Source organism: Microchirus variegatus, assembly GCF_963457635.1.
Source record: "Microchirus variegatus genome assembly, chromosome: 3".
NCBI lineage: Eukaryota > Metazoa > Chordata > Actinopteri > Pleuronectiformes > Soleidae > Microchirus > Microchirus variegatus.
This window is the reverse complement of record NC_139804.1, coordinates 32,964,918-33,109,096: the sequence shown is the minus strand read 5'-3', so window position 1 is coordinate 33,109,096 and position 144,179 is coordinate 32,964,918. Positions and strand designations below refer to the sequence as shown.

The 144,179-nt window shown below is 41.6% G+C and overlaps 3 protein-coding genes across 7 annotated transcripts; 1 reads left to right on the top strand and 2 right to left on the bottom strand.

The window, feature by feature from the left end:
* Positions 1 to 24,516: 24,516 nt before the first annotated feature.
* Positions 24,517 to 102,783, bottom strand: LOC310924773 (muscleblind-like protein 1). Of its 5 annotated transcripts, XM_083886603.1 has the most exons (11): positions 102,715 to 102,783; positions 88,653 to 88,775; positions 81,651 to 82,682; positions 41,913 to 42,083; positions 37,001 to 37,207; positions 33,316 to 33,555; positions 31,129 to 31,279; positions 29,269 to 29,304; positions 28,668 to 28,759; positions 28,398 to 28,471; positions 24,517 to 26,698 (listed from the first exon to the last, which is right to left on the bottom strand). In XM_083886603.1, exons 3-10 carry the CDS (start codon positions 81,822 to 81,824, stop codon positions 28,415 to 28,417), a joined length of 1,128 nt encoding a protein of 375 aa, XP_083742729.1. In that variant the 5' UTR covers positions 81,825 to 82,682; positions 88,653 to 88,775; positions 102,715 to 102,783; the 3' UTR covers positions 24,517 to 26,698; positions 28,398 to 28,414. The 5 variants fall into 5 exon arrangements, with proteins under 5 accessions (XP_083742729.1, XP_083742730.1, XP_083742728.1 ...); XM_083886604.1 differs by lacking the exon at positions 88,653 to 88,775 and having other exon boundaries at positions 102,715 to 102,779; XM_083886602.1 differs by lacking the exons at positions 88,653 to 88,775; positions 102,715 to 102,783 and adding an exon at positions 97,548 to 97,650.
* LOC310925106 (succinate receptor 1-like) lies at positions 82,472 to 122,680 on the top strand (the record flags this gene model as incomplete). Its single annotated transcript, XM_083886976.1, has 3 exons — positions 82,472 to 82,658; positions 121,440 to 121,585; positions 121,727 to 122,680. 3 exons carry the CDS (start codon positions 82,472 to 82,474, stop codon positions 122,678 to 122,680), a joined length of 1,287 nt encoding a protein of 428 aa, XP_083743102.1.
* A 3,676-nt stretch (positions 122,681 to 126,356) lies between these two features.
* On the bottom strand, positions 126,357 to 135,321 carry aadac (arylacetamide deacetylase). Its single transcript, XM_083887292.1, has 5 exons — positions 134,711 to 135,321; positions 132,599 to 132,827; positions 132,050 to 132,119; positions 129,333 to 129,504; positions 126,357 to 128,291 (listed from the first exon to the last, which is right to left on the bottom strand). The coding sequence occupies exons 1-5, from the start codon at positions 134,849 to 134,851 to the stop codon at positions 127,665 to 127,667; spliced, it is 1,239 nt and encodes a 412-aa protein (XP_083743418.1). The 5' UTR covers positions 134,852 to 135,321; the 3' UTR covers positions 126,357 to 127,664.
* Positions 135,322 to 144,179: the final 8,858 nt, after the last annotated feature.

Sequence of the window (144,179 nt, the reverse complement as noted above, 5' to 3'; positions counted from 1 at the left end):
GCTGTGATCAAACAGCCTGAACCTCATGACCGTCCACTTTCTCCTCTTTCTGTCTCTTTTTTCCTCCGCCCGCTTCATCCCGCGCTTCCTTTACCTTCCGCTCGATCTACATCTCCCTAATATCTGATCTCTGTCTGTCGCACACTAATTGAATGGCAGGCTATCATTTACTCTTGCTGATCCACACTGAACCACCGACTTTTTCCATAATCTGATCGATGCAGCTTAATGCCACAGAGGCTTCCTCTCAAGCAGATAGAAGGTCAGTGTGTCTGTTCTGTGTAAATACCACGCTAATGTAACTCCCAGACTGATGTGATCTCATCTGTGGAATAACGCTGACGTGTGTCTGATATGTGTGCATTTTTTTTTTTTTTTTTACAGGAAATTAACATAGTAGTGGTTCGACTGGCCTCTTAAAGCACACAAAATCCTCAAATGTCTACTTTTTTGCTTATTTTAACCATAAAATTATCAGAAAATGATCCAATTAAGTGCATTTTTCCAGAACAATGTTCAATAAATGGCAGTTATTTTCAATTTACTGCGTGTTAAAATGGTGTATTAACAAGTTAAAGTGAAGCAAAACAAATTTGACTAGTATGAAACATATTTAAAATAACTTTTGTTTGAGTTTTTGTCTCAATGTCCAAAAACAGACAAAAAAAATGCAAACTGGTGACAAAGACGCTGATTCGCCGGCTTCCCGCAACATCGGGAGTTAAATTACCGTAATAACCACATGTTGGATTTGACGTACAACTTCTCAGCTTTCAGAAACCGTTGGGATTTGTAACATAATTACGGTGATGCAAAGTGCGCTTGCGATACGCTCGGTTTTAAAGGCTTAAAACTTTTCTTTACTTTCCAATTTTCCACCTAATCCGGTGATTTAAATTACGACACACTCTGGTGGGTCCTTGCATCCTTCTTCCTTCATAATCTCCTCTGAGGTCATCGCCTTCATCAAGAGATGAACGCTCTGATTCAGTAGCTCAGTAAATGAGTTATTCAGCCGGATCAACCCTTCACATTTGGCTTCATCCGTGTGTGAAGCTAAATGAGTTCTTCTGAAGACCAAAACCACCTAAAACGCAAAGTTTGTGTTTACGTCGCCCAGTCGACGCTCATTCATTACAGCGACTTTGATTACAGGGCGAAGACAAAATGGCCGATTACAAACACATGTGCACGCAATACTCTCTCATAACTAGACATGGATAATTAAATATACTGTATATAAAATACTTGCACGTCCACAGAGGCTGAACAATTAGTCCAAATTTTACCAAATTGCAGGAGGCACAAAAAAAAAAATGTGTCAAATGACCATTTAAGATGAAAACATTGTCCTGTGTCCTGAGTATTCATTTTAAATATCTTATTCAAATAAAAAAGGAGAATAATTATGTAAAAGCAATTGCAATTTCAGCCAAAAAGTAATTGCAATTAGATATTTCATGACTCCGGTTTCCTTCCACAGTCCAAAAACATGCAGTATGTGGATTAGTTAAACTGGACACTGTAGATCAGGGGTTCTCAAAGTTTTGATACCCGAGGGCCAATTTAGGAACCCAACATTGGACTGAGGGCCGCCAAAGGAAAAAAACGGGGGAAAAAACAGAAAGAAATCCCATTTGTAATCATTTTAATGACCAGATTGTCGTTCTACAGTTAAGCGTTAAGTAATATAAGCGTTAATATAATGTAATTTAAGCGTTAATATAATAACGCTTTATAATTTACTGGGTAATTCCCCAGTATTTTGGCCATTGTTCTTACCTTCTAATTACAGGTTAATACCAAATAACACATTTCTGTTACCATATATTTACTGGGTAAATAGCTAGTAATTAGGGGCTGTAGTTACCTGCTTATTACCAGCTTATAACACAATAATACACTAAAATTCACCATATAGAAACCAGGTAAATACCCAGTATTTTTGTATACACTTATTGGTCTGTATCCAGTAATGTCCAATAAACATTTAAAAAGCTTAGTAGCTCCTGGATTAAAACTATCAACTGTAATTCATTACATTGGCCCCCAGGCCGCACTTTGAGAACCACTGCTCTAGATTGACCGTGAGCGTCTGAGCGTGAATGGATGTCTCCATGTGTCCCTGTGATGGACTGATGACCTGTCTGGACTGTGACCTCGTCTATCGCCCTATGTCAGCTGAGATTGACACCCCCCACCCCCCCCAACCCCGTGACCCTCATGGGGAGGATAAAGCGGTAGAGAATGGATGGAAGGAAATATTTATATAAAATCGTTCAGCCATAACATCCACTGCCCTCTACTCAATCCCTTTGAGACGCGGTGTAGAAAAGTGATGAGGTCGTCAACGCTGTGACGAACAAGTCTTCATCGATGGAGCTGAATGATGGAAGGGAATCGTGCTCCTCCTCTTTTTCCCGATACATTACATTAAAAAATGACCACAATAGTTGCATAAGGTGGTGTCATTTTCTCCTCTGACACAGAGGGTATATGTTTGTATTTCTAGCTACTTTTACTTTTACTCCGCTACATTTCCTCCAACTCTCTTTGTCACTCGTTTCTACCAAATAAAATCAGAAGAAGAAGAAGAAGAAGAGTTAGTAATGGTGTAGTTTTTCTAGTCTTAATGATCTGCTTTGCACTACAGTTTTCACCCATTCACAGATCTTTCATATCCATTCACACACTTGAGGACAACATGAGGTTAAGTCTCTTGCTCAAGGACACTTATAGCAGAGCCAGGAATTGAACTCACAGCCTTCCAATTGAAAGACAACTCGCCGGACCACTGAGCCACCATGGCTCGATCCTTAACCCTCACTTTTTTACTGTTTTATTTAAATGCATTTTGTATCAGAAAATGACTTTTAATACTTAAATACAGTAAATGTCATAGACTGTAAGACTTTTACTTCAATAATATTATTTAAAAAAGTGACTCCAACTACTACCAAAATCATTTTCTGGTAACTTGTACTTTTACTCAAGTATCCCTTTTTAGGTACTTTATACAGGACTGGCTGAATTATCAATTGACTGCATAAAGAAAGAGAGATAAATTGAAAATTTCACAGCACACAAGTGATTGGCTCGTGGTGAGCGTGTTATGGCGCGTTTCCACCGGCTCTACTCGCCTCGGCACGGTTTGGTTGTGTTTTCACTACAAAAATAAAGTACCTACTCAACGTGCTATTTTTTGAAAAAATCGTGGGATTTGATTCCTGCATCCTGTGTCGTATGTCAGGCTCATGACGCACCCAGTGACGACACTTCTGGCCAATCAGTGGCCCGGCAGTTTTGCCCAATCAGCGCATACTGTAGTACCTGCTCAGCTCGCTTGGAACCTCGCCAGAGCAGGTACTAAAAATAGTACACTGGTACCAGGTACTACGCTAGTGGAAAAGCTCTCTAAACCGTGCCGAGGCGAGCCGGTGGGAACGCGGCCATTAGGCTGTGGTTGGGTAAAGCTAGAGAAAAAGCCTGAATTGTGCTTGTGACTTGAAAAATAGAATATTATCATTCCATCGTTGCAAATACTAACTGTACAACAATCTTACCCAACGTCTGCTTATATAGAAAAAAAACTGTTCTTTACTGTTGCATTGCTGCAAAAACATCTCATTCTGATCTAAAGAGTCATTGCACCATCATTTCCACACAAGCCCACAAAATTAAACAATTCAATTGATCCGATCATTATTTCACAATATCACCAAACGCCTCGCGTCTACCCGAGGCTTCACCAACTGCCGGGACTAAACACGTGGACCAGAATCATCGTTTATTCTGTTTCAACTTTTGAAAACGTGTATTTTCTCTCGCAACAATGGTCCTCTAATCACGCGGACACGGCATATACTTTAAACAATTACTGATTTATGAGTCAGGCCAAATGATGTGGCCAGTTTTTAGTGTTACATGTGAGGACAGTGGAGGGTAGAGAGATACTAATGTAGAGGGTTCTCCATCATTTGCTGCCCCTGCAGCTGAAAACACAGATGCTGAGATACTGGGATGCTTAAAGCAAAGTGGGGATGAGATAGAGAGAGTATATAGGGGCTAATGGTGCACATTAGTGTGAAGCTCTTTGTGCTGCAGTATGGCTCGTGCTAATGCCGACTGAGAGACACTCACAGGCTCATTGAGATCTACAGGATGTACATTACCAGGTCCCCACATTGATCGACAGCCTGCCCCAATCCCTGCAGAACTAATAAGACTTTAATCGGGAAATTTCCTGGATGACTTCCATATTTTTTCAAACCAACATAAATGTAGCACGGGCCTGTCGAAGAGCGAGCGTCTATAATTGTGTTTGCATTTCTCTGTTTGAGTGCTTTGATGAAATATCAGGTTTTTTTTTTTATTGTTCCATCTGAAAATCCAGAGCCTTAAAGGATTCAAATTAAAGGCTGATGATCAAACTTTTTCTCGGTTTTTGCAAATCACTCAGAGTGGAAGGAGTGGTGGATTTTACAACGTGAATGTTTGATAACTCTCCTCTAAGCACTCACACATAGAGGAGCTACTTTGAATAAGTGGGCATCAGGCGTTGCCAAACTACAATATGGACTCACCAGACTGTGTGCGGCAGATGTTGGGAAATGTTACATTTTCCAAGGGACAGGAGGATGCGATTTTACAGGTTGCCAAAACAGTGGCTTTACTCTCACAACATTGGCCATGATATAAACCAAACTGTTATCTTCAGATAGATGATAGACTTCAGCACCTAGCATCAGAAGCTCATCATCAAGTCCACTGATAAAGTCTTGTGTCCGCAGAGGAGAGTCTACGAGATAAAGAAAACAAAGCATGAGCAACTGAGGAGCAGTAAATGATTAAGATAACCTCACTAGTATGGAAAGTATGGAACGTAATGTGTCTGAACAGGCATTGTGTACCGAAAATATGTTGGAAGGAAAGCAAGCAGGCAAACAAGCAAGCAACAAAGCAAGCAACAAAGAAAGAAGGCAAGCAAGCAAGGAGGCAAATAAGCAAGCAACAAAGTAAGCAAGAAAGCAAGCAAGAAAGAAAAAGGGAAGCAAGAATGAAGGCAAGCATGCAAGAAAGATGGTGAGAAAGCAAGCAAGAAGGCAAGCAAGCAAGGAGGCAAATAAGCAAGCAACAAAGTAAGTAAGCAAGCAAGAAAGAAGGAAAGAAAGCAAGCTAGCAAGAAGGCAAGCAAGAAAGAAAGCAAGCAAGAAAGCAAGCTAGCAAGAAAAAAAGAAGGCAAGCAAGCAACCAACCAAGAAAGCAAGCAAGCAATAAAGGCAAGCAATTAAGCAAGAATGCAAGCACGCAAGGAGGCAAATAAGCAAGCAACAAAGCAAGAAGGCAAGAAAACAAGCAAGAACGAAAACAAGCACGCAAGAAAAGGCAAGCAAGCAAGGAGGCAAATAAGCAAGCAACAAAGTAAGAAATAAAGAAAGCAAGCAAGCAACTCTGACACATACATACGCCACATTCCAAACTTCCGACTCACTCGCATAATTAATTGTCAACATTATTCCTAATGAACTAATCCTGATGTGCACCGCACTCACAAAAGAGTGACATTTTAATGATGAAGTGATTTGCTGCACATGAAAACCACACAACAGCGCGTCAATTCAAACAAGTCCTCAGAAATAAAGGCAAAGAAAAACATTCCTGTCTATGAAGCCGTCTCTGTATTTTATTTATTTCTTTTTCAATGATCGCTCCTCGTTACACACCGGGTTATCAATATTCTGCACCAGGAGCAGGAGGGAGATGGATGGAAACACAGGAGGGAGGAAGACTTAAAAGGAACATTAAGGGGCAGAACATGGTGAGAAGAGAGATGTGACAACGGGAAGCACGAGTGACAGAGAGAGGGATGAAGGGGTGAATGGATAAAAGACAGACAGAGGGGGGCCAGGCATAAATAGCAGAAAACAGAGAGGAAAGAGGCAGATATGAAAAGAAAAAAAAGGAAGCAGCAGTGTGTTACATCTGGGAGAGGAGGGAGCGCCAAGAAGGAAACAATTCACTCTTTCTTGTTGTCGGAGGCAAAGGACAGGAAGGCAGCAGTGCACCATGGGAGTTCTGAGGCATTTAACTGGAGATGAAAAGAAGCAGCTTAATAACCAGGTTCAAGCTGAGAAGAAGCAGAGGAAATGAGTTGAAGATGAGCGTGAACTTTCGTCCACATCCATTCATGTTCTGCTGCAGCTTCATTTAACACAAACACAAATGAGTCAAAGTCCGACCTTGAAATATAAACATACTCTGCTGCATGATAGGATTTAACCTCCGGCTCAAAGGGGAGGCACGTTTTAGAAGTTAAGTTTCACACACAGACAATAAAGTAAATTAAAACAGAGGAAGGAAAAGATAAGAAAACACAAGCAAGGCAATGTTTTTCTTCATTTTAAATTGTTAATAGGCCACGTGCACAATGGAACTTCCGCCTACAAACCGCGCGAGCCGAAAGGATGGTGATCGTACGGCGAGACGACTTCAAACAAGTTTGCAGCCGGCATTTCAAAAAGGACGGTTTTGTCGTCACGCCGGGGAAAATTGACGAGGTTTAAGAAAGGTGCCGTTCCTGCTCTTTACACCAAGTACCAACGCCGAGGGCGAGCGCGTGGGAGCGGAGAGCCAGACGGCGAACAGCAAACGCGGCGCTCAGTCTTGTGACTTGGACGAGGACGTACAGACTCATCCCGCCGTCCCGTCACCGTCCATTCGGCTCGCACGCACACATCCTATGAAACCTATGAAAGTTTATCATACTATTGTACCGAGACAAATGTGTACAAAGGGGTACACGACAATTCAGGGCTGACGTTCTGACTTTTTGATACGATAACCGTCTCTCTCTCTTCTTGTATCCGAAATCCGCTGATTTTTACTCATAAAATTGACTCTACTACTGAGCACTTCACTAGCGTCTCCGAAAAAACGACAACACGACACTTCCGGAAGCAGACCAGCGTACCAGCAGTCACGGCTGCTAAGCGGGAAGTTCCATCATGCACGTTGCCTACAGACCATTTTAACATGCAGTAAACTGTAAATAACTGCCAGATATTGAATGTTATACTGGAAAAAACGGGCAAAAGCACTTCCTCACAGGAGCATTTTGAGGCTTAGGTGTTAAAAGGGTTAAAGGCTTTGGATAAATACACTAAACTATTAACTATTCTACCCCAAAGTGTGTGTATGTGGGTCATTTAGACAGATCAGTTAAGCGCCATTTTGACGTCACAAACACCAACACAGTGTGCAACAGTGTACCTGCTGTCACACTGGTTACACTGTTATCTTTCAAACTCAGCAGCAGCAGCTCTCTGAGATCACTGCATGAACGGAGCGAGATCATAGTAGATGTATGAGCATGTTGACCCAGGAGTCATGTTTACATATAAACCTACAGCATTGTCTTTTATGGTTATTTGACCTGTGAGTGGATGTTTTTTTTTTTTTTCACTAATAGAAAACGGACTTAAGACGGTAAACGTTATGTCATGTTCCACTCGTAGAAAGACTTGGTTTTTCAGTTTATTCTCACAAAATGCTCTATAGACCGAAATAATCTCTTATCATTTTTGACGTTTCCACTGTCAAACATTGAGAAGTGTACCAAAATAACCAAATCGTACCATCCCCGTTTTTTTTTGGGCACCCTTCCATCCATCCATTATCTACCGCTTTATACTCTACCAGAGGGTCACGGGGGGTGCTGTGCCAATCTCAGCTGACATTGGGCGATAGGGCGGGGTCCACCCTGGACCATGACAGGGCCACATATAGAGACAAACAACCATTCAACTCACACTCTCACGGTCAATTTAGAGTGACCAATTAACCTAATCCCCATATTGCATGTTTTTGGACTGTGGGAGGAAGCCGGAGAAAACCCACGCACTCATGGGGAGAACATGCAAACTCCTTGCAGAAAGGCCCTTTTTCCAAAGTTGTGCCAAACAGGGCTTGAACCCATGAACCCGGGTCTTCTTGCTGCAAAGTCAAGAGTGCTAACCACTACACCAACCATGGGTCCAGGGCACCCTTGCAATTATCTCTTAGTTTGTAAATGATGTCTTCTTTTCTTTTGGAAGAACCGTTTCTGTCACAGTCATAAAAATTAAAAAAAGTCAAACTGGACCCAAATAAGCAGAAGTCAGCACTTGCTTCTTGAAACAGGGAAACAAAAGGAAGTCTAAAAAGAGCAGAGCCGGGCAGAGCTTCTGAGTCAGGAGAGTGAAAGTGAAAAAGAAACACGAGCGATAAGACGACGAGAAAACCAACAAAAGAACAAACACTTGGTTGTAAGTCGATCTGGTGAAGCCCTGAGGAGACGTCTGGTACTGCGTGTGGAGACAAGAACAAACTCACGAGGAGTAAATGAAGCAGCAGGTGATGAGATGATGGGCTGCAGGTGTGTGACTCTGAGACTCCGCCCCGTCGACCGGACCAACCTCCTGAAACACAGGGAGAAAACAGGAAACAGAAACCTTACAAAATAAGGCTACGTTTACGCTAGCTGGATATTTTTTTAAAAACAGATATTTTCTTCCCTCCGTTTTCCAAAATAACTCCGTGCACACGTCATCGTTTTCAATGATCATTTATATTAACCCGCATAAATCAGCTGCCGAGAGCCGTCATAACTACGCCAAGCCTGTGGGCGGCAGCGTAGGAAGTAGGAGAAAACCATACAAGCCAATCAGAATCCTCATCGACAACAACAACAACAACGACTGACCTCTAACCCTCGATGTATGGACGTAACTATAGTGACAGAGTGACGATGATCGCAACGTCCTAAAATTTTCACGCCACTCCTCCGGGACCTCATTAATAACCTCATTCTCAAAGTTTTCCCACCAGACAGCAGTCCGCCCAGGTCGGACCCAAAACGCGGTGACGTCTCTGCTCCGCTACGTGATATAGGAGCTGTATTTGCAAATGCAAACATGTAAAAATGATTATAACCAAATGATTTTTGGAGCGTAGATTGCCCTAAAACTCTGTTTTTCTCCGTTTACATGCAAACGCAAAATATGAGTTTTCCAAAATCTCCACTCTCCGTTTTTAGAAAGCATCGTTTTCAGAGGCGAAATCGCCGTTTGTGTGTATAAACGAAAGACACAAACGCAGGGGAAAGTCTCCGTTTTTAAAAAAAATACCCGTGCTAGTGTAAACGTAGCCTCGGATGCAAAACATGAACCCATGACAGTTTCTTCAAACTCCAGTCCTCTGTTGAGTCAGAGTCACGTTTTGACAAAGCTTCCTTCTCTTTATTCAACGTCTAAACGCGAACACTTCCCCGACCTTCTGATTCCTCTCCAGTCCTGACGTGAGATAAGCGGACGGTCTGGCAAACGCAAATCTTTCCAAGTCTAATGAGGCGAGAGAAGGATTTAAGAGAACGTCGCGACGGCGTCAACCGCTTTGCTTCTCCACTTTTATTCGTGATGAATTACTCTTTTATTTATCAAAAAAAAAAAAAAAAAAAAATGATATAAAACGATTAGTACAAAATATGATTGATTCCGACGGGGGCAAGAACTGGAGCCGTCTCGATCCAGCGAGTAGTCCTGAATAAAAATAGAAGCTGGTGTGATGCAGTGCTCGTCTGAGTCACGGTGCCATCGAGAATTATTCACACACGGGCTCCTGAGGAAGTGCCTGCCTCAGGTTTGGCTGCCTGCATGAATACACTTAAGCTGAAGGTCACAGTGGAGAACATGGCAGAGTTATGGCAGAACCAAGCAGCAAGTCAGTGTTTCTCTGTGCCTCACTGACACCAGCAGGTTTTTTTTAATGAGAGCTTCAAACTGATAACCACTGATTTTTAGGAAAGTTTCTGTGTCAGAGGAGGAGATAAAAGGTAAAGCACGAGAAGCCTGTCGACGAAAAAACAATCCTCTGCTCTGGGGGTTTGCTATCTTGTGTTTATGTCGGACAGTTATTTCCCGTTTCCAGCAGTGACATGAATGTTTGAACCCAGCTTGTGCAACTTGTGCACATAAAACTGAATAATGGACGTAAATGGACTCCAAAACAAGACCAACCTCACGTGAATATTAACATAAAACAGTCTTTCATGTCATGTGCGAGTACCAGAATGAAATCCATATTGGAAATCCATCCAGATATCAAGACAGATGTGTGATATCTGTGCATTAGAGAAAGGTTTTAACTGTGTGAACATTTATGAAGCAGCACACAGAGCTAATTACACTCTGATCGATGTGTCACTGCACGTGTAAATGTGTTTGTTCTCATCGCTCTTTGCACCGCAAACCGTTTTCTTGTTTACACAGAATGTGGTTTTCTGTGTAGGATCTGATCTGAGATCCTTTGCAGCGAACCTCCAAAATGTTTCACACTGGACCTTTAACCCAATGTCCCCTCATTTACCTACTAACCTCTGCTTATGGTGTAAAATTCAGTCTCTTTATTCAGGATTTCTCTTCTGTACTGAGTGCACTTTTCGGTTTAGTCCCCTTTCTACACTGTGTGAACTACTTGGATATTGTGCATTCTTATCTTGTTTTTATTCTTATCTCTACTTACTTACTTACTCTACATTAGAGTGTGTAATTTAATTACATTTTTTACCATATTGTATTTTATTTTATTCTATTTTTTACTCTTATCTTACGTTTTACTTCTTTTTACTTATATTAGAGCGTAATTTTTACCTTATTGTATTTTATTTTATTATGTCTTACTTATAGTGTGACTTTTTACCATATTGTATTTTATTTTTTATCCTATTTTTACTCTTATCTTTACGTTGTCTTTCTTCTTACTTATTATGCACTTGCACATCTCTGCACCTCTTGTCGCCTTAATTGAGTTGTTGTAAATGTGTGTTTCCCCCCCGGGGGAGGAATAAAGTCATTCAATTCAATTCAATTCAATGTTCACCGTTTTATTAAAACTAAGGCTGTCAATCAATTCAAATATTAGGTTAACTTATAATGAACATACATTTTTCAGCTTTTAGAAAATCATAGTCACTGAATATTTTACATTTTTGAGTGAAATTTGGGGAAAAATGTGCGTTATCGTAATTATAATACAATTATTTTGAAAGGGCTTATACTAACTGTATTAATACTGAGGTCTTTTGCCTTCACTTTTTTTGTAGCTGTCACACATTATGCAAATGTGAAGTCTTAACCTTTAAGTCACGAGCAAGTCTGAAGTCATTCTTGAGAGAAGTCAAGATGTATGAATATAAGAAGAGGAAGATGATTTCCCAGATATTCCACATTTTGAACTGCAAGACTTTTACCTGTGACAGAAACACTGTGTTACTCATACAGTGTCAGAACTGCTTCATGGTCTCATACAACTGAATTGTTCAAATACAAAATATATCATTAACTTTAATAAAATAACTATTTTTGACCTGTTTTTCGTTGGAGTTTGTCTGTCTGTCTGTCCGTAACCCGAAAAGTCATGGACTGATTTGGATGAAATTTTCAGGAAATGTCCGCAATGGGACCAGGAACAAGTGATTCCATTTTGGGTGTGATCCGTACATGCTATCACTATTTTTATCACTATTTTATTGGGTGCTGAGCTGCCTTGGCGGAGGTCTGTGCCCCCCCGAGTGCTTCTAGTTATATATGTAAAATGTAAAATGATCACATTATCACATTATCTTATACAAACTGTATTGTTTTGATGCCAAAATTAGCCTTAACACACTATGCGTTGTATACATTTTTGAATCGAGAATCGTATGAATCGAGAATAGATTTTGAATCGAATCGTGAGCCACCCAAAGATTCACATCCCCACTGACTCCCTGTCTTACCATCCATCCATCCATGTTGTATTTGTATCTCTGTAATTCAATATCAATATAGAGATTGTGGTAAAAAAAACACAACAACATTCCTTTATGAATTTCACTGAGTAGCGTTGGTGTCGCTCGGTTGCCAGGTTTGCACGCAAGGCGAGTAAAAGCAAACAAAGGAAAACGTCCGATGTCTTCCGTATTTCAAAAAAACAAACTCCTCAATAATTGAGGAAATGTAAATATTCCATAAGTCCAGTCATTTCCAGTCATTTTAGTCAAGTCGAGTCCTCAAATTTGAGACTCAAGTCAGACTCGAGACAAGTTTAAAGCTCACTTTAAGGAACATTTCACACAACATCTTTTTCAGGAAATGCAGACATGGAATATCTGCAATTAATAATTCATGTGAAACTAATTTAAGGAGGCAGCCATAATAAATATATATATCTATATCTGAGATGAGACAGTGAGTGAAGGAGAGCACTCACACGCCCTCTTCACCAAACTGCCTGTCTCAGCCTTTCTGGCTCCAAATCACCGTGAATTCATTACACCGCTGCTGATTTAGGTGCCGAGTGCAATGTGTCGATAGCTCAGTGACGGCTTCGGCGGAGAGGCCGCTGGACGAACGACGGCACAGATGGAGAGAAAACCTTATAAACTTATAACGTAGTCTCTGTGATTGTAACCGGACAGGAGATCCACCGCCGTGAACCCGCTCTCAGTCACGTGACTCTTGTTCCTCCTGACTGTCCTCAGAGCCCCGTCACACAGATGAAGTGCAGCCTACATCCACAGCTGTTGCAGCAGATTTTCTTCTCTCTCTCTCGTTTTTTTTTTCTTCCTGTGGACTCTCAAACATCACCGTGGGATGTTTTTAAGGCTTTGTCTCTCTTTGTGTGGCTCTTGTTTTCTCTCAAAGTTCTATTGAACCCCCCCTCCCCCCTCCCCCCGAGTGCTGCATCATTCGTCCTTAAAAAGCACCACAGACCTCTCACGGCATTTTTTTACAGTCGCAGCTAACCTTCCCAGACCTCCTGTCTTCTTCCCTTTACCCCGTGTCTTTGTGTCCTCTACGTGTCCCACCACCAGGGGAAATCCTGTCACCGGGTGAACAGTGGCCGTTCATCTCCGCGGGCACAGCTGTGCCCTCACTGCTCTCTTTGTGTGAACCATAAGCAAAATGCCAGGCCCGCTGTTATGTACCCTTTGACACGTTCTTCTTCCACTAGGTAAGAGCTAAAGTATTCAGAAACATCCAGATAACTCTGCCGCTGAAGGTCGTCCCTGCCTCACAGTCGTTCCCCAACAACTTGAAGCGATGTGTCGTGTTGAATTTGTGGTTTTTTTTAAGGAGTAAATATTTGCTGCTACTGAGACCTTGGCTGATTATTCACAACCTTCCATGCCTCAGGTGCAGGGGGAGCCGTAGAGTCTTCTGAAACAACAACACCATAGGTCCATATTCCAACCTTTCTCTTTCTACATTTGTTTCAAAATCTCACAACCTATGTTTCAGAGAATCAGGGTTAATTCCTCTAAAGCAGGGCTATTCAACATTAAAATTTCCAGAGGGCCAGTTTTTCGGAAGGCTGTCCAGCCAGTGGGCCGGTCAACCCCTGTACTACTATTTTGTGTTGGGCAATTTGCGTATAGTGCAAAAAGGTTACAGTTACAGTACCACCAACATTTGGATGAGGCTCTTACAAAATTAGAGGTAACAATATCAACAACATTAAGGTGCAATGGCTACAAAAGGCTATTTTTGCAGAAAGATAAGTAACAGTACAAATAATATTCAGGTACAACTGCTACAGTTGGCTCTTAGTGCAAAATATAATATACAGCTGTACTAGTATTTGCCAAAAAGGGACGCAAAGTATCACAAAGTGCCAGAAATAGGCGAAGCCATGGTTTTATTGGCTTTTTAACAATACATTCATTATTCATTCATTCAATTTATGGGTTAATGGGCCACGGGCCAGACCAAAGTGCTTGAAGGGCCTGATCTGGCCCCCGGGTTGTACTCCTTTAAAGGGGAAGTAAGTAGTTTATAGTGCCATCTAGAGGAGAGGCTGAAATTTACAACAAAGACCTGCTCCTCTGCTCACCCCCTCCCTTCCCTGAGCGCTACGGTGTCCTCAGCCGGTCAAATGTCGTCCTCGTCGTCTTTCTCCGTGTCAGCAGATGAGGTTCGTGAGGCGAGGGAGAGGGCGGAGCTACCGCGGCCGTAGCAGACGAAGCGGAGAGAGAGGAGGCGGGACTTCCGCTACAAGTAAAGAGACGCTTGATTTGTTCTCTCGCGTTTGTCCTTACAGGCTCCGGTAGAAACATGGCGTCTCGCTGCTAACAGTGGCTATGCAACCGCGGCCCGCGACCATGTTATTTTAAATGACTTTTTGAAAGACTACGAAAATGAAACAAAGAATATTATACAGCGACTAGACAATGCAGGAGCACATAATATGTATAAAAAAGTGGATTTTGGGTTATATAAACCCATAAATACTACACATTGTCCCTTTAAGTTGAATAGCCTTGCCCTAAAGTTTGCTGCTGTCTCGATTTAGTCGCAGAGCTGTGTCCATCCTTGGCCACCGGGTGCTCCATCAGCGCTGTGTGTGAAGTCATTTGACAATGGTCTGAATGTAACGGACGTTGGTTTATATGCAGAAACAAACACACAACAGCTTTGAATCCATGCACACAGACTCACAAACAAAGGGCTCATGCACAAACTGTGGAGGACTGATGTGGTGAAGTGGACAGCGGTGCAGAGAGAGAGCATCGCCAATAGTAACAGATTAACAGACAGATGAGGAATGAATGCATTGGATTATTTTCAAAGGATTCAATTATGACTTGATAAAGATAAAGCTATTTAAAGTAATTTGGTTTGGATTTTATCGCTGAACAAGTTAATCTTTATTGTACAACAACAACCGACTGAGACTGAGGAGAACAGAGAACATGGATGAAACACAGGTGAATCACATCACATCAGGACAGACAATCTCAGTGGAGGGAAAAGAGGTCAAACCACATCAACCCCATCCTGTAACAACTGCACCGTTTAATCTCAGAATTCAATTCAAACTCCTCCAGCAAGATTTCAAACCCATCCACACAACCTTGCCCCGTCGTATCTCTCCGACCTCATCCACATCGCCACCTCCTCCCGTTCCCTCAGATCCTCCGCCTCAGCACCATGGGGAGCAGAGCAGAGCCTTCAGCCGCTGAGCAGACATCCACAACTCTGACTCTCTGTAATTTGACCCCACTATCCGTCTATTATAGTCGTTTTTCTAGTGTCCTTGAGTGTTGGAAATGTGCTTAGAAACAAAATGTATTATTAAGTTAAAAACTGAGAGAAAACACGGATGAAAGAAACTATGAATAAACTATGTATAAATAAATATGTGAAAAATAGAAATCTTAAATAAAACACACTAAACTAAATTCACTGAAGTTCTGAGTGAATATTTCAGGAACACAGAGCTGCTTTAACTCCACTCCTCTGCCTCAGGAGTCTGTACACTCTTAGAAATAAAAGTGCTAAGTAGAACCATATAAGGTTCTTCAGTTGTCCTCATAGCAGAACCCTTTTTGGGTGCAAGTAGAACCTTATTTTTTTTATAAAGGTTCCACCAAGAACCCTTTAAAAACCCTTTATTCAGGAAAGGGGTTTTAAAGGGTTCTCTGGATCAAAATGGTTCTTACTGGAACCATTAGTGTTACCAAGAACACTTGAAAAATAACCCTTGCTTTCCTGAATAAAGGGTTTTTCAGAAGCAAATGGTTCCAGGTAGAACCTCAGCCCTTGTAGAAGAACCCTTTTGGAACCCTTATTTCTAAGAGTGTGCTCATCTTTAGGAGATAAAGTGAACTCTGTGTCTCAATTCATTCTCTTTCTCCATAATTCTTTACTCCACTCACTTGCCATTTATTTCACATGTTATCGGCCACAGTTTCCTAACATATATGACGTGTGAAGAGGAATAAACTCTTCATTCAGTGGAGGATTTAATGCAACAACCTGGGAATGAGACTCTGTTTCTATGTCTAATCTATTATAGATCAGTCCTGTTTCCAGAGTGATGGAGACTGTAGTTATCTGCTCAAGAGGACTGAATACTTTTGGAGTCTGCAAACATTTCAGAAAAAAGACAGAACATGTTTTACTTTTTGCATCGACTGATGAAAAACGGGAAGTTTTAATTAACTCTACTACACATAAAGGGATGTGAACTCTTTCTAAAGCCACAGTAAAGCCTCGTTTCCACCCGGAGCTACAGTTTGGTTCCCTCTGTAACATCATTATTTGCATTTTGTCAAAAGATGTGAAGGGTCTGAATATATCTGACACACTGCAGGTCGTTTTTTTTTAAATTTTTATTTGAACTAAAATGTTAGATATCTTTTCATTAATGTGGCGGGTTCTTCTTTCTTTAATTTATTCGAAGGCTACTGTGTTGCACTAGTATGATGTCATTTACTTAGCTGACACAGCTATTGTCATCCAGGCTTCAAACGCTGGCCAGCACCTTTCTAATCGTATATTGTGATGACTTTAACTGCACCAGTATCACCGAGCATGACATCTCTTCAAGTACAGGAACCCTGATGACCGGCTCTGGCTCCATGATCACACCTTACTCCACCTCAGCACTTAGTAAAAGAGAACGCAAACTAACATCTGACCTGCAGAGATTTGTTGCCTCGTTTTAGCCTCAAACAAAGTGGCGTCAGAAGCACAGGGGCGACGATTAAAAGCTAGGGCATTTACATCATTTACAACATTCTCACACATGCAAATGTCAGTAGCTATCAGTGCTATCAGTGCTATCAGGTTTTTTAATAAATCCTGTGTTTGACCAGGTGCTTCATCGGGTTTGAGGTGTTTTCCCCCCGCCCGCCTTGCATTTAACATCGCAAATATTACATCGAGAGCTGTCTGCATCTAGCTTTCAAGCGCTTTCGGCTCGTCATTTTTGCTGCCGTGCTCTCGTAGTCTCGCGGCGCGCAGCTCTCGCGTTCTTGCGAGAGCTCTCCCAGACATTTTAAGCACCGAACTTTGACATCGATTCATTAAAAGTGAACCAACACTCGCTTGTACTGGCGCGAAGAAGTACCAAATACAAAAAGTACCGGCTTAGGTTACGCAGAGACTCTGCGTCGACGCAGAGCCTGTCGAAGAGCCTCTACGTCGTCTCCGACTGCACGAAATATTTTTTAAGTGTCCGTCACTCCGTCAAGGGACAACGGAGACGGCAAGAGCTGCGATTGGTCCTCAGGACAGGCCGAGCGAAGCTGCTCTGTGCCGGCTCACAGTGAGCACCGAGCGTCCACAGACTCCGTGTCTGTTCCCCGCCGAGAACGCCGCTGCCAAACTATAAATACGTCATATCTATACACACACAGCACATGTTTAGACTCTAAATGGCCAATTTCTCGCCTCAAATGATCTTAAAACTGCGTTCCATCACACAGAAAAGTGAGAAACGGCTACTGTTTCAACAACAACAGTCTTTCGCTCTCCTTCTTTCTCGGACGCCATTGCTCACTGTAGCCTGAAGCAGAACAACCTTGCGCAGCGACCCCTACTGATCGGGCGGGAAATTGCAGCGCGTGTCCGTCACCACAATGCAGAAGTATAAAGGCTCGAGGCGTCTCCGTGGTGACGCAGTCGGATTACGCATACGCAGTCGGAGCAGTATAATGTGGCCTTTACAGAGGCAGACATTTACGATACAACGTGTGATGATAATAGAGGATAATCTGACTGAACCCAGAAATGAGCAGAAATTTGTTAATGGTCAAAAGGAGGAGCACATTTTTGGCAATTTACAAAACTAAACAATACCAAACCAAAGGAAAAAACACAATTAAAGGGTCAGAGCTCTGAGTCGGAAAAAAAACCCCCAGCAAAAACAAGAAGGAAGCGTCTCAGTGAATCACAGAAACAAGGTCATTACCACACGGAGCAGACATGACACACTGCAGACCCAGAGGCCAGAGCGTGAATAGCAGAAGCAAACGAGGAGACGAGTTGCAGGTGAGTGGCTCAGAAGCTCCGCCCCTGCCAAACAGCCCCGCCTCCTGAAACAAAAAAAGCAGACCACATGGACACTGGAACACAGGAAACCAAGAAGTTTACCAAAGAACTGACCCCATGACCCAGCACTGAATATCATTTCCCTTTAAGCAAGAACAGCCTTTGGGACACTGTCATGTGGGGACAGCAGGGAACTTCATAACAGCCTTTTTTGATCGGAAAAACACTCACAGGAAACAAAGTTACAAGGACGTCTAATCGGGCACTGTTTCACTTTTCTCCACTAGGAAGACAAAACATATTTGTTATTTATATTTTGCTTTAGAGGCCACATATGGATGGCATTAGAGCACTAGCTCATGTTTTTACAGCTCGAGAGGGCAGAGTGTTTGTGCATTATGGCACCATGGGGCCACCCCCTCTGCACGGCACTGCTCTCACAGTAACAGGAAGATGGTCAGGGGAAATCTATAGTCCTTCTGTGACAGGAAAAGTCAAAATAGTCGAGAAGCCTGGTAATGACCCATTTATTTGGCATCACAGTGGTAAACAACGCCCATAACTGACCAGTAACTGCACTGTGGCTCACGGTGGAAGGTGCAGGGGAAGCAGATCGATAAAATAACACAGTATACTTGCTTAAATGTAACCGATACAGACTGAAAGTGTCTGTGGAAAGGATTCTCCGTGTGCATGATTCCATCACAACACAACACAACAAAAACGACAGTCAGTGCAGCAGACGTCCGCTGTTCTATTCAAACAGGTTGGATCGATACATCTCTTCTTCCAAAGAGAAGATGTGATTAGTCTAACCTGCTGCTGCTGATCCACCACTCTGTTTTTCCATCCGCACAGGAAAACACTCCCAGACATTTACTGTAAACAGACACACACACACACACAACAGCATTTTCACTATAGTAACACACACCTGAGTGACACACACACACAGTCTGGAGGAAATTGGACTCATGCAGCCATCAGTAAAAGCGTTGAGCGGTGACTCAGCAGACAGACAGATAGCAGCAGAACGGTTCCATTCCTCCTCACGCCCTGCTATAAACGAAATGTACGACACGATAAAGTATATATAGAGACAAATAGAGCAAAAGAGTGCAGGTGTCGGAGCGTGAAACTTTGTCATCATCACCCATGAGTCAGCCTGGAAATGAACTGTCTGCCTCCTCGAGTTGGCACATAAAACCCTTCATGATGCCTGTTTTCTTTCATCTCTGTTTCTGAACTTCAAGTCGTCGCCGATTTACACGCTGACATTTTCCACTCGGTCATTTAAAGACTCACTCCTTGTTGTCGTTCTCTCCCTCCCTCCCTCCCTCCCTCCCTCCTTCCTTTTCTCATTATTGCATCCATAATGAGGTCAGAGCGTTGGTCCACGCTGGGGTCACGGTGAGGAAAGCAGCAAATTCAGCCGCCCCATCTAAGGGCAATCATTGAGCACACAGCTCACATCCCTGTTTGGTCTGGATCGATTTTGTATTTCACAGCATTTTCCTCGGCTCTGAATGACATTTATTTTGTATTGGTGGACTCTCGTACCTGAGCGCTCACACGAGACGATTTGACTGAGGCTTCCAGTGTTTTTCATTCTCACCCAGAGTCGCCCACACACTCACACGTTAGTCAGCCGTCGTCGTCGTCGTCTTTGTTTTTTGCGACAGTGGCTGCCATTATTGGATCAGCACCGCTTCATTAACTCACCACACGACACACAGTCTGCTTTCAAAGCCTGTGACCATAGAGCGACAGAGGGAGGGAGGGAGGGGAAGGAAGGCAGGGAAAAAAGAGATCTGAGGAATAAAAAAAGGGGGAAGAAAGCGGTGGAGGGAAAGGGATGTAGAGGGGAAGGAACGGAAGGAGAGAGACAAGGCAAAGGGACCTGGTGGAATAAAAGAGAGTTAAAAGAAAGAAAGAAAGAAAGAAAGAAAGAAAGAAAGGGAAACGATGGACTGAACCAAACCACAGTCACTCACAATTGAAGCAAAATGGACGACAATGACAGATAATCTGATGGTTTCCAGCAAGTTATTTTAGTTTTCTGTCCATCTCATTCTGCTCCACATCAACCTGTTCCTCATAATACACACGTCTGATGTATATACAGTATATAGATTATATTATAAATTGTGTCTGGTGACCTGGGATTAGCACCAGCGACCCTGATGTGGACGATAAAGCGGTAGAAGACGAGCGAGTTAATAAGTTGATATACACTGTAGGAGCTAAACTTGACTGAACGAATGGTGATGGCGCTCTCTGGTGGCCATACTGGTGTATCACATTGTTGTACAAGCAGCTGTTTCCCCCCTCAACCTCTGTGTGTGTGTGTGTGTGTGTGAGTCGGACACATCAACTGAAAACACCTGTGTCAGTGTGGACGTGGAACGTTACCATCTATAAATGCAAGGAATGTCTTTTGGCTTTTGATCACATGACCGTTCAACGCTCGATACGAAGGCTTCAAACTTAGCAGGCGACTTAAGTATCTTACCATCTTTTTATAATATTTCCTGTGGAAAAGTCTTAAAATATATGACATTTACTGTACTTAAGTATCAAAAGTTATTTTCTGATATAAAATGTTACATTTTTAGAAGTAAAAGTATTAAAGGTGACATAGAGTGGTCCTGTTGCACATAAATGTTAGTTATGGAGGTCTACTTACATATATTAACTTGTTTTTATGGTCAAAAACCTCCTAGTTGCTGTAAACGAGCCGAAAGAAATCCTCTTTTCTGCCGCTGTTTTTCTGCTGCGAGATTTCAGAGTGAACTTTCACGACAGAGTCTTGTGATTGGCCAGTACTATCCAGCACATCCGTTCTCAGAAGCGCAGCGCCCCCCTCTGGAACGGTGGATGCACTGCTCCTCATTATCAAAACATTGTTTTAACAGTGTTTAAAAATAGCTTCGTCACGACTCTCCGCCGCAGTCCCTTTTATGACTTTGACCCGGAGTCAGACTCAGAGTCAGAAGACACTGACGCTCGTGAAACACCTCCACAACGGACGTTATTCTTCTTCTGTGGTTCAATGTACGCAACCGGATGTGCCTGGACTAGTGCCCGGAGCAGGACGATATGCTGTTCAGGAGAACCGCTGCTTACGTAACTATTACGAGATTTTCAGTGATCTCGTTGAGCCCCGAGATTACAATAAAACACAACGTTCTCAGCAATGGCTGAACTGTTTGTTTCGAACCGTCAGGGCTTCATAAACAAGGTAATGACGCAGATACACACCAAAAAAACAGCGTTAATAGGAACTTCCGGTCTAGTTCCGCTTTAAAATAGTGAGGAGTAAGGATTGAGACATGGTGGCTCAGTGGTAGAGCAGGATGTGGGTTCAATTCCTGGCTCTGCTAGTCTATGTGTGTCCTTGAGCAAGACACTTAACCCTATGTTGAAGCGCATTTATGAAATATCATCAAGACTAGAAAATCTCCATATAAATACAGACCATTAGCAACGCTTCCTCTTCTCATTTTACTTGGTGAAGGAAACAAGGAACAAGGAACAAAGACAGTTAGAGGAGATGTAGTAAATATAAATAACAAAGTAAAGTACAGATATGTGAATTTTGTACTTAAGTACACCAGTGTGTACAGTGCCCACTCTGACGTTGTACGTATAAGCAAAGCAACATATACTGAACTATAGTTGGGTGAATGCAATCTCCCTCCACATTAAAGGCCTCCACTGTAATTTCTTTCAGATTGATCATCCATATGTTTCTGAGAAAAAAAAAAAGTCACATACATCTGTCTCAGTTGAAAAAAAACCCTCCCTTGTAATTAGAGGCTTCAGTGACTTGGACACGTTGACATGATGCGGAGAAAATGTCTAAAATGAGATTTTAATGATTACCATCAGTGAGCGCAGTGGAAACATTAAAAATACTCTCTGTCTGTGACATCTTAGTCTCGTCTGACTCCAACTGCCCTGTTTGACTGAAGCTGAAGTGACTGTGAGTAGAAAACTCTCACCTTTAACCCAGATGTATCACTCATGGACCCAACAGTCCACGTCCTGTGGCTCTAGAGTTATTGTGAAGTGATAATGAAAACTGGCCCATCAACACTATTTTCATAATAATAATAATAGGGCTGCAATGATTACTCATTAATCAATTACTAAATTAAACACAGTTTGAGTTTTTTTTTTTTTTTTCAATAATCAAAACACATTTTCTGATCTTCAACTTCTTAAATGTGAATATTTTCTGGTTTTCATTTAGTGGAGAAAATAATCAACATATGAATTGCTTATCAATAATTATTTTTTATTGAATTCCAATTGACTACAAGTTAATATCGATTCCATTTTTTAATTGTATTTTATTTCTAGTTTATTAAACAAACACTTTTACTTTGAAATGATGTGCAATATCCTACTATTTTAAATGCATTATCAAGTTATAATTTTAATTTCTAACCACTGAACCGTTCACTTTTCCCTAACAAACACTTGAATGTAGCAGCTAAACACCTTTAGAACAAATGATGGTGTGCAATCAATGACAGTAAGTATTTGCTGGAGCTGCTTTTTGAATGATAGTTTTATCATTTTAGTTTGTTAAAAATATAGAACATTGTAGCCCAATCACATCATGTATATGATATAAAACAATCTAAGTGAATTCCCGTGGTGTGGGATCAATAAAATCAGATATAATCTAGAGTGTGTTTACTTGTCTATGATTTCAAATGCAGGTCGTCTCATCACAGTCGAGAGAACGTCTGTAAATATAAGAGCTATTAAAAAACATCTTATGGAGACTTTTTTTTTTTTTTGGTTCAATTCATTTGTAAATTTTTATTACTTTTTTTTTTCCTTAAATTCATAACAGCAAGAATCAATATAGCAACACAGGCCACGTGAAAAAATGTGCCAAGAACCTACTTATTTCCTCTCATCCATCATAAGTTGGCACACGACAGGTTTTTTATGACACACGTGTCGTTAATAATAAAAACCTCAGCAAACAACTCATTCACAACAGTTCCCACCTCTGCTTCATTCCTGGTTTCTCTTCAACATTTCACTCTGATGAGATTATAATATTTTATGGCTTTATAGACTATGGCAATCGTTTGTTGGTTTTTCTCCCGAGGAGGCGACCGGCATGCAAACATTGGCACATCCTTTCAGGGGGCCTGGACAGTAAAAACAAGCAGAAACAAACTGCAGCAGAAGACAGAATACATCATTATCAGCACTACAAGCAGAGAAAAACAAACAAACAACAAACAAAAACAAAAAGAGAGAAGAAACAAAAGAATGACATTTTTATCATAAAACGTAAGCATGCATGCTTGTAGGAGATGACAAAGATGAACAAGATTATGACCAAAAAACCCACAAAAAAGTAACGTTCTATAAAACCCTGCCTGATGTTTGGTCACTTTCATCTACTAGAAGCACAGCTTACATCAACATAAAGAACGTATTTATAGAACTACGGTGTTTGTGTTGCATGTGTATTAACTCTCCAAATGGTGAAACTTTTAGTGAGTATATTCTGAGGAATCTTTTTTTTTTCTTCTTCTTCTAAATAATCCACTATTCTATTCTTTTTTTTAATATATATATGTTTTATTCCATTACATTGATAGAATATTGTATACTGTAAATACATCTTTCTGGTGTGTAACATGTTTTCTTAGTCAATATTTACTGTCGTCGTTTTTTTTTTTGTTTTGTTTTTTTTGAAGTTGCTTTTTATTAAAACAGGTACATGTGTTTCCTTGAACATGCATTTCTCTCTGAGTAAAAGTGAGGAGACAGGACGTGTTGTGAGTCATTGGACCTGGGACAGCGCATACACGCACACATTCTTGTACTTGCTGCATACTGAGGACCAGCATTTCCACTTTATAAATCAACACAATTACAAATATCTACTTCATGAATGGCATCTACAAAGAACCACTGGGTGCAGTACCATACAATGTCTGAAGGTGGTGCCCCAGAGCAAAAAGTGTGTGAATCAACCAGGGCTGGAAAATTGAGGATAACAGAGTATAGCAATGTTTACAACCTAAGGAAGTGATTTCAATGAAAACAAAGTGAGGCCCGGCAAAAATGTCCCCACTTTGTTGGTTAAAAACCCTCACTGGTCCTCAGTATGCTGCGAGGACAAGAACACACACACGCGCACACACCTGTCAGTAACGACAAACCCAGTCAGGCCCTGTACACAGGAGGTTAGTGGACGCCTCCTCCGGTTTGGTTTCCTGGCAAACTACAAGCTGCTGACAAAAAAGAAGAGCAACACTTGGCCTTTTTTCTGAAACAGGGCCGGAGAGCGAGCGAGAACTCCGTGCCCTTTTTGATGCAAGCGATTTTGTTCAGCCTTTCAAAAGATTTTTTTTTTCTCGTTATCCTAGCAAAATTCCTTGTCGTTATAGACATTATTATTATTGTTATTATTATTATTCTTTTTTTTTATTCAAAATAAGATCTCAATATACACGATTCTCTCTTTTTTGACTATGTACAGAAGTGCAAAAAAGTCAACCTTTATCACCTTTATCCCCCCCCAACCCCCCGCCCTCGTTGTTTGCAGCCGGCCGGGGAAGAGACTCACTTCCCCGCTCGCCACATTCACCCAAAACCCCGCCCCCCCCCCCACCAGCAACGCCCCTGAAAAAAGTGATCAAATATGCAGCTTGTTTTTCCGACATGGCCCAATTTCCAGGGAGAGTAAAAATATTCAAACAATAGTTACTATTTGAAATGGATACAGTAGAAAATAACATCTTTACTCTAAACATCTAAGAATTTATATATATAATAGTCTTTTTTTTTTCTCTCTCTCCCCCTTATTTGACTATAGTTACAAACCTTTACAATCAAAGTTAAAATATGACTGGATTATTGGCGACGGCTGCCACAGTGACAACTTAGCCTCTCTGTTCTATTATTTCATCACTTTTAGATACTCGTATAAAACATCTTTGTTCAAAAGAACACAAACGGACTTAGAGGAAAATGAAACAAACAAAAACAAAAATAAAATGCATACACTTCAACAATATGCATAACATAGAAAATACTGAGTTTTCAATCATAATCATACTAAAAATGAACCTTACATGGAATTATCAGGAAACTGTGCATGGGGTGGGGGACGACACACACACACACACACACACAAAAACACACACTTTTTTTTTTTCTTTTAAAACCTTATATTATTATAATAAGAAAGATAAATATAATCAGCAAAACTAAAAAATCTGACCTAAAAAACTAAATCCAAACAAAATAAAGTAATATAACACACCTTGTCTGATAAAGTTAAGAAAACACTGACGAGAAAAAAAAAAGAAATGACAATTACATAGTGCTCTGTGTGTGTGTGTGTGTGTGTGTTGATATGACGTGGATTATAGGCAACTGAATGATTTCAAACGTCATGTTGCATTGTGCTGACCCGATGGTACATTCTAAGGCTTTGGATGAGTAATACAATCGTTTATATGTATCTTACCACGTTTCCCTGCGCTATACCCACCATTTAAATCATGCCTGAAGAACACTCTCAGAACACAAACACACACGTATAAAGAAAAGAAAAACACACAAAAAAATACTACTCTATACACTCAGTCCTTATTTCTAGGGGCTCGCTCGCTCACGAATGAGGCCCGTGTGTGTGTTTTTAAAATGATACCCACAACATCGAGTAACAGACACACACAAAATAAAGCCTTTGGCTGACTAACAGTTCTCAGGTAGATGTATTTAACACATTTCCTTAAATATGCCAGACTCTACTGTATATACACACTACACCAAATATACCTTTAAGTGAATCACATAACTGTAGATTCTTGACTTCTCTCTCTCTCTCTCTCTCTCTCTATCTCAGCAGTTTGGATCCCGACAGATCGCCGTGTTCTCTCAAAGTTATTCATCATAATCGTTACGATCATCATCGACTAAACGGACGCGGACATACTGTGTCCGTCTAAACGACTGACATCAACGTTTAAAAGTAAAAAGCTTTTTCGTTCAGTAGAAGATTTGAGTAAAAGCGTTCAGTCTGGGGAAGATGACGTGATCAGCAGTGGTGATGCCACGTGAGAGGAAACATGTTAAAGGGAGTTTTGTTTAGAGTTCGTAACACTGCTTTCACGTGCTTTTGAGATGTATGGCACTTTACAGGGACGCTAGCGAGTTTAAAGACATGTGCTTGAAAGACGGAAAAGGTTTCGAAAAAAAGTCACCTCGCACACATTCAGTTGCTATTCTGCCTCTGAGTGCACTCACGTCATTTCCCTTATCATTGGTTTAACAAAGAAAATCATTAAGAAAAAAACAAAAGAATCGTGTGTACATGCATATGTGATTCAGTCAGATTATTTGTTTGTTTCTTTTTTTTTTTTCCTTTTTTTTTTTACCTCAACTGAAATACAAGGTGCACCTTCGTGTAAACAAATGAACACATTTTAAGGTCAAAGACCAACAATCAGTGAACAAACAAACACCACAAATCATGATTCTTGGTCAACGGACGTACCAATCGAGCGGTCGGTGGTTGTTCTTTTTTTTTTCTTTTTTGACGACGGCTCCACGCGTTTATCTCATGTCCACATTCAAAGTGTGTCCGGTGGATAAAGGTAAGTCGCCTCTACTGAGTGAAAGGCAGTCTGTAATGCAAATGATGCTCTCGTCCATTGTTTTTTTTGTAATAGTGTGCAACGAAATACACAAGAAATAGATCCTCGACAAAACTCGGCCCGCCTACGTTAACATGCAGATTGAGATGTTACAGGCATGAAGGGTAACTGCTAATCTTGGACTTGACACGCCGCTCCCACCTGGAATGAAGTTCACAAGACACACAGTGAGTTACAAGTGAATCCTGACCATGGTTTTCAACACACAGCTTTTTAACGGCTTATTTTGGTGAATGAAGTCACTTTTTTCTTATGATTTTGTTGAATGTGAGCTGATGAATCTCATTTGATATTCTTATCAATGTTGTGTTTTAGAATACATTCAGTTGAACAGAAAGAGATAAAAGTGTCATCCTCAGTAGCACAGAGTCTGGTAACATGGAACCAAAGGTGTAGGTTTGGTTACATCGAACACATAGAGTGGTCCTATCGTACATATATGTGAGTTATGGAGGTCTACTTACATACATTAACTTGTTTTTATGGTCAAAAACCTCCTAGTTGCTGTAAATGAGCCGATAGAAATCTCTCTTTACTGACGCTCTCCTCAGCCGCGCTGTTTCAGACTGAAATCTCATCCCCAGAAGACAGACTGTGTTGTGATTGGCCAGCCAACGAGGGCTTTCCCAACTGTCTTGTGATTGGCCAATACCTGGATGTGATGTAATTAGCACACCAGCTCTCATAAGCGCAGCTCCCCCCTCTGGAACGGTGGATGCACTGCTACTCATTATCAAAACATTGTTTTAACAGTGTTTAAAAATCGATTCGTCACGACTCCCCACCGCAGTCCCTTTTACGACTTTGACCCGGAGTCAGAAAACACTGTCGCTCGTGAAACACCTCCACAACGGACGTTATTCTTCTTCTGTGGTTCAATGTACGCAACAGTATGTGCCCGGACTAGTACCCGGAGCAGGATTATCCACTGTTCAGGAGAAATGCTGGTTACGTAACCAGAAGGGGTTTTTTCAGAGATCTCGCTGAGCCCGAGATTACAATAAAACACAGCGTTCTCAGCAGTGGCTGAACTGTTTGTTTCGAACCTTCAGGGCTTCATAAACGAGGTAATGACGCAGATACACAACAAAAAAACAGCGTTAATTGGTACGTCCGTTCTATGGGAGCTTTAAATTAAATTAAATCAGATGCATGTACATATGTAAGGTAAACTCAAGGGCGTACAGGTTTGCGTATAGACAGTGGGAACACGTTCCCACCAATATTTAGACAAAGCCAGATTGTCCCTATACCAATATTAGAGACAGGGCAATGTGTACGTGTGAGAGGAGAGAGAGAGAGTGAGCGAAGAGAGTTTACGAGCATCAGTGAATGCATCACATAGAAGTGGAAACATCGCTGCGAGTCACAGAGGAAACGAGAGACAACCCAGCGGTGCAGTGTCCCCCACCAGTCTTGTAACCAAACTTACACCCTTGGTAATGTTGCCAGACTCTTTCAATAACACTCTGAGCCATTTATTTGCGAAAAAGAAGCACTTTTTTTCGAGATAACTCTGCAGCCATTGCTGCCCGAGGTGATCTACTGGGCCAAATAGGACACTTTTTGTAAGTACTATTCACGTACACACTACACACTTTCTAAACATAGGGCCTAGGTCGAAAAATCCTGGAATGTCTAACTAGTTTGAACTAGAGTGAACAAAACAGCTTCATATTTAACCTGTACATCAGCATTAATCTCCTCTTTTACTCAATAAGAAATTGAAACTATTCCTTTAACCTCCTGTTCAATGAGTGAAAAAAAACCCGTAACAGCTGGAAGAGAAAAACGTTGGCACAAGCGTGTGTGAGATGTTGGAAAGCTGTGCAGTACATACTGTTCAGACTGAGACTCCTACATCTGGGTCACATACTTGTGACTCGTCAGATGGTCTGCAGATATTATTGGAATCTGATTGAGAGGGAGAAAGAGAGGGAGACATTAGCTGAAATGAGGACAAAACACCAACTTCAACCTAATTTGATGATTAAAATAAGCATAACAATAATCATCCAAATAGGTCTGAATATGATAGATTTCATGCAAGATTCAAACCATAAAACAAGTAAACTGACAGAGAGTGAAAAGAGAGAGAGAGAGAGCAAACCTGATTGGCTGTTGCGGTTGCAAAGGGAACACTTGTGGCAGATGTGGTGGCTGCAGACACAGTGGCTTGAGTAGCACCGTGCATCATGGGTACTTTTGGGGGAAAGATCACACACAGGCAGTTGAACCAGACAGGAAACTCCTCAGTGGGATTCTTCAGATTATAAGGAAACTTATTGGAAGTAAAATGTGTATATTTTTCATAAAGACCAGTTGCCTTTGTGTTAGTAATCCAAAGAGAAAAACAGTATAATACGACTAAGTTATAGCTAACAACACTAAATAATAACTCCTCATGTTTATAAGGTAAGGATAACAAGACAATGAGGTGATGAGGAAGCTTAGGGTGGATATGAATTGCAACAAGCAATAGGTGACAGACTGCAAAATATGTTGTGCAGAACATAACGAAACATAGTAAACTCCCACTTTATATCATAGAATCAAAGTCTGTGACTTTGCGTTAACGTCAAAGTCTAAAATCACTAAAAACGGTGAATGTGCTCACGTTACGAGGTGAGTGAGTGGAATGAAATGTGAGTGACATAAAAAAAAAACAAATGGCCACAAAGAATAATCAGTAAGTAAAAGCTGGCACCTACCAACACTTGTTGCAGGTGTCATGCACAATATCGAGCCTGTCCATCATGCATTGCAACAAGGAGTGGAAGGAAGTCGGGAGGAGAAGAAAACCCATTACAATTAGTGTTATAAAGTCAGACAATACTGAATTCAAACTGTGCTCTGCATACGTCAATCCCCCTTTACACCAATACAACAGCTCATCATTATGATATTGATTATTACAGGTGATAAAACAAAAAGTAATCATTGCTATTACAAAACATCACAGTTGCTGCAACAACCACAGGTACTACACGCGAAAAGGAAGGACATGCATGAAAACTGTGAGTGAGGACAGATGTGATTATATAGAAAAGTGATGGATGCAGCAGTTAGCCACCAGGGGGCAACTCCACCGGGTTGCAACATCTCACTTGATTTAAAATGTCAGTAACATTTTCCTCAGGGAATCTCTTCAAGCCTCTATCAGAGGAGCTATTTTCCCTGTTATCAGCACAGCAGCTGCTTGCTCTGTGGTCGTTTTGAGCGACCTGTTATCGGAATCCTTTGGAGTGTGTGTTACAGTGACCCGTCAGTCGCACACAAGGATCTGAGCATGTCGATGCGGCGTCGATGGCAGGCTATTCTTAAGCTGTCAGATGAGAATTTGAGACACAGTGTGAGACGACTGTGCAGCGGCCACAGGAGAGTGTTAGTTTGAATAGGCCGTGTGTAAAAACTCACCCACGATAAAAGCCCACACATGAGGATGTGAAAAAATTGAGTTGATAGAAAATGCTGAGCTTTTATCTGACTGACCAGCTGCAAATATACTTTTTGAGGGCCTGGGTTTTGCCTGTCAGGATATGCTATAACTGCTGGGTACTGACAAAAAGCTCCTCAGACACTAAATAAATTGATCAAAAGTGTTTAGAATTTGTTTTGATTTACTTCTGTCGCTGCCCTGAGGAATTCTGTGTAATAACATAAAAAATACATCACTTCCCCTACATGACATTATGCTAGGATTTGCTAGGATCCTTTAGCTGATGAACGTCCAGGTTTTTTTTTAAAGCACAAGAATCTGCTTCGTCATTCTTCAACCCCAACTGGCCGTCTTTACGAGCACAATTAAACAAGTCACTGATACTTAATGAACGTCATGCTAACGTATTTAGCGACGCCAGAGCTTATGCTAGCTTGCTAAATCCAACAGGACAGTTGCCCAGAAAGGGCTGCAAAGTGATGTGGCTCTGTCTCTACTGGACCTGTAGCTTAACTTTAGTCGTGACGAAGCTATTTTTTAAACACTGTTAAATCAATGTTTTGATAATGAGTAGCAGTGCATCCACCGTTCCAGAAGGGGGAGCTGCGCTTCTGAGAACTGGTGTGCTAATTACATCACTTCCGGGTCACAACACAGTCTGTCTTCTGTCTGAAACACCGCGGCTGAGGAGAGCTTCAGTGAGGAGAGATTTCTATCGGCTCATTTACAGCAACTAGGAAGTTTTTGACCATAAAAACAAGTTAATGTATGTAAGTAGACCTCCATAACTAACATATATGTGCGATATGGGAGCTTTAAGACAGTATAATACTGATATTAACACTATATTGACTGCTGTGACAGATGCTACAGAATCTACTGGATGCCTTGTGAAGAAATGTTGTTACCAAAGTTGTTTAGAACCAACACAACCTAAACATCCATGCTGTGAAGAATTGTACAATTATGTCCATGCACGTTTTTCTATTTATCTTTTCACCAACAGAGAAAACACGCATTCATTCACAGCTGATGCTTCCACAACATAATCACAGACACTACAGGTCAGTTGACAGGGACGTGTGATGGAGTAAGTCCCACAAACATGGTTAAATGAAAGTCCAGGTCTTACCTGATGGTATGAAGGCAGTCTGCTGCTGAAACTGCATGTTTGCCAGGGCCTGTTGGTACTGGAATACGCCAGCGTTGAACATAGTGGTGGCACCGTTGGCTTTTTCAAGTGCAGGTCTCTTTGGTAAAGGAGGCAAGACGGGAGGGAGCCCCTGATGAAGGGGATTGACACCAAAATAAAGGGGATGGGGGAAGTGGGGAAATCAAAGGACGGCGGCAGTGACATTCAGGACAGAGAGAACAAAGAATTTCATTAGATTAAGTTGTGCTTCCAGACAGCTTTTCACTAACACTGGCAAACAAGCAGTGGACTACACTTTCTCTGTCACAGTGGTAGAAGCTGACAAACAGTGACATGTTCTCAGCTCAATTTAATCAACCTTATGATACGATTTAAACAGTACAGTAAAATAAAGTCATAAATCTCCCTGTAAGGACACTATAGTCACTATAATAATATAAGTTATTATACTTAGTGCTGGACCAGGAATAGAAATGATGTAGTTAGGAAAAGCTGCACTGCCACTCCATGATAACAGTACACAATAGTATGTTAATGTATGTTACCTCTTTACCAAATACACATGCATTATGGGTAGTGACTGAACCATGCAAACACGACCACACCTTATTATCTTAGTATGCTCATGCCACCTTTAACCTGCTTGTGTTGTACACGTAAGGTGATGAAATGATAGTTGAGAGTGAAAACGTGTTCCCTGCTCTTTTTTTCTTTGCTCCCTGGTGTTTTGAGTAAAGAGTCAAAAATGAATCGTCTTCTGCTATAATCAGTTCATCACCCACCCGTGTTTCCACAGTTTAGATCATTAAATAGGTCATACACGAGGAACGAGACACTGTATCTGTTCAGCCACATGCTGAGCTAAAAGGTGAAGAGTAATAGTCATAGTACCAGGTCAATAGTTGCGTCGAGGGGTCGCTTCAGTGACTTGTCAGCCGACTGAGTCTTAATTAGCAGGCAGCGAGCACATGATGGCAATGGGCCAATGGGGTTCAAGCGCAATAACATAAACCAGCAAGCGCAGGTGCATCATGGAGGCAGCAGTGCAGTGTGGGTTGGTGAAAAGAAACAAACAATAAAAACAAACAAACAAACAAACAAACAAAAAAACCAAATCATTGGAATGCAATAAACAACTATAACAAGACCAGGGCATGCACATTAATAGCTGCAGGGTTACTGAAGAGAATTATGACCTTTCACATGATTAATCGTTAGAGAAAAATAAGGCAGAAATATTACTGAGGTAAATTTAATTAATTTAATTTAATTTAATTTAATTTAATTTAATTTAATTTAATTTAATTTAATTTAATTTAATTAAAGTGTGTAATAATGATCAGAAGACTAAACTTGTACAGCCTAAATTCTACCACAGCACGTTTATAACGTTATATACTGATTTATTGCGCTCTTCCACATGCTTTGTTTAAGCCAGCTTTAGCTACCCAATCAATACGGTATTAAAGATGAATCTTAAAATGTGTTGAAAATATGTAAAGTAAATAAAAAACGAAGTAAATAGCCTTTCAGTCTCATCCAAAATGAGTATTTTTGAATTCAGGGAATGATTTACAGGTGAAAAGACGAGGGATTACTCTCTAGATTACGTGCTATACTTCCACCTAGATTATTTGCCAGAGGAAAGCCTAATTGTGTCCTTTTTTGTACAGATTACAGCAACATGAATAGAATGAACAGTGATTTACAATGTATTATATTACTGACTGTGAACAACGGCAACATGTGTACGTCTAACAAAGCAGCAAAATAGGACGGAGCAGGAGAGCGCGATCACTGCAGCCTGCTGCTAACAAAGCACACGTCGACTCCGTCACACTGAGTCAGAGCTGAAGGGAGCAGCGACAGTGGGGACGGGAAATGTGCGCGAGGAGCTTGAGTAAAAGCACATGGTAGAGGACGTTAACTGAGACAATACGTCAGAGAAATGCCCAGTTCATGTTTGTGAACTTTAGATGAGCTTTGTTTTGGATCACAACATAAAACCAGGACCGTCTCCTCATATTTTGGAATAAATAAATATATTCTACTCCAGGTTTTCTTTGTTCGTTTTATGACAATAAGTCATTTAGCTGTTGAGAATGCCCCCCAAACTTAAAATGCTCCATCTTGTCTGTGCATCCATCTGCAGACAGATGTACCTACCATAGCTGCGGCAGCTGCAGCCTGGTTGACTTGGTGTTGGGCGGCTTTGATCTTGGCCTGCAGGTGAACCGGAGGGTGAAAGTACTTGCACTTCTCCCTCGAGCAGCGGCCCTTAATGTAGTCCATGCACACGGTGACTGTGTTGTCGTTGGTGTCGATCATCGTGCTGTCCGAAGGGTGGGCGAAGCGACAGTCGTTCTCCCCGCGTGTGCAGTTACCCCGCTGGTATTCTCGACATACCTGGGACACACATTATGTGCACATTACCTCTATTACTCTGTTTAAAGGAGACATATTATACCCTATTTTCTTATTTAACCTAGTTCCCTGGTGTACTAATGAACATGTCAGTGACATGCTTTGGTCAAAATACCATAAGGATGAAGCACCATAGCAGTTCAATCACCCTGCAAAAACAGCCCTGTTCAGAACACTTTGACGTGCCTGTCTCTTTAAATGCAAATGAGACACAGGAAACTACGTCAGCGTCACTGAGGCTCGGGCAGCTAACAGCAGTTAGCATTTGGAAAAGCGATCATTTGCCGACTCTAGCCGGCACATTGTTGTCATAACATGAATCCACTGGACACGTAAATCCTCTGAGGCTGGAAGATTGTGTAGAACTCTGTGCTGCACAAATGCTCTTCCTCGCCTGCACTCGTGTTTTTTAGGAACAAAGCGGAGCTCCGCGAGACAACAATTCCAGTAAAGTATCATTGTGACGTAACAATGAGTGCGGAAGTCAACATTGTGTGTTTTATCTCCAGGCGGACCACAAAAACATGACCGAGTCATCTTTTTTCAGACTTTGCCTACTCATAGGAACTCCAGAGTCCCAAATATTAATATTAAAAAATATTAATATTAAGTATTAAAATTATTAAAAAGTAGATTTTGCATAATTATGTCCCCTTTCAAATTCACTCATTAATATACAGGTGGGGAAAAAAAACACCTCACACTACATAAAGTTAGCGTTTGCTTTACTTCACAGGTAATGAAGCAATCAGTCAGTGCAGCCATTGTTTGATTATTCCACCAGACAGCGATAACTAATCTTGACGCCAAACTCTGGCCATTTTCCGTTGATTGATAAGCAGAACAGGCTGTAACCGGTGTTTACAGACACATCAATCACTCTAACTCTACCCCATTATTCAAATGAGCTGCGTTTCCTATTCCTTCTGCTGTGTCAGACAGAAGGGGGCAGCACCTGCATGAACAGTCGGGATAGTGATTGCCTCAGCCTGAATGTACAGCTCAGCGAGGCTCATGGGAAATAAGGAGGCTGGGTTACTCTCCAGGGAGGGCAGCAGCAGCTGACGTAATCAACACACACACACACACACACACACACACACACACACACACACACACACACACACACACACACACACACACACACACACACACACACACACACACACACACACACACACACTACAGAATTAATTGTGAACACGTAAAAAAGCAGCACAAACAGCACAACAGCTTCATTTAAGTAGCAGTCAGCGACCGATGGCTGAAACACGATATCACTCTATCCTGTATGGATCCATCAGTGATCAATGATTGTGATAGGACAAGCCATTTACCAAACGTCTGTTTAGCAGTCTCACTGTCTGCGTGCATACGGGATTTGATTTGTGGTGGACCGGCTCGCAGACAAAAGGCCACCAGAGCAGTTATCTACAAACCACTGCTGCTCTGTCTCCTGTCATGACAGCTCATCATCCACAATCACTGTTCTGAGAGCGATGGAGCAAGATTCTCTCTTCTTTCTCGTACGTGTGTCATGCACTCATATGTTCACACACACACAGAGACACACACAGAGACACACACATGCACACACATCACTCCTACCATTACCGCTGCTGCTGCTGTTGCTACTGGTCTTATTAAAAGAAGAGAAAAAAAATCAAGCCGCCTTGTTGTCAGGCAGATGTTGGAGAAGCAGGTAAGGGAGGGAGGGAGGGAGGGAGGAAACAAGGGAGAGAGTGGTTGATGAATAAAGGACATAGAGATGGGGATCAAGTGAGGGTGGCTGGCACCGGAAAAAAAAAAAAAAACAAAGAAAGGAAAAACTAAATGGTTCTGTGAACCAGGTGTGTCTCCTCTGAGCAGCAGCTCTAATCATGCATTAGAGAGAGCTAACCCTCGTCAAAGTGCTTAGTTGGACAAACACATAAAAGGCCTGCTAATCATATTTCTGTCCCCATGGTAACCATCCCTCTGGGCCATTTACATCACCATTGTTGCAGGTAAAGCATCATGCGATTTTATGAGCGCTGAAAAACGCTGCGGCGTTTGCTGCTTCATACCAAACACGAGACGGGAAAACAGTCGGGGAGATTTGTCTTCTAAAATAGGAATTTCTCTCAGCCTCAAGGAAACAGACGGCAACATTATCTACAGACTGGTATGTGTGTGTGTGTGTGTGTGTGTGTGTGTGTGTGTGTCGGCCCACGGAATCTCAGCTATGTTTGTTTTGAATGACACACTAGAAAGTAAAATATGGCCGGCCCTTTTCTCAAAGGTATTTTTAGCAAACCTAGTTTCTGAGAAATTAGGCTAGGACACAGATTCTTCCAATCAAAACGCCGCACAGCGCTGACCACTGGAACGGGGACATACAGTAGAAGGAGGACAGGATCATTTTGTGTTTTTACTGGGTCCTGAAAAATGATTTCTGTTGCCTATTAATAAAAAAAAATAAACTTCTTCTGTTACCTTTTCACACCAGTCACGACTCTTCCATTCTAAATTCAATCACAACTTTGTCCTTTGTCTGTCTTTGTCTCCCTGGATGTCCCCGACCTCTCCATTCATGACCATAACAGGTCGACAAATTGATTTCCTATCTCCTCCTCCATCATTTCCTTTCCTATGTCACTTTCCCTTTACGTCTTCTCCCAGCACGGTGCCCACTTGTCAATCGGACTAAGAGACTTACGTGGCCTCGCCTCCATTCATTACCGAGCGGGGCACACTGTTACGTTTTAAATGTAACCCTCCTAATGTTCTCGCACGCCTCCTGTCTGTTCCCAACGATTTCCCCATTATTCTGCTGCCACTGTTTCCCTGGGTGGGGGCCACGTAATGGATGAGATTGACTTACTGTCCAATTAATGATTATCTGAACACAGCTAGAGGAGCAGCACCCATCAAGTCTCATGACTGATTGTTTTCATAAGACGATTAAAGATTTTTGCTGGAAATTACACACTGGTACCTTGTAACTAGAGGTTTGTGCCGAACACGTTTTTTTCCCCCCTCTCGCCGCCTGTTGACTGACTGCAACATCGACCGTGTGAGTGTTTGTGAAGATACTCTCATTTACGGCTCCTTCTCTTTGCTCAAGTTTGTGTAATGACTGTATTATGCTAATGCTATGTAGTTACTGTAACAGGAATTATTTACCAGATACATAATTAAAGTCTACAAACGGAGGAAACCGGTGCCTTTAATATTCAAGCTGGCACAGCCTCTATTTCAAAGCCCAATCTGTTTGCATAGATGGTAAACAGATCCTCACTGGCTGCAGTGTTTACTAGAGGTTTGTTAATCTATCTTTTAATTTGTCACTGATATAAAAGTGACAAAAAAAATGATGCAAATCCTCCTCATCTCTCTCTGTGTGCATTTATGTGCTCATATTTTTCCAACGTGTGCAGTCTCTCACCTCCAGTCTGTCTGTTCTCATGAGTTTCTGTGCAGCGGCGGCAGCAGCGACGGGGACGTTGTGGTTGCTGGTGACCAGTATGGGGGCACTGGGCATGATGTCACCGGGCATCAGGCCGGGCGACATGGGGCCCAGGTAGGGGTTGAACACAGCGGCTGCTGCGGCGTTGGCGTTGGTCGCAAGGCTGGGTGTGACTGAAAACATCGGCTGTGGGCGACACGGAGAAAAAACGAGAAAATAAGACTTCTTACAGGGTCTAAATATAAAGATGTTAAATATTTGATTAGTCAGTGTAATGTTACTTCTGCTCGAATAAACACTTTGGAGTTATATGACTGCAGACAATGAAATAAGAGATGTACGCATTAATCAAAGGCCCAAAAAGAAGAGACTATTATTGTGTTTACATCTGACATAAAAGAACGTTGGAGAGCTGCTTCTCTTTCACTGCTCAAACACTATAAAATCTCGGCGCTGCATGAGGCGTTGTCTACTTCACACACTTTATACACCAGAGATCATTAAGACAGGAGTAATAAGGATGAGGGATGTCACGCTGTGTGTGTGTTTGTGAGGGAGAAGGAGGAATATTTGAAAGAGGGAAAAATATGATGATGTGAGCTGACATCGCACACTGCAAGTTTTGACCTCAGTCCCAGTCAGAGAATCGTTTCTTAAGCCCCTGCCGACACAACAACATGAGTAATAGAGCAGCGTCAGCCAGAGCTGAATATCTTCATTCCTCCAAATACCTCATGGCTGCTCTGCGATGACTCACAACATCAGACAAAAATCATCGTGAACTTTGTAATTCTGCTCATGCTGTAATGTCTGAGAAATCATGTCCCATCACAAGATTTCCCTGCAGATGCGTCTCTCGCTCGTGGCGCTCAGAGTTGGGGTTGATATGACGATGATGTCACTGAGAAGATAGACAGTCCACACAGTCCTGAGGTTTTAACAATGCAGTGATGTCGTCCTGCAAAAGGCTTTTGGGGCCTTTTCTGTACATCACTTCACTTTGGGTGGAATTGTTCCCGAAGATATCGCAACAACGCAGACTCTTGCGATAAATCACAATCACGCCAGATTGAAAACAATTATCTAAAATTGAGCATATTTACACAGTAGGAAACAGAGAAGTCTCACTGCACGCCTCCTGTCAGTGATTTGTGTCACAGCAGTGTTTGTGTTTGTGTCGCTCTCATTCTCACACAAAACTTCCTTCGACTTTTTACTCACTTTGTCTGAATCCAAATTAGGATAACATTTTTTATTTTTTTTTTGAATTATCCTAAATACATTATATATATTATCTATTATATATACATATATATATATATATATGTTATATAATATTTACATATCTTCCTCACATGTTAATGTTATGCAACAACTAAATTCTGGAAGAACTACGTTTTATTTTTAAGCAGAAATACAAAAATCAAAACAGCATTATAGTGAAACACTACAGTGTTGCAGAAATTCACTTCACAATCATTTCTTTGCAAACAGACGTCTTAAAAGTCAAATCATCATGATTTGGACATTATCTATTATTTATGAAAATGTTTCTTGATCGGTCATCAATAATTCAAATGTCAAATGAGGATAATCCTGTATTTAGTTCCTTTGCTAAATACATATTGTGTGTTTTTACCCCTCGCCTTAAAGGTAGTTATTTTCTGGAGTATTTTTTTTTTACTGTATTGCTTAAAATCCTCTTCACAACGAGATTGTAACCAATTAATTAACACATTGTCATAAAAATGAAAAATGTCAGTCACCTGTGGAACAGACAGGCCTGTAAAAACACCATCCAATTATATTGAACAGCCCGAACTAAATAATTGGATCGTGATGCATCAATCAAACTGCCATCATGTCCCTCTTCCCCGTATGTGCGTACTCCTCTTTGTGCATTAATCGCGCATGCTCAGAAGACAAAGCAAGAGCTTATGCAAGCTTGCTAAATCCAGTTGCAGCAACATTAAGACAGAAAAGGTGCCAACAATAGGTGTTTGTCGCAAATGAAAGACAGTTTTTGGGAAAGCTACTACCAAGAAAAAGTCTGAAGAAGACCAGAGTGAGCATCAGTGCCGCGCTTGAACGGTGGCAAAAACTGAAAGCCCAGAAAGGGCTGCAAAGTGATGCCATGGTGGCTCTGTTTCTAATAGACCATTAGGTTAACTTTATGTCTTTGTGAGTATCCAAATTTAGAGTCACCGAAAAGTACAGAAAGTTACAGATGCTGCGCGGTGCTCGTGAATCTGTGTTCGCTGTGCTGTTTCCTGTGCTCTGGAGGCGTAGCTTGAAGAAAGGGGGCTTGGACTGTTGAATTCCAAATGTAGCCTCCTCTCAACAGGATCTCCAACCTATACCTTTAAAGCAACACTATACAACTTTTGACCTTAAAACAAGATCTTCAAAAAACAATTCTGATGGCTTACTGGCTTGTGTAATTTGAAGAACAGAGACATTTTCATTCCTTCTCTGTTCCCTGATTCTCTGACCTTGCGCTAGGTGAGGTTTGTGAGTAAGCAGGGTAAATGTGAGAAGCGTAACCGCTGGGGTGTAAACGTTAGAATGAAGCAGCAGGAGGGAAAAAAAAGAAAAAAGAGTCAAGAGCCTGTAAACCGAGTGTACATTTTTCTGCAAAAACCACATCCCAGTCGCCGAGAGAATAACATAGTGAAAGCAAGGCTTTAGGGGAAGAATATAAGCAAGCATGGACGGCGTCATTTTTTATATCGCATTTACACCACGCGCTCAGTTTTGACATCATAATGACAAGTTTAAGCCTGGAAAAATCTGTCCATTCAACTTTGACAAAACTAGAATGCTCTTCCCTTGAGTGAGGAAACAGTACTATAGATAGATATATAATTGTAACGTGGGCCGTCCGACTGACGTCGACTCTGTAATAAAAAGCATCATGAGCACCATCACTCACAGCCAGCTGTAATGGACCCTAATTACTTCACCCGCTGCACATTTCCATGCGTGAAATGAAATCACTTTCCTACGCACTTGGAGGATGCTGGAAGGCGGAAGACAAAAAAAAAAAGGTGAGAGAACTGTAGATAAAAATGTGGTAGACGTGCTGAGGATGGGGGCAGGAAACCACGCTGAGGACACGAGGGAAGGATGGAGGAAGAGGAGTTTGATTCCTGGAAAGACTTTGTGTTTGTTCCCTTTGCAGACAACATGGCTCTGTTCTCTACACTTTTCTTTGTAGTGCGAGGCCTAAAGCCATTTCTCCTCACTGCCGACGTCCTATCTTTTTTTTTTACTTTACCTACCTGTCTCTACTCTGTCCATTTATCTCCCCCCTGCTTCACTCAGCCATCCCTTTCTTCTTCTGCTGTGTCCTTCTCTGTCAGCCAGTCTCCCCCCCCTCCTCTCGCCTTACTCTCTCTTCCCATGACATAAAAAGAAAGGGAAGGCTTTGCAGTCTCAGGGAGATCTATTTCTTCTTTAAAAAGCTTTTCATGCTTTTCTTCAGTTCCTCTCAATGGGCTGCTCGACACAGGCCCTTTTCCCTATAAGCCAATGGCTAAGTGTCCAAACACTGTGCACGTGTGTGTTAAAACTCTTTAAAATACAGATTTGAGATTATTTTAGACGGACAAACTCCACAGAGGGGGCAGAGGGAAAGACTCAGGAATCATTTTGAGCTTTACTGGGTCTCATCGCAAAGGGATTGAACAATTTATTTGAACATGCCGACAGGCTTTAGCTGTTACCGAGTTTAAAGTGCAACAATTTCAGATGTATAGTTTACTGCATGTAGATACAGTATTCCTGATGAATTGTTTGGTCCATAAATGTTAACAAAAACGTTGCTCAGTGTTTGTCAAACCTGGAAATGACGATGTTCTCGAATGTCTTGTTTTTGTCCACAAACCAAAATAATTCAGTTTTTAATGATTTCTTTGTTATGTGGAGCGAAGAAACAAAGAAAATGATCACATTTAAGAAGCTGAAACAATCAGAAATCTTGTTCTAAAGATGAAAAAACAAGTGTATGTGGCCCTATGATACATTTAATCATGGGATAATTATGACCAAGTGTCTTATTATTACTGTTATAATAAACATACATTATATTCTATCACCTCACTGGCAGCTGTGCCTCACTACTATAGCTACACACTGTGTGTAAAAGACACTGAGGTTTGAGCCATGTTTTCATTATAACATGATATTAAGTGGGGGGCCGCATGTTTGAGACCCCTGCTTTAAACCGATCAATTATCAAAATTGATGACGATTATTTTAGAATCCGCAAAAAGGGTTTCAGCTCTAGTACAGTATGTGGTCATGGTAACATGGAAATGATATTGATGGCAGCATTAAAAAGCAGTGGTTCTATTTTGGGCCCTGTTTAAGAGCACACTGAAGTTCACAGATCCGCTTATTTCTCACAGAGATCCTCGAGCTTCTCAAACAGTCAGGTGACGTTTATTTCATTTTATTGTCTCGCGCTTTATCCTCCACATGAAGGTCAAGGTCAAAGCCAATCCCAGCTGACATAAGAGGGCAAAAGAGTGACAAATTCAATTAACCTGTGCATGTTTTTTGTCCCACTGTAAATCGAAGTACTTGGAGACAACATAGGCTAACTACTAACCCTAACTACACGGCTACAGTGCTAAACACATTTTCTTTAAGTTTAAATGTATTTAATATTTAAAGAAATAAATTATTTGACTCGCTAGAGTGTGATTTATGGCGATTGAACTCATGATGAGCTGAGAGACACATTTAAATAGACAGTGACACGCATCAAATTCACAAACAAGTCAAGAAATGGAACTCCTTCAGACACCTAAAAAGGTTTCACATCTGTGGCTTCTTCTTGGTGACGGGTGTACAGTCTTTATGTGTGAACGTGCGTGCGTCCTCTCACCACTGGCTGTAGCTGCGCGCCGGGCATCATGGCATTAGCGAGCTGCATCTGCTGGGCCAGCATGGCCATATTCTTCTGCTGGATGAGGTTGTTCCTTCCGTTGATCTCCAGCTGGGTCTTTAGGTGAGGAGGAGGATGGAGGTACTTGCAGTTCTCCCTGGAGCATCGGCCCTGGTTTGGTGACAGAGAGAGAGGACGAGGACGAGGAGGAGGAGGAGGAGGAGGAGGAGGAGGAGGAGGAGGAGGAGGAGGAGGAGACGAGGTGTTGGAAAGACAAAGACAGAGGAGGGTGAATTAGAATAATGCTTCTCTTAATTGTGTCCTGACGTAAAGAAGCAATGAACCTTAACTCAAGGTGCTGCCCTAACCCATTTAGCAGGACCCGACCTAACATCCCTGACATAACGGGCCAGTGGATTTGTCACAAAGAGGAACAGCTTTCTTTAACTCTTTGTGATATGAGCTGCATGTTTCGCTACCTTGTCCTTTAGTAGAGGATTAGATGCTTATCTGACCACAGTGAAACGAGAGAGACGAAGAATCAGGCGCTACGTTCCCACAAAGATACGGACACTTTACTCACTCACTCTGTTTAACCATGTCTGGAACTAATGATTATTTTAATTATTGAATTACTTAATTAATGGTTGGGTTATATCATTTGGTCATGCGAAACTTGTTATGAGGTTTATAACCGCACAAGGTCAAAGAAAAGTAACACATGCTCAGACTTAAGAAATGCATTCTTTCATGAATACTTCAAACTGATAAGATTAAAGACCGACTGTTTCAGCTACACTGCAGTGTTCAAACCTCAGCAGGGAGCGTTTCCTTTTTATTACATTAATAACGTCTTACTGTAAAACAAATGAAACTATAACGAAATCACATGAGGTTGAGAACGCGTCTCATCTCTTTGTATAGCAGCTAAGTAAAAGTTAACACGGGGAATAAAAAGGAAAGAGAAATAAAGACTTTTTTGAGTAGCTATAATATCAGTCTTTAAACAAACTCACACTCTTCTTTTATCTTCAAAGCTCCGTGTCACACAGACATTCACATCGCTCACTTACATTCTGGCCACACGTTGGTGCGCGTTTGATATTGGATTACATCACATTTTGTTTTTTTCCTCTTTCTGAAATCTGATCCAATTATTTTCGACCAGCAGCGATTCTGATTCTGAAGATCACATCGATTCATCCCCCAGAGGTGATGCTTTTTTTTTCCCACCCTTCTACCTGAAGTGCTGCTGCACTTTCAGGGGAGGTTTTCACTTAGCACGGAAAGATCCGCGCTCTCCTCCTCCACCTTTGAAAAGCTGCCTCATCTGATACCACCATGCTTTACCACCAGTCCTGGTGCTGCTGCTGCTGCTGCTGCTGGTGACTCACTATTGATTTCACTTCAATTGAGACAAATAAGTTATTTGTCAATATTTGACTGAACATAATTTCAGAAAAAAAGAACCATCTGGAAAACTGAATCGGCGGGGGTCGATACACAACTGGGGGGGACACACACACACACACGTGTTAAAAATAAATATCAACACACGCCGTGTGCTCTCTATTGAATATTCTGCTTGTGTCTACAGACAGTGAGGTGGTGTGTCTGGGCACTGTGGTTGATTATATTCATCCAGCAGCCCAAGGGGGAGAAGGAGGGAATGTAATTTATACTCTCATAATGCCTGCTCCGCTGAACACTCCCCTGGATAGGTGTAATATCTAAGATATCGCCTCCTTTTTTTTTTAATACTCCCTCTTTTTCATTCCCTTCTTTCAACTACATACATCCAACGCCCCACGCTGATATTTGCTCTCCTTATCGTGATTACCGTGCTGTGCATATCTGTCCGTGTGGATATGCTCGTGTGTGTGTGTGTGTGTGTGCAGAATGTGGAGAACAGCACACACACACACACACACTCTCAGCCATTGTCGGCTTCGTTCTTTCTCCTCTCTCTTCCATCTCTCCCAATCCAAATGCCTCCCATGACTCCTTTATATGAATCTGCAGCTCAGGGGTGGTGGTGGTGGTGGTGGTGTAGGGGGATGAGGAGAACCAAGCCGGTGACAACTCCACATTACCACCTCCCGTGGGGAATTAAAGGTTGGCTGTCATGCTACTGCTTATCTCGGTGAGATTACCTGCTGCCCTCTGCAGCCCACAATGACACCTGCTTTCACAGCTCTCTGTTCTTCCCACCTCCTTTCTCTCTCCTCTCCTCATCCCTGCCTTTTATTCTTCCCCCCCCCCCCCCCCCCTCCCGCACAGCCTGCTCTGCCTAGCTACAGCAGCAGAGCCACTTTGGATTGGAGAGCGGCAGAATGTCAAGAGTTCTTCCAGCATTCTCATTGGCAGAGAGCCAACAGGAATACTTTTCCTGGCTCTGGTCATTGGTCTATAGAGACACACACAGATATATAACAATGTTCCGTGCCAGGCTCTTTCCTGTGTGGCTGTGTGTGAGACGATCGATCAGCACTAATTGGTTAATGTCCTTTGATTTTCAGAGCACTGGGTGACGAGGCTCGAGCATCTCACACCATGTCGGTGTGTCTAGAGTTTCTGTGTCTGTCGCTGTGACAGAACAGGGAAGAACGGCGTTTTAAAACAAAGCCAAAGACGTCAAAAATACAATGTGTCAGTCAATCTCTCTGTCAGATGTGGGATAAATCTCATAATATATTTAAACACATTCTACATTTGTCTGTTTTCTCTTATTCTTCGGTAATTTCCTTAATAATTTTAAGTAGCAACTTTAGAAAAGTTAATGTTAAGTTTTACTTTCAAAACTATGATGATTATTATATCAAGCTAAAATTAGTGCATTAGACCTTTGTTACTCTTGCCATTTATTTTACTTAATAACTTCCGTTATAAAGTTTTATTCTGGTTCTGTAATTTAATATAGTCAAGTATTTTAAAACTTTTACACAACTCTTTTTTTCTTTTAAAAGAGTGTTTTTTCACATATTAGGTTTATCACGTCTGTGCATTATGGATGTTCATGATTAGCCAATCAATTCATTGAGGTAAAGAATTGAACTTATTAAGAATCTATTCATTATTTAACCAACATCATCTGTTTCGTTTGATCTCCGTGTGTCTGCACCTATTGTGTTCTTACAACTTATACCAGCAGGGAAGCACGATAAAATGCTAACTTAATGCAACGTAACGTAGGTGAAAAAGCCAGGAGGTTAAGGTAAGGCTTGTGATCAGTGCAGCTGCAGCCATGATGCTACTGTAATGCTTGTGGATCACAGTGCTGAAACAAGCTTCTTGACAAACCATCTCCTCTGAATTCAAAATTTCAAATTGCACTCTCTCCCACAAGTTAGTCACAGAACCAACACCAGGAGCTGTATGTTGTTTCATGAAGCTCACATCACCTGTGTGTCTACGAACGTACAATGCTTAAAATTCTATTATTTGTTGTTATTGTTAATGATTAAGTGACTATTGCTTAACAGAAAGAACTTGCATGACATTTGCGGTCTGTAAGGTGTTTGCTGAAAGACACGATTATCGGCTTAAAAAACGCAAAACAATTCTACCTGCGGCTACAAATAAGAAGACATGACTTGACTCGTCAGCAGACACAATCCAGAGATGTTGTGTTAACATCTAATTTCAGCAAAGCTGGAAGAGAGAAAGTGAAGACAACATAATGATGGATCAGACGAGCTTTGTTGTTTTTTCCCCCGTGGCAGTTTTTATATTCCTTTTTTAATCTCCTTTAGGGCTTTAATTCAAGGCTGCTCAGTCAGTTGTACCAAATGTTGTCTCAGAATCATTTATAGCGCAGCACAGTCTGATCTGGATGACCTTTACAGTATATCTATGTTATGTTTTTTTTAAGATGTTCTTTGGAAACAGACACACTACAACAGACTCTTTGGCTGAGTCTGGTTGCAGAGTGGAAGAAAACCTAGACAAAACTGATATGTGTTGGTTCTGTTTTCAGACATGAAGTCCATGCACAAGACATTTTCTCCACATATGACACAACGCAGTGGGACATTGTCTGGATAGTCAGGAGTGGCACCTGTCCGGAGCATGCGGGAGGCCGGACACTGGACACTGTGTCTTCACATGAACTCAGTCGGAAATTATTTTGGAAATTTGACAAGGGCGCTGCCAAGAAAAGTCCAGGAAAAAACTATGGATATTACACTACTGTTCAAACATTTGGGGTCATTTAGAAATGTCCTTATTTGTGAAGGAAAAGCATTTTTTTCAATGGCTATAACATTAAAAGGGACATATTATGCAAAATCTAATTTTAAATAATATAAATCCTTATATTTTGGACTCTGGAGGTCCTATAAGTTGTCAAATTGTGAAAAAATATGATTTACTCATGTTTTTGTGGTCCTCCTCAGTCTAAGTACAGGAGATAAAACACGCAATGTTGACTTTGCGCTCACTGGGACGTCACAATGCGCTAAATTCCTGGAATTGTTGTCTCGCGGAGCTTTGTCCGTAACAATCAGACAAACAAACACCCGAGAGTACTGGCGAGGGCAACAGTATCTGAAAACCGGGAAGTCCGCAAAGTCTGCAAAAAGGTCTATTCTAGGCTCCACAGTGCAGCACAGAGTGCTACACAAACTTCCAACCTCAGAGGATTTATCTGTCCATTGGATACATGTTATATATGACGGCAATGTGCCTGCTAGAGCCTGCAAAAATGATCACTTCCAAATGCTAACTGCTGTTAGCTCCCAGTCATATCCTGTCCTTTAAGTTTCGTTTTAACTTTTTTTTAAGGTGGACCTAAAGAGATACTACTAAACAGAGTGTTCTGAACAGGGCTGTTTTCGCAGGGTGATTGAACTGCTGTGGTGCTTCATTCTTATGGTATTTTGACCAAAGCATGTCACAGACATGTTCATTAGGACACCAGGGAACTAGGTTAACTTGGAGAAATAGGGTATAATATGATAATAATAATATGAATCAGGAATACACTATATACATTGTTAATGTGTTAAACGACTTTTCTAGCTGCAAACGTCTGGTTTTTAATGAAATATGTACATAGGTGTATAGAGGCCCATTTCCATCAACCATCTCTCCAGTGTTGGAATGGTACATTGTGTTTGCTGATGGCTTTAGAAGGCTATTGGACGATTAGAAAACCCTTGTGCAATTATGTTAGCACAGCTGAAAAATCGCTTGGCTGATTCTTTGACGAAAGCAAAGTTTGCAGGGCAAAATGATTATTTTAAATAAAAATCATGATTTTTAATCTTGTCAATGTCTTTCTATTCATTTTGCAACTCTTTTGATATATAAAAGTGTGAGTTGTAATGGAAAACATAAAATCATTGTATAGGTGACCCCAAACTTTTGAACGGTAGTGTACGTCACAAAGACCTAGGTTATTTTTGAACAGCATTCTCCTACAAATCTATTGCGTGCATTATGCCACAACATAACAGTGGCTCTGATGACAAGTACCTTTGTCCTTTCCTTGCTGCATCTTTATGACAGGGACCAAACAATAAGACACGTGGACATCGCGAGGAACAAGCCGTCTGCTGCGTCTTTAGGATAAAGCCGATAAAGGTCAGGATTATTGCGCGTGTAGCGACGACAATTTACATCCATACATTTTTATCAGCTACGTTCAGAGGTCAGGGCATCGACACAGTCTGTTTTTACAGATAGCCTCATTGACATTTGCTGCTTTGTTGTTCGAAAATAATTCAACGCTGCCTCGGCGTCGATCATCGCCTGCGATGCTAATGTCCCGTCTCCTCTGCTCTCCTGCCTTCTTTTCACTGCTATTTTCTCTGCTGTCTAAACAATGTCGCTACAGGTTAATGTTGAGCTTGTCTGAGCCACAACAGTTTTCCCCTCTGGCTGGAATGTGTGACTACCAGACTCCACTCAAGTTGACTGTGTTCCGCCTTCACCTGTCTGCCCGTCCTCCGCTGAGACGCTAATGTGCTGACAGACTGCTTGCATTTTATACACTTCATACACAACACTGCTTTGTTTTCTTTCCGCTGCACCTCTCAGGTGATTGTCTGGACTAGTATGTTCTTCCCTATGCTTCGACATTGGCTTCCTTTTTTCCTTTTAAAGCTACATAATATCTTCTAACACCGAGGGTGAAGTTTTGGTTAAAAAAAAAAAAAGAAAAAAAAAAAAAATCCACTTCGTCTCATAACCAAATATAGAGGCAACTTGAAACTATTTGCTTTTGCCAAGTTTTGGCCAAGTCACAGCAGAGTTTCACTTCCTTTTAATTGGCAAGCCTTTAAAAGAAAATGAACCAGCTGTCACAGTAATACTCTTAAGTGAATGTGTGTGTGTGTGTGTGTGTGTGTGTGTGTGTGTGTGTGTGTGTGTGTGTGTGTGTGTGTGTGTATGTCAGTGCTGACAAACCAAGTAGTCTGCTGCTATAAATCACCTTGGCCTCATTACACCAGATATCTTTCAGCCATACTTCAGCTTTGGGACTCACAGTCAAACACATAAATGTATAGACACACACACACAGGTTCACTGTAAGCTTAAAAACACGTCTTTATCTTAGAGGAGTCATATTATATTATACCCTATTTCTCCAAGTTAACCTAGTTCCCTGGTGTCCTAATGAACATGTCTGTGACATGCTTTGGTCAAAATACCATAAGCATGAAGCACCACAGCAGTTCAATCACCCTGCAAAAACAGCCCTGTTCAGATCGATTGGTTTAGTAGTATCTCTTTAGGTCCACCTTAAAGGTCCACCTTAATAAAAAGTAAAACGAAACTTAAAGGACAGGAAATGACATCAGCCACAGAGGCTACTGGGAGCTAACAGCAGTTTGCATTTGGAAAAGTTATCATTTGCAGGCTCATTGCCGTCATATATAACATGTATCCACTGGACAGATAAATCCTCTGAGGCTGGACGTTTGTGTAGAACTCTGTGCTGCACTGTGGAGCCAAGAATTGAACTTTTCCATATGACAAAGACACGATTCAAACGGATGAATTCTGGTTGGTGGACAAACACTGATCAAAATCTTTCTACGTTTTCTGACACTTAATGAACCAAACGATTATCGATAGAAAAAACGTACAGGTTTTGCGCAGCTATTCTTCTTAAGACACTGCAAAATGTAATGAACAATTAGGTGGCAGAAAGTAATGAATCAGTCAAGTCAGAGGAAGAAGTGCCATCAAAGGTATATAAGTATCTTTATATATACAGTATATGTATACACAATGACAATGTGTACGTTCCAGCCTTGAGTTTCTTCAATTACCACTGCGGCATTTTCACTGCAGTTTCAGGTGTCACACGTGTGCCTGATTCTGACCTTGGCAACAACATGGTTTTTAATCAGCATCACATAATCCTCTGTGACCACGTTACATCAACAGGGCCTTCGACAACAAAAAAAACAAGATAAGACGACTGATGTGAGGAGAAACCTTATAATCATACATTCTGGAAACGTCATATTTTATAATGATGGTCTAATTGAAGAAATGAGGGCGCACAAAGAGAACGGCTTCACTCACACCCCCACAGTCCCACCTACAGATCATTTCAGTGTCTTCACACAGTGGAACACTTCGCTGCTAACAGGCCGTTATTTTGTCAGGAGTAACATGGTAGATAATATACCAGCGCTAAAAGAAGACCTAATATTAGACACATCACAGGCACATGACTTGAAATACTATTCCCTTTTGTACATAGCGCGAGTGCAGGGAAATCAGCGTGTGGTGAAATGGATAAAAGAATATAAGGGAATCTGAGAGTATGCACTGAATAATATCCTCAGAGAGATTATGGTATATACAGTATACATATTGTGCATGTGTGTACATACACACATGATCCACATAATTTGATTATGATTAATCTCGGTTTAAAGTAGAAGCTAAATATTGCCCCTGGAGTGTCAATAACCTTTGCATCCATTCATCTCTTAATTATTTTGTTCATTTGTAATGCATGTGTGCCACACGGTGGAGAAGAGGGGTCGGACTAAGGGCCTTTCTGTATGCAGTATGCATGTTTTTCCCTGTGTGTGCGTGGGATTTCTCCAGTTTAATCCCACAAGTGCGAGTACAAGAGTGAATATTGTGTGTTGGCCCTGTGATGGATTTATCCAGAGTTACCCGCACCGTTTGCCCTATGTCAGGCGGGATTATCTCCAGTGGTGCCGCGACTCTTAAAGCAGTAGATAATAAATTAATAATAATACACATAAAATCATTTTCAAACAGCATTATTGTAGTATCTATTTCTGTATTTGGTATTTTATCCGCCAACAACAGTAACCTCTTGTTGTTGCTGCTCTTTCACTTATTTTCTTGATTTCAGTCCAATTAATAATCATCACGTGTCTGAGGCTGAGGTGTTGACGATATCGCCGACTTGTTATGGAAACTTCAAACTGTCAGTCTTATTTGTTGCCTTAGGTGCTGTGGAATTCCAAAGAGAAACACTTGTTGCAAAATTCCTCAAGCAACAAAGACAGAAAACCCCAAAAAAGAAGAAAGGAAGTGGAAGGCAGACCTTCAGAGAGAGATTTATAAAAACACAGAGAGAGAGAGATGTGGAGGGAGCATGAGTGATTTCACCAGCGTCTTTTCTGGCAGATCTTAACATCCTCTAAAAGGTTGAACGGCACGTTGCTTTCCACCGGGCCATTCTGCACATTCATTCCTGTAATCACCCACTGATTCTAAATGATCTTTTAATCCACCCATCCACAATGACTCATTCTGATTTAACCACACATAATACAGGAGCCTCTGATCTTTTCCGCATTCTCTCTCTCTCCTCTCACTGTGTCTGAGCTCCCCTCAGACCATGAACCTTCTCCTGCTACTGCTACTGTTGCTGCTGCTGCTGCTGCACAGAAAACACCGTGACCTGTGTGACAACTGTAGGGCTCATGTCCGGACAGCCATCATCCCACACACCCGGCCCCTCCCAAAGGCACCGCCTCTCCCTACTGCACCGAAAAGACAACCATCAATCAAGAAAGCACCATGTGGATGACGTGACGAGAATGCTTTGACACACACACACACACATAAAATAGGGGCATGTACTATATTGACCAAAGGCTGGCAAGCATACGGCAGAAAAATGATGACATCAGACACAGCACAAAGAACGGCCTGTGTGAGGACTGAATGTGCTGCCAGATTGACCAACACACACACACACGACACCATGTGTAGACCACTAATTTTAGGCACAAAAATCAAAATTTTACTTTCAAAATGAAACTCAGTGTACGTATAATCTATAAAAATGCATATTATCATCATCCATGAAAGCAGAAGGCTTATACAGTGTTTTATTATATTTAAAGCGGAACTAGACCGGAAGTTCCTATTAACGCTGTTTTTTTGGTGTGTATCTGCGTCATTACCTTGTTTATGAAGCCCTGACGGTTCGAAACAAACAGTTCAGCCATTGCTGAGAACGCTGTGTTTTATTGTAATCTCGGGGCTCAACGAGATCACTGAAAATCCCGTAATAGTTACGTAAGTAGCGGTTCTCCTGAACAACCGATCGTCCTGCTCCGGGCACTAGTCCGGGCACATCCGGTTGCGTACATTGAACCGCAGAAGAAGAATAATGTCCGTTGTGGAGGTGTTTCACGAGCGGCAGTGTCTTCTGACTCTGGGTCTGACTCCGGTTTAAAGTCATAAAAGGGACTGAGGCGGAAGAAGCTATTTTTAAACACTGTTAAAACAATGTTTTGATAATGAGGAGCAGTGCATCCACCGTTCCAGAGGGGGGCGCTGCGCTTCTGAGAATGGATGTGCTGGATAGTATTGGCCAATCACAAGACTCTGTCTTCTGGGGGTGAAAGTTCACTCTGAAATCTCGCAGCAGAAAAACACCGTCAGAAAAGAGGATTTCTATCGGCTCGTTTACAGAAACTAGGAGGTTTTTGACCATAAAAACAAGTTAATATATGTAAGTAGACCTCCATAACTAACATTTATGTGCAACAGGACCACTCTGTCACCTTTAAAGGAAAATAAGCCTCAATTAGATCAAAAACTGTATCCTCATAAATGATATGGAAGAGGTCCTTGATCACCAGTAAATCAGGGTGTTTACTTTCTAACACGTTCAGTCATTGTTTTAAAGAATCCTGCACTAAATGTACGAGCCTTTCTGAACTTTGGAGTTTTGACTTTACAAACACAGCGAGCGTGAGGAAAGATCTTATGTCCTCAAAACTTCCAAGTTCTTCTCTAACATTTGGTTTGGAAAAAGACAGTTCCCCACTGTCGGTCTTTAAAGTGTTTATTTTATGGAAGGACTTTCAGATTCAGAGCAGCACATGAGCATTGAATGTCAGACATCAACTCTGAGCTGGTAGAGTCTGATTATTTGGGACTTTAAACTATTTCCTTTTGACAGTGGACCTCCAAATTGAGTGACCGCAGAGATCAAAAACCTTCATTTTCCAGAGGCTGCCATGAGCCACGTGGTCAGAAGTATTTGAACAATGTTTTTCTTGTATCAGTAAGTGAGACAATAAACATTTTATCAGATAGATGAGGATTAAACTCACGGCCTCAAAAGTTAATTCTCTAACGCGATTAACTTTTAGAATATTCATCAAATCTCAGAACTTTCAAACTGCCCAAGAATAATTGTAAGATATGTAGATAATGACAGCTTCCATTCCAAGCTTTTAAAGATATTGGAGCAGGTGGTTATGATGAGGACAACACAACAGAGCTGCACGATTTTAAATAAATAGAATATAATGTATTATGTTCTGCCTGGGGTACAAGTGGACTTATCGTACAGTGACTTTAAAATTGTCCTATTTTGACAAATATTATCGTACACACTGTGAAATCTTGAATACGGCATTTAATATCAAAACCATGCTATAAAAGAATTTTGTATTCTCAAACTTTATATGTTCTCCCTTACGTCCTCCAGCTGGCCTGTTGGATTCAATTTTTGATTGTAAACTAGTCAGAAAACGAACTATTAGCACAATATACGAAATACTATATTCTCATAACTTGATGCCTTTGGACCTCCTCAAAAATAAATGGGAGACAGACTTAAATGAGCAAATCACAGACGACATTTGGCACAAAATAATACAGGGAATTTTTTCATCTTCCATCTGTCTTAGACATGCTGTCATTCAGTTTAAAATTGTACATCGTCTGCACTGGTCTAAAGTAAAACTCTCTAAGATCAATGCTGATATAGACCCCACTTGTGATAGATGCGGGCGAGATCCAGCCACTCTCCTACACATGTTTTGGACATGTCCAAAGCTTGGCACTTTCTGGCAGCGCATCTTTGAGACCTTTTCTAAGATCTTTGCGAAAAGGCTGGCACCGTCTCCATTTATTGCACTTTTTGGTGTAACTCGGATAGACTCCCATCTAGAGACGTGGGAAAGAATTATGGTGGCTTTCTGCTCTCTCCTAGCTAGGAGACTGATATTATTGAAATGGAAAGATCCAGCACCTCCAACATACAGTCATTGGGTCCGGGAAATCATGTCCCATATCAAGTTGGAGAAGATCAGATACACAATCAGGGGGTCTACTAGAAAATTTTATAACATATGGCAGCCTTTCTTAATGTTTATTGAAGATATGGAAGCAGACAATATAGTACTGTAATCCTCTGTTGTTGTCCTCAGTCATCTTTATTATTGTATCTCTTTTTTGTTATAGTTACTGTTTGTTTGTTTTTTGTTATCTGGCTATATGAGTTCTGTATATTGAACTATGTATTTCACACTGTGTACTTTGTATGTCTGGTATTTGTGGGTGATTGGGCGATGGGTTTTACGATTTGTTTGTTTTTTCTTCCTGTGTGTTCTGTTGAACTTATGTTAAATTGTAAGCTATAACTTGTAAAACTAAATAAAAATACCTTGATCAAAAAAAAAAAACCATGCTATAAACGCGGAGCTTTTGAATAGAAGGTTCGTCGCTTCACACAGTAAAAACGGTCTATGTGTCACAGAGCAGCCACATCTAATCTTACCTTCAAAATAAAAGCCAAAAGATCTACGCAACGCGCCACTGCTTTTAATGGAAGGGATGTAACTCAGTAACAGCCTATAATATTTTTTTTACATAAATATATTCACAATCAAACAACTCCCAAAATATATGAAACCAACTGCAAACACAAAGAAGAGCTAGAAAAACTAGAAAAAGTCAAACTCAAAATGCTCGCAAATCGGACACAAGTTTTCAAATGATCGTACATGTATGTGTTGAAATTATCGATCGCACATTGTACAGTGGCTGAATTAAATTATTATACAAACATGAGTGATCGTACATCTGGCAACACAGTAGGAATTAAACCTGATAACCCGATAACGAGCATGTGTGCGTTATCTTCTCTGTATCTGTCTTAACCATGTACCGCTGCTAATAATAGATGTCCATATAAGTCTAATTATCTCTCGCCAATCATTTATCAACTGTGGAACCACCCGGGTACATAAGTATAATAGCCTGGATCAGTTAATGACCTCGGAATTTCATTTAACTGGGCAGAAGGATAAGCCTTTGAGACGACGGCAAAGATAGATATGTGCGGAGAGAGGAAGCACAGGCAGCAGTAGATGGAGGTGACACAGCTCAGTTAGTGGAAACGATCACTAGGGACGGAAAGTCCGGCTCTTTTCCTCAAAGAATGGGTTATTTTGGCTCTGCTCCCTTTGAAGATCCAGATGGCTCTGCCCTTAGTTTCAGTCAGAACCTTCTATTTCAGCCTAGCAATTATGAATGGTTGCTGTGTTGTTAAGCATATTTTTAATCAGTGTTTTCATGAAAACCTTATTTCCAATACATTTGAAATGCAGCCAGATGCGGCTTCTTTTTTCGTGTTTTGCTAATTTCTCCACTTTTTCCCCCCTGACGTGGTTGGCCGTCATTGGAGCGTTTAACCCCCTTCCTTCTTTTACATAATGGTACGACCGTAATGTGTCCTCGCATAAGAATCGGTATCAGAATGCCCTTTATTGTCATTATACAGTGTACAACTAGATTTAGAGAGCTTCCCCTTTTCAAAATCGTTAGCACAGGAAGCAAATCATGTCACTGGCCGCATGGTGTGCCCATTGAAATAAAATCCAGATGATTTGCCTCTCCCCCCGCGGGAGTCAGCTCTTCTCGTTTGCGACAAAGAATTGGCTCTTGTAGCTCGGCTCGTTCGCGAAACCGCACATCACTAACTATAACAACAACAAAACAGATTCACACAACACTGCTCGAGAAATTGAAGCCCCTCTACATCAGCGATTATGCTGAGGCCCTGGAAAGCTTGTAGTCGTGAGTGCTCAATTAGCCAAAATACTAATTACAGCCTCCAAAAAGCTCTACTCAGTCTCTCTCTTAGCATGTTGTGGTGCAAGTACAAAATCGTTCATTAGCACAGTTAGCTAATGATGATGCAGAATCATCAGCCATCGCGGGTAATGACAGCTTTCTGCCACAGTCTGGCTGAGTCGCTTCATGTTTGTTCTACACGGCTGAAAATGTCCAGCACGAGTGGTCCATGTTAAACTGACATTTAACCGGTTTGATTCATGTTTCCTCGCGAATATCGTAATTTTTGTTCATGTTTACTGAAGTGCTGGGAAATAAACAGGGAGCTGTTTACCAGCTGGTTAAATCCATTTTTAATTAAACTGCTTGACGCTTAAAAGCTTGTTTCATTCAGCAAATGCTTTCAACACAGATATTGAAAAATAAAGAAAGAAAAGAAATGACTGATTACGTGTAATTACTTGAATAAGAGCAGTCATATTTACATCTCTGGCTGCAATTATTGTACGCCGAGAGGTGCAATGCTGCTCATCCACAGGTAAAATATGTTTTCGTCCGCAGTTCAAAGTTGTTAAAAATGTCCATAATTGAATTTTAATTCGTGCTGGAGTTAATGCTTGACGCGTTGATGCATGATGCATAACCCTGAATGACAACAGAACATGACGGCAAACCATCGCAACACACACCTATGCATGGTCCAAGCAAACCATGTTCCACAAGAAAATAGACGAAAATGAAATTTCACCACAGTCAAGGTTAATATTTGTCATATACGTGACACACACAACACTTTCTGTTTAAAATTAAAAGTTTTTTTCTTTGGTTCAATATTTCAACAAGGCTTTTTTCCTGAAATATTTGCAGGACTGACTCAACTTCCCAAGAGCTGTGGCATTCCTTTGAGTACAGAAAATTATACTATTTAAGTCATTTTCAAAAGTAAACCCATCATCCCACTTCCTGCTCCTGCTGTCCCTTTATGACTAAGTCTAAAAATAGTTAAGGCTAAGCACAGACACAGGAGTTTTGCCCTTTCAAAAATGTGCAGCTTGACTGTGTCACTTCCTGAATTATGTGAACACGTTAGTGTGTCATCACATGGATCCAGCCTTTTTGAAACCCTGTTTGTTTGTTTTTTGCTCCTCAATTTCAGACATAAGTGAGCTCAGCGTGAGACAAACGAGCACAAGACCAGTTGTGTGTTTGTAATCCCAGTGGAATCTCATCTGGCCATCGTCCGCTTTCTTTTTTTAGCACGTTTATACGCACTGTCAGTTGCGTATAAAGAGAACAAAAGGCAGTTGGAGAGCCCAGGCGCTAATTTCACAGTGGGACATCCCTAAGCCTTTGGCAGACACTACTGTAAAATCGGGCCGCATAATGTGTCCCTGTGTATCATGGGATGTTCAGACTTTCTTCGTGTTGGCTAAATAAGGTTAAGTCGCACGTAGCCGTTGCTGACCGATTTGAGAATGAACGCAGTGACAGGATAATTTCTCTTTTTTTGTTGAGTTGTATGTGGTATATTGACACAATATCAACACTGACCTTGTCCAGTCTGCTGCCACACACAAAATCGTCACTCCCCCCCGGTCACTGAAAACACTGCTGCCAGTATATTTAAAGGACTCATATTATACCCTATTTCTCCAAGTTAACCTAGTTCCCTGGTGTCCTAATGAACATGTCTGTGGCATGCTTTGGTCAAAATACCATAAGGATGAAGCACCACAGCAGTTCAATCACCCTGCAGAAACAGCCCTGTTCAGAACGCTCAGTTAAGTAGTATCTCTTTAAAAAAAAACAAAAAAAAAAAAACTTAAGGGACAGGAAATGACATCAGCCACAGAGGCTAGCATTTGGAAAAGTGATAATTTGCAGGCTCTAGCAGGCACATTGCCATCATATAAAACATGTATCCACTGGACAGATAAATCCTCTGAGGCTGGAAGTTTGTGTAGAACTCTGTGCTGCACTGTCACTGCTGCCAAGAACAGAACGTTTTGCGGACTTCCACATTATGACGTCCCAATGACCACAGAAGTCAACATCGCGTGTTTTATCTCCTGTACTTAGACTGAGGAGGACCACAAAAACATGAGTGAGTCATCTTTTTTCACACTTTGCCTACTGATAGGACCTCCAGAGTCCCAAATATAAGGGTTTAAATGATCAAAAAGCTGATTTTGCATAATACGTCCCCTTTAACTACCAAATAAAACATGCCTGCTTCAATCCGAGTACACTTTTTCCTGTCATTAAACCGCGGTTACTCTCCCTCACCAAAGTCGACGGAGAAAATCAATGACTTTTACATCACGACACACAGGAGTTGCTGATCCATTACAGCTTTCATTAGTGAGTTCAAACGTGTTATCTTCATCCCTTTGATGGGATTTACCCAAGTGACACAAATTTGCCAAATGAGGCAGATAACAGCTTATACGTGTTTAAAATCGCCTTGAAACATAGAAGAAAAAAAGTGTGTATATAGTGTGTCTCCCTCTCTGGATGATGCAGCGCAGGTGGCATGTGTTGTCCCGGCTCCTGTGGGAGCTCTGTTGTAGAGGTGTGCGAGGAGAAAATCTCTAATTAGCTTTGTTCTCATTAGGTCTACAACACTGTATCCCCTTAGACACGCACGCACACACACACACACACAGAGAGAGAGAGAGAGGCCACCAACAGCCCTCGAGATCCGGCCCTGCTTCTCTTTTTTCTCTTTCAATTAACCCTCTTTCTCTATCATTCTGCCTCCATCGCTCCTCCAAGTGTTTCTCCAAACACAATCTCAAAAGTTTAGTCTAATTCAGTTTTTTTTTTATCGCCTATTCATTGTACCATGGAAACACACGATTCCACATCTTTTCGGTGTAATTGATTTAGGTCTAATTATTTTCTGTCCGTGTCTGTGAAGCCCACTCTGCAAATGTACCTGTGCCCTTTTAAAGGGACACTGTGTACTATTTATGGGTTTATATAACCCAAAATCCACTTTTTTTATACATATTATGTGCTCCTGCATTGTCTAGTTGCTGTATAATAGTTTTTGTTTCATTTTCGTAGTGTTTCAAAAAGTCATGCAAAATAACACGGTCGCGGGCCGCGGTTGCATAGCCACTGTTAGCAGCGAGACGCCATGTTTCTACGGGAGCCTGTAAGGACAAACGCGAGAGAACAAATCAAGCGTCGCTTTACTTGTAGCGGAAGTCCCGCCTCCACTCTCTCCGCTTCGTCTGCTACGGCCGCGGTAGCTCGCCCTCTCCCTCACCTCACGAACCTCATCTGCTGACACGGAGAAAGACAACGAGGACGACGTTTGACCCTCTGAGGACACCGTAGCGCTCAGGGAAGGGAGGGGGTGAGCAGAGGAGCAGTTCTTTGTTGTAAATTTCAGCCTCTCCTCTAGATGGCACTATAAACTACTTACTTCACCTTTAAATAAAAATCTACCCCAATCGCTTTCCTTCGAAACGTGCCTATCCTCACACCTTCCTTCGATCACTTCACAGCTTTTGCACGCTCGTCAATAGTCTGCTCGCATCCCTCTGAAAGTTGGACACCAGCGCGAGACACAAAACAAAGAGACAATACACAGTTGTCCTCGTGACAAACCCACAAAAAAAAAATGCCTGCAAACAAAGTTCAGCAGCTGCCTCTGGTTTGCGCTGTGATCTCCGCGAGTGACGCGCGGTTGCACCAAAGTGAAAATAAAAGATGCTGTTGGCAAAAGAACAGGCTGCTGCCCTGCAGTCGGTGAATACTGCATGAGCAGACACTGACAACAGACACAGTCACATTAGCGGCGGTTAATCGTCCCTTTCTGTGTTATGATCTAAGAGGGGATTTAGTATCAAATCACAATAGCTTTTCTCCCCTTCTGCCGATGACACAAATTGGTATCAGATGCGGCGGAGTCAGAGGGCTGGAATGTTCTATTCAGTTCTACCTCAGAGAAGTCACGAGGGAACCTGGCAGATAATCATCAGACCACACCCTGAAGCACTTTATTTTGAGAAGAAAAAAATTGTGCAGAAAAAGAGAAAAATACTGTCAAATGGGAGTCGAGGCATTTTCTTGTTAGTGTTTATGGCAGAAAAGGTCCTAAAGTGGTGACAAATACAAGAACACACACACGCACACGCAGAGACACACACACACTCCTCCAAGAAAGGTCGTCACTGTACTGACATTGGCAGCTTATGTCGTTGCCTTGAGGTTAAAGCAGATAAGAGAGGATTAGCATTCATTAGTAAAGAGATGATACCAACTGAAAGCACTGATGAACACACACACACACACACACATTCACGACATGCATGCATACAAACACGGTTTCTTAATCAAAGAGAAGTAACAGTAATTGAAGGCAACAAACGGAATTCTTTGTCTCACAACAGAACAGAACGATCCTCAGACTGAAGCCTTCAGTTCTGGCAGTGATGGAAAGAAAAGAAGAAGCTCAACACTAGAAAAGAACAAGATAAACATAACGCATCGTATTTAAGATGTTGATGTAATTGTGCAAGTGCAAAAACAATATTTGACAAGAGTCGTCAAACAGAGTCATTTAGGTCAAGGATATATTTTTGTTAGTGCCGTACATCACCACACAGAAAAGCATGACAAGGTATCTCTTAATTCCTTCCCAGACACACACACACACTGAGGGGCCATCACCCCCTCTCTCTCTCGCCACGTAGCGCCTTCCGGCTGCACACTCATCCACATCGATCCGCATTGATCAAAGCTGGGTCGTACCACTTTTGCAAAGCGCAGACGGAAGATCGCCTCTGCTCTCCTCTCGCTCACGATGGACTCGCCCGTCGTGAGAGATGCTACTGCATCATCCTGAAGTCTCTAAAGTAGTGGTTAAAGATCTCATTAAAAGACACAGAAGTCAGAGTTGAACCAAAGATAAAAGATGCTTGAATTACTTATTTACAAATCTCAGGTCAGACTTCAAAATATCGGCAAGGGAAGACAGCGACACACGAACACAGCTGCTCTATCTTTCATCGATGACCGAGCCTGATACCCGCTGTAATCCAGTTAAAGCTGTTTGAAGAATCTCAGCGTCCAACAGTCATCCATGCAGCAAGCGCTACGACAATACACGGGGTATTACAGACATTCTTCACTCCCGCGTGCGCCCCGACATGCGACTGACACAACTCATTTAATCCCGTGCTCGCCTCCACTCTTATTACTTTCACTCTATCTGCGCACCATCAATCTGATGTTCGGTCCTCTCCGTCTGTCCATCACTGTCCGTGTTACACCATTCCACGTCTATGTGCCCATCCATCACTCTTTCACTCTATTTCACTCAATATCATCGCCGCACAGAGACCCTTTTTCCTCCTTGGATGTAATCTCTTTGTTGACAGTCTGTCCGTCTGTCAGCAGGGACCACATTTTTGCCTCATATTTAATGCTACTGCGATGCGATTACAGACGCAGGCATTTCTGCAACACAATTGGCCACTTGGGTCATTCCACGGCTATTTTTGCTTTTTCCTGCATAATTGCAAGAGGTCAGTTTGGGAGAGAAAAAAAAAAGAGAAAAGTGGCTTTAACAGGATCCTGTAAGTAACTTCTGTTTGAAATAAAGAGGGGAAGAGGAAAAGCACAATGAAAGCAACATGAAACATGTGCTCCATAATAGTTATGATGGATCAATACAGAGTGGTTTCTGTTAATTAGCACTGCGATAACGATCTCTCGCTCTTTCTTTTCTTACAACTCGCTGCCGCACTTTATTGTTCCCTTCAATTAAAACATGGCTTCATCACTTGTTCATTCCTCTAAGATTGTTACTTCACTTCTGCCCCCCAACCAAAGCTCTCTCAGCAGATAAAAACAAAGTGAGAAGAGGTATACCACTTCTTATCATAAGCATGATGAATACCCCGCTCCCGGGTTCGTGGCTGATGACTCTCCAGGATGAGATTCAACGAACCTCTCATCAATCTCTGATTATTTTCTAATTAACGTAATGATTGAGGGGAGGGGGCATGAGCAAATTCATGGATGCATGTTTTCGTAACTGCCAGGGAAAAAATTAAAAACAACAAACGGCAGACTCAGAGACAGGAACAATACTCCGTTAAGCCTTGTTTACTGGAGTCCCCAAGGAACAGAGGCTGTTTGATAATCGAAAAAGTGTTTGTGAAGCTGTTTTATTGGAGAATGACATGAATATTGAGGAGCATTATGAAGGAACGGTGGCTCTGGAGCCAATTTTAATGCCAAAGATGCATTCGAAGAGGGAAGAACACCGCTCACCAGAAGATAAGACCGTGGGCATTGACAATATGCAGGCGGTTACACCTTTACACTGTGTCTTGCACAGTTTAAATATCTGCAAGACACGTTGGTCAAACACCAATAAACCAACAAAGCTGCATTTAGACCGCAACAATAAAAGTTCACTCCTGCACTTAGACTTGGAGATGATGGCTCTACTCTTGAGACGCTCCCTGGATTGGCCAAGCAGCATACCAAGCTAAACAGAGAGTGCAACGTAGGAAACCCCGTAGAAGAACATGTAAATCTTTTGGCCATCTTCATACATGGCATCTCAGGTGTCCACATCAAGATCTGATCGCCATCTAATCACAGTCATCCCCCATTTACGTCCCTTCCTCTACTTTTCTACAGAGACTTCCAGCAGCGGACTGCAGCATCACATCCTGCGTGCCGCCATATCAACAACAACGCTAGCCGCACGTGAAGCCGCTCTATTGTATGGACTCCTCTCTAATTTTCCTAGTCCAAAAATCGTCTTCGTCAACCGGAAAAAACAAACCCTCAGCAGAGGAGATTGTGCTGTTTTGGCGCCGCATTTACGTTAGCTGTGCTTGGCAGATCAGATAACAATCCTTTCTCAATGTGTCTCGGTACTATACAGTATGTACACCTGTACTTACAGGCAATCCGATCACAGGAAAAGCATTTTAATGCATGGTGTAAACGGGGCTGGAGTTGTGGCAACAAAGCTTTGCCAGCGGCAGCAGTGTGGCGCAGCATTGGTTCAAGAAATCAGTGAGAGAGAAGTGTTTTTTAAACGTACCATCTTGGTGAGACAGTATGTCGTGTAAATCATGATGAATAGGTACCGCATGAACTGGAAAGGCTTCATTAAAAGAAGAAAAAAAATAAGCTTGTCCACTCAAATGTCACGTTTACTTTGCTGCCTGTCACAGCTGGAGCAAATCTACTGCAGAGTTGTTTGACCAGAGAGTGAATGCCAATTGCATCCGTTCCTACTGCAGACAAAAGCTAGACGTTAGCAGGTGTTAGTGTGGTTATTTCACCAGTGGAACGCCACGGTGATAAAATCTTGCTTAGAAGAGAACCGGCTTCCTAACACTTCTGTAAAAGCCAGAGTTAATGTGAAGTTGAAGTGTCCTCCGATAACCACAGATCCTATAACACCCAGGAAACAACACATGGTACATGGTCTGGAGTCAGCATGCAAATTTCACACGGACGTGTTCTGGATTCTGCACCGAGAATGTGACACAAACTCATTCAAATTCACACATTACGATTAAACCATAAATAATAACAAATCCAGTATTTGTTTGCACTTGTCCCATTCAAACGTGTGTTATATTACACCATCCTTTTAAAACCACTTACATCATCTCACACATAGCCTTTAAATTCCCACCTTTTCCAGCCTATAACACCGATAACCGGATTTCAGATAATGCTTTCTGCTTTACAGAGATCACCCTGTTTTCCCGTGTGTGTGGGTGACTGCGGTATGCTTTAGCAGTGCAAGTGTAAAGCACCCAGACTCCAGAGATCAGAGATTAAGAGCGGAGGGGTCAGTGCTATGAAGGATAAGAGATGGAAAAAAAGAAAAGAAAAGAAAAGACAGACATAAAAAGACTTACAGTGCTGCCTAACAACAAAAGCAGGGGAGCACAAGTTGGCAGACGACTTGCTGTCATGGGGGTGAATTAATGTTCCGTTACTCCCACTCTCCTTCTACCTCCCCTCGCCTCACTTGTCTGCAGTCTAATTTAAATGTTTGTTTAACAGCATCACTTCCAAAGAATAACAAATAGTTTTGCTTTAAGAGATGGTGAGATGAAAGGGTAAGAGGGAGGAAGTGGTTACAAGGTGTACTTGGGAGAAAGACAGCGACGTAGTTTATCGAGGTGGAGGTGTGACAGGCTTAACAGGATCGGGCCATAACTTATTCAATATTCTGGTCACAACAGCGATGGGAGATCACGACTCAGCACATATAAATGCTGGTGATTCCCTCTCACGTTGCCTCGTTGCCCACTTGTGAAATAACATACAGCTGCTGCTCAAAGTGTTCAGTCATATGTAAACAGAAATTCCCAGACAGATGTAATTTGAGGTGAGGATTTAAAGCAAAAGCAGTGACACAGAGACCAGAGGCTATTCCTGAACGCCCTTGTATGTATTTTGACTGATGTTGCTGTGTCATGTGTCCATGCTGATGCAGCATATTTAAAGATGGAAGTGCGTGTGTGTGTGTGTTTGTGTGTGTGTGTGTGTGTGTGTGTGTGTGTGTGTGTGTGTGTGTGTGTGTGTGTGTGTGTGTGTGTGTGTGTGTGTGTGTGTGTGTGTGTGAGGTAGCATATCCACACACGGATACACAAAATGTGTCTTCTCTGAGGACAGAGAGACATTTAGAGGAGATGTTTCAGGGGGAGGACCCCGCTCATGAATAGAGGCAGACAAAGCTAATAGCTGCTGGCTGTGTGTACGCAGCTTACCTCACAGCAGTGTGCTAATAAAAGCCTATTTTCAGAGTGTCCCGTGTAGACGAAGCGACGTGAGATATTAGATATGGTATGCTGTGCATATGCATTTTTGGTAAAGCCCAAAAATATATAAGATGTATAAATAGAAGGGCAGAACGCTACAGCTGACGAAAAGTACACCCACTTATTAACTTTTTAATTATACTTACATACATACTCACATATTATACCCTATTTCTCCAGCAATAATACACTTTTAAAAACATAGTTATGAGTAGTGTATTCCCTTTCTGCCAATAAACCCTCCTAAATGTTCCATAATGCACCTTTTAAGAGCTCAGAGGATGTTACTTTGCAGTAAAAGTCCGAAGCATCAAGCAGTAATGAACAGGCACAGATAATGAGAATGCACTATAAGTTCCACACCCCACACACTTCAAAATAAATCAATCTGTCGAGTACTTGCTTGGTGCGTCGAATGCCATAAAATGTTGAAAAATGTTGGTAGGTGTTTATCAAACCTGGAAATGATGACGTTCCTGAAAGTCTTGTTTTGTCCAGAAACCAAAAGGATTCTGTTTTTAATCAATTCTTTGTTATATGGAGCAAAGAAAATAGACAATATTCACATTGAAGAAGCTGCAAAAACAAAACAAAAACCGTAAAACCGGATAATCGATTGTCAAAATACTTGACGAATAATTTCGGAAAAAGATTAATCATCGCGTCCCAGCTACAGCCATCTCGCTTTACTGACATAATGTTGCCGTTGCATCTGTCAGTCACTTCCTGTATGCAGCGTGGGAGTGTTGAGATCTAAACACAGAAAGTGTGAACTCATTTCACAATGGTTTAAATGCAATGGACGTGTGTTTATATCTAACAGTGACGCTCCACATGCGCATAACTACAAGTGATTGACAACTTTAAGTTCTGCCCCCCCTGCTATAGTTCCTCCTAGTTGTAGTTGAGTCCCCTCTCTTGCAGTTTGCAGATGGATAAAGTTGAACAGAAGTGACACAATAAGGAACGAACAGGTACTTCCTCATATTCCCGAAATATGACGAGAGAAAGGAAAGATAAACATCAGTGTGTGTGTGTGTGTGTGTGTGTGTGAAGTTGAAATGAAAGTGTCAGGAAAGTCTGGGAAAGATGGGGTAAAAAAAAAAAAATGAAAGGGGGAGAAGGACGGGTTGAGACAGACAGAGTTAATGAGAGGAGAGGATGAGAGCGAAGAGCATGACAGTAGAATACAGATACAGAGCAGATTAACACTCTGCTGGAGTGTGTTTTCCTTTCAAAGTGTTTTTATCCAACAATCTTTGCACTGGACACACACACGCACGCATGCGCACGCACACACACTCTGCCTATAGCGATTCTCTCTCCTTCTCTGACTCACATCCGAACATCTTTGTCTTTTAAGGACTCTATGTACACACTGTATATGTAGGTCACTATATGCTGACAGTGTTGCTTAGCTCCTGTTATTGTGTCCACGTCTGAGCAATGAGGAAAATAATAGGTTTGATTGTGGGAGTGTGTGTGTTGTGTTTGAGTATTCTCTAAAATTAAGCCTATTATCAGTGATCATCATTGAAGACCCACTGCTAATTGTACGTTGCCTCGTAACCAGTGGTAACCATTATAGATATTACTGTAATAACCACCTTTTTTTTTTTTTACACACAAGATTGATTCCCACATTGATTTAACATAATGCAGCACAATGACGTAAATCAAGTTTGTCAGCCTCTTAAATTCAGGAGAATATAAAAGTTATTTGCAACGTGTTTTAATTACAATCCACTGATCCATCTGGTGTGTTAAAGACTTTACTTAATGTATACATAGCTGTGTGTTGGAAATCTAAATAACTTGACACATTTAGGAAAACTAGTGCAGTGCCCGTAGGAAGTATGTATTCCTGTAGTAGGTCAGTAGATTTTTCAGTTATGGTAATGATAAGGAAAGTAAAGGCACCACTGGCGTGGCAATCAACGGCTAGCTACGCTAATGCTAATCAAAAATGAAAACATTTGCGTTGTGCCTAATGAGGTTGCACAGTGTTTGTATTATGTTAGACCTACACTAATGATAATTGTAGCCTCGCCAAGCTTACCTTTGGAAACAGCTTTGCCAAGTTAGCAGCAAAGTAGTAGCATGTAGCATAAATAAATTTGCTCGCGCATTGGTGAATGTACACCTCGTTGTTTCAGTATAACACCATGTTCCGCGGTGAACCGTGTGAAAATGTCTAACCCACCATGAGCACAGCCTCTTCACTCCCTCCTCCCCACTCCAGACAGCGCAGCTGCTGCTGATGAGCCGCTGCCTGCCTGGTGTAGCGTGATAGATCAGCGAAAGCGCAGCATGACAAATCAGCGATAAATAAAATTCCTTCAAATATTTTGAAAATCAAGGATGCACAGCATCGGGCCATGCTCAACCCATATCAAAACTCTTAGGGCGATCTGATGGTCAGCAAGCTATTCCCATCACAGACAGACAGACACACACACGGACGCGACTTGCTTTATAGATAGATGTCCCACAGATAAACGTGACACTAACCACCTTGAATTTGAATGATTAAAAACGTGGGTGTTTAAAAATTGGTTTTCAAATCATGTAAAATTCAGAAAAACTCTGTGCTCTGAGATGCTGCGGGTGTTTCCACTAGAGGAGCTCAACACACACACACATCCTGAGCTACTTTACTTTAATCGAGGACCAAAGTCCATGAATGTCTCTGTTCGTCAGGTTTGGTACAGAATAAAATTTGGAATTGTAAACCATACAATATCGTATTCTATGACTTGTTTATTAAGGTGTTGATCTCATTGTGGTCAACGGGACTGTATGACATTCACATACATATTTCACTGTTAATTGGAAAATCGTTTTGTTTGTCTGACGAGTTACTTAAATTATTTTTAAAGTGATAATGGGAGACTAATATCATCATAAAGACACTTAGAAATGACCTGATTCTTTGTAGCAATATTAAGAAGTCTCAAGGATGTATCTCCATTAGTATAAGCATAATTTCTGGGATAATCTAATGCATAATGAAACACATAGCACTGTTGTAAATGTAACATACATAAATGTTTTTTCTTAAGCGCAGGATTGTCTGTCAGTTAAAGGTACAATATGTAGTATTTATGGGTTTATATAACCCAAAATCCACTTTTTTATACATATAATGTGCTCCTGCATTGTCTAGTCGCTGTATAATAGTTTTTGTTTCATTTTCGTAGTGTTTCAAAAAGTCATGTTAAATAACATGACCGCGGACCGCGGTTGCATAGCCACTGTTAGCAGCGAGACGCCATGTTTCTACCAGATCCTGTAAGGACAAACGCGAAAGAACAAAACAAGCGTCTCTTTACTTGTAGCGGAAGTCCCGCCTCCTCTCTCTCCGCTTCGTCTGCTACGGCCAGGGTAGCTCGCCCTCTCCCTCGCCTCACGAACCTCATCTGCTGACACGGAGAAAGACGACGAGGACGACATTTGACCAGCTGAGGATACCGTAGTGCTCAGGGAAGGGAGGGGGTGAGCAGAGGAGCAGTTCTTTGTTGTAAATTTCAGCCTCTCCTCTAGATGGCACTATAAACTATTTATTTCCCCTTTAAGGATCAGGGAACCAAAAATCAGTTCTGAGTTATAACGGTCAAAAGCCAGGCTGAAAAGGCAACACGTTGTAGACGTTGACAACCGTCCAAAGGCAGTTGTGGCTCACTGTCCTCGCTGCACTCCGCCCCGTTTCCTCCGTCTCTGCCACACCACAGCCACACCTTTGACCATTCACTGCAGTCCATCACCGCTCCTACAATCTCCTTATGGATTCTACTCGAGGTGCATGCACCGGCTGAGCCGACACACTTCCTCCGCCCAAACTGAGACAGTTTTCTCTATGGTTGGGTAAAAAGCTGTTAATTGTTGTTTTCGTCCATAATATGCGGTCACGTGTCGCGCACCGACTGTGCCTTAATCACATATTTCATTTATCACTGCACTGTGAGTGACATTTAATTAAATTGAGTTATACGTTTCTAACAATTACATACAGCATACAAACAGCAAGCAGCTAAAAATGTTGTTGTAGTGTCACAATATGTCATGTTAATGACAATAATGACAATTATTAAAGGCTGTCGGTCTTCACACATTAATCAGGATTAATTAAGGGATGGCCATTATTTTAAAAACAAACAAACGCATTAATCAAGTGCAACGTCAATGCGAACGTGTCAGTCACTCTACCAGTATAATTTTAGACTTATATCAGTTAACACGTGGAAAAAACTGAAATCATAAGCTGTATGAAACAGAACGCAACTCAAAACTTAACTAAAAAAAAAAACTTTCTTTGCGTTCATTTGATTCCCATTCTACATAAAGTGGTAAAAGTAGCTTTACATTGTTAATATGGACATAAAAACATTGTGAAATGTAAAGTTAATACAAATGTAAACATGTGAAATTGTGCAAATTTAATTGACAGCCCCACACATTCAAATGATACCCGACCCTGTAAACCTAAAACCTAAAACAACATCTGTTTGGTCTCCTGCACACTTTCCAATTTCCTGATACAGAACTTCGTAACACCTTTAAGCCGCTGCAGATGTGTGAAACTAAAACCCTGAAGCAACAAATAAAAATAAGTTTATCTTCAGTTAATAACAGATGCCAGAATGGCCAGAGGAGAGGAGTCTGAATATCAAATCTCTTCTTAGTCTACTGCTTGAACAATTAAGCTTTAATGAAGATACACAGGCAAGCAAGAAGCCAACTTCTAAACATCAGATTGACAGCTCCAAGCCAAAAAACACTAGTCCAAACGTAAACTCTGCAGTGTAACATAGATTTCTGTTTTGACCCTTATGTGTCACTACATTAATGTGCCAATTTAACAAAGTTTATGAGCTGCCAATCAACAACGTGAGTGTCCGATCAATTTGTAATCTGTGCAATTCTGATAGTTCACCAAGCAATTTATGACCCCACATTTCTAATACGCCAAAGCTTGACATGCAGCCTGTTCAAAAGTTCACAGAAAAAACTGGCTTTGAAAAACATTAACGACAGTCAAACCCAGCGCGGACCGCTCCATTACAGCAGCACGGCGGTGACACTTTCGGGTCATTCTCACCCGTTTCCCCACCACAGCCCAATTGTTTAGTTTACTGTATTTCATCAGCCTAAATACCGCCCTAGATTTACATTTAATTCCCTTCTAGTGAGATCGGTTTGTCTCTTGCCGCTAATCACAACAACCTGCTGAATTCCTGGGAACGAGAATAACGAGAAACTGTTGTTTGTCTTTGAATTCCATGTTAACTGGTCCAGAGGGACCCATGTGAGTTTGTGCAATCAGCCCTGCAGTACGTCTTCTTCTAAGTTTCTGCATTGCCCCACTGAGAAACAACATCATTGCTTATTATTACTCATTAATGCTCATTACTCTTAAGCTGAAATCAGACTGGCTGTGAAAAACCCCGTAAAGATCAATGCTATTAACCAATTTGCTCCGATTGAACCGTACGGAGACAAAGACATGTGGCTGCATTTGGCCTGCAAAAATGATTTGTGCATTTAAAAACAAGTAGGAGGGGCGCTAGTGAGCTGGCGATGGAGTAAGACCTGTTGTGCTGAGCTCCTGCCTAACTTTTTCAAAAATACTATTTCAAAGCGCGTTTTCTGCATATTTGTTGCTAAAAAACCCTGACTATCGCGACCAAAATACCCTGGAGCAAGTTTGAGCTTCACACGCTACTTTAATGACGTCCAAACTCCGTAAATATAAGTTCAGCGGCCCCTCGAGCGCTAGGCCCGAAGCCTCCGCGACTCGAGGTGACAAGAACAGCGGTGAGCAGACGCCCACACAGCCGGCGGCAGAAATGAACCCCGCGGACCTGAAAGCGGACATTATCTCCTCGCTGGGAGCGGACATATCTGCTATTATTAGAGCCGAACTAAAGTCTGCACTCAGTGATGACTTTGACTTCATTAGGAATGAGCTGAAAGAAGTTAAGTCTGAAATCGCTAACAGCGCTGCAGCTATCCGCTCTGACATAGACAGCATGAAGGCCGCCATCAGCGACGTGGAGGGAGGTTTATCAGCGTGCTCAGGTGAAGTTACCGCGCTGCAGATTACGGTGGCTGACCTTAAAACGGAGCTGGCTGATTTAAGGGAGAAGGCTGAGGACATGGAGGGACGGATGAGAAGGTGCAATATTCGTATTGTGGGGATTGCAGAGGAGCCTGACTCGAGCTCCACTGCTTCAGTTTCTAAACTACTGAAGGAAGTTCTGCATCTGGATAAAGACATTCTGGTGGACCGTTCCCACAGAGGCCCTGCACAGAGGAAGCCTAATGGAAAACCACGTGTGATTGTTGCTAAACTGCACTACTATCAAGATTGCGTCGATGTGCTGCGTCGAGCCAGAGAGAGAGGCCCACTCAGGTACAGGGGAGATCCAGTGGCCATATTTCCGGACTACACCGCGAGCGTCGCAAAGGCCCGGGCTGCGTTCAACAACGTCAGGAACCTACTACGTGGTCGACAAGGCATCCGCTATGGGATTATGTTCCCAGCTCGACTCCGCATCTCCTACAATGGAGATAACAAAGACTTCCTGGACCCGGAGAAGGCAATGGCTTACGTTAAGACTGTCATCCCAGCAGCGGAAGTTGCGAAGTGAGGACACCTTTTTCGGTTTTGCTCTCATCTCTTTTCCTATGGTCGGATACTATATTGTGGAAGGTTTGTTAATCCCACTCGAATACCTTTTTCTTTCTTTTTTTACTTGTTAATGTTTGTTTTAGTACAGACAATCTCTCAGTTAAGTGGTACCCACATATATTTCTGTTCAGTTTTATGTACACAGATACGTGCCAAGAAGCATAGGTTTATTTATTCATGGTGAATATTTTTTCATATATTTTCGTATTATTATTATTATTATTATTATTTTTTTTTTTTGATTATTATTTGTTTACTTATCTGTTTAATTTTATTGCACGATATATTGCTTCAGGGATGTTAAAAAGTCACTATAGACTCATTGCGCTATCTAGCTCCATTACTAAATACGAGGTTAGGCAGGAAGCGGCCTACTACACTAAGTTGTTCCCCATTACCACCACTTAATGTGTGGTCTTGTTTACGAAGGGTATTGCAGCCGCCATGTTCAGTTAGGCGGCAGGGGGTGGGAACTCACCAGACCTGTGCTATTTTATTGTATTTTTGACTGTCTTCTGTGTTTTAAACTCTGTCTTGTTGACGTTTCGAGGTGTATTACTGGAATACTGTCCTTTATGAACACTAATGGTTAATACGAGTAACGTAGGAACGATTTCGGGGTGCATGGTTAACTTTATAAGTTGGAATGTGAAATCTTTGAACCATCCTGTAAAACGCAGGAAGGTATTAACACATCTTAGTCATCTTAAAGCTGACATTGCATTCCTCCAGGAGACTCACCTCCGCACTACTGATATACATAGACTGAGAGGTGGTTGGATAGGACAATCGTATCACTCCAATTTTGGCTCTAAAGCAAGGGGAGCAGCAATCCTGATTAGTAAGAATATTCCATTTGTAGCGTCTGGCACAGTATCGGACCCTGCAGGGCGATATGTTATAGTGACGGGCAGACTGTACGGATTCCCAGTTATTTTAGCTAATATCTATGCCCCAAATTGGGATGATCATGCCTTTTTTATGAATACCTTCTCTCGCATCCCTAACATGGATTCACATCATTTAATTCTAGGTGGGGATACAAATTGTGTACTTTCCCCAAAATTGGACCGTAGCTCCTCTAAAACTTCGTTTGAATCAAAGTCAGCTCGAACAATCAAGCTCTTTCTCCAGACTTATGGTGTAGCCGATGTCTGGCGTTTCCTCAATCCTAAGTCTAGGGGCTATTCATTCTTCTCCCCTGTACATAAAACGTTCTCACGGATAGATTATTTTTTTATTGATAAGAAACTCCTTCCAATAGTAGTTGCTTGCGAATATCAGTCCATAGTTATTTCTGACCATGCTCCCTTGAATATGAAGTTACGCATTCCCGCTGCGGATTGTGGCTATCGTCCATGGAGACTTAACCCGCTACTCCTTTCAGAAGACACTTTTGTAAACTTTATCAACACAGAAATTAAATTCTATCTCACCCACAATCAGACACCGGGAATGTCATTTTCTATGGTGTGGGAGTCGCTGAAGGCATACTTAAGGGGGCAGATTATTTCTTATTGTGCAATGCGGAAGAAAGCCAACACCAAGCGTCTTAAGCAGCTGACAGATGATATTCTGAAATTGGATATGGTATATAGTCACTCGCCCTCGGATGATATACTTAAACAACGCCTATTGCTTAAAACAGAGTTTGACCTCCTCTCGACGCGCCAAGCAGAAAATCAAATTTTAAAGTGCAGACATAGCTCGTATGAGCACGGAGAAAAGGCGGGGAAAATTCTAGCACACCAATTACGTCAGAAGACTGCTAGTCAGTACATATCCGAGGTAAGCGATGAAAATGATCTAAGACATACAGATCATTTGGAGATTAATTCTTGCTTCTTTCGCTACTATTCCGGCCTCTATACCTCTGAATCACTAGAGGATGAGTCGACATTAGACGAGTTTTTCTGCAATCTCGATGTTCCCAGAATAGACCCAGAGCTAGCCACTGTGCTAGAGGATGAAATCTCCATTGCAGAGGTTACAGAGGCGATTAAGAAGTTGCAAGGGGGCAAATCTCCGGGGCCTGATGGTTACCCGTCAGAGTTTTTTAAGACATTTTCAGCAGTGCTTGCCCCTTTCCTTATATCTGTCTTCGAGGAGTCATTTTCTTTAAATTCACTTCCTTCAACAATGCGTGAGGCAACCATTTCCCTTATTTTAAAAAGAGATAAAAATCCCCTCCACTGTAGTTCATATCGCCCAATTTCCCTTTTAAATACAGATGTAAAGATTCTTGCGAAGCTCCTGGCCCAACGTCTTGAGATGGCACTCCCTTTAATTATTTCACCTGATCAGACAGGTTTCATGAAAGACCGATATTCATTTTTTAATATTAGATGCCTTCTTAACATCCTGTATAGTCCCTCTCCATCCGACACTCCAGAGATTTTATTATCTCTTGATGCTGAGAAAGCCTTCGACCGAGTGGAGTGGGACTACCTTTTTTACACACTTAGGAAATTTGGCTTCGGTCCAAAATTTGTATCCTGGATTAAAGCTCTCTACTCCTCTCCGATGGCAGCAGTACGTACCAACAATAATCTCTCTCCCTATTTTAAACTGCAAAGAGGCACTAGGCAAGGCTGCCCAATGTCCCCGCTTTTATTTGCCATTGCAATTGAACCGTTGGCATTAGCTATCCGACAGGATATTACTATTAAGGGAATTATCAGAGGGGGATTAGAGTGTAAGGTATCGCTTTACGCAGATGATATGTTGTTATATATTTCAGACCCTTCGTCAAGTCTCCCTACTCTGCTGGGCACATTGAAAGCTTTTGGCAAAATATCAGGTTATAAAATAAATCTTCAGAAAAGTGAATTAGTGCCAGTCAACACATCTGCAGAGGACATCTCTTTTAATTCAACCCCTTTTAAAACAAATGCAAAAAAGTTCAAATATCTGGGAATCTGGGTTACACGTAACTTTAAAGATTTATTTAAGGCAAATTTTCTGCCCCTGTTAGATAATCTGAAACAGGATATTAAACGTTGGGATCTGCTGTCTCTCTCCTTAAGTGGAAGGATCAATACCATCAAAATGAATGTATTGCCAAAGTTCTTGTATCTGTTTCAGAACCTTCCCATATTTCTGACTAAGTTCTTCTTCAACTCCGTAGATAAACTCATATCAGCCTTTATCTGGAACAATAAAAATCCACGCATACGGAAATGCATATTGCATAGACCGCGTCTCCAGGGTGGCATGGCACTTCCCAATTTTTTGTTTTATTATTGGGCAGCCAATATTAGAGCGCTCTTGTTTTGGATGTCAGATGTTGACAACTCAAATACTCCTAAATGGCTAACTTTGGAGCATACTTCTTGTGGACCCTCTTCCTTGTCAGCTTTACTGTGCACTGAGCTCCCACTAGTAAAACCCATGTCTTATTACACCGCTAACCCTGTTGTGGCATATTCGGTTAAAATCTGGACTCAGTTCAGAAGATCATTTGCTCTTAACAGCCTCTCCCTTTTTGCTCCGATAACGAAAAATCATGTTTCCTCCTTCAATGTCGGATGGAGCCTTTGGTGTGTGGCTCAGTAGTGGGATACATTCATTACAGGATCTTTATGTAGATAAAAACTTTGCGTCTTTTGAACAACTGGTTAATATATTTCATATCCCCAGATCCCACTTCTTTAGGTATTTGCAATTGCGGAGTTTTATAGCCTCACATTCCAACTGCTTTCCCCTCTGCCCCTCGGTATCTTTGTTGGAGTCTATTTTTAAGCTAGGGAAGGACTTGAAGCAGGTTATAGGGAAGCTATATGGCCTTCTCAATTTGTTTCAGTTATCGACTCTAGATGGTCTTAAACACAAATGGGAGGAGGATCTAAACGAACAGATTCCAGATGCAGTATGGCAGAAAGTTATCAGGAGGATCCACACATCATCTGTTTGTCAACGACATTGTGTTATACAATTTAAGATAGTACACCGACTTCACTGGTCGAAAGTTAGGCTGTCTAAATTCAGACCAGAGCTTGACCCTATCTGTGATCGATGTAAGCAAGGCCCCGCGACTCTATTACACATGTTTTGGACTTGTCCAAAATTACACCACTTCTGGCAGTCCATTTTCGACACTCTCTCTAAAATATTAATGCAACCAGTAGATCCATCCCCTCTTACTGCTTTATTTGGTGTCACTCCACAGGTTGTGAATTTAGGTAGCAAATCCAATATGGTGGCCTTTTGTACACTGCTGGCCAGACGACTGATTCTGTTCAGATGGAAAGACCCTCTTCCTCCTTTGTACTCCCACTGGATTAAAGAGACTATGCAATATCTGAAGCTGGAAAAAATAAGATACTCTCTGCAAGGGTCTGTGTCGAAATTTTATGCAATATGGCAGCCCTTCCTGACATTTGTGGAGCAAATGGAAACAGAAAATTTGGCTCTATAATACAGATTCTCCTATTTGTGTTGGTACATGTGTTTTTTCTTATTCATTTTTATTTATTTATTATTTTTGCCTTGTCAACAAATATGCATAATGACTGTATTTTGATTTCGTGGTACAGGTTTGGTGGGTGGGTGGGTGGGTGGGTGGTGATTAGGGATTAGTTATTGTTTGTATTGTAAGTGTGTTTTATGTGTTGTGAAAGTCTTAAATAAAAAGACCTTGTTCAAAAAAAAACAAGTAGGACACAAGAGAGAAAGTAGGACATAAGAGGGATACTACAGGGAATTTATAGGTGCAGGCAAACACAGTTGATGCAAACATACTATAGACACAACAACGACTGAATTTAACTTACAGTCCAGGAAGATGCAGTTAAAGGTAGAGTGAGAGATTATTTCTGGAGCATTTTTTTTTTTTACTGTATTACTTAAAATCCTCTTCACACCCTGATTGTAACCAATGAATTATTGCATTGTCACAGAAATAAAAAATAAATAAATAAAACACCCGTAGAACGGACAGGCCTGTAAAAACACCATCCAATCATAATGATCAGTCCCAATTACTTAATTGGATCATGATGCATCAATGAAACTGCCATCTGCCCCCCCTCCTCCCTACACTCTTAGGGATTAAAGTGGTAAGTAGAACCATATACGGTTCTTTGGCTTGTCCTCACAGGAGAACCCTTTTGGAAACCTTATTTCTAAGAGTGTATGCGATTACCCCCCTTTTGTGCACTTATTGTGCATGCACAGAAGACAATGCTAGCTTGCTAAATCCAACGAGACAGTTGCAGCAACGTTATGGCAGAAAAAGGTGTCAACAACAGGTGTTTGTCGCACGTCAAGGACGTATTTTGGGAAAAAAGGCTGATGCAGAGTGATCCAAGACCAGAATGAACAACGGTGGCGACAGAAAGGGGTGCAAAATGATGCCATGCTGGCTCTGTTTCTACTGGACAGGTAGGTTAACGTTATGTGATCTTTTGAGTGTTTGTTGTTTTTTTTGGCATCATGTTGTCAATTGAACAAGTATCGTAAAAAGTTAGTGTGACCAAAAAGTACAGAAAGTTAGCGATGCCAGTGAATCTGTTCTTTTCCTGTGGTCTGGAGGCGTAGCTTCAGAGGTCTGAAGAAAGGGGCTTGAACTTTTGAATTCAAAATGTAGACTGCTCTAACTGCTTTTTCCAGGATCTCCAACCCTACCTTTAAGGTGAGGGGAAATCTTACATTCAGGTGTGCAACAACTGCCAATTAAATGTTAAGTGAATCATTTTTGCTACTACGCATCTCAATCAAAACAATTTGATAAAGCATGGGATCATGGGGATCGTTGTCTTTACCGTTGGCAAGGAAAGCACGACATCAACATGAAACGGTCTGTTACGTTGAACAGAAATATGGATTAAAGAGTGTTGCAAATGGTTTGGCCGATGTAAGAATACTTGAACAAGATGGCAGAGTTCTGCTTTCCTTTTAGTGCCTTAATTTATGTTTATATTGATATTTGTTTTTTTATAGATTCTGCAATGATACGGTTACATTCAATTTCACTGTACATTACATTCTACTCAACATTAGTTTAATCATTTTTATATATTTTAAGCATTAAATACCCAATGCAGAGGTAGGGAAAATCAGTGCTGTGTGTTTCCACTATGTGTCCTCACATCCTTTCTCTCTGTTCCTGCTGTGATTTCAGGCTGAGGGGGTCAGTTTCTCTCTAATATCAGCCAATCCAGCAAACTACCTCTGACTCATTTCCTGTTCTCCTCTATCACTCCATCCTCTGTTATGCCACCCATCAAATGGAACTTTCCACTACAAACACCTTCTTTATATAACAGCAGATGAATGCGAGACATTTATGGGAGAAAGAAGGACATTTAAACACTAGCATACAGCTAAAAACAGCCAAGGTTGTGGTTTAAGGATAAAAGTTATTTTATCAAATCTGAAAATATTTTTTAAAGGTGACCCATATGACCTTTCTATTTTTATGGCCGGCTTGCATTCAAAAGGAATGAAAGGTGCTATGACAGATTGTCCAGAATTGTGAAGCCACGTGTACCACAATCCATCCCTTCACCCTTTTACTTTCTCTCCACATCCTCCCGTCTGTCCCCTTGCCCCTCTCCAATGCCGAGCTATGTGTTATGAATTCATCTGCAGATAAAAAGCAGATCTATCATTCTGTCACGGAGGCAGGGAAGGGAGGCAGAGGATGGAATGCCCTGGCACAGAGAGCAGGGAAGGGCTCTAAGCGTAGTGCTACGCTTCTTCGCACATTCCCTGCTGCGCCCTCTCCGGCTCAGTCTGCCTGTCTGTTTTCATGATCCACGAAATGCCTTAGCAGCACCAATAACCCCCCCCCCCCCCCCCCCCCCTCCCCCACTCACACGCCCCTTTACCATTCCTGTCTTACCTGGGCCATACAGCCCAACCCACGCCTGCCATCCAAACCAAGCAGCCCACAATCAAACAGATCCTGGCTTAACAAGAAATCCCCTCCTCCCATATAAACCAAGGTGTGGCCCGAACTGGCTCGACTGACTTCCAGCTCTGGTCTCTAGTTACACCAAATAACAGCCTGCTTGCCAATCAAATACGAGACAAATCACAGGATGTGTGTGCAGGACATGGTAGACAGACATGTACCAGTCAGAATCGTCAGATCGTTTGGCCCAAAAGACACAGACTAACTGAAGTGATGTCACTCTATGTCACTCTATATCACACATTCAGTGTGAGCTTTGTGTGTGTGTGTTGACTTAAATTATATATACATGCACACATATCATCACATCATCATATACAAAATACGACATGACAAAAGATCTATTACTATGTCTATAATTTCTTTCACTGTCTTTTTCCTGCTTCACACTATGAAGTGTTGCTTTTACGATATTGCAAGCTGATTTCCTGAGTATTTTCTCTTCTTTCAACACTTTTAAAGTGAGTCAACTGCTAACTGTCACATAGAAATGTTTTTTTTTTCACATTAATAACTAAGTGTATTATTATTTGTGCTTTTTAATGACAATTGAAAAAAGGTCAAGGACAAATCCCCTCACTTTGCTTCTAGCATTCGCAGAGGAAGGTTAAAGTTTGTGGTTCTGAAATGTTCTAACTCTAAAGCCCAATTTATACTCCTGCGTAAAGTGCTCTGCGTAGGTCACGCAGGGACTCTGCGTCGACGCAGAGCCTGTCGAAGAGCCTCTGCGTCGTCTCAGACTGCACGAAATATTTTTTAAGTGTCCGTCACTCCGTCAAGGGACAACGGAGACGGCAAGAGCTGCGATTGGTCCTCAGAACAGGCCGAGATAGCACTGCTCTGTGCCGGCTCACTGTGCGCACCCAGCGTCCACAGAGGCGGAGCTCATCCCCGCCGATAACGTCGCTGCCAAACTATAAATACGTCATATCTTAACACACACAGCACATGTTTAGACTCTAAATGGCCAATTTCTCGCCTCAAACTATCTCAAAACTGCGTTCCGTCACACAGAAAAGTGAGAAACGGCCACTGTTTCAACAACAACAGTCTTTCTCTCTCTTTCTCTCTCGGACACCATTGCTCACTGTAGCCAGAAGCACAACAACCTTGCGCATCGACCCCTACTGATCGGGCAGGAAATTGCAGCGCGTATCTGTCACCACGACGCAGAAGTATGAAGGCTCGAGTCGTCTCCGTGGTGACGCAGTCGGATAACGCATACGCAGTCGGAGAAGTATAATGTGGCCTTAAGGGTAGGGGCGCTAACTCTGCCTAATGTCTGATTTTAAAATACGTTGGCTGAGAGGGGAGTGAGAAAGGGAGGGAGAGTGGGGAGCAGTGCAGGGGGCATGGACTGGTAGTGAATTTGACATCAATTGCAATCCCCACTGCAGGTGCTTAGTTAGATGAGCCTCTCAATAGCCCTGTGCTTCAAGTAGCGGAGAGGAAAAGGTGACGAAACAAAACACCTCCAGCATTTATAAAAGGGGGGAGGAGTCTGATACAATGAGCCCTAGTCTGCCTCAGTCCCATATGGATTTTGAGCAGAATTTATGTGTAACTAACTGGACCAGAAATTACCTTTCCCTGTTTTAAAGAAAAGCTACTACCACTGGGAGGTATGTATGCCGATTTGTATCACAAAATGTATAATTTCCAAACATTACACAACAAAAAGTGCACCTGGATTAACAAATTACATTACCTCGATATTAGAGGTGGGAGAAATCATCTAATTTTCCACTGTTCTGCAATTCTCTCTTAAACGAGTAAGAATAGATAATGAAGCGGCCATAATTGAGTGCACATTCCCAATTTATCTAGCTGCATCATTATGTTCCATACACCGTAAAACAATAAACTGGGTCACCTCGTAAACTATAGCAAAGCTGGCTAAATGAGGGCTGTCGCCAAAGTGTGAAATCTGACAAGCATAATCTGGATTAAAAAATGACACGGGAGAAGAAGTGAGCTCAATATGTACGCTGTGTGAAAAAACTAAAATACTTCGGCAACACATTTTGTGTTACCACCTGGAGGGGGAGGATAAACAAACGGCTCTTGTTGCTGTCACCAGTGAAAAAATTAGCAAGTGATGACAAAAAAACATGAAGCACATCACAAACTCTCGCTATTTTCTTCGCAAAAGGCTTTAGATTATTGTTTCCTTCCTTGGTTTTCAGTGAAACATGTTCCATGTTTTCTATCTATAATTGCTAATGGAAGTAAATATATAAAATCATATACATAATATATACACTGGTTTTCACCTGAAACAACGTGGTTTCGGGGTTTGTTACACCTCTACTTTGTGTTTAGTTCTCAGCTGCAAATGTTTGCCTTCTAATGCAAATAACTTATTATACATTATTACTTATTATATCAAGAGCATAGTGACAATTGCTGAAATAGGAACACTCGTCATGACTAAAGACACTAATGCTAGTTTACAGTGTTAAACTACTTTCACTGTTCACCCATCAACTCAAATATGCTTCCAAATGACTACTGTGCAGAGAGACTATGCTGCTTTTCCTGGACTGGGGAAAAACACACCTAAGTGAATATTATGTAAGAAGCTATTATGTCATTTTAAAAGTGTATTGGGCAAAAACCCTCACTTAAGTCAATGCGGTACTACTATTAGCGTACGTCATGCTTACCCAGAAAATAGGCAAGAGCTCTATTTTTGCTGGACGACGGACCAGAGCGCTTTAATTGAACAGAAGTTTGCATGAGTGGAACTGTAGGTCAAACACAGATTCAACATTAAAGCGTCCGGTTTATTTTCAGAATAAAAGCCCCCGGGTTGACAGCCTATTTCACTTAACTACATTAACAACACTCTTGCAAATCCAGCGTTCTCTTCTCGTTCTCCGGGTCAACCTGTGAAACATCTGTTTTCTTGTGTTTTACAGTTCATGTGTTGTTTTGAATTAGCATTAGCTCCAGCTTTCCTAATGGGTAAAGGGGAGCCTTGAACGTATCCAGTGGGTGTTGATTAATCGAGCGCTAGCAACATGTGTTCAGTGGAATCCCGGTGTTGGCGTCTGTTGATACTGCATATTCTCTCAAAGCCAATTCATACTTATGGTTTCCATCAGTTCAATGAGGTCAGTGATCGTCTGTGTGACAACCGTCATCAATGTCCACTCACAGGATTCGCGCAGAACACATTACGCATACTCTGGGTAGTGCAAGAGATTGGAAGGGAATAGAATGTAGGATCATGCATAGAGTGAAATGCACCCTTATTTCAGTATGAATGGAACCACGGGCATGAGTGGACAGCAACTCCCTGAAGACACATGGAGAGGCCTTAATGCAGCTCTGTTTTTTAGCATCAGCTAACAATGAATATGCAGTGTTCTCTACATAATCCCTTAATACAATTTTCTCTTACAATGTCCTGCATGGTCCCTTTTATTTTCCTCACTCTTCCCAACTTCTCTGCAGTCTTATATCCCCACCCCCCCCATCTGTGAGAGAGCGCGAGGAGCTGCATAGTGGGAGTGTGTTGTCTCAGTGCCAGGGCAAAAATAGAGAGTAAATTATAGAGTCTTCTGAGAACACCCCACTGCGCTGTATGACCTCAAAATAACACACAGACAAATCACTTGCAGACTCACATACAAACATGAAATGCACAGTATGCTGTCCTACTTTTACATTTCCCATTCTGTCTGACTGAAACTTCAGCGAGGTGCCAACGGACGGACCTTTGCTACAGTTGTGTGTTAGTGAAGGAAACTCTGAGTCTAACTCACAGATGTTAATGTGATTTTGGCCACGTCTCAGCCTACCAACACGCGCACACACACACACACACTTAGGTGATGCAGGTTTTCCTGATCATTACTGTATCAAGGCCTGAATCCTGCATCTTTAATCTCCCAAAGTAAAGCTTTTAACGTGATGAGACGAACCTCGAGAAGAAGAAGACAGGGAAGTGATGAATGATTATCACAGGTGTTTGTCATACTCACCTTGAGCGAGTCAAAACAGGCAATGACTCTGCCGTTTTCCACTTGACAGCTCTTGGCAGGGTGGGCAAACTTGCACTCGCTGTCCGGTCGCGAACACGTTCCTCTCTGGAATTCCCGACAGACCTCCAGCGTCAGCCACTTTGTGTCCCGGATCGGTGTCACATTCACCGCCATCTCGGACCAAATGGTAGGGGGTCAATTAAGAGCAACGGATATCCAGCAAATGCAATTATGTGTGCGTCTGTTCGTTTTTTAACGACACTTTGACAAGCGAGAAGAATGAATGAAGTAAATAACCCGGGAAAACATCCAGGTTTAGGGGGTTTTGTCCTGCGGGTGTGGTTCTAAGGTGAGGCCTTGACTCCACTACCACCTGCAGCCAACACTGACAGTGTGTTTGTGGCTGTAATAAAAAAAATCCTTCACTTCCTGTCACCCAGGGACGAGGCTGGTGGCGGCCACAGACGTTTGCCTTTCAATCTAGCTCTCTCGTCTTCTCTCTTCCTTCCTTTCTCTCTCTCTCTTTCCCTCTCTCTCACACACACACCAGTCCTCTCGCCTCGCTCCACGGCTGAGCTGTCAGTCGAGATGAATGGCGAAACGCATTATCGATCGAGTCGGCCCATGATGAAATGATGCGGGGCTGGAGGAGAGAAGGAAGGAGGAGAAGGAGGAGGAGAAAGACAAGGAGGAGGTGGAGTAGGTAGCCGGGACACCAAGGGGGGGAGGACAATCTCCTTCCGCTCACAGGATCTGATAAAAGCTGTCTGCAGAGGAGGTGGGAGTGGCTGACTTCCAGAGTAGAGGGCTGATTGACATGGATGGCGAATGGTCTGGCTGGGCAGAGGGAGCAGGGGATGGAGAAGGGAGATGTCAGTGGTGTGGAGACTCGCTCAGTGGGTAGGGTTGGCAGTCCTGGTGCTCCTGGGGTGGCTGGCAAACTCTGGCAGACCCGGAGAGGCACAGAGGCAGCAGAGGTGGCTTCAGTGGAGCCAAACAGCCCCAGGGGTCAGCGAAAGAAGGCACTTCTCTCTATGGAAGGAGGGGGAACAGTTTCAGTGGAGCACATCAACACAGGCACACATTTAGAGTCATATACACACACACACACACACACACACACACACACACACACACACACACACACACTTTCATTCAAATATGTTACCCCATTCATTTACTTCATCATCCTCTCTCATAGTAGCCCTCGCAGCACGGAGACTGCCAGGCTCTCAGCTAGAAAATCAAATCAAAACACCATCTCGCTAACAGTAAAGCTCATTCATTCAAGCGCAGACAATTTATTTCAAAGGACAACAGTGAAGAAAGAAAGAGAGAAAAAAAATACTTTATATGTTGTACAAAAAGTAAATTAAGAAATGTCCAGTGCAACTGTGTGCTATGATAGTTTCCTTTAAAAATGAAGAGCAACATTGAAAAAGATATCTCAGCTTAAATAAAGTGCATGGAAAATAAAGCAATCTCACAAAGGGATTACTTAATCTCTCTGGTGTATACAAGTATGAAATAGATGCAATTTATGTCTGTGGCCATGAAAACGAACAACAAAGTACTTTTACATCGGTATCAATGAGAAATGTGGGAATGTTTGTGTATTAAAGTATTGATCGGTGACTTATCAATAATGGGATATTCTCGTATGTACTCATATATTCACACTGTGTCAGATCAGTGTTTAACAGAGGTAAAATGTTTGTCTATCCTATTACACGACAACAATATGAATATATAAATGTGATATCCAGACAGAAGAAGTAACAACTCTGTTATTAGTACCTTTGTTGAAAATAAAGGTGTGCAAAAAACAATGATACACTCTTAGAAATCAAAGTGCTAAGTAGAACTGTATAGGTTCTTCGGCTTGGCCTCATAGGAGAACCCTTTTTGGCTCCAGGTAGAACCTTTTTTATAAAGGTTCCACCTGGAACCCTTTTGGAGGGTTCCACCAAGAACCCTTTTAAAATCCTTTATTCAGGAAAGGGGTTTTAAAGGGTTCTCTGGATCAAAATGGTTCTTACTGGAACCATTAGTGTTACCAAGAACCCTTGAAAAACCCTTTCTTCGGGAAAGGGTTTTTCAGAAGAAAATGGTTCCAGGTAGAACCCTTGTAGAAGGACCCTTTTGGAACCCTTATTTCTAAGAGTGTATGGAGCTTGTTTACAGGTGTTGACTACTGGGTATTTTTTGGTATTACTTATCAATAAATCCCTTATTATCCTTCGTAAAATCCAGCCCATAGATGGAGACTTTGACCAATCACATATTAGAAACCAGAAAATATTCACAATGAAGAAGCTGAAACAATCAGAAATCTTGTTTCAATAATGTAAAAAGCTTGATGATCAAAATAGTTGACGATTTAGTAATCGATTAATAGTTTCAGCTCTAGTGTCGACCTCCCTCGTCATGTTCAAACATTTTAAATAATTATACTAATTGTTCCTTATTAGTTCATATCCTACCTGTGTATAGTATGATGTACAGTACATAACCTAAGAGAATGTTGTTGTTGCAGCAGAGAATGAAGACGTCAGTATCACCTGTCTGTCCAGGATGTGACTCTGCCAACAGTGAACAGTGAGTCTGGACTATTTTGAAGATTCAAATCAATTTAAGGAGAACGGCTATGCTGCATAAAGTGCAACCTTTGTTTCAGCTTGTCACGATAATAAGCTTAGCCAAGGCAGCGAGACGTGGATATGCAAAACACACCCGCAGTGGAAGGATAAACGAGCTTATTGTCCATAAACTCATGAAGGTTTTCCTAAACTTACCACTGAATACACGGATAAACTACTTTGGTAAGACAGAGACTGCAGAAATGGTTATCATCACAGAGACGGTAAACAATTGTTTTCCTTGAAGGAAAGTCTGAGTTTTTGAACTTGGGTTCAAGGGGTAAACAGTCTTTCAGTCCTTCATCTCAAATGTGTGACAGAGCAATTACATGTTTCAATTTGGAAAGCAGCAATCCATTTTACCTATTAAGTATCATGGCCAACAGTGATGTTTATTTTTCCACGGATTAAATGGATAAATACTGTTTCTTTGTCTATGCAATTATGCGATTCACTTCATCCATTATCAGGTGTGTTTATTATCTCAGAGCAGGCTGTGAAGGCTTTCATGTGCCACAGTGTCACTGAACTTTCTTATGTATCTTTGCTCAGTGTGTGTGTTACACAGGGTTTATGAGATGTTTGATGAACGTTAAATCCAAAGAAAACAGTAATGAATTCCAAACACACGAGTAAACAAGAAAAACAAGAATATGAACACAACGCTCTGGAATTTGAAAAGGAAAAAAACCCAAGGCTACGAATGCAATGGGGATTAATTAACAAAGGAGACGCATGCACGCCAAACACCAACAAATAAAACACTCAAGTCACATCACAAATCACAGCAGATTAGTAAAAAAAAAAGTCATTTCAAAGGAAAGGAGGAAACACAGGCTTGAATTCTGTTTTGTCAGCCACACCACAACAGCTAGCTACGCTAATGCTAAAACTTAAACATTTGCGCCGAATGAGGGTGCACAGTGTTTGTATTATGTTAGCCCTGTGCTAATGCTAATCGTAGCCTCGCTAGTGATAAATCAGCGAAAAATTTTAATTCCTCCAAAAAATTTGAAAATCAAGGATGCACATCACCGGACCATGCTCAACCCATATCAAAGATTTGGGGTGATCTGAGTAACGGTCAGCGAGATATGCCTGTCACAGACAAACAGACGGATACACAGACGCAACTTGCTTTACAGATAGATATTCTGTAGATTAAGTAATCTGCAATTATGATTAACAAACTATTGTTTATTAACCCCTTCAATTATTCGTTATGGAATATGCACACATTGTACTACCAAAACACCAAAGGAGGCACGATGTCAGGATAATACTTTTATTGTTAGATTAATATCTAAAAGTTTTTTTTGTGTCTTCTGTGCCACAGCAGCTCAATTTGCAAAGCACAGAGATACCAAAATACATAAAAACAATCGATCCCACAATACAGCTTTTCACCGCACAAAACAATCGCAGTGAAGAGAGAGAAATCCTTTCATTGTGTATATACTTGATTTGAATTGTATCATGAAGTTTCAGAGTGAACAGAAAAACACGCTTCAATAGACCCTGTATCTATACTTTCATTGTAATGGGTTATATTTAGAATTTAACACATGATTAGATCACAAACAATGTTTGTTAGCTGCTCTTAGTTGTTATGAATTGTTGGCTGATTCAGAGTTTCTGTGAAGGTTGACCGACAATCTTTGAGGCAATTTAGCCTCAAAGATTGTCGGTCAACCTTCACAGAAAGCGCAAGAATAGTGGACAGAGAGGTTATTGGGCAATGTAGGTGACCAGAAAGAACAAGCCCCAGAAATAGGATCGCCTGTTGTTGTTTAACTAATCCCAACTGCAGCCAAAGAACTGGAACCCTTTTAAAGTCTGGCAGGCTACTAGAAGCATTTTGTTCCCGAGTTGAGGAAAAAGTAGTGAAGGCATAGGTGCTCTATTATTTGTCAGAGGGTACTTGTGGGCTTGTGCTGACCAGTTTAAAGCCAAAGAGTCAAACCATATATTATTTGGTAAATCTATGTATAACGAGACTCAGCCAAAGTACACAGACACACAGATAAACCTCATGCTACAAAGGGGCATCAAGTCTGGAGCGAAGGTGAACAAGAAGACAGCACTCAACAGTGGAGATCAGAGAGGGGAATAAAACAGAGAGGGCTCAACAGAGAATAGCGAAGATCCCGCCAAAAGTGTCAGGCAATTACCACTGAACCCACGGACCAGATGAACAAACCACTACACAAGATAGAAACACACAGCAGCATGAGTCTAATCGGCACGGAAACCTATCATTAGCCTGCAGAAGAACCTGAGGCTCACCAGGCAGAGAAGGTTGGGGCAAATGCAGGATGAGATGGGCCACCAGCTGATGACGTGAAATGGCCGTGGAGGACAATATACCTGCTGTCAGGTGTGTTGGAACCAAGGGGCAACAACTGTGCCATATGTTGACACATTTTGTAACAGAAAGTTCAGACGTTGTACGAAATAACTGACAACTACACTGGTTATGTGCTGTACTCAATTTTCCTCTGAGCCCTTTAAAGGTCCCATATTATGCAAAATCAACTTTTTAAATCAAATCCTTAAATCCTTATATTTGGGACTCTGGAGGTCCTAACAGTCCCCAAAGTGTGAAAAAAGATGACTCACTCATCTGTTTGTGGTCCTCCTCAGTCTAAGTACAGGAGATAAAACATGCGATGCTGACGTCCGCACTCATTGGGACGTCACAATGCGCTAAATTCCTGGAATTGTTGTCTCGCGGAGCTCCGCTTTGTCCGTAAAACACGCAAGAGTGCTGGCGAGGGCAACGGTATCTGAAAACCGGAAGTCCACTAAATGTTCTATTCTTGGCACCACAGTGCAGCACAGAGTCCTACGCAAACTTCCAACCTCAGAGGATGTATCTGTCCAGTGGAGACAATGTGCCTGCTAGAGCCTGCAAATGATCACTTTTACAAATGCTAACTGCTGTTAGCTCCCAGTAGCCTCTGTGGCTGATGTCATTTCCTGTCCCTTAAGTTTCGTAAGAAGCTGCAATTCAAAACCAAAATGTGTTTTTTACGGTAATTTCACTCGCACTGTTGGAGGAAGACCGCAAATCAGCTTCTGTCACCAGAAAGGAGAGAGTTGGGAAAATGCCTGTACGTAATTTGTTCCATCCTGTTTTTCCACATTGACAAAGATTTGTACTGTTCAAATTTCAAAATCTGTTGTACATGTAAAACTGCAGTGTTTTTCTAAATAAACCTTTTTTGGGTTTTTCTTCATTTCCAATTGTTAAAACAGTATTTTAACACGCTGTAAATTGTAAATAAATGCCCGATATTGAAAGTTATTCTGGAAAAAAATGGGCAAAAGCACATTTTCTGCTCCTTTTATTGTTAAACTAAGCCAAAAAGCCTCCACCTTATTCCTGTTTACAGTCATTTACAGTATGAATGTACTGTATATAGTATATGACGACAAGGCAACCCTTAAAATTGTGGTCGTAAAATTTGGGTGCACCTAGATTTTCATCTTAATGAAAAAGTCAGGTGTACAAAAAGTTGTATAATGGTAGCTTAATTTTAAAAACACACTGTCGGCATCATATTTTTAACATTCTCAATTTAAATTGCATTGTATTATTCAACTTTGTTTGGTCCGATCAAAGCATCAAGATGAAAGACAACACAGAGTAGAGAAACTTAGCCCTAAGCAAATGTCATGCTGTTATTCAAGTGGAAACAGCTATAACAAAATGAGCAGCCATTAATTTAACATCAAACAAAGTAGATTTAATAAACGGGGGCTCCACACTCATGCATTATTAGCTATATAGTTCCCATCAACACAGATGTATCTCGTGTGAAAATGAGTGTCAAAGAAATGCAACACGTTTGAAAACTTGAGAGTGCATGAGTGAGGCTCGTGTCAAAAGTGGATCACATCATGTAAGGGGACACAAAATGTTGAGAAATGACTCTGGGGTTGAGGAAATATATAAATAAAGGAGTCATCAATAAGTATCTTAGCATATGTGAATAATGCATGTGGCCATTTCCCGTAGCCTGAGGCAGGAGATATTATTACACCATCAGATCAACCGAGGTAATAAGTTGGAGTGGAGAGAGGGGGAGAAGGGGATATTATGCACCCCCAATTACATAACCCCCCAACAACACACACACATGTGCGTGCAGACTATGATTAAAAAAAATAAAATAAAAACTACGATAAAGTATATAAAAAAGTATAGCGCATACATTTACCACCTGATCTGGTGCCAGTGCACGGTGTCACTCCTCCACCTGAACTTAAATGCCTATATGACAGCTATCCAGGAAAGCTGCTGCTGAGATACAGCAACCCAGTTACACACACACACACACACACTCACACACACACTCACAGGATAAATGCACTGGAAAAATCTGTGCTGTAATCCAGTCCTCAGTGCTCCAGTCCATCTGAGTCATCCGTCTGTCTGTCGTTGTATAATACACAAAGTGCTAAATATTTAATGCTCCTGGTGCTGTGGGGGGAAAGTAAGACTATCAACAAAGTAAGTCAAGAGTCATCCACTGTGGATATACAGCAACTGCATGAATTAAAACATAAATGTCATGTGGTAAAAGGCCATTAAATAATGGTTTTAATAGTCTATAACTGAGTGGAGAATGACAGATAGGGACAACATACGGTAGCGTGGCTGCTTCGTGCAGCTGCGTATGTTGATGTATTGAAGTGCGGAGCTTAGTTGAAGCCACGTGGAATCACACACTGGTTAATGAAAGCCACGTTCATCTCTGTGTCTGAGAGCAACACACACACACACACACACACACACAGAGAGAGAGAGAGGGGGAGAAATAATGAGAGGAGAAATGGAGTGAGCAGGGGCCAGAGATAGGAAACATTTGTTCACCTTGAATGGCTTCCAGAGAAGAAAAAAAACTGTGAGTGAAGGTGAAGAAAAAAAAAGAAAGCAAGAAAACAAGCTCCTGAATGTTTGATTTCCATGGCTGACCTTTGAAACAAGAGAGCGACTGAGGACCAAGAAGCACAAGTACAAAATCTGGTTTTCTCTGGAATGTCTTTGTCCGTCACTGCTTTCAGTTTTCTGTCTCTCTAATGTCTGTTATTGTCTTATTGTGATTTGGACAATTCGTCTTTGTTGATGTGTGTGTGTTTGTTGCTGCTGACTCTTGGGGCCTTGGAAAAGAGACTTTGCAAATCTCAATGGGATTTTATCCTGGTAAAAATAAAGGTTAAATCAAATAAATGAAGAATGATCATAACCTTCTGGAGAGTAGGAAGAAATTCCCCCCGAGACAGTCGCAGTGTAAACTCTGACCTGTTAAAAGAGCCTTTGGAGTTGCTGTCTTTTGTTTGTTTAGACTGAAAGTTGACACTTGAGACATTCCTAAAATTCTGTCAGGGCGATGAATCAGTTTTTTTTATGCTCTCTCCATTAGAGTATATATACTGCAGGGACATCATGGTCGACGATTAACCATCAACAGTATTGTAATCATCAGACAGAGAGTGTTGTAACCAGTGATAGCATCTACGAATCACGCCCAAAATGACATACAAACAAACAAACTCGTAAAACAAACATAACCTCCTTGGCGGAGGTAAATATCAATTTAATCTTTAGGCCTTTGGAAGCTGCCTGCTGATTGGCTACCGAGTTTTGGAGCGGCAGCTCAATAGACCGGAAGTCGTCACAGGTTGGAAGTCGCTATCTGTCTGGAACTCGTTCTCCGTTGACATCAAATATCTAATGTTTATAATCTGACCAACATTAGATATTTAGAATTACTTTGTCGGATGTCGATGGGGGAAAACCTGGGAATCGAGTTCCAGACGGACAGCGACTTCGAACCCGGGACGACTTTCGGTCTATTGAGCGCCAAGACAAAAAGTAGCCAATTCAGCGGGCAGCTTCCTAAGGCACACCTGCAAACATTAAAACCACAGCGCAAAGAACAAATCAGGGTGTGCAAAGAACAAGCGTATTTCCAAAACAATAAAATACAATATCTTTGATACCATAACAAATCCAATACCATAACTTTCCACCAGTTCAGTAAGGAGTATTTATTTATTTATTTATTATTTAAATGATTTTTCCAGGCTGTTGGAGACACTGAAAAATCAGTGATCCATAAGGAACATCATCATGATGTCCTCCGCTTCACATTTGTTCCAGTCCCATTGACTTCTTCTGCCGATTATTTATGTTCGAGCTTCGGTTGATGTGTACTCTCTAATGGGTACTATACAGTGTGTGAGGTCCAAATAAATTAGACAAACAAAAGGGAAATAATTTGTAATGTCTTGATCAGATACATTCATAATTAAGTAATTAATAGACCATCATTAACCTCACGAGTTGATTAGCAACACGGACGGCGTTGTAGTTCAATTGAAATGCAATTAAGCGGCACGTTTATGCAGGCTTTGAGAAATTATTGGTGGTGCAACTTGCAAAAAAGCAAATAAGAAAGAAAGGAAGGGAGGGAGGAAGGAGGGAAATGCAGTAATGTGAGAGGTTAAAGGGCGCTGACTGCAGCAGTAAAAAGCAGATGCTGGACGCCTCGTATTACACCGCATCACCAGCTGACCAGGATATCATTTATATATGACCTGTGCTGCCCTTTTTACTGATAGGGGCAACAGAGAGGACGAGGTGAGGGGAGGGGGGGGGGGGGGGGGGTAATGCCATTGGGAGTTGAGCTAATAACTGTAATTAATAGAAGAAGCTGGTACATAGAATAATAAAACAGCGACAAAAGCATGGTGAAATTCACCATGATGAGCTCGATGAGCTTAAATAATTGTAATACTAAGGCCTCGTCCCAATACCTCCCCTAACCCTAAATGTTTTGCCCTAACCCTAAATTTTGTGCATTCTTGTGTAGAGGGGAGTAAGGGGCAGTGCGATTTTGCCCTTATAATCAACCCTCAAAATGTATTGAGCTCTGATGCGGGCTTAAAACGAAGTGAAATTACCCATGATGCTTTGCGAATTCAGCCAACCGGCTGATTTTTTTCCAACAAAGATGGTGGCCACATCTGCTGAGGAACATTTTCGTTGTAATATATTTTCGCAAATAAGCATGTTACAATGTAACTAGCTAACAAAGCTAGCGGCTATTTGCCGAGTGCTTCGAGAGAGTATGCCTGTCATGAAGCACTGGGCAAATAGCCGCTAGCTAGCTAGCTAGTTCTGCTACATCTGGGTAGTTTTGTCAGTGTTTTGGATGTGTGCACCGGCGAACACGTATACCCTGGACTTGGAATTCGTTATATAGCGTTTACAAGTACGGAGAGATATCGGAGTTGACGGAGAAAAACAAACAGCCAACACAACAGCTGGATCCGCCGGCCTTTTTCCTGAATGAAAATTAGTAGCGCGCTCCACCGGTAGAATTGTCAACATGTGACCTAGGTTAGCACCTTCGTTACGTTCACTACGCTAATTTGCATATAGTGGTGTCCCAATTCCATAGGGAAGCCACTTCCCTCGACGAGGGGGATTAATGGTTGAGGGCACTCCAAACCAAGTGGAAATTTTAAGGGGGAGAAATGGGACGGGGCCTAACTAACTGCTAATACTAACAAAAAGTGATAGCCCACTAGGGGTGCTTGTATACTGGGACAAGGAAAAAGGTCCAATACATAGGCATACATGAGGTAAGAGACATAAATTGGTGTCTGGCATTGAAGGAGTTAAAACAAGGTGATTATTGGCAGGTATGGAAGAGGAGGAGTCACAGGAAACGTAGGGAGATGTCAGCCCTTCAATGTGACACTATCTAGACATTTTTCCATCTCTCTCTCTCCATTTCTCTGATCCCCACCTGTTCCCCTTCTCTTCTGCTTATTAGCTTTGCCGTCTTCCATATATGCTCTTTCTCTCTCCCCTGCTCCTGCCTTTGCTTTTAGCAATCTGCTCGCCTGCTGCTAAGTTGCACTCCAAGTATCATGTGACATAAACAACTGTGAACGTGGCTCATCTTTTAATAGTAGCTGTCCTCATTTTTTTTTTGTTTTTTTCCGACCACTGTCTCAGCCCAGAACCCCCCCCCCCCCCCCTCTTGTTAACGCAACACCTTATGCTGCAGTACCACAGTAATGTGCTGCAAGGTCATCATCGCCAAGGCAACGACGAAAACCATGTTAATGCACGGGTAAAGTGGAAGACGGTGTCAGATGCAGTCTGATGACAAAGGCGGTTAATGCGTGAGATCATAAAAGGGTTTCAAATGCCTGATGTAAAATCCAAACAGTATCACCCTCTGGACTCCTATACAGCCTCACTAATGAGGCAGAAGCAGCTAGTCAGGGTGGTGCAATAGTGACCCACAATGATTATGATTTCCCTTTCCCAGTCACAGCTTCCCTACAGGTAAATTAGGACAAATCTCGCTCACGTTACTTGTTAAAATTACACATTTTTAATGTTTTCTTAGTGCACCAATTTGATTTAACTTAGAACAAGGGCAGACAAATTGATATAAATGCCAGAGTATAAAGGCCAACATGAAAGTGGGGGTTTAAATAAATGCAACAAAAGGAAATATTTGTTGCCTTGATGGAAACAAAGTGCTCTTTCAATTAGCTTCATTATGGCATGCTGCTTTTACAGTTTAGAACTTAATCACATTATTCTATCATGAGCTTTTTCTCTCTATCTCATATGCAGATGTTCGTCGACAGTGGTCTCACTTAAAGTTGCCATTGAAGCGATGTTATTGAACAAAGACCTTGAATAAACATGTAAAAATATGATCTAATTACTGTGGGTTAAGTAACTGGCCGACTTCCAAAAATGTTGTAATAACATCATATTTAAAGCTGCTGTCAGTGAAAGAGTTACTGGACCTACTTGTGTGAGCAAATTCAGTTCTGGAAACTTAGGTTGAATAAAAATAATAATACTTGTTGGTCAATAAATGCCCTTTCACACCAAATTAATTTGTCAGGTGATGAAGGGGATGAGGGAGGGGATTGTAACAGCCAAGAAGTTAACAAAAAACTAGTGGAAGCAAGGCGGTTCATTAGGTCCCATGACAATGAATAATAAAGACATTACGGCCAAAGATAATGAAGTTAACCTCCATAAATGTATACACTGCTACCATATGTACTGAAATGCCTTGTCAAAGGGTAAAGTCACACATGAATCCTAGCAAAAACTGCTCCGTCTCTACAATTCAAGCTTGAGATTTGATCCAAAAGTCACCGGCCGACAGCTAATCATTCTGAAATGCTAATCCAATGACGAGGCTCTTTCCACATATTGTGCCATCAGTGCAATCTCAGACTTCCTCCCGTTTCCTCGCCTGTGACGCACACACACACACACACACACACACACACAGACGCACATCATCAGCGTTGACCACAAACCATGAGACAACAGATCTGCATCATCCACAGAGGATACACAATTACAGAGAGGAGCGGAAGGTCAGTCGGAGCATTGTTATTCAGGACGCACAGAAAAAAAACCGTATGAGTAAGACGTACGCTTAAGCGCGGCATCGAGCGTCTCTGAAACGCACACATTAACACACACGCGGCGTGCGGCTCCCTCCTTCAGCTGTAAGACAAACAGAGGGGAGGAGAGACGACGAGGGCAGTCAAGTGGCACGTGTGCAAGCTGTTGTCTGCACAGTGATATCAGTGCAAGTGTTTAAACAGCCCGACGCGCACACAGATAGGGCTGCGGGGCAGTTTTTGCTCCACTCCCACGCCAATATGGACGTGACAGGACATGTGTTTAATTACAAAGTCAAATATATATAATATGTACGTGCACAAATGCATATACATTGTGTTCATCCATTCAGCTACTTGTTACTTTTATAGTCACTGCAGCATATGGTGGTGCCAGTGTGGTGTAATGCAGTGGCAGAGAGGGAGTCACTGAGTTCATGGACATAAAGCAACCCACTGCCAGACCAGTCTGCTCCTCTCAGGAATAGCAATGGAGGAGCTGCGTGTGTGTGTGTGCGTAAATACTGACTTTTACACACAGTCGTCCTCATGAGTCATATTGAGGCAGAATCTCATAACATAAGATTAGAGGTAAGACGTGTATAAAAATTGGTTAAGGTTCGATATTAGAGGCTTTGGTCAGACCCAAGTCCTAAATGAACGGAACTCGACGCCGTTTCCGAACAAGAATGGCTGCGCAAACGTGTGTGAGTGTGTGTAGGTGGAACAATTATGAGAGGGAGAGAGACGCTATAGCACAGACTGACTGACGGACAGACAGAAAGACATGCAGGGTGAGGCACAGACAGTGAGTGACAGAATGGGGAGGTGCAGGAGATATAGATATCACAGGTGGAAACAGAGGCAGACAGATGCCACTGAAAGTCTGGGCTCCCTTGTGCAAATTTACCACGTCTCTCCCATTTACTTTAACCGTGTCTCTCTTTCGTCTCTCACGTGCAGACAGACAGACAGACAGACAGACAGCACAGGCTCAGAGGTGAAGCAGGGGATGACAAAGACAAAAAAAAAGAGTGACAGACAGGTAGACAGGTGAGGGGCACAGGTGGCACGGCCTCAGACAGACAGACAGACTGAGCGGACATATTCAGAATATAATGAGCCGGGAGTCGAGTGAGAGAAGGAGCACTTTCAGAGAGAGAGAGACAGATGCAATAAAAGAACAATTTACACGACAAACTTGGACAGTGGATATTCCTTGATGGGCGAAAATGACCGGCGAGTAGAAGGTGGGCGTCTGAAAAAGCTTAATAACACAGTTGTCGTGAAAGATTGCAGAGTGCAGAGGACAACGACGATTCATACGAATGATTTGGTCTCACATTCTGCAGCCTGCTATTTTGAAATCAGGAAATGCCAATGGAGTGGATGTTCCCCTTCCAAAATGAGAATATCACTTTTCTGAATCATAGAACCAGAGAACCCCCCCCCCCCCCCCAAAAAAAAAAACCAGTCATCGGAGCAGCCACTTGGCCAAACAAGGGATAATCTGTACTCTTCAACTGTCTATGACCAGTGATTCAGTTTGACACTCTAATCTACGGAAATCACAGGGCTCGTCCGCGGAGCCAACTGTATTTACTATAGATTACATCTTTCACTCGTGTGCATTGGTCCAGTGACAGCTCTGCAGACGGCAGCAGGGAAAACAGCAATCATACACCACTGACTGACTCACTGTGACTCTGCCACTCGCCAACACGGCCTCGTAGGACTCCCTCAGCCATTTGTCTGAGTGGACCGTCTTACTGTATCTGCTACTTATGTGCTTTGTCGAGTTCCTGACACGTGGGACTCAAAGTCATATCCAGTCACGTTCTGCTGCCGTCACCTTGATCACAGCACCATACGCGCCCTATATGTCTATATTTTCTTCATAATTGAATCATGTAAATCAGGGCGAGGATGCGCTCGTGTCATTATGCATAAACACACACACACACACACACAAACATCGTCGTTGCTCATCTGTATTCGACAGGCTATCCTGAGACTGCTGAGGACAGCACGGCGATTACATCACTTCTGAAGGACAGATTAGTTGAAGGATGAATCACAAAAGGTGGGGAATGAACAAAAAGAGAGCTCAAATTCACCCAAAAAAAAACAAAACTAATTTTTCATATCCTCATATAAAATTAATAGTCATTTGGAGGTAGCCGTGCCTCCTCGCCCAGTCGCTCTCCCCCTCCGTTAGAGCCTTTTCTTCTCCCGCACATTCAGAGGCGTGTGCTCTGAAATTAACTATGTATTCGAGTGCGTCTGTGCTCTCACTGTTCTATACTCTAATGACCTTGTAGATCTGCCTGCTCTGATCTGCAGTGAAGCTCTTTCAACCCACTGAGAGTCAGACGCTGAAAGAGAAACGGAGAGTGAGCCATAAAACGGCGGCAGAGGGGCTGGTGGTGGTGGTGGTGTTGGGGGGGAGAGAGAGAAAAGACAGAGAGCTGCAGGGAGGGAGACAAAGGCGGAGAGAGGGGCGAGGAAGTAAAAGTGTGAAGAGAGGCAGACGTGGAGAGATTAGTGGGCGTGAGGTGGAGGCCGTGTGCCAAAAATAACAGGGAAAAGCATAGATGGATGCAGTGATTATTACAACAAACAGCAGGTCGGAGGATACGGTAAATCACAAAAAATCCTAAATGAGACAGGATCTGTAAAATGTGTAGTCGTAAAATTGCTGCAAAGTTTCTATTAAAAGAATGTCAATACAGAGAGTCTTGAAGGTTAAGTCTATTACTGTCGTATCCACTTTTTAAATTACACTCATGTGTTAAGTGCAGCTCTTTGCACTCGTTCCATCAAATCCATGTCTCAGACAGAGAAACATAACAGCACCATGGACATCACTTTTTCCCACTTATTTTCGTTAATATTTTGTGTGTTTTTTCATTCATTCATCTGGAAACTTGAGTGCATATTTAGCTTTAGTGTCACTCCATTCCATTCCACTGGTATAAAAAAAAAAAGGAAAAGAAGAAGTTTAATCCCAGGTTTAAACAGGTTTTTTTCACCACTGGGAATGAATTTTTACCGGGACGTGATCCAGAGTCAAATGACTTTGCAGGTTTTTTTATTGCCTTTGGCTCCATTCAACATCAGCGCGAATGTTAAGAACTGGGTGTACATGCTAATTCCGTCATGGAGTTGTATCACTCCTGGCACAGCAACACAGCGACGTGCACAGATGTTAGCGTAGCTGTTTGCACAAAAAGGTTTGGAGCAATTGGTTCTTTTTTTTTTTTTTTTAAAGTTGGGAGAACGCTCAGTTTTTGTCAATTGCATCATCTCATGATGAACTGAAGGAAAGCAAAAGATGCAAGATGTTGTTGTACAATTCACACACACAGGTGATGCAGGGGTAAAAAAAATAAAAAAACACAGGACAGATCAACCATTGGCAAGGGGAATGGTGTTAATCACCTTTTTAGTGGCTTCACCCAGGTGTGTGTGTGTCTACTCTGCGGAGCATAAAACACCAACGTTGCCCATTATTACGTCTGCTCAGCGCTTTTTCCACATTAAAACTGTTCTGCCTCAAAGTACCACACAATAACAATCACACACCATGGCCATTTGCATACACACACACACACAAACTGCACTTACAAGCAGTCACTCACCCAAGTTGACATCTTGATGGGTAATAGACATTTTAAGAGCTCTGTGGCAGGACGAAGCAGCTCTAACAACTCTAATCTCTAAACAAGCACAAAGTCATACACACACACACACACACACACACATGCACGCTCAGACAGAGTAAATGACTTACTGTATCTCTGCAAGGACTCATCTGACTGCTGCTGAGAGGAGAATGGAAAGTGAAAACCTCATGTTTGCTTCGCGGCACTCCTCTCTTTCACTCCCTTCATCACTTCCCCTCCCTCCCTCCCTCCCTCCCTCCCTTTTCCTTTGCTTTCTCCCTCCCCTGCCTCTTTTTTCCCCTCCTCCTCCTCCTCTTCCTCCTCCTTCCCTCGCCGTCCTTCACTCCGTCGCTCCTTTTCTCCCTCTCTCCCTTCCTTCTCTCCTGGCAGAGCCCTACTGTATTCAAATACACCGCTCTCCATATAAGGCAGCGCAGCTAAACATGTCACACATAATTTATCCACGCCGGCGCTGCAAGTTCACCTTTCACAGCTCACGCTTGGACCGTATGCAAAAGAGGGAGGAGAGGAGAGGGAGAGGGACTTAACTCAGACAAACTTCTACCGTCAACAGCCACGTTCGCACCGTTTTTACACTCATAATGCGGACGATGAGGTTTTGAAAAAGCAGTTCACCTGCACTGTTCCAGCAACACCCTCTACCTCTCATGCCCCTCCCTGTCTCCCCGCCATCTGTATCTGCAGCCAGTAAATCTCATAAAGATGCAGTTGGTGAGACGTGTCCACCTGCCTGCCCTTATCATTCCATACCTCTGCCTGCCATTGGCGCTATTATACCTCCATATAGCAGGACCCAGGACTGCAATGACAATAAAATTGAAGAGGGTTTAAAAAGAAACTGGAAAAAAAAAAAGAAGAAGAAGAAGAAGAAGAGGGGTTGAACCATTTTTGTTTGGGACTGGAGCGAGGAAATGCTGAGCGTCAAAGAAAAGGAAGATAAAACTATTATGTGTCAACAAATAAGAAGCCATAGAAATGGTTTGCAGCTGTTACGAATCAGAAGGATTGGCTCTTATCTCACATTATCTGATGTGGTGTTCTGGTATAGTTTAAACCTGACCTCTCTTCTTGTTTCTATTACAAACTAACAAAACCTCAGATCCAGACAAAAGTTGTAGTGAAAGCTACAGATATAAACAAACAAAAAAGAAGCAGGGTTAGCTGCTCCACCTCACCTCCCTCCCTCCCTCCTCCACAGCACCAGTCCACTCACAGGACAGCAAGAGTCACAGCTCTGTTGCCATGGCGTCTAACTCCATCAAACACCACGTCAGGTGCATGTGTGTGTCTTTCTGACCATGTGTGAGTGTGTGGAGTTGTGTGTTTGCGGAGGTGTGTGTGTGTGTGTGTGTGTGTGTGTGTGTGTGTGTGTGTCAGGTGGGTGTTACCAAGTGACTCAGAGCCACATCACCGCCTTAGCTGCGGTATATCATGGTGTTTGGAATTTATCACTTTATTGGTGTATGTGTGTGAATAAAAGTGTGTGTGTGTGTGTGTAAGGGTGAAAGGCAAAGGTGTTGATTGAACAGAACACTGCTCTCAAGAGCACCCACTGATGGATCCCTGTGCTGCTCTGAGTGTTAATGTTTACCTCCAGACTCTATAAATATTTATCAGTTCATTCATAGAGACTTTGCAACAAACTACAGACGCCGGCAATATGGAATCTCAGTCTTAGACCCCGGCAAAGTCACCGTCCTGTGCCCAAAAATGGCCGTGCTGTGCGACTCTGAGCGTATAGAAGTGACACAGCAATCGTCTAGACTAAATGTGTTTAGCTTGTTAAGTACAGTGTGAACTATTAATCGATTATGAAAATAAACGTTAGTTTCAGCTCCTGTCAAGGCTACAAACGTGTCTATATAGTGTTACGTAATTTTCTCCCAGTGGTTACTAACAAAAACAACAGTTTAAAGACACTACGAGACAAAATCCAGCGCTTGGGAGTTAGTGTGAGCAATGCAGAGTGTTGATCTTTAGAGATGCATTCAGTGGACCTTGTGAATTTCATTACATCTGCTAACAAACAATAAGTCTACTGAACATGTACAGTGTGCCTTATTTATGTTCTGCAAATATGCTTTTAAATAAACAAATTCAAACCAAATAATCTTGTTCAAGTTCAAAATATACAGCCTAGAAGGCCATCACTGTGTCTAAATGAATTACTGTGGAGTTAACTACTTAACCTCAAGTTTTGCTGTGAAAACACAAACTAAAATGATCTCCTGGGGGAAACCAAAGCGTCTGAGAAGCGGCATGCGAAAGTATTTTCGGGTTTTTCACCGGTGATGATTAATGGGGAGTGTAATAATAATAATGTCATCGCGTATGTGTGTGTGCAGGTGCAGTGGATATTCATATCTATTGGAAGGAATAACATGTTATGTAAACTTTGTTCAAAATTTAAAAAGTGCCACCGCTCTCCATAGAGGCTCCACAGCCATGCCGAACGCAAATAATGGGTCAAGGCTATATACGCGTCTATATAGTGTTACGCTTGTTATTTTTTTCCTGTGGTTACTAACAACAACAGCAGTTTAAAGACCCTTTGATGAAATACAGTGCATGAGAGCTAGCTTGAGCGATGCAGAGTGTTAATCTTTAGAGATGCATTCAGTGGATCTTGTAAATTTCATTACATCTGCTAACAAACAATACGTCTACGAAACAAATCCGTTCCTCTCGCTGCCACCTTGTGGTAATAGATGCACATGAAATTAAGTCACAATCATACAATCATTCATAAAATGTTCATCTTTTTAGTATTGCAATGAATATTAATAATACAAATCAATTTTCTTCAACCATTTTCTCTTCTATTCTCTTCTGCCTTTTTTTTATCCTAGTTGTTTTTTTATTGTATCGAGGTATTTAGTTAGTTTTATGCCACGTTTTAGTGTTTTGCTCTTACATTAGACTTGAGAACAGCAGTTGACCAAACGAGTATGTCAGTAAATCAGTAAGCAACTTCCCACTGGAAGGAAGAAACAGTGCAGTGTAAGGTTTTGACCTAGCACATAATAACTGCAATTGCAGACAATTTAGTGCTCACTAAGGTTTCTCTTCACTGCTCTGCTGATGCCTGTGTGTGAGTGTGGGACAGAAAAAGAAAAGACTTCTTCTAAAACAAGTCCTTCTTTACATCCACGCTCCTTCTGATAATATAAAAACAAGGGGCACAAATGCATGAACATGTGTCCCTAGTGCTCTGCATCATTAAAGACAGAACTGTAGAAAAATTTAAGAGGGGGGGGGGAAAAAAGACACAGAAGTTAAAGGAGATCCATAAATCATCCTTGATTCATACTTTAAAGCAAAGCCAGAGCTGGACGGAGAGCAAAGGAATATCTACTGGAAAACCGCAAGGATCTTACCCAATGGAAAATCCAGCAGCGTGACCTGGTGTTTGTCTGGGAGATTTTTTACCATGCAGCAGACTTGTGCTCTATTTTTTGACAATCTAAGGTCAAATCATTAAACCAATCATGTTCAAAAGACAGCGGCTATTTCAGTCTGCTGAAATTACATGACCTTGCAGGGGCTTCTGCCGCTTGCTTTTTTCGCTCTGAACAACTCTCTGTTCGAGTACCAACACATTCTGGGGGCCCCAGATGTGACCTCAGTGGAAAATGTTAGAAACTGTCAACTCCAAGAGCTCTGCGGTGGGGAATAAATGAATTAGGATTGTTAACAAAAACCTCCCTACTGAGAAAACTCCGACGTGACCACTGTGACCCCCCCCTTCGATTTAATCTTCATCTGTTTGTGCCAGCATTAAAAATAACGTCTTACAATATCTCTGTGCTGTGTCTTAAACACACTCACAAGAACATAGTAAATATACCTCAATGACTATAGTATATATAGTATATACAGTCTCCAAATTGAGGTGGCACACAGAGGCAAAGATAGAGATGTCACATCGATTGCTGACAGGAGACGATATACATAGTGACAAACACGTAATGAAGGAGCGAAGCTTCTCCATTTATAGTTATGACAGGTGGATTTCTGCAGGGGTAGAGCAGATGTCTGCTTAAAGGAGACAAAACTGAATCATAATCATTTTTTGCATTTCATTTCCCTGTGCCATAAAAAGCTCTTTGCATAGTTTATTACACTATAGTGCTCAGCATTTCACAACTTTCTACATCCACATTATACTGCACGGCGAAAAAAAAAGAGATTTAATCTGACTAGAGACTCCCGTGTGATGAAGTATCATTTGAATAGAATTCAACTGTACATTATATGATGTCGCGTTATGAGATTATAAAAAAACGATATTTTTCATTTTTTCCATCTACTTTAGAAGGCGTAACTTTCTCCCACAAAGATATTTCTAACTATATGCTCTCATTTTGACATTCTGCACATGCCGGTGGTGAAACATGAATTCACAATAGGGTCCCAGGGTGCGGGACTGAAATGTGCTTCCCAGTCTGTCTGGGTTTCTGGCGCAACTGATACGGTCACAAGGCTCAGTGGCTGTTCAACCACAAATGACCCATAGTGGTGCGTCACTGCTTTTACCCGCTTATCACCTCATCTTTTGTCACATGTAGACAGCTTATTAAAAGGATAATCATGAAAAGCTGAAAAAAGTATTTATTAGGCTTAATAATCCATCTTACCTTAGATTTATATCACATATCTTGCTTAAGTCATTCAATGTTAATTAGATGTTACGTATTAACATTAAAAAACGAGTCTGGAACGATCCGTTAGCATCTTATTATAAAAATGCTGGACTGCATCCAGGGTCCACAAAAAGGTAAACAGCCTTCAAAGTGCACGGAATTTCAGAAGAAGAAGAAGTTCTGCTTTCCTAAAAGTCGGTGTTAAACAGTGCTGCCATTATATACGTGCATGCAAAACCTTATCGGCACATTCAAATCAGCTACGGTAGAAAATTCATCTGCATGCTGTCAGGGAAAAAAAAAAAATGCAAAAACAGAGAAAATAATGACACAGATACTCCACATGCATAGACGCTATTTCTTAATTCTCCTCTCTAAGACTAATCCTCACTTTTGGCAACAATAAATGAGGAGAAACATGTTTTTTTTTTTACTGCTGCATTTAATAGAGCAGCGATATCACGAGCAACAGGCGGGGAAGTTGCAGGAATCCTAACGTGTCAAATATTAATGATAGTCTGGCGTGTGCAGAGCAAAAACTCCCCTCTGCTCCGCTCAAGAGGCACAGACAAGCATGGACAAACAGATGGTGTTGTAAAGCCACTCGTCGGACAGAGGAAAGCTGTCTTACCTGCCTGACTGTCTGTGTGCGCTCGGACTGGCTGCACGAGTGTGTGTACGCTCGCACACGATCCCCACAAGCAGGAACTGATGAATCTACATGACTTCAGCCCTGCAGCATGCAGTGCATTATGGGGTTTCAGTCTCTCTCTCTCTCTCTCTCCCTCATACTCTCTCCCCTCTGTGTGTGTGTGTGTGTGTGTGTCACTCTCTCTCTCCTCCTCTCTCTGTTGGCACAGTATTAAAGGGGGATGTCCTCGCGCCCCTGTCTGGAGAGAGGAGGGTGAACTCACACATTGTGTCCACATACACACACACACACACACACACACACACAATGCAGAAGAAGAAGCCTCACGATGACGACTGCCGCGGCTGTGGTTGCCGTGGCAACAGCCTCCCTCTCCCTCCCCTCCCTCTCAAGCTCCTGTCGCTCTTCAGGCTCCCCCCTTTTTGTAAACATTAAAAAGAATGGAATTAAAGAAAAAAACGAATTATTGATTATACTTTATTTAATACACCTGAAGCTAAGCTAACCCTAACCCTGAGATAAGCGGCTAACGCAGACAAGGGGCCGAGACACTTCTGATCACGTGCTAACTTGTGAGTGGTTGTCGTGTCGTAACAGGGTTTGTGTACATGCATCTATGAATGTGTGTGTGTGTGTTTGAGTAAGAGAGTGGGTGATTTGGAGAGTATAGTTCCTGTTTGTGGTTTCTTTCCTTTTCCTTTTCCTCGGATGCTACCGCTAGTGCAACGAGGCCTGCAGACAAACAGGCAGATGTACCGACAAAAAGGAAAAAACGATTAATTTAATTAGTTTTTACCTTCTTCCAGGTTACAGCTATTCATGGGGCTAATTCAGAGGGATAATTGGAGCTAAAAAAAAAATATATATATATATGGAGGGTTGACAAACAAGACAAAAGCAAAGAGGAGCGCGAAACAGAGGGATAAGAGAGGGTGAGGCGGCAAAGGAGACAACGGTCTCCCATGGTGACAGAGTGGGTGGAGGGCTGTGGCTATCCTTTAAGGCCTTGTAAATCAACAGCTCACAGCTGAGTCCTGCAGTACAACCATCGCACTGGCAACCCATCACATTCAGAGTTTCAATGCCCAGCCTTGTATGCTTTCTGTTTTTCCTCCCTCCCACACTGATCTCTCTCCTCCTTGCCTGTAGGGTCCTTGCAGCGAGTGAACCATCATGCTCCAAATCCAACCCAACGAGAAGTCTCTCCATCACCAAACATGTTCGTAGATTATCGTCTCATTGCTCTCTATAAGATTGTAAAGGTCTCTCACTATGTCCACTATGTTGTGATTTGCCGCGATGGGAAAAAAATTGAATTATTATCAAGACGGGTACAGGTCATGCTGCAGGACTGAGAGTTAACCTAGTCCAAACCTACATCTGCCACTGATTCATCCGCTCTTTGTCTCCCAGTAGCCATGGGAACAGGTAGGAACTATGATCCACTGAGCATTGATTGTTGAAAATTCTTGGGAGGATGATTTAATCAGCGAGCTTGGCACAGAAGAGGTATAGACAAAGTGGGAGGCAACAGGTGTTAGCGACTGTGAGCGTGCCAGGATGCATATGCTTGTTCGTCGATGCAGGCAACCAATGCATACTCACTTTACTTGATCCTTTCACTCTGTTTACCAATGTGTCACTAATTTTAAGCTATACTCCTCCAGGCATTCGGTGCTCAGAGAGAGAGAGAGAGAGAGAGAGAGAAAACTGCTTTATATCAATACAAGTGGCCTTTCCATACCTGAAGAAAGCACATATCTGAACAAGCCGGCATTATCACAGAAACACTCGTGTGGTCGGACTAATGAAGTGTCCTTGAGATTGAGCGACACTGAATAACCTGAATAACTTAGATTTGATTAGTCTGCTCTTTGAGACTAATGGCGACGGCAGGTGTCCACAGGCTCCATGTGCCAAATCTATTCAATAGAGACATTAACATACACGTGTGCCCACACACACACACACACACACACACACACACACACACACACACACACACACACACACACACACACACACACACACACACACACACACACACACACACACACAAACACACAAAACACACAGGTTTGCTATTCTGCTTAAGACGTTATACTGGCTTCCATTCGTTTTGGAGAGCCTAAACAAAGACTTATCATGAACATGAAACATAACCAGTTAATGCCTTAACGTAACCACATTTCAACTCAGAGGTTCTGCCTCATTAGGACCAGGTTTTGCTCTCTACGAAGACCACTGGTCCTTTTTAATGCCAGAAGAGGTCCTAAAGAGGTATCAAATACAAGTACATACAAACACACGCACACACAAAATGAGGGTTCACCAGTGCTTGGAACGATTCATTAAAAACACTGCAGCTCCCCTTAAGCGCACTGGCCATTGATTATGCTGATGCATAATGATGGTGGTGGTACTGCTGCTGTAATTATTATACCCTCAGACTCTTGTTCACCTACACTTGGATATATATATATATATATGTATATATATATATTTTTCACATCTAAACTGTAAGCTCTGATTCTGTGTATCGATCTTGGTTCAGTGCTATTGTGTGAATACTGTATTACAGGACAAGGAACTTCAATCTTATTCAGTTTAAAAGATAAAAACAAGCCTCTTGGGCTGCAGTTATTGCTAAATATGTTTGTAATTAGCCCTGGTATTTAATATTGAAACAGAAATATAATAAATGTTGCATGTCATTTGTTAGCATGATGTATCATTTTCAAAGAAACATGTATATTTGCACACAACGGCTCTCTATATTAATTATGGTCATATTAATTTTTTTAATTTTATATAGATACTTAAAGAACAACTGGTTCAGGATGAAGAAATAACTGTGTGTTCACACTATGTTTGGGGATTTTGATGATCACGATAATTAGCCTATATCCTTAAAAAATTTGAGTTCTAACTCATTAAATGTGCTAACAGACCAACAGATATTTAAGGAAACAACGCTTAAGCATTTAAGTAAATATTCAAATACAACAACCTCACCTGCTCCATCATCTGCAGTGGTAACCTGAGCTGTAGCAGTTGAGGATCCATGGGGAGCGCAGTCGTCCCCTGCTGCCATGGCCATGAGCTCAGGGGTCATTGTTGACGAAAATTGCTAATGGCTAATCTGGTCATCATGATTGTAGCAGTATGGTTTCTTTGATTTCTTTTGGTCAGGTCATCCGACTTCACGACCAGGACCTCAACATCATGCCATGTTGATACGAGACACCTGTGTCGTTTGTCTGCACCCAGCACACGACCAATGACCATTTCTTGCTCTACAAATCTCTCATTCATACGCTGTCTCGACGCCCATCTTGTTGGCGATTCTGTGACGAGCTTATGGTCTTGAGCATCTCTTAGAGCGGTCTTCATTTTCACGCCGTTAGAAAAAGCTCCAACAACCTTCTTCTTCTTCTTCTACTCTTGGATCATGCATGCTCCTCTCTGGAAAACATTTCATAGAGACATTTGTCAGCCAGTTTGTGGTGTAATACCATTGTCAGTCATAGTTCTATTACCAGGGGTGTCAAACTCAATTACAGAGGGGGCGGAAATTGTGTCGGTGTCCAAGTCGAGGGCCAGACGTGGTCAAGTAATACAAAATTCTGAAAAACCAATGATTACTTTTAGATTAAATAAAACCCTTTAAATCAAATCAGAGATCAAATTTGCAGTAAATATGTGTCATTTTAAGATATAAATAAACTCAATGGATACCTTTTTCATAAAATGAATAGATGTGCCCATGGAAGAAGCGTATATATATCTCAGAAGCATAGTTTGTATTTCAAAGTTATATACACATGAGCTGGAGAACAGTAAATACTGTTCCTTATTGTGAGGTTTAGAACATTTTTTTTTTAAAATAACATTTGTTGCTTTCATCTGAAAATATGTGTTGGGCCTTGCGGCATCAGAAATAATTAGTAAGTGAGTAAGATCAGAGGTTTAATGCACACTGTAACATATTTAATACTTGCTTTGGTAGTAAGCTTCAACAGTAGTTATGTTCTGAAGACTTATTCTGACACACCGTAAAGCAACATGAATACAGAAGGAATGTTCATGTGCAGTGGATATCATCAGTTTCCTGTTCACGAGCTCACATATGGAGATCGTCATCCTAAAAAAAAGGTTGGAAAAGGTTCAGTTTAACTGTTTCCACTGAGGCAAAAAAATCTGAATTTCTTAAGGCTGGGTTTGTTGATGCCAAGCACAGCATCCCAGAATCTAACTGCAACTTAAAGAGAGGCTTCCTGAGTTTAATCAGAACCGAAACATTTCAAGCTCAAGTTCCAGTTTGTAGTGGCAGCTTGAGCAGGGTTTTTTTGTTCAGTCCATTCTCACTAAGTAGACTGGTCAAGCGTCACAGTGTTGAATGTCTTTTTAATATTCTTTAACATGCACTCAATTAACAGTCCCTTCGGCATTAACACAGATTCCTCACTCTGTGGAAATATAGAGATATATGGTGCTGCTGATCTAATGCTATGGCAACTGAGAGTAATGTTATTCAAGGTAAAACAGGAGGCAGATTCATGGACTACTTTTTAGCAAAACTACACAGAAAGCATTATGAGAGCATTAACAGAACAAATCATTTTTTGGTCACAAAATCTGTTAAAGATATGCCTGATAAATAGTTGCTTCTGGCTGCTCTGATTCCAACGACGATAAAACAAGAGAGAATGCCAAAATCTCACAGTCTCACACTTGAATTAAATACCGACGCCGAGAAGAAAAACATCCTTTAGCACCAAGGAAATGTCAAAAGCAGCTTCTGTGCGCTGTAGGAAAGCAAAGAGCAGCAGCTCTTGAGAGTTTATCAAGAGTCAGAATGTACTAATTAATGAATAGCTACATAGTAACACCTCCCAAATTAACTTGACCTAAAAGAGTGCTGCGGTGATTTGGGGGCCTATGAAAAGATAAGTTCACCACCAAGAGAATTTAAAGGGGCCAGAAACAGTTCTCTGTAGCCAACGGCACGTTCGTTCGTGGGGTTTGTGTTGGAGTGTGTGTGTGTTGCTGGTCATGTGATGATATTAGCAGACTCCATTCTCTTTTCTCGTTCCAAATTAATGTCCGTTATGAGAAGAACTCTGTGCCATTAGAAATTCTATATATCTGAATATGAATCACTCGGTTTGAACGTGAATAATTGTTTTTAAATTAGAATCTGAAAAACTTCAACGTCATTTTAAAATGTATTGGTTTGACAGTGCTTTGCAATTCAAGTTCAGTTCTTCCAATTCAAGTGCCACACATCCAGGTCCTGATGGACTTACATATTACATCATATGTTTTTCTATTGTTATTATTTTACAGTTTATATTAGGCTTCACCAATCCATGTTGTTGTGTGGGTGTAATAAAGTTGTGTTGTTTAAAAAAAAAAAAAAAAAAAAAAAAAAGATTATTTTTAGAGCAGTTAGCGCCATACTTATTGCTCTGCCACTACACTCTTAGAAATAAGGGTTCCAAAAGGGTTCTTCTACAAGGGCTGAGGTTCTACCTGGAACCATTTGCTTCTGAAAAACCCTTTCCAGAAGAAAGGGTTTTTCCAGGGTTCTTAGTAACACTAATGGTTCCAGTAAGAACCATTTTCATACAGAGAACCATTTAAAACCCCTTTCCTGAATGAAGGGTTTTAAAAGGGTTCTCCTATGAGGACAAGCCGGATCTACTTAGCAATTTTATTTCTAAGAGTGCAGCTTTTTGGGATATGGGATCGGCCACACAGCGGGGGGCAAATGCCATCGCGGTGCTGTGACCTTATGAATTGAGACACAGCTTCTCTCTCTGATTGCAGCAGTGGAGTCAGGTGTGCGGTAGCCAGGTCACCAGCTGCCATGCATCCTCATCAAGCTCTGCCAACAAACGCCTGGTGCCTCCTTCAACACTTCCACCAGATTGTACACTCAAATTCAGTGAAATATCATTGTGAATGATGAATTATCAGTATCATGATGGAATATTGTGTTATAATCTTGTTTTATACGAAATGTCTCCCCTTCTGACCAGATTAGATGATGACTTTGACACACCCCTCTACTAAACCGTTATTACTACACTCTTAGACATAAAAGTGCTAAGTAGAACCATATAAGGTTCTTAGGCTTGTCCTCATAGGAGAACCCTTTTTGGTTCCAGGTGGAACCTTTTAAAACCCTTTATTCAGGACAGGGGTTTTAAAGGGTTCTCTGGATCAAAATGGTTCCTACTGGAACCATTAGTGTTACCAAGAACCCTTGAAAAACCCTTTCTTCGGGGAAGGGTTTTTCAGAAGCAAATTGTTCCAGGTAGAACCTCAGCCCTTGTAGAAGAACCCTTTTGGAACCCTTATTTCTAAGAGTGTAGTATTTGCATTACTTTTCTTCAATCTAATCTGGGTTCACTCTCGGCCAGAACAGTTTAAATGTCTCTGGATGACCACACTGGCATCAGGGTATGTTATTCACCAAATGAGGAGCATGGTATTTAATGATGTAAAGCACATCTGCGTTTTTTTTTTTATTGCACAGTTCAAAGTCAGAACTTCCAAAGGCACACACTCTTCTTTGCTTCATAAATGTGCAACTCACTGAGCAGATCAACCCAGAGGGCAGACTATAGGGAATTGCTGGGGAGCAGATCATCATCATCATCACTCTGTGCGCCTCATACACTGTAATCCTCTGCTTGTCTTCCACGTGTTCTTTTACTGAGGTGATATATAAAACTACCTTCAAGTCAGCGTTCTGACAAAGACTACAACGTTGTTCCTGTAAGAAAACAAGATGCTGAGCCTGTGAAACAGAATTGCTGTCAGTGATGGACACGGCGGACGATGGACTGTGTGCACCCTATTTTAGGTGACGCTGATTTTTCTTCAGCATTGATCTCAAAGCGTTGTACAGTCTGTACACTAATATGCCCGTTACCCAATACAAAATACAGCACTGTCAGCACTGCTTGTGTTTGGTCATTTTACTTTTCCTCCGTTTGGTTTTGTCCCTTTATAGCTGTATCACTTCATTTTGCTATCTTCTTAAAACAACAAGCATGACATCTAGATATTAAACTAAGAATCAATTCATCTATCATTAATCGATGATTAAATTAACCGTCAACTATTTTGATAATCCATTAATCGGTTTGAAGCTTTTTTTTTTCATTATTAAAACAAGATTTCTTAATTTCTTGGCTCCACATAAAGAAATCATTAAAACCGAATCATTTTGGTTTGAGGACAAAAACAAGACTTTCGTCATTTCCAGATTTGACAAACACTGATCAACGTTATTTAACATTTTCTGAAATTTTATGGGCTAAACGATTAATCGAGAAAATAGACAGATTAATTACGTAAAAAAAAAAATCGTTAGTTGCAGCTCTAATGACATCTGTCTTTCCTGTAGCTAAAAATACGTCTGATACTAAGTGGCAGTGACCAGCTTAATACGCTAATTAACTAAAACCCCAAGAGAACTGTAACAGACAAAGGAAATGTAAAAAAAAAAAAAATGAGTGCATTCTTATTCTTAATATCCCTCTTTTTGATATCTTTCTCTCCAATACATTTGCACCATCTAAGTCCCACACAGACAAAAGAGATTTTTCACTTTTCACGCCCTTTTCCCCCATTCGTTTTGAGACAGTAATCCCCGGCTGCAGCACTAATAGCATTAGCAGAGCATATCCAATCCCTTTAGTACCCCCAACAGGGAGCACAGAGCTGAGACCTACGCTGAGACAGACACATCGGGGACTACGCTACCCATGCTGCCGCAGGAAATCCATGCACATTACTTGGCTCATTACTAAATAAAGTCAACTAAAACAAAGATTAAATAAAGACATAACAGCAAGATGATTAGGCAGCGATACAGAAGACTAATGTCTGAGAGGCTGGTTGAGAGGAATATCGGCGCTTTTTCAATATACAGTTCCAGCACAGCTCGCCCCTCACCTCGACTTAATGGTTTGGTATGGTTTTCCATTGCTATAGTACCACATCAAAGTGGGCGGAGTCATCATAGCATGACTGCATGAAACTGCCGTGACTTTGTTTAACAAGCGATACGCACACAAACTGGGAACTAGTGACTTGTAACGCAGTTGTTTTTGGTGCAACTGAATCATTAAACTCTGTTAATTCAACCGATTTGTTCACAGAATCGTTCAGTACATCCTTCGGACACAGGCACTGATCTGAAACACAGCAGAAGGGGTTGTGATGCGACTCGCCGCTCTCGATCGCCGCTTTCAGCAGCGCTGTCATTAAATATACCACCAGACTCCTCTGTTAAATGTTGAGATTTTAGACATTTCCTTGCTATATGTTGACGATTAAGGCATTTTTTCAGGATTTCTAAGTCTTTTTAGCTGATCTGCACTTCGGTCTCTCATGCTCGGTTTGATTCATGAGTCAGACATTGTGCTAATGACTCTTCTAGTGACAACGTTCTCGGGCCGAGAGTCAGCAGTGAATTTTTATAACAAAAATATGGACTAATAGAAAAGGGCAACAAAGAGTGAGCAGACTTGCAACGTTCCGCTTTAATTCACTCAGCTTTTCTCCCTCTCGCTCTCATTTAAACATAATAACAGACATAATGTCAGTGTGTATTTTAATACAGGGCGGGGGAAGCCAGATCTGAAATGTGGTTGCTAACGGGATGCATTTTAGTGCCAAGTCGGATCACCTAAGACGGACATTATTACCAGCTGTGAATGAGACCTATATATACACAATAATAACTCTGGTGTAATGGATGAGTTATGATCCTCTTGTTTCCCCTACAAAATGTGTATCACGTTAGCGCCAAGCTGTACCATGTAAGCCGTTTATGCGCTTTAAGACCACCGCTTCTGTAAGACTGTTTTTAAACAAAATTAGCCGGAGCCATTGAGAAAAAAAAAACGGAAACTGCGGGATAATATTTCAATTTGGATTTCACAACAGCATTGTGGTGTGTGTTTGGATTCTGCTGCATTGTGCCTGAATTATTCATTCACACAGAGAGCACACAGTCATTTGTTGTTTGCTTATGCAAGAACAATACATGCGCACGTGCGTATGTGCTTGTTCCTGTATACAAATGTACTCTGTGTGTGCAAAACGCTGCATACATATGTATCTGCCAAAGCTGGATGGATGGACGGATAAGGTAGAGAGGAAGGTAGGTTGGTTGAGTGATTGACAGACAGACGGTAGCCTCTAAAGGGCCCATTAGCAGCCCATCACAAACACAGCCTTCTTAGGCAAAGAAACACTTAGCCAACCAGAAAAGGACTTGTCCTTCTTCCTTCCAGCTGCTGTAAGCCAGCCTGCCAACCACTCGTTGTCTTGACTCCCGCTCCATTTTTCAGACATTACCCATTGCTCACAGTGAGTCACTGACTTGAAAAAAAAAGGCTGGGGTCTGCCACAGCATCAGCTTATAAGTAATCATTCTGCTATGCACAGTCAATATTGGTTTTTATCTTTTCCTCTTTTTTTCTCTCTCTGCCCCTGTGTGAAAGGCAGACATCGGAAATCATGTAGACATATGGAGGGAGGGAGGGAGGAAGCTGCAAAGGAAAGAAAGGGAAAAGAAGGTGTAAAAATACACAAAGGCAGTTGTGTGTCAGGCCAAAGAATGAGCTGTAACCTAATGAGTGTAGATGAAAGCTGACTGTCTGAGCTAACTCAATTCTTTGCTCTGCTAGTCATCGTTCTTAGCGTAACGGTGTTTGCTCCAGACTACCGATGCCATGGAGAATGCTGGATTGCCTCCATGTGGTCATATGTTTTCCTGTGTGCGCAGAGTCTCCTTCCTGCATGCACGTGTAGAATGTTGAAGTTGGCTCGCGCAGCAGCAGCACACAGCATGACATCAGCCGCTCTGTGCAGCACATATCCATTTAAGATGTGTTTACAGTGCTTAAACCGTCGGAATGCCTCTGTCCTTGCTCATATAAACAGAATGTGGCTGACCATGTGCACGCTCGTATGTGTGAGCAGTGTTTACACAGAAAAGATAAAGAACTGTATAACTAGAGTGGGAGGTAAAGGCTGCAGCCAGTGGGGTTTGTTGTTAAATGCAGAGCAGGAACCGAGCCGCACAAAGGCGAGGATGCTCCAGGGAGGTCTTACTGAGGGGTGTCAGACATTCTGATGGCCAAGGTGTGGCGTCTAAACAAAGGTGGAGGAGGAGGCTCGATTCGCACACAGGAATGCCGTAACACAGTTTGTAGATTTGAACGGGCCAATGAAAAGTTAACATGTTGGACCACTGACAAAGCACTGGTGAGAAAAATGTTGAGGAAACAGGCATTAAAGGTCCCTTAAAATCAACGTTTTAATCATTTAAATCCTTATATCTGGCACGCTGGAGGTCCCATTAGTCAGCAAATTGTGAAAAAAGACTCACTCATGTTTTTGTGGTCCTTCTCAGTGGAAGTACAGGTGATAAAACAAGCTATGTTGACTTCCGCGCTCACTGGGACGCCACAATGGGCTAAATTCCTGGAATTGTTGTCTCGCTGAGCTCCACTGTGTCGAGAGCGCTGGTGAGGGCAACGGCATTCGAAAACTGGAAGTCCGTGAAGTCCACAAAAAGTTCTATTCTTGGCTCCACAGTGCAGCACAGAGTTCTACACAAACCTCCAGCCTCAGAGGATTTATCTGTCCAGTGGATACATGATATATATGACGGCAATGTGCCTGCTAGAGTCTGCAAATGATCACTTTTCCAAATGCTAACTGCTGTTAGCTCCCAGTAGCCTCTGTGGCAGATGTCGTTTCCTGTCCCTTAAGTTTAGTTTTACTTTTTTTTTAAGGTGGACCTAAAGAGATACTACTAAACAGAGCGTTCTGAACAGGGCTGTTTTGGCAGGGTGATTGAACTGCTGTGGTGCTTCATCCTTATGGTATTTTGACCAAAGCATGTCCCAGACATGTTCATTAGGACACCAGGGAACGATGCTAACTTGGAGAAATAGGGTATAATATGGGACCTTTAAATTCATGAGTAACTCTCCCTGCTCACTGCACCACATCTACCAATTCTCATCTCCACTGCACAATGTGTTGATCATCTGTGTTATGATGGCGCCTATAGCGGTTTCACACATCGCTGTGTTTCAATGTGGTTCCTCAGCACATTTCTACCATTGCCTATACATTGTGTAGTCTGTCAGTCTTTGCCATTTTATTGGCAAAGAATAATCAATAAGAAGTAGCAATTCAGTTAATGTTCAATTGGTTAATGTTTTGTAGAAACGTGCCTCAGGAAATGTGACCTCTTCCAACCCAGGCATGAATAGAAGAGATATCACAGAAGGAACGTCAAGAGGTATTGATCGAACAAAGAGGAAAAATCGGAAACAAAAACCCAGTGTAGATCCACCTCATCTTGACCATGTATCCATGCAGACTCCTCTTCACAGCTCAGCATAACTCAAGGACAGTGAGTCAGCCAGTATGAGCCTAATCTAATCTGTGGTGTTGAAATCGGAGCCACCATGAGTCGGAGCAAAGAACGGCAATGTCACAGGGGACGAGACCTCCTCACCATCTACCTGCTGTGAGGAGATGAGCGAGGGCGCAGGGGTGGAAGTGGTAGATAGGAGAGACGGCCTCCATCACTTAAACACTGACTTTCTTCTTTGTCTGTGTGTGGCAGAGCACACGGCTGAGACATTAGATATTGTACCGCTCGTATTTGTCATGAAGTGAAGAGAACAACAACAACCAAATCCCCAAAGGTTACACACTGCAGCTTTAAGTTACAGGTCATTTAATATCTCAGTGGTGCACTTTTTTTCCTGTGAACACCTCCAAATTTCCTCTCTTTATTTTCTTAAAACTAAAGTGAGACTAAGACAAATTCCTGTGGGTATGTTATTTAGGAAAACTGTTCACCACTTCAACAATGGCTGGCAGAGTGAGTGCCGTCACTCGATGCCAACATTTACAAGCCAGGAAGTCAGAGACCCCACAGAGAAAATACACCATCCGCCACCACTGAGGTCTCATATAGAGAGCTACTGTATTCAGAGCAGTCGGAGGTTAGTATTAGTTCATATTAATCCTACATTTGATCCTCAAATTTATAAAAAATTACATCACAGCTCAGAACCAGCACTCTAGTTAGGCTGTAGATATGACAAACCATTGGTCGGAACATTGAAAATGGCAGAAAAGTCTCTAACTGCATTTCTTTGTGTTTGATAATAAGAGAAGTGAGAGAGCAAACAGAGACCATTAGGATGGGAGGAAAGATAGCGCCCTAACAGAATGGGAGAGGAGATGATAAAAGAGAAAGAGAGGTAATTGAGTTGAGGCTGACCAGGAGTAAATAAAAGCCGATGTCAGTGTGGCAAAGGGAAGTTTTCTGTTGTCAGCCCACTCGTACCTGTCAGCTGACAAAGCTGCCAAATCAGACGCGCACAGAAGACGAGTGACAACACCACCACGGAGTCTTTAAGGACGCATTACACCGTGATTTTACGTAACGTAACCTGTTTCATAGCCCACAGGTTCCCCCAACAGCAGCAGGGTGATGTCATCAAGTCAAGACGGAGAACAGGAGAGTCATTATATTCCGTGCGGTGCCGTAATGCTCACATCTGTAAAAACTAGTGATGCCAAAAATGAAACAAGAGAAGTCTTTGATAAGTCCCCAGGGTGTGTGTGTGTGTGTGTGTGTGTGTGTGTATGTGTGTGTGTTTACTAGGGAAAACAGTTTCTCTCCCAAAAAACTCAACAAATGCCACCTGCTGAATAGATGATTCACGTGAATGCAGTCTGACAAGGATGCAACAGGCAAATCATACACAGATGTTGCTGTTCGGGGCTGAACCTTTGTCTGTCACAGCAGCTGCCGGGGTAATGCAGGAAATAAGCTACGGCGTCTCACTCAACTGACGTTTAGGATAATTAACAGTTCACTATAACCCTGCAGCATCTTAGCAACATCTCTGGGCCAAAAAGCAGAGCAGAGCAGCAGTAAGCAGAGATGTTGCACCTCATCATGACATTAGCCACGCTGGACTGACGATGATAGAGCCAGCAGCCGGGGACTGAAATATAGGATTAGGGATAGACGATATATTGGTGCAGATATTCTGCATTTTTATGCATATGGCGACAGACCAGAAAAAGACGTGTGTGACATCATGTTCACGTGACTCCTGATTGTTAAAATTAGTTTCTAGTAAAAGTAAGTCAAATAGTTTTTCGTGCCGGGGCACCGGAATCCAGGCACCGTTTACCAGTTAGCTCCTTAAGCGCCGTTAGCACGCCTACATTCGAACTGGAGCTGTCTGCTTATTGAACGAAAAGAGCAGTGCTGCAAATAACCAGCGTAACTGTGTACTTGTCGTTACTTTAGATACTCATTTTAACAGTTAGCTCCTTTAGCGCTGTTAGCGCGCCTACAGTTGAACTGGAACGGTCTGTTTATTAAACGAAAAACGCAGCACTACAAATTCAAGTAAACCTGACGTCACAAGCGTCTTTTTCCGGTCAGTCGTCATGGAAACCACCGCCATGCATTAACGCCGTAGCGTGGTTAACATGCCCAGCACTATTATTTATTGATTCAAAATTTCAGTTAACTTTATAAGAGATGCTGCTGACCCTGGGCATTTTGAGTGCAATATTTTCACTTTTACTGCAAATGAATATTGGCTCCAAATATCAGTTATCGGCCTCCTTGACTACTAATAATCGGTATCAGCCCTGAAAAAAACACATCGGTCTATCTCTAGAAAATAGGGCTGTAACAATATGCGTATCCAAATCGAAATCGCGATACTCAGAGCCACGAACCTGTCTCGTGGCGTGAGAAACAGATTCGCGAACGTGTTATGTTTTTTAATTGCGTTAATCTCTTCTTTACTGACTGAGCGTCAGACGCAGTGACTTAAAGCATCATAAAACCATGTCTAACTTTAACAAACACAGACATGCAGCATACCCACAGAAAGGTCAGAAACTCAGCTAAAAGCTCAACCATTCTTATGTTCACAAAACACAGTTAAAACACCGATAGATCAAACTCGTTACTGCGCACACATTGAAAAGCGGCACCGGAGTGAAAACAAACAACTGACTTTCAAGAAATACAAGCGGAAATGTTGTCTTACCTTTGCTGTTTATCAAAACAAGTTATTTCCACTGGAACAAAACTGCATCTCATGAAGAACTACACTTCCCAGCATGCTTTGCGGACAAATCCCAGTCTGATTGATCATTTACTTTGTATTTTTCAACAGTATTATTTTGTTACAGAAAAGAGAGAAATCTTTGGTTATTTATTTATTTATGTTCAAATCTGTTCAAAGTGTTCCAAAATATTTGTTATTAAATGTTACATTAAGTTGTTATACAAGTAAATGTTGTTTAAATAAAATGTTTTTTACATTTAAAAAAAATTGTGGAATGTATCGAATCGTGGGTCAAAAATCGTGATACAAAACGAATCGTGAGTTTGTGTATCGTTACAAGCCTACTAGAAAAGATGCCAAAGTTAGACATAAGGGTCACGTTAGACCAGGACAGCTCTGCAGCATGTGCAGTGACGAGTGTAGGGATTAGCGGTTGGTTAGCTGACGTGACAGTAGTTTTGAATGTATACTTCCCAGGAGGAATCATATCAGTAACACTGAGAACCCCTGACCCAGCATACACCACCAGGAGTGTGCAAAGCAAGCCTCTGATGCTGCTATGACTAAAAATGAAATAGATACAGAGCGACGGGGGAAAAAAATCAGCTCAAACTGACGTGGCTGATATTTTCTTCCAAAATGACTTCATCACCTTGTCATTTGTCTTTTGGTCTTCAAGATGGATTTTTGTCTAGTTCTCAACATGTCAAAATGAAGTGCTGACAAAACCAAGGGATGGACAGAATAATATAGTTATAAATGTAATTTTACGACACCAGACCTCCAGATAATTGATCTGATCTGGTTATGAATGACAATTTTAGATTTACACAAACTGGCAGGAATTGAGAAAGAACCTCAACATGTCACCTGGGCCTAAAGCATGACTACCTTTGTTAGAGTTGAGTTTTATTTTCTGTCTTCAGCCGTCAGGAGGAATGGGAAGGGAGAGGTAATTTGACAGTGTCTCTGACACAGATAAAACAGCATGAGCCTAACTGGTTCTCTCACTGAAGTGAAACAAAAAAAAAAGCAGTAGCAAGCTACATATTTTCACAGCTAATGATCATGTTTCACTGGAACAGCATGACGACACACTTAACAAGCATACAGCCTGTTTGGGAGCTCTTAAGGACAATTTTAAGCAGTTTGCATATCCAGTCCCATCTATGACCCTGTGAAAGTGATTGAAAGCAGATGTGAGCCCTCAGTCCCACCCACGTCTGAGCAGCATGCACTGACAAACACTGGATAAATTATCAGTGAATCCAGCCTTTGAGAAGATGTTGGATATTAAAGATCGGACGTAAATATATACGTTTATTCACAGGTTTTGTGATTTCTTGCTAAATGACTGAACAGAGAGTCACATATGGCTTCCTGTTTTATTTTGTCCTGTATCGAAGTTATCTGGAAAGTCATCTGTGTAACTGAGCTATGGTGTGGGAGCTAAAATTAGTGAGAGGGAGAGTGTCACTTCCACAGTGTCCTGGCGACACAGTGATGTAACCTCGGTGTTGGCTCAGCGCACGGACGTCCGTGCACTTAAAGGGGGAAGGGGGGAGAAAAAAATCATAGTTGACCCCTCGCTTTCAGCGAAAGGTACAGTAAAGATGTCATCATGCACATGCCGTGTGTCAGCAGCCAATGTCACGTTGAGGGGACGAGAGAGATCATGCAGCATGGTGGACGACACGGTGCACTTTTGGATGAGATTCAGACACACGCTGGACTACATTCCCAATCGAATGTCTGCCTTTCCCTGTCCCCATCTTATGCATAACAGACTAAGAAGACCTTGTGCTACATTGGATTCAATTAACTTCACTGTCACATGCGAATGGTGTTGATAATTAGTGCAGAATTGATAAAGTGTGTCACCTTCCAGAAGTGGGACAGTGTCAAATCTACAGGGGCGAATGGAAACACACTCACTATGGACCTGCAAGAAACATACACTCATTTACCTCTCACTCGTGTATTAACAAACACCTAAACCACCTAAAATAAAACCTAAACACTATTGTCAAGTAAAATAATATAGTTCTAATTTTTTTCTTTAAGATCAATCATTTGATTTGTAGCCATCACAGTTGTGCCTCTCTCATACACACAAATACACACACAAGCACACTTTTTGTGGGAACTCTGGACCAATACTGCCATCTGCTGCATTGACTATGTATCACAACATGATATCCGTACGTCTGGAATAAATCTAATGAGAACTGACATACAGTTCTCTTGAACACAAGTGTCCTTTTTAATCATTTCACAGTTTATGGCTATCACTTTGAATGGCTAATTTTAAAAATGAGTGCAAAGAACCATGTATATTTAGCGACACAGGAAAAAAAGTTAAATGAGGAAATGAAATAAATGAATTTCACTTTCATTTCTATTTGCTCGTTATTCTGAACAACTGAAAAAGAGGAAGCTACATGAAACTCAGTCATCATTATTTTGAGTAAATACTCCAGTTTATAGTTCACTGTAGCAGCACATGGTACTGATTCTGCCGTGGTCTACCACTAGAGGGCACTCTCATTACATAAAATATGAAAACATTTTGAGATGGAAAAAGAAAATGTAAGATTTGTGAAAGTAAATATAAATGTTTATCCAATATTTGATTTCTAGGACAAAAAAACCTGTTCCATAAATCAAAGTCCTTAAATTACCCATAAAACACTTCTCAAAAAGGCTGTCCTCGTCTGTTTTTAACAACACAAAAGAGATCATAGCCTACATGGTCTGAGAATGTTTTGTTGATAATGGACGGACACTTGTTTTGCAAGGCCATTTTAATTTAATTCAGATATGATCAAACATCATTTATAATGTATATAAACAAAGGATAATATGACACAAGCCAATCCAAGACAGCATTAAAATAGACCAAAGTCAAGGCCACAGTCTTGGCCCCCACTGAAGCGAAGCCTAACCCTACTAAAACACAGGAATGCTGAGAGATTACAGTCCCGATCCCTCAGTCATGTAACCAAACAAACCACCGTCAGTCCAGGCTGTGTTTCTTAAGGACATACCCTGTTTATTATGCGTAGCCTACTTTCTCAGCAGGGAAAGGGTAAACAATAAGAAGAGAGACAGTAAATCCACGCTGAGTTTGCCTCACATGTCTCTCAGCAGTCGGTCATGTGCTTCTAAAGGCTGGCCAACTTTCTAAGCTTTGTTGCCAAAACATACTGTAGACTCAGGGTCAACAGCATCAGGATCAGAGTGCATTGTATAACCACAGCAAAAGCGTTTGACACAATAATAATAATAATCAGTTGATAATTTAAAAGTCAACACCATGGGTTTTGCTCTGTTGTCCACGTGTTCAAAAGCAAAACGAATGAATTACACTCATAGTCAAGACTATTTTCACATAAGCAAAGCTTATCAGATTACTAATGGCGTGTTTCCACCGGCTTGAATGGCCTCGCCTAACCTCGGCACAGCACAGCACGGTTGTGTTGCGTTTCCACTAGCATAGTAGTTTTAACACCAGAACCTTGAGTTATCCTGGCTTGGAACCGGCACAAGGTGTACACTGGATGTGTTTGGCTGCCAGCTGGCGTCAACTTTAGTCCAATTAACAATGAGCAATGGGGATTGGGTACCTTGCTCAAGGGCACACCAGCCCTTAACCCTGGTGAAACGCGAATAAGCAACCACTTTGTTCACAAGCCATGTTCTCTTTCCTCTTGTCCATAGGGCTGCCCATACATGTAATAATAAGCCAGTGATGGTCTGGAAAATGTAAAATGGCATATAGTTTTTGTTTGCACACAAAAAATGGAACACTGCGGAACAATTATGAATACTTGAAGCTTGAACAACGGGACTTCAAACTAAATCTCCTCAGTTCTCCTCAATCCTCCTCAATTTTGAGAAACAGTTCAATAGAATTGAATAGAACTGACACCTTTGAAACGTTGTGCAAGGAGCTGCTACTTTATGTTTCAATTCCTCCCGTCTCTAATTACAAGATCAAAAAAAAAATCCTAGCTAGAAGCCTGTCCAAGTCTAACATTTGCATTAACAAATGCCATGCAATGACAGTAAGCAGATTATCTTGGACAAAGATATGCTTTCAGACCAGTCAAAAAGGTGCTGAAATATTAAGCAGTCCGAAATACTTCTGAATAGGAAGTTACATTTAAGCGTTTAGCAGAAGTTAATGAAACTGTTGAAGAAATGCACAGGAAATTAAGTCACATGTGTGATAAAGATCATGATTCTAGACAAAGAGCGAGGAGAAGGCACAGTATATAAACCATAATATTTATAAACCACAGTGGAGGTTGCATTTCTCTCTTGAAGTTTCGAATAAGCAAGGTAGAGTAAAATAAAATAGCATAGATAGATAGATAGATAGATAGATAGATAGATAGATAGATAGATAGATAGATAGATAGATAGATAGATAGATAGATAGATAGATAGATAGATAGATAGATAGATAGATAGATAGATAGATAGATAGAATGTCTGTTGTGTCTTCAGGTCACAATAGCGGCTGATCTTTTTTTTTTCCAGCCACGTTGCAGTGGAGGCAGCAGCAGCAGCACCATCATCATCAGCACATATTGTTTACTGTTTCCAGTGAACAGATAGTGGCCGGCTGGCCGCACCTGGTCTTGCTCTCTATGCACGCGACTAACAACTACACCGACTACACCATGGTAAGTCCTGTGCTGAGCGTTATTAGCTCTTGACCTAAAGTTAATTTCTATTAAAGCTGTTATTGAAAATGACATCACATAATGTATAACATTGACATTAATAACTTTTATTAACTTTTGTTTATGTCTCTCTGTTTCTAGGCTTTCAACTGTACAGTGATACACGAAGTGCTGCAGAAGTACTATTTGTCACCATTGTATGCTATCGAGTTCTGCGTTGGTTTCCCCGGCAACCTTTTGGTTGTACTTGGCTACATATTTTATCTGCCACACTGGAAGTCCTACAATATTTACCTCTTCAACCTGGCAATGTCTGACCTTGTGTTCCTGTGCACGCTGCCACGCCTTTCCTACCTTTATGCAAATGGACAAAAAGAAACTAATTCATATGCTTGCATTATAAACCGCTATGTCCTGCACGTGAATCTTTATTCATCCATCCTCTTCATGGTTTGGATTTGCATGGATCGTTTCCTGCTCATTAAACATCCAATGCGGGACCACTTCCTTCTGAAGCCACAGACGGCGCTGACTGTGACAGGGCTGAGCTGGCTGGCTGTCAATGTAGAAGTGGCACCAATGATATCGCTCATGTTTCAGGACCTACAGCGTGGGAACTGGAGCTTCTGCAGAGATTTTGCCAGTCTAAAAGGAAGTGTCGATGCATTAGGATACAGCCTGGGTCTGACCTTCACAGGTTATATTGCTCCTCTGCTTGCACTATGTGGTTTTACCTACCAAATTGCACATCTGCTCCATGTCCAGCAAAGGGCTCTACAGAACAGGGCAAAATCCTACAAACGGGCTCTGAGGGTTGTTGCATCAGCAGCAGCCATGTTTCTGTGTCTTTACACTCCTTACCATATCCTGAGAAATATCAAGATAGCATCTCAGGACAACTGGCCAGGACTGGACCTGTGTACGCAGAAGTACTACGTCGAGGGTCTGTACATCTTGACTCGACCACTGGCTTTTTTGCATAGCGTCATCAACCCCGTCTTCTATTTTCTCATGGGGGACAAGTTCAGAGATATTCTGTTTACAAAGCTCAGAGCGCTGGTCAGAAAGACAGAACAGGAAAGACAACCAGACTGACCGAGTTCAAGACAAGATCGCCGCTATCCCAGCACATCCACACATGTGACACAGCTGTCTTACATTTTGTATTTTGGTAAAACAATTAGTTTGCCTTTGTGTTCTTGTTTATGATTGTGCATTCATTTTATTTCTTTAGGCTAATTGAAACATTTTGACTGCACATTGTTATTTCTCATAGGATATCTATAAAGATGAACTGATGCTGCTTCGTTATATTTCAAATTGACAAAGTACGAGTGCACTTAGAAATAAAAGTGCAGAGTAGAACTATATGTTCTTCGGCTTGTCGTCATAGGAGAACTCTTTTTGGCTCCAGGTGGGACCTTTTTATAAAGGTTCCACCTGGAACGCTTTTAAAACCCTTAATTCAGGAAAGGGGTTTTAAAGGGTTCTCTTGATCAAAATGGTTATTCCTGGAATCATTAATGTCACCAGAACCCTTGAAGAAGGATCCTTTTGGAACCCTTATTTCTAAGAGTGTATAAGAGTGTCGTGCCTTTAAGACTAATATACATACATTTGTACTAGAGCCGCAACTAACGATTATTTTCATCATCGATTAATCTGCTGATTATTTTCATGATTAGTCGAAATATCAAAATAGTTGACGATTATTTTAATAAATAATCAAGTCATTGTTTCAGGTCTAATTTTTACAGGCTATACATTGCTCTGTCAATTTGTATCTGTAAGTGTTAAAACCATAATTTCTTATATTTGTAACTGGATATATTGTTTCTGTCATATTCTACTTTTATTTTTTAATGTAATAAAATATAACTCAACTTATACTTTATTTGACTACTATTAATTTTAAGGACTGCAAATTTGAGCAATACAAACTATGCACCTCTTCTGTTTCAACAAAAGAATATTTTTTTCCCATCACGTGATATTTTGTTCACTACCATTCCTATATATATATCCATTCAAAGTGGAATCATCCATAGATCTCTGCTGTTATGAGCGCTGTCTTCATAGTGGACCGTCTGTCTGCGACCTCTGCTGCTAAAGCCCCAAAATCCTCATTAAAACACTTCTTGACTACATATAGCTTTAAAACATCAGAGAGGAATCAGGTGCTTTCTTTTAGTCTAATCACACCATGTCTGATCTGTCATTTCGTTTACATTGGCATCTCTCCCGGGATGAGCAAAGGCTAAAAAAATAAAATATGAAGTTCGGGGTTATGATCTGTTTTGTTCACACGTTTCTTGTTTCATAATGAAAGCCAGGGGAGGGTGCATGTGAGGACAAATACGAAACCTGGAGCTCTATATTAAATATAATATGATCCCCTAATGTAATAACGCAATTCAGTAGTGCATTTCAGTCAACTGAGGACATTGAGGCAAAAAAATCACATTAAACAGCACATGGTCTACTTTCTTTTTTTTTCCCCTTCTGTCATTTTTGTCCAATAAACATGTTAAAATTAAACATATTATGGTTTGCAAAATAAAGCAGTCTTCACTTAAGAGACCATAAAAAGAAATAAGATTACAGAAATACAGAAACAATTACTTAACGTAATAAAGAGCGGTATTTGATCTGACCAGTGGAAAATGCAATTTATTTTCATTCCATTTGAACGGTGTTTACAAAAATCATTTTAACAAAAACTATGTCTGCATGATCAGTGCGTGCACATTCTTGCATGCGAACAGAGAGAGGTCCGTGCAAATTCTACAGTGCACATAAGCACCAAACTATAATCTGTAGCAATTACATGCTATGAACAGATTAAAGGAATGATCTGCCATAATCTATTTCACGTTACCGGAATTAGCCCGCCATAGATTTGAAGGAATTTGAGACAGCAGTCATTTAACAATTAACATACTTATAGGTAATAAATAGGAAAAAAGTGACATTTCCATACAGGTTGATGATATGATGTTACATGTATATCTCAATGTTTCAAAATATGATAATTGTGATAACATTTCAAAATAAAAGTGTTTGTTTTAATATGCAACAATAAAACAAATTTATTGTGCAAATTGAATCTGTAAATGATAAAAAGTGTGCAGATGTATTACACATATTTTCAATTGCTTTAGAAACTGTGTTTAAGGTATCAGTCAAGAACTGGAATGGTGAAAAAATCAAAAATCTAACTGTATCTGATGCTGCAATTAAAGCCGATTACTATCTATTTGTAGTTTCCGCCACCTTTTCCTCACACGTAACACACACACACGCCTGACCCTTACCCTAACCTATAAGCCTAAAACCAGGTCTTAATCCTCAAAAAGCCTGTTAAAGTTGTGCAGACCAGACAAAAATATCCTCACAAGGTCAAAATGTCCTCACAAAGATAGGTTTGTTTGACATTTGGTCCACACAGCCTACTTACTTACCTACGTGCATACACAAAGATTACCTATATTTTACTGTTTCCTAAAGCGGTGTTGTGTATTCCAGCAACTTAAGCGCCTTAAGACAGCACACATGAGAGCAGGCTGAACCTGGAACTGCAAACAAAACAAAAGGCCAAGGCGGAGACAAAAATGCAGTTTGTCTGCGGGGAATAAGACGTGTGTTTGTCGTTTCTTTAGTGAGAGTTAAATTGTTAAAGTTGATTAAGATGAAGGCTGTTTACTCATGCAAATAATTATAATAAAAAACACAGTTTGAAATAAATGGTGTACTTGTTTAACCTCTTCCTACACCACGTGACTGGGATGTTGAAAGCGCAGCCGGACAACATTCATCAGATGATTGCAGTCCAGAACAAGTTCAAACTCACAAAGAACACTTAATTAATGAAAACAAACTAGTAAACAACTATAAATCATTCAGACTAATGAAACAGACAATGTATTATTCTATTGTATTGCTGCTGGCCTCTGTGTGTTGAAAAGAAAATGTCGTTGTACCAAGTACAATGCCAATGAAGTTTTTCTCATTCTTAAGCTAACATTAGCTTGTTTGCTAATCGCATCACTTGATGTTAAGCTAACATTTCCCTGAGCCTTTGGAGTTGACCGAGTTAAAATTTAACACATATTCATTAAAAACAAAAACAAAAACAAATATAAATCATTCAGACTAATGACACAGAGTATTATTCTATTTTATTGCTGCTGGCCTGTGAGTTGAAAACAAAATGTCGTTGTACCAAGTGCAATGTCAATAAAGTTTTTTCTTCGCTCGTTCTTAAGTAAACATTAGCTTGTTTGCTAATCGCATCACTTGCTGTTAAGCTAACCATTTCTCTGAGCCTCTGGGGTTGACCGAGTTAAACGTGTCAGAATGACTACATTAACACATACTGTACACAACACAAACAAATAAATAAAACGCCACAATTGCGTGAACTTACCCTTGTTGACATTTCTCTGTTTCTTTGCTAGGGACATCTTTCTGCTCTGAGCCATGTTTTGCGCCCCCAAGAGGCGTTCCCAAACCAGTGTGACGTCACGCGAAACCAATGAACAACAGGTGCTTGATTTGTTGCTTAACAATAATTAAGCCTATTTTTGTATTTTTTGGGAAAATGGTGTGTTTTTTGTTGTTGTTGAAGGCAGAACCAAGTTTTTGGCAGGACTTTCTCGACCGTTACTAAACACAAATGACACAAATACATCTTGAAAGGTGAAAGGTTCGAGTCAATTTATTGCCAGGTAACATTAAACACATTAAAAAATAATGCGTACAACTCTTTTTAAGACATTCAGACAAAGATATAACAGCAAAGCTGACACTATGGGCTGTTTCATATCAAGTCGAACTCTTTTGTACAGTAGATTTAGATTTATTCTGCCTCTGTTTGGTCTTTGTCAACAAAAGCAATCGAACGTATATGACGTAAATAGGCTCTACCTTGAGAACTTGTGTGTTTAGATAGAGAGACAGAGCCATAGATAGATAGATAGATAGATAGATAGATAGATAGATAGATAGATAGATAGATAGATAGATAGATAGATAGATAGATAGATAGATAGTTCAGAATGTTAGACAAGTTAACAAGCAACCTAATATGCCTTTTGAGCATTAGGGATAATATACAAATGTATGACTCCATGTGCCTCATTCTCCCAAATGACTGTATTTTTATTTGTATGAACACAGGAAAAGCTAAGCTCACGCTACATTACAGTCGAGCCTGATCAAAGAAAGGGTTTAGTGTTTTAATACACACACAGATAGAGAGAGAGAGCGAGAGAATATGAGCTACAAATATGATAAAGTGGGGACTCTTGAACTTCAGAGATTTGTGATACGCTGTAAAGATCAAGGCTCAACGTGTAAGTCCTTCTCGGACGTTATTACTCTTTTCTCTTTTATCCATGCATCACATCCAATATGCAGCAATGCTCAATCATACACGTGTGAATGCATGAACTGCATGAACTTTACGTTTACTATGTGGAATGTGGCTGAACACACAACGCAAACTGACAAAATCTATGTTCATGTGTTGCCTGTAAATGTGGGAAGGGAAATTAAACTGAATGCAATGTTTTACGATGTAAATCATTTACCATAGCAGCACATAATGAGATGTGCACCACAGTCATATACTGTAGGGTTAGAGCTTGCTTTGTAGTTGTGCTATATTCAACAAATGACCTTTATTTCATTTTTTTGGTGCAATGTCATTAACGTTTTTTCTTTGTAGTGATTTATACTTCAAACTCCAGAATAGGTAATTTCGTATTTTTGAAGCAGTATGATTGATGGTATTGCTAAAATGATGTAGCGAAAGTAAAATCAGGTAGCAGGACTGCCTTTGTCAACAAAATGAAATAAATAAATTGCCGTACACAAGACAAGTTCAGTGATACTGCAGCATCTGAGTGGCATTTGGTTAGTTGAATAATTAACTCCATTCTACATAATTCCATGCATAATATTCTACGTGTAAGTGAACATACTTATCCATATATTTACAGGAAAAAAAAGAAAAAGTTGAACGCTAACCACAGTTCTCACATTGGTGCAGTAACTGGAATGAATATTAAAAAAGGTTTTACAAGTTTTCCTTGAGCCATTTGATATATTTGGCTGTCATTTCGTGCGAAATCCGAAGGTCAGCCGGCCAAACATTTAACATAAGCGCTCCGTGAACTGCCCCGTAGTGGTCATGTGACACCTCAACGCCGGCAGCGCGGAGCCGCGTGGCGTACATAATCCCGTCGTCTCGGAGGACGTCATACTCACACGTTATAATGTACGCCGTGGGCAGAGAGCGCAAGGCCGAGTCTGGAACCAGCAGGGGTGAAGCCCTCGGGTCAGCGAAAGACTGAGCTAGCCTGTCCATCCCTACCGCTTCCTCTCCAGCCAGCTCTACCACAGCGGGAGCACTGTAGTTGTAATTTTTATGGAACTTTTCTGGTAGAAAAGCACTCCAGTTGACAAATTTTAGCAGGCTGGAAGACTCGGGGTTGTTGTGGGTGTTTGCCATCATGGCCCTGAAAAGGGCCTTGTTGGAACTGAAGTACTGACTCCAGAAACGCACCATGAGGGAGCGAGGCAGAATGGACGGAATGTACTGATTCTGTTGATATGAAGGCGTGTTGAGGTCCAGCGCCTGCAGCGCAGGGTAGATGAGTGCCTGGGCCTTCAGTTGAATCTGCTGTCCAGGCTCTTTCTGCAACTGTGAAGACAGACAGAGACAGAGAGAGAGAGAGAGAGAGAGAGAGAGAGAGAGAGAGAGAGAGATCAGCCTGTATTCAAAGAGGATATGTGAGCGGAAGGCTTTTGAGTAAATAAGCCAGGATGTGGTCAGATTCTCTGATCATGGTTGTTTACGGGAAGACTTACATCAGCTGACACTGTTTCTGTCTTCCAGGAACTGCGGTGATGAATAGAAAAATGTGTCTTTGACCACAAAAGAACCACAGACAGGGTTTTCTCAGAAAAACAGTTGTCGGGCTTGTTGTCGACCGAAACTGTGTGTTAACCGTAATGTGTAATAATATAATTGTGTTATATAATAACAAGCCCTACGACTCTGCAACTCCAGCCACTGCAGACACGGGTGAAAATAATGTAACCCATCTTTATGCTGCTATCGGTCTTGGACACAGCAAATCATTCATTTGAAAGCTGTGCTGTAGCAAGACGACCTTGAGTTAAATCACGATCACAGAATGAAATTCCAAAGATATTACATATACAGATAAATAAACCTCCTGAGATGCAGAGGCTTATGGTCCCTTTTCCACTATGGTCCCAACGGTTTAGGTTGGTTTTCCACTTCAAAAATAGTGCATACTCAACGTGGGCGGAGTGATCACTGCAAGGCTGCATGAAACTGCTGTTTTACACGCGACACAAACGAGTGACTCTAGTGACTTGTAAAGCAGTTGTTTTCAGTGTAACTGAATCATTAGAATCACTGAATTAAAACAATTTTGTTCAGTACGTCCTCCAGGGAACACGCTATTTGTTTCTCACGTACGCATACTATTCATTCATTCATCGTGGACTGCTTTATCCTCCGCACGAGGGCTGCAGGGGGCACTGTTGCCAATCCCAGCTGACATAGGGCGAAAGGAGGGGTGCACCCCTGGACAGATGGCCACTCCATCACAGGGCCACAAACAACCACCCAGTCATCTGGCCACACATGTTTTTATTATTATTATTATTATACCAGAAAAACTGAAGGAGGAAAAAAAAAAGAATTGGGAACCTGTTGAGAGACCGCAGCTGCCAGGTTCCCCCCAGCACTGTCCCCGGACACACCAACGCGCCCTGGGTCCACAGAGTACTGAGCCAGCACCCCCTCCTGGAGGAAATATTTGGTCACGCGGTACACGTCCTCATACGGAATGGGGAAGTGGTGAGCGGGTGCGAGGCGGTACCTGTAAAAATAGAAAAGGGTGCAGATTGAAGCGAAAAAAATAAATGAACAGGAACTTAGGCACGGTAACGCCGAGGCCATTTTAAGCTAGGGAGAATAAACATGTTTGTATAGTCAAGAGAACTGTAATCGTGCACTCATCATAAAAATAAATCGCTAATATTGACAGACTAATAATAGTGTTATCTTTCACCTAGATTAGTTGAATTGTACAAACAGTAGTCAGCTAATAGTCAGCTCGAATTACATTGCATCGTGTGTGTCAGATAATCATCAAACCACTTCTCTATGGAAGAAGATTAGGGCCACAAATGGAAAACAAACAAAAATATTCTGACTCAGATGTCTCCAATGTTTTTTTTTTATTTACACATTTGGCCCTAATCCTCTTTGGTAGTTCTCAGTATTACTACACTACAAATGCTTCTCTGTAGGCTTTAATCAGCTTATCAGGGTAAACGCACAAATCGACTGCTTGTCTAAATACCGTTCACTGATACAAATTGGGTGTAAATACACATCCTTTGAACCGGTTCTATTCTATATCGCTTCAGACAAATATATCACTGTATCTTCCCCATCTTAAATAAAGAGCCGTTGCTCTGTGTGTTTTTAATTCAACCTTTACTCACTGACTTTTGCCCTCGTTTGTGTCACAGTGTGACTGCGACAGTGAAAGTGCTGGAACTTCTCACTGAGCCCCGTCTTGCATACAGTGCTTTTTGATGGAAAGATAAGAAAATTCCATCACACACACACACACGCGCACGCACGCACACACTGTGTCCATACACTAATCCTTTCTAATGCACCCTGTTAACAAACACAGCTACTTCACACACACACACGCACAGAAAAAAGTATGACTTCTAAATTGAGGTCTGGTCTTTGCTTTAACTCTTGACCGCTGAAGCTTAAAAGCTGTGAGTGGTCAATCCGAGGACATGGAGAGATCACGGCAAGAGTTATGGTTCAGCACTGAGATGAGATCTGCCAGAAACAACAGCCAGTGAGGCAATGAAAACATGTTCATTTCCTTTTAGCCTGTGACTAACAAGGGTGGACAAGCACATGACAAACGTAAACTGTGGATAGGGAAAGTGTTGAAGATAAAGTGTATTTTTGTGTCCGAGTAACACAAATAAAATAGCATTTTAGGTTTCTGTTTACAGTTTTTCTCAGCAGTGATTTTTATCTGCGCATAGTTGGCCCAGGGCACACCATCATGGGGCGGCTGGTGTCAACAGGAAGGGTCGCTGAGGGGCTTTTCATTCAGCGTGACAAATTGGCATCGCCATCCATCAGCGTGAGAGGCGGCTGCGATTGGCTGTTTCGGCTTTGGCAAATCAGGAGATGAGCAGAAATGACAAAGCAAGCAAACGATAAATGACAAAGCAAGCAAACGATGAATGACAAAAGGGCAACGAAAGGACCCTGTACAGCATTTGTCAATCTTCCGTTATAATTTGCACATTTAGATATAAACCCAACTGCAGTGAGCATTTATATGCGCTATTGCAGAATAAAACGTATACATGTATAGACTAGACCTGGACGATTTTGAATAAACGTGAAATTTGCGATTATTTTTTATTGGAAATATCGGTAGGATTTTGCAATATTAGAATGGTAATGTTGTGCAAAACAAAGACCTTTTCTTTGTTTTGTATAATATGATGTGTAGGTATTTCGACACATATTTTGGCTTCAATAAATATTGAAAATGGGCGTAAGCGATATTGCTATTATAAAAGGGGACATATTATGCAAAATCAACTTTTTAATCCTTACATTTGGGACTCTGGAGGCCCTATGAGTCGGCAAAGTCTGAAAAAAGATGACTCGGTCATGATTGTGTGGTCCTCCTCAGTCTAAGTACAGGAGATAAAACACACGCGTTGTTGACTTCCGCGCTCATTGCTACGTCACAATGAGACATTCCAGGAATTGTTGAACGCAAGAGTGCAGGCGAGGGCAACAGTATCCGGAAGAGCGGAAGTCTGCGAAGTGTTTGTGCAAGTATTCTTGGCTGCACAGTGCAGCACAGAGTTCTACACAAACTTCCAGTCTCAGAGGATTTACGTGCCCAGTGGATACATTTTATATGTGACGGCGAGAGTTTTTGGCTTTTCCAAATGCTAACTGCTGTTAGCTGCCTGAGCCTCAGTGACGCTAACGTAGTTTCCTGTGTCTCATTAGCATTTAAAGAGACAGGCACTCAAAACCGAGCGTTCTGAACAGGGTTGTTTTGGCAGGGTGATTGAACTGCTGTGGTGCTTCATCCTTAAGTTATTTTGACCAAAGCACGTCACAGACATGTTCATTAGGACACAAGGAAACTAGGTTAACGTGGAGAAATAGGGTATAATATGTCTCCTTGATTTTAATTTTTCAATTCACTGTTCAGCCCTAATACAGAGTACTGACGTTTGCTGGTAAGGAAAGTCATTTTCCTCTCACACAGGTACAAAACATTATATGTGCCAGCTAATCCTAACCCTGATTTGTGACACCGTGTCCCACAGTTAAATGTATGACATACTTACTCGACCGAAAGGATCACTGCATCTAGCTCAGTGACCATCAATCTGGCCAGGACATCATATGAAGCCATGCCTGCATAGACAGAGAAAACAGATCAGAACAGAGATCCAAATGTATCTGCCGTCACTCATCCATCATCATCATAAAGGTGACACGCTAGTGACCGAGATAAGCACGCCCTGACGCTGCGCCTTGGCAAAGTCCATGTTTCTGTGGTGGTTCATCAAGTCGACACATTGCAGGAGCAGCATGCTTTGTGTCAAACTGCTCGTCATTTCTTGAGGTTTGGGATTAGCAGCGAGTACCCGCCCCTCTGAGATCCCCCGTCGATTCAGCAGATGGCGCGTCGACTCCTCGGGAAAACAACGAAAGCTTCGTGGCTTCTGTTTGACAGTCGACTCGTTAATTATGATCTTGTCAAAACAGTTGTCGTACAGAGGCGGCGAAGTAATTTGGGACATCAATCAAACAGTGATTTATTCTCTGCTTAATAGCACGCTGACTGCGCCGCGTGTGTGTGTATCACCCATTCATCCATCTCATGGACTTACGGGAGCTGCCGACGCACCATCCTCCTCCGTGAAAGTATATGACAGCTCTCCTGAGCTCAGCGTCACCGGCCTGCTTCTTCGGCTGGTAGAGCAACACCTCCACTCCATCAAACTTCTCCACTGTCACCGTAACGTTCTCGTCAGACACGGGCACTATATTTTCCAGATAAGTAAGTAAGGACAATACGCCCATGTAGTCCTTTAGCCCGAGCAAATCGCTGAGGTCTGCCTGGAAAGACAAGCAAAGAGATATACGGTTTATTACGGCTGTAAGAACCACAGGCGAAAGTAAAACATTACGGTTATGTGAGTGTTGTTTGATTTCAACAAGGACTATTTGTTTTCAGACAACATTAACACTCTAACCAGTTGTAAAATAAAGCTTGATTAGTCTATTATTATTTGTCTAGGAAGGTAAACATATTGAGTGTTTACTCAGTGACATAGAGTAGACTGCTTCTTCTTCTTCTTGTCCGAATACATTTGGGAAGGTTGTACACCGAGATGTTAAAGGTCCCATATTATACCTTATTTCTCCAAGTTAACCTAGTTCCCTGGTGTCCTAATAAACATGTCTGTGACATGCTTTGGTCAAAATTCCATAAGGATGAAGCAAAAAACAGCCGTGTTCGGAACGCTTGGTTTAGTAGTATCTCTTTAAAGAAAATAAAAAAAAGGTAAAACGAAACTTAAGGGACAGGAAATGATATCAGCCACAGAGGCTACTGTGAGCTAACAGCAGTTAGCATTTGGAAAAGTGATCATTTGCAGGCTCTAGCAGGCACATTGCCGTCATTTATAACATGTATCCACTGGACAGATAAATCCTCTGAGGCTGGAAGTTTGTGTAGAACTCTGTGCTGCACTGTGGAGCCAAGAATAGAACTTTTCACGGACTTTTCGGTTTTCGGATGCCGTTGCCCTTGCCAATACTGTGTCCCAATGAGTGTGGAAGTCTTACCTAACCCTAACCCGTAACCCCCAGAGTGTGAAACCCCTAACCCTAAACCACTTAGACTGAGGAGGACCACAAAAACATGAGTGAGTCATCTTTTTTTCACACTTTGCGACTGATAGGGCCTCAAGAGTCCCAAATATAAGGATTCAAATCATTAAAAAGTTGATTTTGCATAATATGGGACCTTTAAATGCCTTCCTCCCCCACTTGAAGCCTCCTTAATTACCCCCTGGAGACAAATACAGTTTTCTCAAAGCCTGACTGCTGCTGGTTTAACCCCTTCAGCCAAAACATCATACAAATCCTATACAGTTAAACATATTTTTCCCTTAAATCTCCTCATTCCATAAGCGGAATTTATGAAATTTTGAATTTTCTTCTACTTGTTCTCGGCTGCTTCTGTAAAGCCGAGTCAGCACAGAGAACAAAGAATATCATTACTAGTTAATAATCCGGGAATCACGGTGTCTGGGCTTTGACCTCAGGTTTATCTGTCATTTATTATATAAGTGTAACCTTTGTCTGTGTTGACTAAGATCTGATGATTAAAGCATTGAGATCAGGTGACCAGTCATGGAAAAGAATGTGCATTCATTTGAGTAAACACTTGCAAAAACTGCATAATCTACCTATCTTTGTTATTGATTCCACTCTCCATGCAGCACACTACCAGTGTCCTGTTATGTCAGACAGTAGCCTGTTCACTTGAACATCATATAATATTGAATATCAATATCAATATTGAGCTTTTAAAAATGACAAAGGTGATGAAACAAAGCCACAACCTGCATTTTATAATATTATATCCTCAGCACAGTATATGCTATAGTCGCCAAACAGGTCCACGCTGTTCCCTTAATATGGTCTATTATTAGAGCAGGTGAGCAGGACTACACTACGCATGGATTATCATCTGATATAATCTGGTAAAACCAGCATGTCTATCTACATCAGCACTATACAGTAAACCTTTAATTCATTTAAAAGAGCAAACAGACACCAGAGCCTGCAGACCTTCTACTTCACGCACATTTTGATGTATTTATTTTGCGAGATTACTCAATATTCTCTCTTTCTTTCTTTTTCTCTTTCTTTCTTTCTTTCTTTCTTTCTTTCTTTCTTTCTTTCTTTCTTTCTTTCTTTCTTTCACTTACCAGGTTCGTGAGAGTTCTGAAGAAGCAGCAGACCGCCATGAGGGTCCATTTCTCCTCCACCTCCTCCGGAACTGGCTCGTAAACATAATACGCGGAGAGCGCGCAGAGAGCGACGAACACAATGATGCCTCCCAACCTCATGTTACCGCGCGTGTGTGTGTGTGTGTGTGTGTGTGAGTGTGTGTGTGTGTGTGAGTGTGTGTGTTCCCCCCGGTCAGTGGCCGACCGTACCGCGCGCAAAGCCAAACAGAACTGCGGGGACCTGCGCTGCGTTCACACGGCGCCTCCTGTGCGCAAATACGGCAGCTTTAAGTTCGCAATTAATCTTGGATCCAACACCAGCTAAATCCGACAGCACGTGTCCGGTGTCATTTGACGGCGCTCGGTGTGCGTGTTCTTTTGCGTTTCGTCGCTGCCCGCGCGCCTCGCAAAGCGGTGGAATGACTTGTGGACAGTGGCATGGAGAGTGGAGAGCGGAGCGCGCGCGCGCCGTGCGCTTACGAAACAGAAACGTCCCACCTTGGCTCGCGGCGCAAATTCCTCAGGTGCTTCGTAGAAGTCTATAGCTTAATATCCTTTCTTCAGGAAAAAAAAAAGTCGTTCGGTGCTCTTTCGACTGTGTTTGCTGTGCGCTCCGAGACAAAGTCCGTCCCCCAAACTTTAAACCGTCTCTAAACCCTCATGGTGCAGCTAAACAAGACATGGCTGCAAGGCAGAGCTAATAATACTAACGGTGACAGAGCCGCATAGACGAGCGTCGTCTTCTGGCAACATGACTCCATGCACTTTGAAAACGTCTTGCATAAGGAGTCTTAACAGTTGAGGACGAACTTATTACTCCCCCTTATCAAGTTTTATTGTGGGTACTTCCCCCGATTAAGATTTATTTAAAGGTACAATATGTAGTATTTATGGGTTTATATGACCCAAAATCCACTCTTTTATACATATTATGTGCTCCTGCATTGTCTAGTCACTGTATAATAGTTTTTGTTTCATTTTCGTAGTGTTTCAAAAAGTCATGTTAAATAACATGACCGCGGACCGCGGTTGCATAGCCACCGTTAGCAGCGAGACGCCATGTTTCTACCGGAGCCTGTAAGGACAAACGCGAGAGAACAAATCAAGCGTCTCTTTACTTGTAGCAGAAGTCCCGCCTCCTCTCTCTCCGCTTCGTCTGCTACGGCCGCGGTAGCTCGCCCTCTCCCTCACCTCACAAACCTCATCTGCTGACACGGAGAAATACGACGAGGACGACATTTGACCGGCTGAGGATACCGTAGCGCTCAGGGAAGGGAGGGGGTGAGCAGAGGAGCAGGTCTTTGTTGTAAATTTCAGCCTCTCCTCTAGATGGCACTATAAACTACTTATTTCCCCTTTAAGTTTTTGCATGTCTCACTTTGCGAAAAGAAAAGAAAAAGTCACAGCAGAAATAACATATAGAACACGAAAAACGTGTATCATACATTACATACACTCTTAGAAACAAGGGTTCCAAAAGGGTTCTTCTACAAGGGCCGAGGTTCTACCTGGAACCATTTGCTTCTGAAAAACCCTTTCCCGAATAAAGTTGTTTTTCAAGGGTTCTTGGTAACACTAATGGTTCCAGTAAGAATCACTTTGATCCAGAGAACCCTTTAAAACCCCTTTCCTGAATAAAGGGTTTTAAAAGGGTTCTTGGTGGAACCTTTATAAAAAGGTTCTACCTTATATGGTTATATGGTTCTACTTAGCACTTTTATGTCTAAGAGTTTATATGGCTTTGTTTAAAGGTACAATATGTAGTATTTATGGGTTTATATTACCCAAAATCCACTTTTTTCTACGTATTATGTGCTCCTGCATTGTCTAATCGCTGTATAATAGTTTTTGTTTCATTTTCATGTAAAATAACATGACCGCGGACCGCGGTTGCATAGCCACTGTTAGCAGCGAGACGCCATGTTTCTACCGGAGCCTGTAAGGACAAACGCGAGAGAACAAATCAAGCGTCTCTTTACTTGTAGTGGAAGTCCCGCCTCCTCTCTCTCCGCTTCGTCTGCTACGGCCGCAGTAGCTCGCCCTCTCCCTCGCCTCACGAACCTCATCTGCTGACACGGAGAAAGACGACGAGGACGACATTTGACCGGCTGAGGACACCGTAGCGCTCAGGGAAGGGAGGGGGTGAGCAGAGGAGCAGTTCTTTGTTGTAAATTTCAGCCTCTCCTCTAGATGGCACTATAAACTACTTATTTCCCCTTTAAGGTGGAGATGGATAGGCCAATTATTTTGTGGCAGTGTTGTTTATTTGAATAAGTTTGTTTCAGGTTACAGGGTTTTTTTTTTTTATATAGTGATCATATCCAGTAAACAGGTGGAGCAGTATAACACGATGGGTTGTACAATGCTTGTAACACACGTAGGTGGGCGTCAACGTGGCGTCCTTTCAGTAAAAACAATGATGTTTTCTCACCGCAGGTACTAAAAATAGTGCCGAGTTCCAGGTACTATACGCTAGTGGAAACACTCGCTAAACCGTGTCGTGTAGCGCAGTGCCGTTGAAAGTCGGGCCGGTGGAAAAGCGCCAATAGAGGGGATAATAATTTGGTTCACAACAACATTTGAGGGGAATGTGGAAGGAAAAGTCTGACAGGTAAACACAGGCACCATTTTACCAAACAGAATAAACTTTCTGATAAAGTCCATATCAGCTTCAGCCGACAATTAAAGTGAACAAAATAAAAGTTTCTCATTCGTAAATAAAGCACACAAGCAACCTCACATATGGCAGGCTGACAACGTCACAACTAAGGATTTATTTTTGTGCATAAAGTGTCAAAAACAAAAATAACGATGGTCTCAAAATGTCTTCTTTTTTTTTTTGTCCATACACCAAAAATCCTTCAGTTTTACAGGTTTCTTTGTTACGTGGATCAAATGAACCAGAACAGGTTCACATTCAAGAGGCTGACGAATGAAAGCTTCTTTTAAATAAACACTCAAAGGATTAATTGATAGTCATAATAGTTGTAATTATCAAATAATCTTTGCAGCAGCCATCTGTTGTTGGGTTTATCCATGAGAGCCGTTTTACATTGACCATGAGGACAAATATAAGGTTACACATATGGAATGCAGATGCGGGAACAATGGAGGCTGAAATTCAATCGCTTTCCCCTGTTTTGAGTTACAGAAAAGACAATGCAGAGATTAAAATTCAAAGACCCGGTCAACACATTCAGTGATGTGTGAAGTGTGGTTTGAAAGTATGTGTATTGTGTGTATAGTAAATAGTTATAATTCCCCACAGCTGACGTCTTTACTAACTCCATGTGACCTCTGGGTGACCCTGAGAGCTTTGAACTTCTCCTGCTTTCATCCTGTTCTCAGTCAGGTTGGATCTGGTAATTGGTCGGTTATTAAGGAGCAGGCAAGCGTCTTCTGTCGTGAGTTATCCAACACTCACGGCGAATGAAATGTGCAGGATCCAGCGTGTGTGACGGCGAATGCCTAAATCGCTGCCGAGCAGCAGAATACAAAATCGTACTTCTGAAACTTCCGGGATTCTCTCTGGAATTACCTCCCTCGCTTTTTCACCTCTAACCATCAGCTTCTAAGCGGTGGTTCTTCTTCTTACCCTCTACCTCAGTTGGTTTAGTGAATCATTCATGGATCCCTCCTCACTCATCGCATCTTAATAGTCAGAGTGTGCGTGGGTGTGGATTCTGATTCTGTTGTCGTGTATGTAGAGACATGCTGTGCAGGGCGGGGCAGGCTGCCCAACACCCTGCTGTGTGTGTGTGCGCGTGTGCGTGCGTGTGTGTGTGTGTGTGTGTGTGTGTGTGTGTGTGTGTGTGTGTGTGTGTGTGTGTGTGTGTGTGTGTGTGTGTGTGTGTGTGTGTGTGTGTGTGTGTGCGTGCTGAAGCAGATGTGAAAATGTTTGAAGACTCATATAAGGAGTTTGAGTGCTGACATGTGAGCATATGTGAAAATGCATGTATTTGCAGCTTTGTGAGGACCAAAAATCGTATAAACCATATGTACACTCTTAGAAATAAGGGTTCCAAAAGGGTTCTTCTACAAGGGCTGAGGTTCTTCCCTTTTTCAAGGGATCTAATACAAATGGTTCCAGTAAGAACCATTTTGATCCAGAGAACCCTTTAAAACCCCTTTCCTGAGTAAAGGGATTTTCAAAGGGTTCTTGGTAGAACCCTCCAAAAGGGTTCCAGGTGGAACCTTGATAAAAAGGTTCGAGCTGGAGCCAAAAAGGGTTCTCCTATGAGGACAAGCCGAAGAACCTGATATGGTTCTACCTTCATAGTTCTCCGCCGTGGTGCCGGATACGCACTGCAATTTCCCGCCCGATCAGTAGGGGTCGCTACGCAAGGTTGTTGTGCTTCTTGCTGCAGTGAGCAATGGTGTCCGAGAGAGTAAGACTATCTCACATTAAATAAATATTTTTGGTGTGTCCTGGATCGCAGTTTTAAGATCATTAGAGGTGAGAAATTGGCCATTTAGAGTCTAAACATGGGGTTTGTGTATTAAGATATGACGTATTTATATTTTGGCAGCGACGTTGTCATCGCCTCTGTGGACGCTCGGTGCGCACAGTGGCCGGCACAGAGAAGCGTTAGCTCGGCCTGTCGTCTCCGTTGTGCCTTGACGGAGTGACGGACACTTAAAAAATGTTTTGTGCAGCCGGAGACGACGCAGAGACTCTCCGTCAGGCTCTCTGGCGACGTAGAGGGGTCTCCGTAACCTACGTAGAGCACTTTACGCAGGTATAAATTGGAGAAGTGGAAAATAGGAGTATAAATTGGGCTTTATGGTTAGGCACTTAGTGGTGATGGGTAAGGGTAGGGTAAGGGGTTAGGGAATGCATTATGTCCATGAGGGCGTGCTTCACTATGAATGAAGTACAAACAAGTGTGTATGTATGAGGAAAAGTAAGGTACACCAATCACATGGCTGGTCCTCACATCTTTACAGCTTTTGGGGGTTAAGACTGGTTTTAGGGTTAGAATTAGCTTTAATTTTAGGTCATGCAGATAGAAGCAGGTGTGTCAGAGCAGGGCACCATCTAAAACATGCAGCGGCAGTGGTTCCTGAGGACCAGGATTAACAAACACTGGTCTAGGGAATGCATTGTCCACAATGTGTCCTCACTATGAATGAATGTGTGTGTTTGCAGACAGCAAGAATCAAAGGCAGTGTTCCACAGGCTGATGTCACACAGTCACGTCATGCAACACTCAACCAAAACAATGCTATTTTGGCAGTGCACCGAGCAGGCAATACTGTGTCCGCTTACTGGTCTTTGCCAGCTCTGGTCATAAAAGCGGCGACGAGGAACAGGGGAGAGCACTTTGATGGATCACTAAAGATCTAAAGAGAGACGGCAGAGTTGGATCACTGCCGTGAAGAAGCACAGAAGGCTGATTTGTCGCCTGCTTGTCTGTTAGCAACATGAGTCGAAAAGTCACCGACGGATTTGGATGAAATAATTTAATCCAAATCCGTAAATTATTTACAGGAAATGGGACAGTGACATTACATGGGACCAGGAACAAGTGATTACATTTTGGTCGTCATCTGTAGACGCTGTCACTAGTTACAACATGATGTTGAGCAGCCTTGGCGCAGGTCTGCACTCTCCGAGTGCTTTTCTAGTTTCATATCAGATACAGAATCCAACACTAAGTCACTTAAAGGGGAAGAAAGTAGTTTATAGTGACATCTAATGACAGCTGAAATTTACAACAAAGACCTGCTGCTCTGCTCACCCCCTCCCTTCCCTGAGCGATACGGTATCCGCAGCTGGTCAAATATCATCCTCGTCGTCTTTCTCCGTGTCGGAGAAAAAAGAGCGGAAAGAGTGGAGGCGGGACTTCTGCTACAAGTAAAGAGACGCTTGTTTTGTTCTCTCGCGTTTGTCCTTACAGGCTCCGGCAGAAACATGGCGTCTCGCTGCTAACAGTGGCTATGCAACCGCGGCCCGTGACCATGTTATTTTAAATGACTTTTTGAAAGACTACGAAAATGAAACAAAGAATATTATACAGCGACTAGACAATGCAGGAGCACATAATATGTGTAAAAAAGTGGATTTTGGGTTATATAAACCCATAAATACTACATATTGTCCCTTTAAATATCTTGTTGCAAATGTCAGATAAATGTGTTGTTTCCTAAAAACAAAAACAGTCCTTGGAAGGTGTGTTCAGCTCGAGAATAGAAAGTGACCTGTAGCCTTCATGTTGGTGAATCCTGTCCTGAACTGACTATGGTGACACAAACACACACTACAGGTTTATCCTTCACCTTTGCTATCACACATGACTCATACCCATTCACACACACACACCCCTGGCACGGCCGTCACACACACACACACAGGCTAAATGTTTTGATTGTCTTCCTTCAGCTGGTATTTCAATAAAGATTAGCTGCAGCTTGCGTGTTTGTAAAAGTTTGCAGGCATGTGGGCAAAACTTGGCAAAGGAATGGAAGAAGATATTCAATCGAAGGTCACTGGGAGCCAAACTAATGCTACTTTTTCAAATAAGAAAACAAGAAAAGAATGTGAATTATTTCCTGAAAAACAAAGTCTGTTGTGAGTTTAGCTGTTTCCTATACAAAGATATTTTTGTCATATAAATAAAAAAAACTATCTCTTTGAATAAACATGCTATTGTAATCTTAAAGTAATATATGAGTTATTTGAGGTTAGGAAGTTAAAATCCATGTATTATTCTATTGTAAAAAATTAAAAAAACTTTAGTAAGTGCAAATGAAAAGACTGCAAAAAACTATTGGTTTATACATCCTCACCCCTAGATCAGATGGCAGAATAGAATAATACAAATGTCTTAAAACTGTTTTTGCCATAGAGCAGGGTCCTCACATCCACACACACACACACACACACACACACACACACACACACACACACACACACACGCACACACACACACACACACACACACACAAGAATGTGATTGCATTTGATCACGTTAAATCCTTATCTCTCATCTTGAAGTTGATTGCAGTGATGCAATCCAAAATGACTGCCTTCCTTTTGGGTTTGGGCCACACATACACGCACCAATATTCATTTCTGTACATGAAACCTATCATTGCGGGCGTGACCGAGCGTTAGCCGCGCCCATTCACCGAACCACATCCACCCGTAAATGTCATTGGTGTAACTCCATGGGGTTAACTCCTTCAGTTACTATCGGGTCCTCCACCATTTGTGCACTCTGACCCTAATTGATCACACACACACTGGAAGATCACAGGCTATACTTTCATGCGGTCAGTCAAAGTGCGCTAATTATTAGTTAAAGTCGTCCACCGTACGTTTCATTCCCCTGCTTCACTACACATTCTCTCCGTGGCCTATAAGCAAAGCTACAAGGATCTTGAGGTTTAAAATTTCCCTCACTGTGCCTCGTGATCGCGGGACTGTAGCATAAGCTCTTTATCAGCAGTTGCCTATGCAACACCTCTGCTATAAGGAATGTTGGCCTCTCACCCCATTCCACGTGACTTTATGTATACCAGAGGTTATTTACTTTCACATACAGTACTTGTACTCTGTAATTGACTTACTCAAACAAACCCAAGGCTCTCAAACCTGTGTATGTGTGTAACAAACATTTGCTTATATTTAAAACGCTTACAGGATTCAGAGGGGTGCAGCTTGTGAACAGGCGAAGCAGGCAACTGCTTGGGGTGGTCCAGCCGCCTCCCCGTCCCCTTTAAAAGGACACTGCGTAGTATTTATGGGTTTATATGACCCAAAATCCACGAACCTCATCTGCTGACACGGAGAAAGACGACGAGGACGACATTTGACCGGCTGAGGATACCGTAGCGCTCAGGGAAGGGAGGGGGTGAGCAGAGGTGCAGTTCTTTGTTGTAAATTTCAGCCTCTCCTCTAGATGGCACTATAAACTACTTACTTCACCTTTAAACAACAATGGGTGATTTGCAATGACATCTCAGTAGGAAACCTCCCTCAAGGGGCCCCACCTCACTTACAGTATTTTATTGTTCTATATATTTGTATTGTTTTATAATGTGTTTTTTTTTACAGTGTAATGTATTTTTTACTAAGTTTATATATTTTTTTAAAAGCTATTTACAGTATTATATTGTTCTTTACATTTATATTTTCACATACTTTTTAATTACAAGGCTTTCCCATGTTATTTCATTCATTTCGAAAAAAAAATTTGAACTCACATTTTTCGTTGGTGTCAGATTATTTATAACATAGTGGTGATGAATACTTTTTGGAAGGAAGGGCCCCCTTGGAATTTTTGCTTAGGGCCCCTACAGACTCTAGAATCGCCTCTGAGGTTCAGGACTATTGATGATGCTCTGAGAAACCAGAGCTTTAGTGATAGATTACAGTCACTTATCGAGGCTGTACGTGAGATAATATTCTCAAAATGATATAGCAATTTGTGTCACACTGAATGACAATACACTCACCGGCCACTTTATTAGGTACACCAATCACATCGCAAGCATCTCTAAATTCACTAAGGCATGTAGACAAGGTCAAGACAACAGAAAGGTGATTTCAATTGTGCCGTCGTTGCTGCTACCAGGTGGTTGGTTTTGAGTATTTCAGAAAGTGACGATCTGATATGGGATTTTTACACATTATTCTCTTTGAGAGTTTACAGAGAATGATCTAAAAATAAGAGAGAGAGAAAATATTCCTGTCGTGTTGATGGCAGAGGTCATGGGCTATAGCAGCAGGCCTCACCACTCCTCATATTTTAGTAAGTAGAAAACCTTAACCCTTAGAACACAGAGTATATACAGAGGTTATAAGAATGTGCAATATGGAAGCGTCTTTTATCCTTTTTTTTCCTGCACAACCTTTAGGCAACTATATAAACACACCCGAGCAAAAGGTACTCAAAATGTTTAAAATTAATCTAATTTTGTGACTTCTGTGCCATTATTGCTACTTTATATCATGACTAAAAATACGATTAAAACAATGAATCATATCTTTGACTCAACAACACATAAAAAATGGGGGAAAAAATATTTTAAAAATTGTATATAGCTTGTATATGTGACCTACAAAACCCCTCCAGGATGTCCATATAAGGAGTTGTGTGTTATTCCCACGGCAAATGTCCATGGGTGCACCTGAGCACCGTGAGCACTAAGGGTTAATAAGAGGAGGCTCTGAGTCTGAGTCTGAGTTAATTTATAATTTAATGTTTTAAAAAACCAACTCATCCCACCTTGAAAACTCCACTACGTCAGTGCAACTGCAGTCATTGAACCGTACTGTCCAGCAGATGGTGCTATGACCTCAATGAACGACTGCCACACTTTTCATGGCTCCTCGACCTACGAACAACTTATTGGGGATAACAGTGACTGTCACAACCGATTCATTTACTACTTTAAGTGCATCATTTAACTTCAAACAAGTCAGTTAATCTCCTTCAAAATA

Bases quoted from the DNA above. Each gene is read 5' to 3' on its own strand.
- LOC310924773 (XM_083886603.1), bottom strand. From the start codon at position 81,824: ATGGCGGTGAATGTGACACCGATCCGGGACACAAAGTGGCTGACGCTG. The intron at 37,208-41,912 runs GTGAGAGGACGC...TGTCGCCCACAG, and splicing joins GCGCGCAGCTACAGCCAGTG to CCGATGTTTTCAGTCACACC. The intron at 33,556-37,000 runs GTGAGAGACTGC...TGTGTGTCCCAG, and splicing joins TGAGAACAGACAGACTGGAG to GTATGTCGAGAATACCAGCG.
- aadac (XM_083887292.1), bottom strand. From the start codon at position 134,851: ATGAGGTTGGGAGGCATCATTGTGTTCGTCGCTCTCTGCGCGCTCTCC. The intron at 132,828-134,710 runs GTAAGTGAAAGA...TTGTCTTTCCAG, and splicing joins TCAGAACTCTCACGAACCTG to GCAGACCTCAGCGATTTGCT. The intron at 132,120-132,598 runs GTAAGTCCATGA...CTGTCTATGCAG, and splicing joins ATGGTGCGTCGGCAGCTCCC to GCATGGCTTCATATGATGTC.